Source organism: Leucoraja erinacea, chromosome 7, assembly GCF_028641065.1.
Source record: "Leucoraja erinacea ecotype New England chromosome 7, Leri_hhj_1, whole genome shotgun sequence".
In the NCBI taxonomy this organism is placed as follows: domain Eukaryota; kingdom Metazoa; phylum Chordata; class Chondrichthyes; order Rajiformes; family Rajidae; genus Leucoraja; species Leucoraja erinaceus.
Window position 1 is genome coordinate 10376401 of NC_073383.1, and position 127309 is coordinate 10503709.

The following is a 127309-nucleotide window of genomic DNA, read 5'->3' on the forward strand; positions in this document are numbered from 1 at the left end:
GGAGAAAGCAAGGGTTATATAAAATTAGAGAAGTCAATGTTCATACCGCTGGGGTGTAAACTACCTAAGCAAAATATGAGGAGCTGTTCCTCCAATTTGTGCTGAGCCTCACTCTGGAAATGGAGGAGGCGCAGCACAGGATCTATGGCTAAGCTATATAAATCAGATCAAGTACAAACTTGGACATCCACTCCTCCCCCCTCCAACCATTTTTACAAGTCACTTGTCCTATCACCATCCCTGAACTTTGGCATTATCTCTCCATTCCCATCTGTGACTCAAAATATAGGATCTCAATGCCTCCATGTTTTCCCCCCATTGCCCTCTTCAACTCAAGACGGGTCTGTGATCTCTTCCTCTCTACACTGATTCAAATCATGGGTCTCCTGTGCCTCTATTCTCCAACTACCCCACAGGACTCTCATGCCTCTTCCTTGCGTACCTCCAGCAATTACTGCAGCAGAGTTCCACTCCTCCCCCCCCCCCCCCCCCTCGCCAATCACAGAATAGCATTAAGCTCTTCTCCCTCAATCATACAGGATTCCAATGCTTCTCCCCTTCAGATCCTGGCTACAGCAGAGGCCTGATAGGACCTATGGCAAACAGCATCCTGAGAATTTAGTCAGATTCCAGGGTAAAGGCATCATGGTCAAGGCCTGCATTTTTTGTGCATCCCTGATTTTACTTCGGAGTCACGTGAGTGACTACGTGAAGAAGAACCCACCCAGCGCGCAGGCGCGGCAGTACGTCAGCAGTGCAACAGCGGCAGCAGCTGGAGCCAGGCTCTCCAGCTGCAGCATAAAGACAAGACCTCAGGTAAGTGCCTTTTTTGTTACAGAGTCGCTCCAGGGAGAATTATGGCCTCTCGAAAGCGACCAGCCAGGAGGACTGCCTGCCCAACTCCACCCGAGGACGGGTCCATAGCTGGACGGCAGCCTCTCGCAGCGGAGGAGCCTTTTCAACGCTCCCGCTCACCCGACACCGAGCCGCCCCCAGTGCTGCAGATTTCAACGCCCCGCACAGGGAGGAAGGCGACTCATAAGACCGACCGGCCGGTGTCCTCCGATGAATCGGAGGAACGGGAACACTCTCCCCCACCGAAAAGGGGAGACGCTCGGATCAGCTGCATGAGGCAGCTCCTAGAGCGAATGATTAACGAGGAGATGCGGCATCTCCCAGGCGGACGGGCTTTGGCCTCCTCCTCTCCACACCCTTCTGTACCCTCTATGTTCGAGGGCAGTAAGGGAGGCCAGGACTGGGCTGGCCTATCCCAAGGGCAGGCGGAGGATACCATCAGCATGCCGGGCGTGCCAGAAGAAGAGCTACTGGGTGTAGTGGGCCGATATGCAGCGCCCCCAACGACTGGGATGGTATTGCCACCCAGAATGGCGGCCAGCATAAACAGGCTGTCCAACAACCCGCTGCAGGACAAGGCCGTCCAGCAGGCCCTTGACAAATTACACAGCGCCAGAGAATTGCGAGGCGCTGAGGGTCAAAAACGGTCAATGGGCAGATCTGGAACCAGCTGGGGCAGCAAATCAGGGCTCAGGAAGTCAAGATGCAGCGAGTCCTGAAGCTCCCACTCAGCAGCCGTCACCCGCCTTTGCTCAGTCCGTTGGGAATGAAGACCTGACCATACCCCAGCAGGATGCCCTCGCACTGATGTGCAGCACCACCTATGAGCTAAATAGCCTACGGCGGGACAACATCAGGCCTGCCCTCAACCCAACATATGCCGGCCTCTGCAAAGCTCCAGCGCCCGAACGAGAGGCGATGCTATTTGGTGCAGATCTGGCCAAAAGGCTGAAGGAGTTGGAAGAGGGCGGCAAAACCAGTAGGCCTCATGAGGGCAGGGCCAGGACCGAGCAGGGTGAAGACACCCAGTTGGCCGCACGCCTCGGCAGCCACCAGCAGATACCGAGCTGGTGAAAGCCTGGTGACCGCCTCCCACTACCTCCAGAGCTCTTTTTTAGAGCGGGGCCCAGGGCGGAGCCGTGGGAAGATGCGCCGCCCCACCACAGCACCAACACGGACAACCTTGGGCCAGACCCACCGAAAACGACCCCACAAGTAAACATGGAGGTAGGTGGGTCTGGTTCCTGTCAACATACACAGACAAAGGGTGTAGTATTAACAGGGGGACGTTTGAGGTTCTTCAAGCATGTTTGGTGCTCCCTTACTAACAATAAGTTTATACTCAACAGTATTAGTGGATACAAAATTGAGTTCAAACCAGGCGTAGAACCGCCAGTTCAGCACATGCCCCAAAGGGTGTTCCTTCCCTCGGCAGTTGAGAAGGTAGAAGGACAAGCTGAATTTGATCGGTTCGTGGCTAAAGGCATCATAGAAATGACCCACACACGAGCCGCAAGAATTTGTATCAAATATTTTTCTCAAAACCAAAAAAGATCAAAATGGAGACATTTGTCACTGCCAGACAACTGATCTCCAAGGGATACTACATGGCAAGCATAGACATCAAAGATGCTTACTATTTGGTACCCATTCATAAAGATTATTATAAATATCTGAAATTTATCTGGATGGGCAAGCTATGGCAGTACCGAGCCTTGCCCAATGGGTTAACGACAGCTCCCAGACTATTTACGAAAATTCTTAAAGTGGCCATGAGAACTAAAACATTTAGTCGTGGCCTATCTGGACGATGTTCTCATATTAGGAAGAACACCGGGAACAAGCTGTCGCAGGAGTGTTAGCCACTAAAACAACTCCTTGAAACTTTGGGTTTTATCCTTCACCCAGATAAATCAATATTGGAGCCTACTACTAACAGGGATTACCTAGGCTTCACTATTGACACTATCACATGCCTAAAACCTATACTTTAATCAGAGTCAGTGCCAGGAGGCAGGTGGATCCTGCAGGGGTTGGAGAAACTGATTGGATGGGCAAGGGTGAGGTTTAAGTCAGGAAAATCAAGGTCACTGGTGCTGAAGAAGGGCAAAGTCATGGACAGGTTCCGCTTCAGCATTGAAGGGCCACCAATCCCAACTGTCTCCGAAAGACCAGTGAAGAGTATTGGCAAGGTGTTTAACAGCAGCCTGAAGGATACAACATCAGACCAGGCAATCTGTCAGGAGCTGGAGAGCTGGTTGAGAGCAGTGGACCGGTCGGGGCTTCAAGGCATGGATTTACCAGCATGGTATCCTGCCAAGGATACTCTGGCCACTGCTTGTCTACGAAGTCCCAATATCCATTGCAAAGAGATTGGAGAGGAAAGTCCTAAAGGTGAATATTCCTATCCTTAATAATAGCAGGTTATTCAATCCACATATTAAGAATCAGCTGGAGATTACGAAGGTCATGGCACCAAAAAATATCCCAAATATAATACTGAAGATAAAAGGTTTCAGAGCAAGCTGTGCCTCTAGCCAAGGTGTGTACCAAGACAGTTACAACTCTGGCATCTGTCCAACAATGTGGGGGAAAAAAAGCATAATCATGTTCCCTTTGCAAAAAGTAGAGCAAATTTATTCTGACTAGTCACTGCCTATATCAGTCTCAATCATCTGAGTTAAGTGATGTAAGGTGTTTTCAATAGAGCTATCCTGTTGAACCTCTTCACCAATGATGTGTTTGCCAATGCCCAGTTAAGGGTTGGCCAGGATCAGCTCCAGACCTCATTATAGTTCCTTGATCGACATATGAACCAACGGGCTGAATTCACGATGTGTTGAGAGTCGCTGCCTTTCACATTAAACACAAATGGCCCTTGACATCTTGACAGCAATTGGACAAGCCTTAACAAGCAAGGGACCTTGTTAAAAGTCAACAGGTATCTACCATACAACAAAAGCTGTGAAGTTGACAGTTGTCAATTATCGAAGTCTTGACATCAGTGCTGGAAAACCTCCAGTCATGCAGCAAGACCTGGATGTTATTCCACCATTGGCATATAAGTACATGTAGAATTTGTGCCACAGAAGTGTCAGGCAATGGTCATTTGCAATAGGAGGCAACCGAGCTGAACTGATACATAGTTGCCTGAAAGTGGTGAGGAAGGGTGGTGAAGAGGGTATTTGGCACACTTACCTTCATCAGTCAAGTTGAGACATCATGTTGTAACTGTTCAAGTCATTTAGTGATATATTGGTGGCATATTGTGCACAGTTCTGGCCGTCCAGGTATATGTCATTACGCTGGAGAGGGTGCAGAGAAGATTTACGAGGATGTTACTAGGTTTGGTGGGCTTGCGTTGTGAGGACAGGATGGGACTTTTTGTTGTCCCAGAGGAGTGACCTTGTAGTAGTCTGTAAAATCCTAAGGAATGTCGATAATGTCAAATGTCGAATAGTCCTTTACCAGCGAAGGTGAACCTAAAACTAGAAGGCATAGATTTAAGTTAAGAGGGTAACGATTTAAAAGGGACCTAAGGGATAACTTTTTCACGTGGAGGGTGATGGATATTTGGATGAGTTGCCAGAGGAAACTACAGAGGTAGGTACAATTATAATGTTTAAAAGATTTTTGCAAAAGTACATCATTAGAAACTGTTTACAGGGATATGGGGCAAATGTAGGCAAATCAGACTAGTTCAGACAGCCATTTGCAGAGGTTTCCAAGCAAAAGCTTCACAATATACAGGTAGACAAAAAAATGCTGGCAAAACTCTGCGGGTGAGGTAGCATCTAGGGAAAGAAGGAATAGGCGACGTTTCTTCAAACTGATGTGGTGGGGTGGGGGGAGATGGCGAGGGGTGGGAAAAAGAAAGGAAGCGGCAGAGACAGTAGGTTTTGTGGGAGAGCTGGAAAGGGGGAAATGAAGTAGGGAGAAAGCAAGGTTATATAAAATTAGAGAAGTCAATGTTCATACCGCTGGGGTGTAAACTACCTAAGCAAAATATGAGGAGCTGTTCCTCCAATTTGTGCTGGGCCTCACTCTGGAAATGGAGGAGGCGCAGCGCAGGATCTATGGCTAAGCTATAAATCAGATCAAGTACAAACTTGGACATCCACTCCTCCCCCTTCCAACCATTTTTACAAGTCACTTGTCCTATCACCATCCCTGAACTTTGGCATTATCTCTCCATTCCCATCTGTGACTCAAAATATAGGATCTCAATGCCTCCATGTTTTTCCCCCATTTGCCCTCTTCAACTCAAGACAGGTCTGTGATCTCTTCCTCTCTACACTGATTCAAATCACGGGTCTGCTGTGCCTCTATTCTCCAACTACCCCACAGGACTCTCATGCCTCTTCCTTGCGTACCTCCAGCAATTACTGCAGCAGAGTTCCACTCCTCCCCCCCCCCCCCCCCCCCGCCAATCACAGAATAGCATTAAGCTCTTCTCCCTCAATCATACAGGATTCCAATGCTTCTCCCCTTCAGATCCTGGCTACAGCAGAGGCCTGATAGGACCTATGGCAAACAGCATCCTGAGAATTTAGTAAGATTCCAGGGTAAAGGCATCATGGTCAAGGCCTGCATTTTTGTGCATCCCTGATTTTACTTCGGAGTCACGTGAGTGACTACGTGAAGAACCCACCCAGCGCGCAGGCGCGGCATTACGTCAGCAGTGCAACAGCGGCAGCAGCTGGAGCCAGGCTCTCCAGCTGCAGCATAAAGACAAGACCTCAGGTAAGTGCCTTTTTTGTTACAGAGTCGCTCCAGGGAGAATTATGGCCTCTCGAAAGCGACCAGCCAGGAGGACTGCCTGCCCAACTCCACCCGAGGACGGGTCCATAGCTGGACGGCAGCCTCTCGCAGCGGAGGAGCCTTTTCAACGCTCCCGCTCACCCGACACCGAGCCGCCCCCAGTGCTGCAGATTTCAACGCCCCGCACAGGGAGGAAGGCGACTCATAAGACCGACCGGCCGGTGTCCTCCGATGAATCGGAGGAACGGGAACACTCTCCCCCACCGAAAAGGGGAGACGCTCGGATCAGCTGCATGAGGCAGCTCCTAGAGCGAATGATTAACGAGGAGATGCGGCATCTCCCAGGAGGACGGGCTTTGGCCTCCTCCTCTCCACACCCTTCTGTACCCTCTATGTTCGAGGGCAGTAAGGGAGGCCAGGACTGGGCTGGCCTATCCCAAGGGCAGGCGGAGGATACCATCAGCATGCCGGGCGTGCCAGAAGAAGAGCTACTGGGTGTAGTGGGCCGATATGCAGCGCCCCCAACGACTGGGATGGTATTGCCACCCAGAATGGCGGCCACCATAAACAGGCTGTCCAACAACCCGCTGCAGGACAAGGCCGTCCAGCAGGCCCTTGACAATTACACAGCGCCAGAGAATTGCGAGGCGCTGAGGGTCAAAACGGTCAATGGGCAGATCTGGAACCAGCTGGGGCAGCAAATCAGGGCTCAGGAAGTCAAGATGCAGCGAGTCCTGAAGCTCCACTCAGCAGCCGTCACCGCCTTTGCTCGGTCCGTTGGGAATGAAGACCTGACCATACCCCAGCAGGATGCCCTCGCACTGATGTGCAGCACCACCTATGAGCTAAATAGCCTACGGCGGGACAACATCAGGCCTGCCCTCAACCCAACATATGCCGGCCTCTGCAAAGCTCCAGCGCCCGAACGAGAGGCGCTGCTATTTGGTGCAGATCTGGCCAAAAGGCTGAAGGAGTTGGAAGAGGCGGCAAAACCAGTAGGCCTCATGAGGGCAGGGCCAGGACCGAGCAGGGTGAAGACACCCAGTTGGCCGCACGCCTCGGCAGCCACCAGCAGATACCGAGCTGGTGAAAGCCTGGTGACCGCCTCCCACTACCTCCAGAGCTCTTTTTTAGAGCGGGGCCCAGGGCGGAGCCGTGGGAAGATGCGCCGCCCCACCACAGCACCAACACGGACAACCTTGGGCCAGACCCACCGAAAACGACCCCACAAGTAAACATGGAGGTAGGTGGGTCTGGTTCCTGTCAACATACACAGACAAAGGGTGTAGTATTAACAGGGGGACGTTTGAGGTTCTTCAAGCATGTTTGGTGCTCCCTTACTAACAATAAGTTTATACTCAACAGTATTAGTGGATACAAAATTGAGTTCAAACCAGGCGTAGAACCGCCAGTTCAGCACATGCCCCTAAGGGTGTTCCTTCCCTCGGCAGTTGAGAAGGTAGAAGGACAAGCTGAACTTGATCGGCTCGTGGCTAAAGGCATCATAGAAATGACCACACACGAGCCGCAAGAATTTGTATCAAATATTTTTCTCAAAACCAAAAAAGATGGTGGACGTCGCATTATTATTGATCTGACGTCACTTAATCAGTCTGTTGAGTATCAACATTTCAAAATGGAGACATTTGTCACTGCCAGACAACTGATCTCCAAGGGATACTACATGGCAAGCATAGATATCAAAGATGCTTACTATTTGGTACCCATTCATAAAGATTATTATAAATATCTGAAATTTATCTGGATGGGCCAGCTATGGCAGTACCGAGCCTTGCCCAATGGGTTAACGACAGCTCCCAGACTATTTACGAAAATTCTTAAAGTGGCCATGAAGAAATTGAGAGAACTAAAACATTTAGTCGTGGCCTATCTGGACGATGTTCTCATATTAGGAAGAACACGGGAACAAGCTGTCGCAGGAGTGTTAGCCACTAAACAACTCCTTGAAACTTTGGGTTTCATCCTTCACCCAGATAAATCAATATTGGAGCCTACTACTAACATGGATTACCTAGGCTTCACTATTGACACTATTCACATGACTGTCACTCTGCCCAGAGACAAAACAGTTTCACTCATTGAAGCTTGTAACCATTTAATTGCTACACCGCAACCTAGAATACGGCATGTAGCCAGAGTTATTGGCTCTATAGTAGCAGCATTCCCGGCTGCCCAACATGGGCCCTTGCATTATCAAAATCTACAAAGAGCAAGGACTCATGCATTACGCCTTAATAGGGGGCATTATGATCGCAAAATGGATTTACCCGCTGAAGCCAAATCAGAACTTCAGTGGTGGGTTGATAATATTTGGCACAGTCACAGTCCTATCGCCGTAACCAATCCTAACATAACCATTGCAACGGATGCCAGTGCTTTAGGCTGGGGAGCTACTAACTCCATAGACAGCACAGGTGGCAGATGGACTAACTCAGAGGCATCGCTACTACAATCACTGGGCATTAACTTTTTGGAAATGCTCGCCGCCTTTTATGGGCTAAAAGCATATGCATCTGATATGCGGCACGTGCATGTTAGGATTATGATCGACAACACTACGGCAGTATCTTATATCCAGCACATGGGTGGCATAAAATCAGTATCATGCGACAAATTAACTGCTATAATCTGGCAATGGTGTGTCGAGAGACATATTTGGCTATCAGCTGCCTATTTACCAGGCAAGCTAAATTTAGTGGCGGACACCAGGTCACGAAAATTCAACGACAACATCGAATGGATGTTGGACCCAAAATTATTTGCTAAAATTGTCAAGCAATATGGTACGCCAGATATAGATTTGTTTGCGTCTAGGTTAAATCACCAACTACCCATGTATGTGGCTTGGGAACCAGACCCAGAGGCAGCAGCGGTAGATGCCTTCACGCTGGATTGGGGGAAATTTCTTTTTCTATGCTTTCCCTCCCTTCTGCCTCATCAGTCGGGTACTCCAGAAAATTCAGGCAGACTCAGCCTCTGGCATTCTGGTCGTGCCCGACTGGCCTACCCAACCATGGTTCCCAATGTTCCACGACATGGTGGTAGAGACACCTATGGTCCTTCATAGCCACCCCCAATTATTGACTCACCCGGTAACTGGCATTAGCCATCCATGCCACCAAAAATTGAAACTCCTGGTTTCCAGATTTTGAACAGACCTTACCGGGGATTGGGGTTATCAGAGAGAACAATCACCACCATGTCGGCATCCCTGCGAGTTTCCACCAAAAAACAGTACCTGACCTACATCAGGAAATGGGAACAGTACTGTCTGGAAGCAGGGACATCCTACAAGACGGCTTCGATCTCGGATGTGCTGGAGTTCCTGGCCCACCTGCACCATGACCTCAAGATGAGCTACAGTGCCATCAATACAGCTCGGAGCGCACTGTCCGCATACCTCATGCCGATAGGACAGCATAGTGTGGGATCCCACCCTCTGGTCATCAGACTCCTTAAGGGGATCTTTAACACCAAACCCCCTACACCTAGATACACCCACATGTGGGATGTGAGTGTAGTTCTGACACACCTTCGAGGTTGGCCTCCGGTGGGATCCCTGAGCCTGGAACAGTCCACTTATAAGACCCTTATGCTCATGGCGCTTGTCTCAGCTCAAAGGGTTCAGTCGTTGCTCCATCAGCTAAATCTGAACTACATGGTGACCACCCCAGATACCATTACTTTCACCATGCCGGGGTTGGTAAAACAAAGTAGACCAGGTACATCAAACTCCCCGTTGATCTTCCGGGCTTACCCTCCAGGACCTAGGCTGTGTGTGGTGACCCACCTTCATCATTATTTAGACACTACCCAAACGCTTAGAGGGAGAGAGAAAGCCTTATGGGTTAGCCACAGAAAGCCTTTTGGACGGGTTACCAGCCAGACATTATCCAGATGGTTGAAACAGGTCCTCAACATGGCAGGGATTAACACAGATGTTTTTAAATCCCATTCAACCAGGGCAGCGTCCACCTCAGCAGCGGATAGGATGCAGGTTCCCCTAGACCACATCCTCAGAGCAGCGGGATGGTCAAGGGAATCGACATTCCAAAGATTCTACAGAAAACCGCTGATGGAACAGGACGTCTTTGCGGATAGCATTTTAGAAACTGCAAAGTTATGATTTAAAGCCCATGGGAGCTATTTTTTGTTATAGTTAATAAACATTTCTTTTATAACTAAACAAACTTGTTGGTCTTTAGATACCACTTCCTCCCTCGATGATCTTTCGGCAGTGAGTGATATAACTGTTACACGGTTTGAAATCACAGACCTTTGAAGTCTTCACGTAGTCACTCACGTGACTCCGAAGTAAAATAGTAAGATTAAACGAGTACTTACCAGTACGAAGTTTGATCTGTATTTTATGAGGAGTTACGATGAGGGATTACGTGCCCTCCGCTCCCACCCTCATTATATAGATCAAATTCGGACTAATGTCTCGTTGGTCTTTACTATCTTTACTTCAACTAGTGTCTATCTGTGATTCCACACCGCTGCTTGGAAGTATGCCGCACCTGCGCGCTGGGTGGGTTCTTCACGTAATCCCTCATCGTAACTCCTCATAAAATACAGATCAAACTTCGTACTGGTAAGTACTCGTTTAATCTTACTATTACTTTTGACAATATGGTAGTGAGCTACCCTCTAAAACTGCTGCAGTCATTCTGGTGAAGATAATTCCACAGTGCTGTTCCAGAATTTAAATCTGTTGACAAAACAGGAAAGAGTACAGAGAAGATTTATGAGGATATTACCAAAGTTTGATGGTCCATACTGTAGGGAGAGGTTGGGTCTATTCCTTGGCGTGCAGGAGGACGAGAGGTGACAATTTAGAGGTGTATTAGATTGTGAGGGGGATATATAAGGTCTTATATATACAGTCTTTTCTCCATAGTCCTTCTGGATGTGGTGTTCCATTTTTAAAGAATTGCTCTGAGTGAACTAACTGTGTAACTGCGATGTAGTTTGTAGATGATGCATATTATGCTGATGGCCAATGGAATTAATGTTTAACCTGGTAGACTACTAATCAAGCAGACTACTTGAAGATAGATGCAAAATGCTGGAGTAATTCAGCAGGACAGGCAGCATCTCTTACTTATTTATTTACTGCCTATTATACCTCCTGGCATTTAGGACAGCAAAGAAGGTCCTCCACCCCTGTCTGTTCTGGGCTAGCTTCTGGACATTACCCCAGGTCAGGTCCATTGTTCGATAGCCCTGGAAGTCCATCACACCCAGTAGTGTTGATTCCTTCAGTCGCTTTTTCTGTAACATATTTGTTTTATGAGACAGGGTTGTTAGCCCTGTGCTCAACCTCCAACCTGGAGGACCAGTGGATCGCTCTTCGTCTCGCCTCTACCCTTCGACCTGTCCAGCATGGGAGACCCTAACAAGAGACAAATCTCCCACTGGCATAGGTCTAGGGGTAACTGAGACACACAAGCTCCCCAACCTCGACAAGGTTGCAAGGCAGCATCTCTGGAGAGAAGGAATGGGTGACATTTCGTGTTGAGACCCTTCCTCGACCCGAAATAACCCCAGCTTCTCCAGAGATGCTGCCTGTCCTGCTGTGTTCCTCCAGCATTTTGTGTCTATCTTCAAATTAAACCAGCATCTGCAGTTCTTTCCTACATTACTTTGTCTTGAACTTGGACTATCTTTATCAGGTGATTCGTTTTCAATCCTGAAAATGTGCAAATTAAGTTTCAGTGGGGTCCAACAACAAACATGGTTGTAACGTGCACTTAGTACATGCTTTTGGGTGCACTAAAATTTCTGGCATGTAACTAGAGTGTTCTCACTGGTTGTTCTGGTAACTTAAAAAATTACATTGTTGAGTTAGTTGAAACTCAAATTGTTCCAAATGTTTTGTTTTGGACATCTTGGTGGTACGCACAAGTATGTTAACATTTTTGATAAGCTTTATAAAATTGCCTTAAATTGTGTTACACTTTTCATGTAATGGCATGCCATCTTTGCAAACTTGTATGTTGAAGCTGCAGTGCACCAAATGTGAAGTCACAAAGAACTTCCAATTGGATCCTGGGACCTTGTTTATTTTAATATTGGTTAAGAATCAGCTATCCCAAAAAAGTGCCTTAAAGTGGCATATTACATTAATATTAATCCACAATGAAACTATTGCAAATAGCATAGCATGTCAACAAATATTCATATTAATCAACCAATTAGTAATCATGTTTCAATCTTTTTAATTTAAAAATACAATTTTCCTCAGATGTAACAATTATAGAAGAGAGCGTATTTAATTATGCTTTTATAATACATTTAGTTTCAGAATGTCTTCCAATTTAATTGACAAGATAGGAGAGGCAACACAATGTTATAACTGTAGACATGATCTGATATATTTGAGAAGTAATTTATGTATTTTGTTAGAATTGAGAATTCTAATAGTTATGCACATTAAAATGGGAAACTTGCTCAAACATTAGGGGCAATATCAGACTTCAAGATTACTTTCCTGTTTGTGGATTAATAATATTGAAAAATGCCACTTCAGATTTGGCTTTAACTTCAATTTCTTGCATTGCTAATTATTAATATTAATCAGATTACCAATTAATTAGCTGTTATTAGGTAAAATGTAACTATTAATATTTAGATTTAATCACATTGGGAAATCCTGTATCTCCTTAGATACTCAGATCTTCAATCAAAAGAGAAGACATCTTTGGATAGGGTGGTGGAAAAAATAGACAACTGGAGTGTATAAGCCCTAGTAAAAGTGTAAGCATGAAAGTGAAATGAATCTCTGCATGTCTGTTGTACCATTATTCTCATTTTAAAGACTAGGAAGGAAATGGCTATTTCCTGCTAGGTCCCCTTCAGAAAGACAATGTAAATGTGAGCAATTTTGGGCCCTATATCCGAGGAAGGATTTGCTGGCGCTGGAGAGGGTCCAGAGGTTTCCAAGAATAATCCCATGAACGATTGGGTTAACATATGATGAGCGTTTGACGACACAGGGCCTGTACTGGCTGGTGTTTAGGAGGATGAGGTGGGACCTCATTGAAACTTACCGAATAGTGAAAGGCCTGTAAAGAGTGGATGAGGAGAGGATGGGAGAGTCTAGGACCAGAGTGCACAGCCTCAGAATAAAAGTACAAACCTTTAGAGGCGTTGAAGAGGAATTTCTTTAGTCAGAGGGAACAATAGATCAGCCATGCTTGAATGGCGGAGTAGACTTGATGGGCAGAATGGCCTAAATCTGCTCCTATTACTTATGAACCCATGAATCAAGCCATATGTGAAGAAGGGTCCCAATCGGAAATGTATCTATTCATAAGACAGACACAAAGTACTGGATTAAGTCAGCGGGTCAAGCGGCATCTCTGGAGAAAAAGGATAGGTGATGTTTCGAGTCAGGACCATTTTTCAGACTGAAAGAAGGGGGGTGAAGAACTTGAGGTGATAAAAGACCATGACAAATCAGGGACGGCAATAGATGATGTCAGGCAGGGAGGTGCCATGGTGGACCAATTGTTGCCTAGGGAGGTGTGATCTCAAGAGGGATACAATGTGGGGAACTGTGGATCTGGTTAAATGACTAGGGTGGGGGAAGGGGGCAAGGGGGGGATGTGAGGGGAGTGTTCGTACCTATCCATGTATTCCAGAGATGCTGCTTGACCTGCTGTGTTATTCCAGCATTATGTGTCTTTTTTTAACGATTGGGTTAAACAAGCCGTGCAAAGAGAAACAAACCAGAATGCAGAATATAGTGTTACAGTGTTAGATTGTTTGCAGCTACAGATATAGTGCAGGTATTTTTTTTTTTTAAGTGCAAGGTCCAGAATGAAGTAGGTTGGGAGATCAAGACTACATTCAAGCTTATGGAAGCAGCATTCAGTTGTCTGATAACAGCGGGGAAAGTGGTGTTCCTGATTCTGGTGGTACGTACACACAGTTATACGAAACATATAGGCCCTTCTGCCCTAACAGTCCATGCTAACACTTCGGCCCCCTAAGCATCTTCTCACCCTCTCTTTCTATAGGTTTGTCCTCACGTTTTTTTTCCAGATCCCTTCAGATTAATCTATGCCCATTTGCTTCAGCCATACTATGTGCGTGTCCGTTCCATGTTTTCATGCTCGCTGGGTACTGAAGTGTCACCTGCATTCCCCATCCTGCTGATCAAGAACCACCTTAGATTTATGGCTCTGACTTCAAGCACCTTGAGGTGTTCGTGGTGGCTGCTAATTGAAAACATAATTAACATTTGATTTTGGAATGAAAATCTACGTCAAGCAATAATTCACTGACGAACGTTAATTGCTACGATAGCAATGCTGCAGACCGGGTACCCGCTGCAATTTTTGATTAATTTCCTCAAGTTTCAATGGCTGTCTGCAAATGTTGAACATTCTTTCCATATGACCCAAGTGTTTGTGCAATGTTTTTTTAAAGATTGAGGATAACAAATGGAAAAAGGGCGGCACAGCGGCAGAATTGCTGCATTACAGAGATCTGGGTTCAATCCTGACTATGAGTGCGATCTGTGCAGAGTTTGTACCTTCTCCCTGTAACCACGTGGGTTTCCTCCCACTTTCCAAAGAAGCACAGGTTTGTAGGTTAATTGACTTCTGTAAATTGGCCCGATTGTGTAGGATGGAACTAGTGGCGGCACTAGTGTTGTCTGTATGGGGTTTGAATGTTCTCTCTGTGACCGCGTGGGTTTTTTCCGGGTGCTCCAGTTTCGCTCCACACTCCAAAGATGTACAGGTTTGCAGGTTAATTGGCTTTGGTGAAATTGGAATTTTCCTTTAGTGTGTAGGATAGCGCTTGTGCATGGGGTGATTGCTGGTTGGCGCAAACTCAGTTGGCCGGGTTTTTTGGGACTTAAATGAAACCAGAAATCCTCGGCTGATCAGGCAGCATCTGTGGAGAGCAGAACTCACTGCTTTCAGGAGTGAAGTTAGGTAGTGTTGATATTCAGTATAGAACAGGGGTGGGGAACCTGCGGCCTTATGGCTGCATGCAGCCTTCTAGGCCATTAAGTACGGCCTTTTGAATGAATCCAAATTTTGTAGAACAAATTATTTTATTTTTATTAATGTTTTTGTTTGTCTTTTATTATTTTTATTTTAATCTTAAAATGAACGTATTTAAAATCCCAAAGAATAAAAGAAGATATAACGAAATAATCCTCCCTGACTGACTGCCATAATTAAAACATTAGTAAGTCATGAGGACTATTTTAACACCTGTCATGCTCATGATTTAGTTTTTAATGTGACTCTAGAATGTACGGTAACCTCTGTGCCTGACTGGCGCCACCACCGCCTTGGGCTAGTTGACAAGAGGGGAGAGTCCGCTGGTCATCCAGTCTTCAGTATTATCAACTTTTGATAGCGGAGCACGTGGCTTTCCTTTTGAAGTTGAGTTTGAGAATAGTTAAACAGCATATTTGTTTGACCGTATTTTGTATAATTATTTATTAAGGGAAGCCATTTAGCGATGTAAAAATCGTAAAAGAATGCATTGTCAAACTTATAGGATGCTTAGACCCTGATAAGGTTTCAAAGTACAAACAACTGCCTCTCTCAAAGAAAACTATAACCGATCGGTAGCATGAATTAGCCCTCAACGTAACAGAATAACTTCACGCAATACTCCAAAACGAAAATTTATATAATTCAATCGCTTTGGATGAATCAACCGATACTACTGACTCGGCACAGGTTTTATACTTTATTCGGGCCATAACAGAAGATTGTGGTGGCTCCCAAGGTTGGGCTATTCCTCTATCGAACCCCTCAGCACGGGAATGAACTAGTCTGGGGGAGGCCCTTAGATACAGGGATAAAGGGCAGGGGTTTAGGCGCGAATGTTCTCTTGCAGATTCGTCTGGTCAGGAGAACGACAGCAAATAAAATAGCTCCCGAAACACCTGGCACCTCGCCTTCATTTTGGGCTTATCCTCGCGTGATCCTGACGCTCCATTATTGATGTAATGGAGGCAAAAGACAGAGCCGCCCGTCCGTCCATCTCACAGGCTGACCGGGCCCTGTCTCTTGATGTGGTCGCCGTGAAATTACCTACCTTCTGGACCGCCCGGCCTCAAGTCAGATTTCCGCAGGCGGAGGCCTAATTCCAGCTGCGGGGCATTACAGTGGATGACACCCGCTACCACTACCTGGTGGGGGCCCAGGACACGGCCAGAGAAGTCATTGAGTTCCTCGCAGACCCCCCCCTGGCCACCGAGAAATACCTTGGCCTTAAGGACCTCCTGCTCCAGGTTTACAGGCTCAGCCGGATGGAACGGGCTGCTAGGCTCCTTCATATGGAGGGCCTAGGCGACCGGCGGCCATCAAACCTCCTGAACGAGATGGTCGCGCTCCTGGATAGGCACACGCCGTGCCTCATGTTTGAATAAACTTACCTGCATCTGCTGCCGGCCTGCAGCTCACAGACGCCTCCTTCACAGACACCAGGGACCTTGGCAGGCGCTCTGACGTGCTGTGGATGGTGCGCCCGGCTGACATCAGCGCGCTGGCCGTCACTCCGGCAGTGGCCGATTTCCTCCGATTGGGTGGGTGAGCTGTGGAAAGAGTGACAGCTGCGCCCTGGAGACCTGTGCAATCGCCCCCTGCAACCGGGGCGGGTACCGCACCTGCAGTCCCACATCAGCAGGCTCCAAGCGCCACCGGCAGGAGGCAGTGGTGCTATTACCACCTGTGCTGCAGCACGACAATGCCGCCAGCATTGCACATTCCCAGGAAATGCCAGGGCCGGCTGCCAATAGTCCCCGCGGCGGCCAGCCGGATTCATCACTTCTTCACCTGGGATCGGCTCTCCAGGGGTCGCTTCTACGTGGATACCGGGGGGGGGGGGGGGTGAGCTGAACGTCCTGCCCCTTTCGCTGGTGGACATTCGTTCCGGTAAGCTGGGGCCCGTCCTCACCGTGGCGAATAGCAGCCCCATCTATCCGTATGGGGTTCACACGGTCCAGATCGTCTTTGGCTCCTGTAATTTCTTGTGGAAGTTTACCATCGCAGATGTCTCCCAGCCGTTGCTCGGTGCCGACTTCCTTCGGGCTCACTCCCTCCTGGTGGACGTCAGGCAGCAGCAGCTGGTCCACGCCGCCATGATGGAGCCAATTGCGCTGCATCCGATTGCACGTCCCCTGTCGTCTGTGGATTCCTGTTTTGCTCAGGTCTTGGCCGCATTCCCGGTCATCCCGACCCCACAGTTCTGGTAGTTGACCCCCAAGCTCGGGGTGGTGCATTTTCTATCGACTACCGGCCCACCCCTCCACGCACAAGCATGCCGCCTGCCACCTGATAGGCTATGTCTGGCACAGCAGGAATTCCGCATGATGGAGCCTTGGGGATTGTCCACCCTTCGAACGGCCCATGGGCGTCCCCACTCCATGTGGTCCCTAAGGCAAGCGGGGGCTGGGATTATTGGCGGTTGAATGCTGCTACCGCCACAGACCGATACCCCATGCCCCACATCCAGGACTTCAACGCCTATTTGGCCGGGGCTACTATCTTTTCAAAAGTGGATTTGGTGCGGGACTATAACCAGATCCCGGTCCACCCAGAGGTCGTGCCTAAGACGGCAATCCTTACACCATTTGGGTTATACGAGTTTGTGCGGATGCCTTTCGGCCTTAAGAACGCCGCGCAGGCATTTCAACGATTAATGGCTGGGTTGTGTGGCTGTCTCGAGTTTGTGTTCGTCTACCTCGACGACATCTTGATGGTGAGCCGCTCGCGGCAAGAGCACTGTGCCCACCTCTGGCAGATCTGTCAGCGGCTCAGTGGGCATGGTTTGGCTGTGAACCTTGCGAAGTGCCGGTTTGGGCTGTCCACCATCGATTTCCTCGGCCACCGTGTGACTTCACAAGGCGCGGTTCCCCTGCCGGACCGGGTCAACGCCATCCGCCGGTTTCCACTACTGTGCACGGCCATGTGACTTCACTGTGCGCGGCCTGCAGGAGTTCGTCGGCATGGTGGCCTTTTATCACCGTTTTGTGCCATCCGTGGCCCACATTATGCGGCCGCTGTATCATCTTCTGGCAGGCAGGCGTAAGGATGTTGAGTGGACCGACGAGGTGGTAGCGGCATTTGACGACGCGAAGGAGGCCCTTGCTCAGGCTGCACTGCTGGTTCACCCGCGAGAGGATGCCCCGACCGCTCTTACGGTGGACGCCTCAGAGGCAGTGGTCGGTGCCGTGCTGGAACAGCTGACGGACGACGGTTGGCCCCCCCCGGCCTTCTTCAGCCGGCACCTCAACAAAGCCCAGAGGAAGTACAGCGCATTTGACGGCGAGCTCCTGGCTCTGTACCTGGCGGTGCGCCACGTGCGCTACTTCCTGGAGGGCTGCCCATTCACTGCTTACACGGACCACAAGTCGCTCACCTTCGTCCTGGTAAAGGTTTCCGACCCCTAGTCTGCACGGCAGCAGCGGCAGTTGGCGTACATCTCGGAATACACCACCTCCATCTGCATCATCGAGGGGAAGGAGAACCGGGTGGCTGACGTGTACTCCCGCTACGCCATCGACGCCGTTTTCGAGGTGGCGCCCCGAATTGACTATTCTGCCCTGGCGGAGGCTCAGCTCACGGACGTTGAGATGCCCGCCTACCTGACTGCCATCTCAGGCCTTCGCGTTGAGGATGTCCCTCTTGGCCCTGGAGGAGCGACAATACTGTGTGATGTGTCGTCCGGTCAACCGCACCTCATCATCCCTGCTGCCTGACGCCGGAGGGTTTTCGACGTGATCCACAGGCTGGCTCACCCATCCATCCAGGTGACGAAGGCGCTTGTGGTTGCTCGTTTCATGTGGCGCAGTCTGCGCAAGCATGTTGGCCACTGGGCTCGCACCTGTATTCCTTGCTAGACGGCAAAAATCCAGGCGCCCCTCCAGGAGTTTGGTCGACCACGCCAGCAGTTCGACCACCTCCACGTGGACTTTGTGGAGCCTCTCCCACAGTCCCGAGGCATAACCCACTTCCTCACGGTGGTGGACCGCTTGACGGGTGGGCAGAAGCCATACCGCTGGCCTATATCTCAATAGCTGCATGCACGCTTGCGTTGTCCACGCACTGGATTGCTCGCTTTGGGGGTGCCGATGGACATCTCCTCGGACTGGGGGCCACAGTTCACCTCTGTGATGTGGGAGGCCATGGCTCACCTGTTGGGTGTGCGGCTGCACAACACCACGGCCTATCACCCGCAAGCAAACGGCCTGGTGGAGCGGTTCCACCGGCAGCTCAAGGTAGCGCTGAAGGCACGACTCTCCGGCCCGGACCGGATGGACGCACTGCCTTGGGTCTTGCTGGGCATTTCGAACTGCGCCTACGGAGGACTTGGGCTCATCTTCAGCGGAGCTCGTTTATGGGTCGCCGCTCATGGTGCCAGAGTAGTTTGTGCCATCAGTGCCGGGGCAGCAGGGACCACCCGCATCCACCCTACACCGACATTCTGCCCGCACGTGCCATCCACCCTCTGGGACTGCCCCTATTTTCGTGCGCCGTGACGCCCACCGGACGCTCCAGAAACCGTATGAAGGCCCGTTCCGCGTACTGGAGCACGGACAGATAACCTTTGTGTTGGACATGCGGGGCTGGCCGGAGGCCGTGTAGATTGACTGGTTAAAGCTGGCACATTTGGACATTGACCAGCCGGTGCTGGTTGCCCAGCCTCGGCCGCAAGGTCACCTCTCCTTCGCGACTCCCTCCTCCTGTGCCTCCACCGGCCCCACTGTTGGCCGACTTCCGTATGGGGTCCGGTCGGGTTGTACGCCCGCAGGTGCGTTTCGTGCCTCCTTATATGGGTGGGGGCTCCTGTGGCGACTCCCAATGGTCGGGATATTCCTCTATTGAACCCCTCGGCACGGGAATGAATTAGTCCGGGGGCGGCCCTTAGCTACAGGGATAAAGGGCAGGGGTTTAGGCGCGATCGTTTTCTTGCAGACTCGTCAGGTCAGGAGTACGACAGCGAATAAAATAACTCCCGAAACACCTGGCTCCTCGCCTTCATTTTGGACTTATCGTCGCGTTACATTGGTGGCCCTGATGCTCCATTATTGTAGTAATGGAGGCAAAAGACAGAGCCACCCGTCCGTCCACCTCACAGGCCGACCGGGCCCTGTCTCTCGACGTGGTCTCCGTGAAATTACCTACCTCCTGGACAGCCTGGTCTTGCATCTGGTTTCAGCAGGCGGAGGCCCAATTCAATCTGCGGGGCATTACAGCGGATGACACCTGCTACCACTACCTGGTGGGGGCCTTCGACCAAGATACGGCCAGAGAAGTCACTGAGTTCCTCGCAGACGCCTCCCGGCCATCAAGAAATACCTCGGCCTTAAGGAGCTCTTGCTCCAGGTTTACGGGCTCAACCGGATGGAACGCGCTGCCAGGCTCCTTCATATGGAGGGCCTAGACGACCGACGGCCATCAAGCCTCCTGAACGAGATTGTCGCGCTCCTGGATGGGCACACACCATACCTAATGTTTGAATACACTTACCTGCATCAGCTGCTGGCCTGCAACCGCCTGCAACTCACTGACGCCTCCTTCACAGACACCAGGGCCCTTGGCAGGCGTGCTGATGCGCTGTGGATGTCGCGCCCGGTTGACATCAGCGCGCTGGCCATCACTCCGGCAGTTCCCGATGTCCTCCGGTTGGGTGGGGGAGCTGAAGGTGTGACAGCTGCGCCCCAGAGACCTGTGCAATCACCCCCGCGGCCGTGGCGGGTACCGCACCTGCAGTCCCGCATCAGCAGGCTCCAAGTGCCACCGGCAGGAGGCAGTGGTGCTATTACCACCTGTGCTGCAACACAACAATGCCGCCAGCCAAATACGTTCCCGGGAAATGCCGGGGCCGGCTGCCAATAGTCCCTGCGGCGACCGGCCAGGTTCATCGTCTCTTCACCTGGGATCGGCGCTCCGGGGGTCGCTTTCTCGTGGATACCGGGGCAGAGCTGAACATCTTGCCCCCTTCGCTGGCGGACATTCTTACCGGTAAGCTGGGGCCCGTCCTCACCGCGGCGAATAGCAGCCCAATCTATCTGTATGGGATTCGCACCACCTCCGGGCTCACTCCCTCCTGGACGACGTCAGGCGGCAGCACTTGGTCCACACCGCCACGATGGAGCCAATCGCGCTGCGTCTGGATGAGCCGATTGCACGTCCCCTGTCGTCCCTGGATTCCTGTTTTGATCGGGTCTTGGCCGCGTTCACAGACATCCCGACCCCACAGTTCTGGTCGTCGACCCCCAAGCACGGGGTGGTGCATTTTATATCGACTACCGGCCCACCCTTCCACGCACGAGCACGCCGCCTGCCATCTGGCATGGTAGGAATTCTGCACGATGGAGTCCTTGGGGATCGTCCACCCTTCGAACGGCCCATGGGCGTCCCCACTCCACGTGGTCCCTAAGGCAAGCGGGGGCTGGCGACCTTGCAGGGATTATCGACGTTTGAATGCCGTTACCACCGCAGACCGATACCCCGTGCCCCACGTCCAGGACTTCAATGCCCATTTGGCCGGGGCTACTATCTTTTCAAATGTGGATTTGGTGCGGGACTATAACCAGATCCCGGACCACCCGGAGGACGTGCCCAAGACGGCAATCCTTACGCCGTTTGGGTTATACGAGTTTGTGCGGATGCCATTTCGCCTTAAGAACGCCGCGCAGGCATTTCAACAATTAATGAACGGGGTGTGTCGCGGTCTTGAGTTTGTGTTCGTCTACCTCGATGACATCTGGGTGGCGAGCCGCATGTGGCAGGAGCACTGTGCCCACCTCCGGCGGATCTGTCAGCGCCTCAGAGAGCATGGTTTGGCTGTGAACCTCGCGAAGTGCCGGTTTAGGGTGACCACCATTGACTTCCATGTGACTTCACAAGGCGCGGTTCCCCTGTCGGACAGGGTCGACGCCATCCGCCAGTTTCCCCGTCCATACACTGCAGGGGTTCGTCGGCATGGTGGCCTTTTACCACCGTTTTGTGCCATCCGTGGCCCACATCATGCAGCCGCTGTATCATCTTCTGGCGGGTAGGCGTAAGGACGTCGAGTGGACCGACGAGGCGGTAGTGGCATTTGACGACGAGAAGGAGGCCCTTGCTCGGGCTGCGCTGCTGGTTCACCCACAGGAGGATGCCCCGACCGCCCTTACGGTGGACGCCTCGGAGTCGGCGTTCGGTGCCGTGCTGGAACAGCTGATGGACGAGGGTTGGCGGCCCCTGGCCTTCTTCAGCTGGTACCTCAACAACGCCTAGAGGAAGTACAGCACATTTGAGCGCAAGCTCCTGGCTCTGTACCTGGCGGTGCGCCACGAGCTATTTCCTGGAGGGACGCCCATTCACCGCCTACACGGACCACAAGCCGCGCACCTTCGCCCGGGCAAAGGTTTCCGACCCCTAGTCCGCTTGGCAGCAGCGGCAGTTGGCGTACATCTCAGAATACACCACATCCATTCGCTTCATCAAGGGGAAGGAGAACCGGGTGGCCGACGCGTTGTTTCACCCCGCCGCCTATGCTGTTATCTAGGTGGGGCCCCGAATTGACTATTCTGCCCTGGCTGAGGCTCAGCTCACGAACGTTGAGATGCCCACCTACCGGACTGTCATCTCAGGCCTTCGCGTTGAGGATGTCCCTCTCGGCCCTGGAGGAGCGACAATACTGTGTGATGTGTCGTCCGGTCAACCACGCCCCATCATCCCTGCTGCCTGGCGCCAGAGGGTTTTCGACGTGATCCACGGGCTGGCTCACCCATCCTTCCGGGCGACGACGGTCCTTGTGATTGCTCGGTTCATGTGGCACGGTCTGCGCAAGCAGGTTGGCCACTGGGCCCGCACCTGTATTCCGTGCCAGACGGCAAAAATCCAGCGCCACATCCCGGCAACCCTCCAGGTGTTTGGTCTACAACACTGGCGGTTCAACCGCCTCAACGTGGACATTGTGTGTCCTCTCCTGCTGTCCCGGGGCATAACCCACCTCCTCACGGTGGTGGACCGCTTGACGGGTGACCGGAGGCCATACCGCTGGCCTATACCTCAACAGCTGCATGCGCGCGTGAGTTGTCCATGCACTGGATTGCTCACTTTGGGGTGCTGGTGGACATCTCCTCGGACCGGGGGCCACAGTTCAACTCTGAGATGTGGTCGGCCATGGCTCACCTGTTGGGTGTGCGGCTGCACCACACCACAGCCTATCACCCGCAAGCAAACGGCTTGGTGGAGCGCTTCCACCGGGAGCTCAAGGCAGCGGTGAAGGCACGACTCTCCAGCCCGGACTGGATGGACGCACTGCCTTGGTCTTGCTGGGCATTCAAACTGCGCCTAAGGGGGACTTGGGCTCATCTTCAGCGGAGCTCGTTTATGGGTCGCCGCTCACGGTGCCCGGGGAGTCCGTGCCATCAGCGTGGGGGCAGCACGGACCACCCGCATCCACCCTACAGCGCCTTCGCGAGCGAGTAGGCAGGCTCATGCCCGTGCCGACGTCTCGCCATGGGACATTCCGCCCGCACGTGCCATCCGCCCTCTGGGACTGCCCGTTTTCCTGCGCCGTGACGCCCACCGGACGCCACTCCAGAGGCCGTATGAAGGCCCGTTCAGAGTGCTGGAGCACGGACAGACAACCTTTGTGTTGGACATAGGGGGCTGGCCGGAGGCCGTGTCGATTAACCGGTTAAAGCAGGCACATTGGACATTGACCAGCCCATCTTCAACCGCAAGGTCCTCTCTTCGCAGCTCCCTACTCCTGTGCCTCCACTCTGTCGGCCGACTTCTGTACGCGGTCCAGTCAGGTTGTACGCCCACCGGTGCGTTTCGTGCCTCTTGTTCTGGGTGGGGGGTTGTGTGGCAACTCCCATGGGGTCGGGCTATTCCTCTATCGAACCCCTCAGCACGGGACTGGATTAGTCCGGTGGCGGCCCTTAGCTACAGGGATAAAGGGCAGGGGTTTAGGCGCAATTGTTCTCTTGCAGACTCGTCTGGTCAGGAGAATGACAGCGAATAAAATACCTCCCGAAACACCTGGCTCCTCGCCTTCATTTCGGGCTTATCGTCGCGCTACCAGATTTTCTTTGCTACGGAGAGTTACTCGCTTTGGGCACTCTTATGAGTAGAACACGAGGAGGAATAGATTTCTTCAACAACTTTCAAGATAAATGTCGTGAAGTTGGACTGGATTTGGTTAATTTAGTGAGTGTATGTTGAGACGGTGCACCTTCCATGACAGGAAAACATGAAGGGTTTATTGCACAGATAAATTAGATAAAATAGAGGATGCACAGGTATTATCAGATCCAAATGCTCTCAATTATTTTCATTGTATCTTACATCATCAAAATCTCTGTGCTAAATCTACTATTTTAAGTGACACTGCAACAAGTTATAAGTATTGTTAACTATATTCGTGTAAATGCAACACGGCATCGTCAGTTTTGTAATATGCTAAAGTTGGATGATGAGGCATTCAGTATGGATTTGCCGTATCATTGTAAAGTGCGTTGGCTATCGCAGGGACAGGTGTTAGCAACATTTATATCTTTGCGAGAACAGATAGTTAAATTTAATGAAGAACAGAATCAGCAATGTGAAGATGTCTAAAGAAATACTGCATTTCTGTGTGATATTATGTCAAAGCAAAATGACTTGAATGTTTCTTTGCAAGGTAAAACTAAGTCTACATATATGTGGCAAAAAATCCATGCATTTCGAAAAAAGCTATCTTTTTCAAAACTCGTCTTCTTCAAAATGAAATTTCGGATGAACATTTTCCCTAGTTAGCGAAGGTCATTGCTGAGCAGGAGGATTCATGCGAATCATTTGAAGAATACGCAGCTGTTCTAGACTTGTATTAAAGAATACAATGAAAGGTTCACTGACTTTGAGAATCATGACATCACACTCAAATTAGCATTTGAACCTCACCTAGTGCGCCTATGGAGGACTTGGGCTCATCTTCAGCGGAGCTCGTTTACGGGTCGCCGCTCATGGTGCCCGAGTAGTTTGTGCCGTCAGTGCCGGGGCAGCAGGGACCACCCGCATCCACCACCCGCATCCACCCTACAGCGCCTTCGCGAGCGAGTAGGCAGGCTCGTGCCCGTGCCGACATTCTGCCCGCACGTGCCATCCGCCCTCTGGTACTGCCCCTATTTTCCTGCGCCGTGACGCCCACCGGACGCTCCAGAAGCCGTATGAAGGCCCGTTCCGAGTACTGGAGCACGGACAGACAACCTTTGTGTTGGACATGCGGGGCTGGCCGGAGGCCGTGTAGATTGACTGGTTAAAGCTGGCACATTTGGACATTGACCAGCCGGTGCTGGTTGCCCAGCCTCGGCCGCGAGGTCGCCTCCCCTCCGCGACTCCCTCCTCCTGTGCCTCCACCGCCCCCCCTGTCGGCCGACTTCCGTACGGGATCCGGTCGGGTTGTACGCCCACCGGTGCGTTTCGTGCCTCTTGTTCTGGGGGGGGCTGTTGTGTGGCAACTCAGCTGCGGCCCGGGAGACCTCCTGCTATCCCCCCCCTCCGTGGCGGGACTGCATTAGTCCGGTCCCGGCCAGCAGCTACAGTGATAAAGGGCAGGGGTTTAGGCAGTGGTGTTCTATTACCAGACCTCGTGCTGGTCAGGAGAATGACCGCGAATACACGTACCCCGGAAATGCCGGCTCCTCGCCTGCCAATTTGGGCTTATCGGCGACCTACCAGGTTTTCTTCTCTACACCTGGTTACTCGCGCTCCGGGGGCACGCTTTACTCGTGGAACACGAGGCTGAGCTTTCTTCTACAACTTTCAAGATCGCTGTCGGAAGTTGGACTTACCGGTAATTTAGTGGGTGTATCCTGAGACGGTGCAGAATCCATGCCCAAAATCTGAAGGGGATATCGCACAGATAAATTAGATAAAATAGAGTCATGGCACAAGTTTATCAGATCGTAGATGTCTCCCAATTATTTTCATTGTGCCGACTTCCTCCGGGCAAACTCTCTCCTGCTAACGTCAGGCTATTTTAAGTGACACTGCCACCAAGTTATAAGTATCGTTAACTATATTCGTGAGCCGCAACACGGCATCGTCGTTTTGTAATATGTTAAAGATCGGATCTTGGCGCGTTCAGTATGGATTTGCCGACCCCATTGTAAAGTGCGTTGGCCCGCAGGGACAGGTGTTAGCAACATTTTATATCTGTGCGGGCAGACCCTTAAATTTAATGAAGAACGAATCAGCAATGTGCCATGTCTAAAGATATACTGCATTTCTGTGTGATGGCATGTCAAAGCAAAACGACTTGAATGTTTCCTTGCAAGGGATCGTCTACATATATGTGGCAAAAAATCCATGCATTTCGTAAAAGCTATCTTTTTCAAAACTCGTTCTTCAAAATGAATTTCGGCAATTTTCCGGGGGCTGGCGACCTGAGCAGGGGATTATGCGACATTTGAAAATGCCGTTAGCTGTTCTAGACTTGTATTAAAGAATACAATGAAAGGTTCCCCGTGTCCTTTGAGAATCCATGACATCATGCTCCATTAGCATTTGGGACTTGGGCTATCTTCAGCGGAGCTCGTTTACGGGTCGCCGCTCATGGTAACGAGTAGTTTCCCAGACCAGTGCCGGGACGTGCCAGCAGGGACCACCAATCCTTCCACCACCCGCATCCATACGAGATACAGCGCCTTGCCATTTCGCCTTAAGCGAGTAGGCGGCTTGTGACCGTTTCGACAATTCTGCCCGCACGTGCCATCCGCCCTCTGGTACTGTTGTCCTGCACCGTGACGCCCTCGGACGCTCCAGAAGCCTATGAAGGCCCGTTCCGAGTACTGGAGCACGGACAGACAACCTTTGTGTGCCCACCTCCGGCGGATCTGTCAGGCCTCAGAGAGCATGGTTTGGCTGTGACTGGTTAAAGCTGGCACATTTGGACATTGACCAGCCGGTCCGTGTTGCCCAGCCTCGGCCGCGAGGTCCCTGTCGGACCCTCGACGCCATCCGCCAGTTTCCCCCGTCCCTACACTGCAGGGATGTCGCGGCATGGTGGCCTTTTACCACCGTTTTGTGCCATCCGTCCCGGTCCCCACATGGGTGCGGCCGCTGATCATCTTGTGGCGGGTGCGGCGTAAGGACCTGTCGAGTGGATCCGCGCCGTGGCGGGTACCGCACTTGCATTTGACGACGAGAAGAGGCTCCAAGTGCCACCGGCTGCGCTGCAGTGGGTTATTACCACCTGTGCTGCCCGACCGCCCTTACAATGCCGCCAGTCATAGGAGTCAGCGTTCGGGAAATGCTGGAACAGCTGATGGATTAGGGTTGGCGGACCCCAGGTTCTTCTTCAGCTGGTCACCTGGGAACAACGCTCCGGGAAGTCGCACATTGGTGCGCAAGCTCCTGGCTCTGAACACCTGGCCCCCTTCGCTGGCGGACAGCTATTTACTGTAAGGGACGCCCATTCTCACCGCGGCGAATAGCGGCCCAACAATCCGCGCACCTTCGCACGGGCAAATCCTGTTTCCGACCCCTAGTCCGCATCGTAGATGCTCCCAGCCGTTGCTCGTACATCTCAGAATTCCCACATCCATTCGCTTCATCAAGGGGAAGGACGTCGGGCGGCCGACTTGTTTCACCCCCCCGCCGCCTACGATCTAGGTGGCCCCCCGCATTGACTATTCTGGATGGCCGAGGCATGTCAGCCACGAACGTTGAGATTACCACCTATCGGGTCTTGGCCGCATTCTCAGCCTTCGCGTCCCCACAGTCTGGTCGTCGACCCCCCCGGGGAGGAGCATTTTATAATACTGTGTGATGTGTCGTCCGGTCAACCACGCACCTCATCATCCCTGCTGCCTGGCGCCAGAGAGTTTTCGACGTGATCCACGGGCTGGCTCACCCATCCTTCCGGGCGACGACGGTCCTTGTGGTTGCTCGGTTCATGTGGCACGGTCTGCGCAAGCAGGTTGGCCACTGGGCCCGCACCTGTATTCCGTGCCAGACGGCAAAAATCCAGCGCCACATCCCGGCAACCCTCCAGGTGTTTGGTCTACCACACTGGCGGTTCGACCACCTCAACGTGGACATTGTGTGTCCTCTCCTGCTGTCCCGGGGCATAACCCACCTCCTCAAGGTGGTGGACCGCTTGACGGGTGACCGGAGGCCATACTGCTGGCCTATACCTGAACAGCTGCATGCGCGCGTGCGTTGTCCATGCACTGGATTGCTCACTTTGGGGTGCTGGTGGACATCTCCTCGGACCGGGGGCCACAGTTCAACTCTGAGATGTGGTCGGCCATGGCTCACCTGTTGGGTGTGCGGCTGCACCACACCACAGCCTATCACCCGCAAGGAAATGGCCTGGTGGAGCGGTTCCACCGGGAGCTCATGGCAGCGCTGAAGGCACGACTCTCCAGCCCGGACTGGATGGACGCACTATCTTGGTCTTGCTGGGCATTCAAACTACGCCTAAGGGGGACTTGGGCTCATCTTCAGCGGAGCTCGTTTATGGGTCGCCGCTCATGGTGCCCGGGGAGTTCGTGCCATCCACCCTACAGCGAGCGAGTAGGCAGGCTCATGCCGACGTCTCGCCATGGGACATTCCGTCCGCACGTGCCATCCGCCCTCTGGGACTGCCCGTTTTTCTGCGCCGTGACGCCCACCGGACGCCGCTGCAGAGGCCGTATGAAGGCCCGTTCAGAGTGCTGGAGCACGGACAGACAACCTTTGTGTTGGACATAGGGGCCTGGCCGGAGGCCGTGTCGATTAACCGGTTAAAGCCGGCACATTGGACATTGACCAGCCCATCTTCGACCGCAAGGTCCTCTCTTCGCAGCTCCCTACTCCTGTGCCTCCACTCTGTCGGCCGACTTCTGTACGCGGTCCAGTCAGATTGTACGCCCGCCGGTGCGTTTCGTGCCTCTTGTTCTGGGTGGGGGGTTGTGTGGCAACTCCCATGGGGTCGGGCTATTCCTCTATCGAACCCCTCAGCACGGGACTGGATTAGTCCGGTGGCGGCCCTTAGCTACAGGGATAAAGGGCAGGGGTTTAGGCGCAATTGTTCTCTTGCAGACTCGTCTGGTCAGGAGAATGACAGCGAATAAAATACCTTCCGAAACACCTGGCTCCTCGCCTTCATTTCGGGCTTATCGTCGCGCTACCAGATTTTCTTTGCTATGGAGAGTTACTCGCTTTGGGCACTCTTATGAGTAGAACACGAGGAATAGATTTCTTCAACAACTTTCAAGATAAATGTCGTGAAGTTGGACTGGATTTGGTTAATTTAGTGAGTGTATGTTGAGACGGTGCACCTTCCATGACAGGAAAACATGAAGGGTTTATTGCACAGATAAATTAGATAAAATAGAGGATGCACAGGTATTATCAGATCAAAATGCTCTCAATTATTTTCATTGTATCTTACATCATCAAAATCTCTGTGCTAAATCTACTATTTTAAGTGACACTGCAACAAGTTATACGTATTGTTAACTATATTCGTGTAAATGCAACACGGCATCGTCAGTTTTGTAATATGCTAAAGTTGGATGATGAGGCATTCAGTATGGATTTGCCGTATCATTGTAAAGTGTGTTGGCTATCGCAGGGACAGGTGTTAGCAACATTTATATCTTTGCGAGAACAGATAGTTAAATTTAATGAAGAACACAATCAGCAATGTGAAGATTTCTATAGAAATACTGCATTTCTGTGTGATATTATGTCAAAGCAAAATGACTTGAATGTTTTTTTGCAAGGTAAAACTAAGTCTATATATATGTGTCAAAAAATCCAAGCATTTTGTAAAAATCTATCTTTTTCAAACTCGTCTTCTTCAAAATGAAATTTCGGATGAACATTTTCCCTAGTTAGCGAAGGTCATTGCTGAGCAGGAGGATTCATGCGAATCATTTGAAGAATACGCAGCTGTGCCAGACTTGTATTAAAGAATACAATGAAAGGTTCACTGACTTTGAGAATCATGACATCACACTCAAATTAGCATTTGAACCTCACCTAGTTGAGGTTCAAATGCTCCAAGGCTCCGAAAGAACTACAGATGGAATTGATTCAGCTCTCAGATGATGACATTTTAAAGTCCTTATTTGACGCTAAGAAATATCCGATTGACATATGGAAAAATGCAATAGAATACCCACGTCTTCGGCAACATGCACGAAAAATGCTTTCTTGCTTTTCAACCACTTATTGCTGCGAATCTACATTCTCCTACCTAACCCAAAGCAAGACGCCTTTAAGGTCACAAATGACGGATACCCATCTAGAAGATCAGCTGAAACTGCGTACCTCCATTTAGCAACCAAATATTCAAATGCTTTCCTACAAAAAGCAGTCACAACCAAGTCATTAAAAAGTTAGTTAACTTTAGAATTAACAATTTGTTTTCAATTTCTTGAAGTTAGTACATAGTTAGATTTTTACAAAATAATGTAGAATTTGAAATATATCTAATTGAAGTTTCTTGGATGCGGCCTTATTAGATTACAGCTAATTTACTGCGGCCTACCAACGTGAAAAGGTACCCCGCCCCTGGTTTAACATGAGACTAAGTGGATTGGAATTCTGAGGTTGGGACATAGAGAACTTTTCGGTACATTTTGTAAAGGTGACATTAAGTTTCCAGTTGCCTACCACTTTAATTCCCCTGCTCTCACCATGACCATCTTTGGATTCTTACACAGTTCCAATGGATCTCAATAAGAGCTCAAGAAATGACATCAATGTAGACATGTTACAGACTTTGGGATTTAGCAGCAATTTCTGATACTTGGTCTATTTTGTGTCAGAACTGGCCAGTTCTCATGCAAGGTCATAAACCTGAAATATTAACTATATTTCTCTCACCAGCTACTTGGTAATTACATTTTTATTCAAATTTCCAGTAACTTCAGAATTCTGTATCTTTTTTAACCCCTCTGTTCTCATTCCTTGCTCTTTGCAGTTTTTTCAGATAGATCAGTTGCAATTAACAATACATCCCCCTCTCTTACCTGTCTTTATCTTCCTACGCTGTTCCAATGAAGCCAAATGACAGTTCAAAGAACGCCACCTAAATAGGCATGTTAAAATCCTGAGGATTCAACATTGAATTCAATATTTTCAGATTCCAAGCCTTTCTTGTTTGTGTCAGTTAGCGTAGCCTGTGTATTCAGTCTTGATTGGAATCCACCCATCACATTCTGTAATCCTGTGCTTTCTATGATCATCAGCCTACTTTTCTTTTCTCTCTTGACGTAGGCTTCCATGCTGTTGAACATTTTTGGCATTCTTTTGTTTCATGTTTCTAGCAAAGGCAGTTCTGCATCTCAGTTAATTTTATTTTTTTTGTTTTCTCCTGTTCTAATTCACCCTTATTATTTCCACCTTCACCAGACAGACCAGAAATGATTAACAGGTTTCCATTCTCTCGAAAACAGCACCAACAGCATTCATATCATTCGAATTCTTTTTGACTCCACCTAATTACAGCCATAGTCTTTATTGGCACCAACACCCTTTTTCTGCACCTTAAATTGTTCATTTTTAGTTCTCACTTCAGACTTGTCTTTCTGATCTGATAAAAGGTCATCAAACTGAATCTTAATATTTATTTCTTTACATTTATCTGACTTGCTGAATATCTACTGCATTTTATATTTTTATTTAGGATCCTGCCCAGGTTCCGAAAAAGAGACAAAGTACTGGAGTAACTCAGCAGATCAGACAGTACATATGGATAACATGGATAGGTGACGTTTCAGGTCGGGACTCGGACTCGGTCTGAAGAAGGGCGACTGACCAGAATCGTCGAGAAGGGTCACAATCCGAAAGGTCACATATCCATGTTAGCCAGAGATGCTGCCTGACTTACTGATTTACTTCAACTTTGTTTAGAAAACCATCAAATGTAATTCCTTGTTTCTCTCCAGGTTCAGTGTTGTACAGCATTGACCAGAATTTGTCCATCTCCAAGCTCCAGCAGAATCTTTCCACAGCCTGTCCTGGTTCACGCTGACTCAACCATGGCTTCAATACAAACACCCATTTGTTACAGGCTTGGCACATCACTCAAGCTGATATCTCTCGCACCTACACCCATGCTTGTGGGCAAACCATGAAGTATTAGCCAACAAGAATGACTCTGAGCCTGAGGGGAGTGTGTGTAATATAGAGATGGCAACTGGAGCTGCAGCAGGGTGCCAAAGGCAACAGAAGCGTGCGGTGCAAAGTGAGTGGAATTATCCGTTTGATTTCTGGCGCCCAACAAGATCGTGAACTTGAATGGGGTGGGGGCGGATGGCAACGGGGCTGCCAATACTTCTTCAAATATAAAGGTTTCATGCAGAAACTGAATTGCTTTGTCGTATGTTTCAATTTAAGAGGGCAGAAGCAGGCTGAAACTGCTCGCTACTGATTGCAAAATCTTAGGTCATGGAGCCTGTAGACTAGAGTGACTCCGCAATTCTGTTCTAAAAACTTCCAACCCTGCCAGAAACCCGATCGCTGCAGGGAAATGCCACGAAGGCAGCCTATTTCCCCAAAATAGATTTGGAAATATTACTCCTTGCCTTGCTGCTTTTCTCTCACTTTCCATATGATTAGTTCTGGCGCCACCTCCCTCCCCCACTACTTCTTGCAGGGCATCGCAACTGGAGCGGGAAGCCTGAACCGGAGTAATTGAGAGTTGGAGCCAGACAGAGATCCCAAACAGGGACCGCGGGCAAACTAGTATTTGATTTAATTAGTATTAAACACAAAACACCAATTAAAAAATAAAAATGGAAACCGTTGGAAATATTCAGCATCTGTGAAAAATAGTTATTGTTTCAGATGGAAGACTCTGTCAACTGATGGTATTTTCCCCCAAATTACACACATGTACCATTCTGTAAAGGTCACACTAAACCAGCAAATGTAATTGTGTAAGAATAAACTGCAGATGCTGGTTTAAACCAAGATAGACACAAAATGCTAGAGTTACAGCGGAACAGGCTGCAACTCTGGAGAGAAGGAATTGGTGACGTTTCGGATCGAGACCCTTCTTCAGCTGAGTTACTCCAGCTTTTTGTGTCTATCTTCAGCAAATACTGTAATTCCTTGTTTCTCTCTCCATTGTTGTATGACATTGAATCGAAACGTGTCCATCTCCAAGCTGCTGGACAAACAAACCCGCCTGTGATACAGACGTAACCCAGTGGCACAAGCAGCATCTCTGGCGAGAAGGAATGGGTGACGTTTTGCGTTGAGACCCATCTTCAGTCAGGGGAGTGGGGAAAGAGATATAGACGGTGATTATATATAGACATAGAACAAATTATACGACGATTAAGTAAATGTGGGGCCCGCTGTTGGCTGTGGGTCCCACCTGTAATGACGGCCACTGGGCAACGCCCCAGCAGCTGCTCCACCCCGTCCGTCCCCCTCTGTCTAGTGTCTCACTCTACCCCATCTCCCTATGTATGTATTTGAGAGAGAGAGAGAATTAAAAATGAGAAGACGGTGAATTATATCCCAAAAGAATGAAATAAAAAAAGTATCGCCTGTCTGGATGGAGCCGCCGACCGAGTGACGTGTGCAGCGACCGCATCGCCGTCTGTCCCTCACTCTCTCCCCCCGACACGTGGTCTGTGGCAGTGCGTCATCAGTGGGGGAGGGGGCACGTCGACCAATCGGCGACCGCCCTGGGAGGGGCACGTGGCGCGGGACGCTTGTAGACGGAAGTGTCGCGAGCCGCCTGGCCGGCCGGCGGTTGGGTTTTGTGTTCGGCGCGCGCGCGCAGCTCGTGCCGAGTCACCTCCGCCTCCTTGTCCTCCTCCTCCTCCTCTTCCTCTCACCCTGCACCGAGTAGCAGCCGCCGCCGCAGAAGCAGCAGCAGCCGCCGCTACCATGAGCATGTTACGGAAGGGCACCTCCTTACTGTGGGAGCAGCTGCTGGAGAGCGGCCTTAGCGTTGTCGCGGGTGGCGGCGGAGGTGGAGGTGGTGCCGCCGCAATGAAGTCTGGCCTCATCCTCCACCAGCAGTTGCTACGGCATCTTGGCGGGGGAGGGCGGCGGCGGCGGCTGTTCGGAGCCACTACTGCTGCTTACAGCACCAACACTGGCAGCTCGCCGGACCAGGACGGAGCGGCCGCGGCCACCGTGACCGCCGACGACTCGGCTGCGGAGAAGTAAGTGCGGCCGGCGGGGGAGGAATTGGCCAGGAGTCGAAGGCTTTCTGAAACTGACAAGCGCGACCTGCGGGGTTAAATCCCCGTGATCGTGGCGCTTTAAATCCATGTAAACCTAGTGCTTTAAATCGTAAACCTGGTGCTTTATTTAATCTGAAGATAGACATACATACAATTGGAGTAACACAGCGGGACAGGCAGCATCTCTGGATAGAAGGAATGGGTGACGGACTCCTCTTCAGACTGCAGACTGAAGAAGGATCTCTCCCCGAATCCTCGCCCATTCCTTCTCTCCAGAGATGCTGCCTGTCCCGCAGAGTTACTCCAGCTTTTTGTGCCTATGTTCGGTTTAAACCAGCATCTGCAATTCCTTCCTACACGCTTTATTTAATCTGATCATTATGCACCTGGTGACAACGGAGCTAACGGAATGGTTAGGTTACAGGACGGAAGGAATCCGTATCCACTCTTCTGTACTAGCAATCCATCGAGTACGGTCCTCCCCGCACGTATTCATTCCGATACCATTTAAAAACTGACGAAATGTGTAGGAATGAATTACAGGTGCTGGTTTTATTACACCGAAGATAGAAACAAAATGCTGGAGTAACTCACGAGCCAGGCAACATCTCTGGATAGAATGAATGTGCGACATTTCAGGACGAGACCCTTCTTAAACTGAATATGCCCTCCATTACCATCCCTGCTCTACCCGCACGTTACTTTGATTTTTGTCACCCACCACCTTTCTGTGTCCTCAGATTCAAATCCCTGACCTCTGTCAATGGGATCCATCGATTGCGCATATGCCTGTGGCGTTTTTAGATTTCCCTGTCAGCTGAAATGATCCTGTCATCCCTGATATGGCACTCGTAAATCATTCTTGTAAATTAAGCCTTTGCATCGTAAACACAGCACGTCGATTGTTGCTGAACCAGTTTTATAAAGGCTCAAGCTGGCTTTCTTGTTCATGTACCCCATGACTCGTTTTAAAGCCCACCACACCAGGTGTTCCTTCTTGCTCACTGCCAATTTCAGTAGCATTTATTCTTGTAGACATTTAATTTTTGAATGGGGAATATTGACTTTTGTATCAAATGATTTGTGCATCTTGCATACAATCGCTTTAGAGATTTTGGCTTGGCTAGGTTAAAATTATTTGTAACATTCTTAAGATTTCATGGTTGTTGGGTTTCTTTTGGTTACTTGTATTTATGTGAAATTTAACCTACTCCATTCAGAATATATGGGAGCTTCTGAAGGAAGGGCTTTGGCTGAATGGGGCTTCAAAAGAAGGGGCTTTTAAAACATATCGTCTTTAATTACAGATCAATCATGAATACTTATTTGTAATTAATTTTATCCTCCAACTTGACCACATCTCGCAGAGAATATAGAATTTACAGATCATGTCGAGCTTTTTTTAAATAACAAAATAACAAAAGGCCTGCAATAGGGTGATTTCACGAAAGGTCACTGGAGCGTAGATCCGCACCCACGTGACTGAAAATTTGAAGTGGAGTACATGCTATACTTCCGGTACATGTTAGTGAATGGGAAAACACGCACTTTCACACCCGTTAAAAACATCGAAAACGGCCAGTTTTTGAGCTGCAATTTACTGTGCCAGTCGGGGTGACGGTGAGGCACAGCTACCTAAATTTACAGTCCAAATAAAAGATAGAAACTAAGGTAAATTCAAGAGGGAGCTGAAGGTGCAAATCCAGCGGAAGTGATCAGCGGACATTTGTCGTGGAGATTTAAAGATCCAAAATATCGGGGATTATCGCGTTTGCTCGCTGCATTTCATCAAAAGTAAGGCATTATTGACTTTTTTATCTTTATTCATTTGTTATATGAAAAGTTTTAAAAGTGAAAAATCTGTCAGTAAAATTGCAAAATCGCCCATGGTTCTCAAGTGGGTTTTAACATGCAAAATGAAAACGCTTCTGAAGCTACATTTACCATTTAAATAATCGTAAACTATCAATGCGTTTTGAATTTATTTGAATAAAGATAAAAAAGTCAATACAGGTGCACAACCTTTTATCCGGAGTTCCGGAAACCGAAAAACTCCGAAAACCGGCCATTTTTTCCAGGATGTTGTCTGCACACCAAAGCTCGCGTTTGGCGCCAAACTTGACCCGAAACGACCCGCAGTCAACCCAGGTCTGTACTACTGTAGCGGCTGCCTCCTCCCCGGAGACCAGGGAGACACTTAAACATCTGTAAATCATTGCTTAAATGTTAGTCAGTTAGTTTGGAGGGCTTTTATGTGAGGGGGGGGGGGGGGGGGGGGGGGGGGTGAAGGGGTAAACTTTAATTCTTAGTCCCCTACCTGGTTGGAGAGGCGGGGAGCGGGCAATGCCTTACAGGGTCGCCGTGCGGTAAGCTCCGGAGCGCTGTGGCCGCCGACTCCCAACATTCAGGGAGCTGGGGCCGGAGCTCCAACCGGCACCGCCCGCGGCCGGACGGAGCCCCCAGCTCTGCGATGTTGGGAGTCGCCGACCAGGTAGGGGACTAAGCATTAAAGTTTACCCCTTCACCCCCCCACCCCCCCCCCCCCCCCACCCCCCCACCACCACATAAAATCCCTCCAAACTAACTGACTAACATTTATGCAATGATTTACAATGATTCCCCGGTCTCCGGGGAGGATGCAGCCGCTCCAGACTTTTCAAGCCGCCCGCGCTACCTACCTAATTTACGCTAAGAATCTTCCATTCGGAAATCCGAAAATGTCCGAAATCCGACAAGTGTCTGGTCCCAAGGCTTTCGGATAAAAGGTTGTGCACCTGTAATGCCTTACTTTGGATAATGTGCCTATTTAGGAAAACATTGTTGTGGAAGATAAAAACTCGGCAAATGTTAAGTGAATGGGGAAACACCCGACAAATGAAGTGTAATGTTTGAAAATATGACAATTTGACAGGAGAATTAAACAAGCATGTTATCTAACTAAAAAATACATTACAGTGCTCTGAGATAGCCAGCTGTGTTTATGCACATGATGCGTAAAAAATTGGTCATCAAAACTAAGAAACTGAGCCAATCTTCAATTTGGCAACAGTCTCTTGTTTACCTTTCATACGGCCCAAGTCGCTAACTTAATTCCTTCGTGTCAACTTCTGGAAGCTCCGCAACGACTGTTACAGAGATATTTACTAAAAAATCAGCCCAAATCAAACGTTCAGACGAATCATTGGCCATCGATATAGCTCAAATCCATAAAGTAATGTACCTTTAGATCACATTGGTGAAAATATTTGGTTTTCGCAAATAATGTAATGTTCGTTTTCTGGGACACCAAACCTTTGCCACCGCAACGTACGTTTGTGTGTATGATGTGTAACGCGCGTTGTGTTGTCCACTCAGATGGGTGCAGTATTCTGCTACATGATCAGGTGAATGAAGTGGAAATGGTGTTTGCAATTTTATTGTTCCATGTGGTATTGTTAAACATAGAAAGGAATAAGAAATACATGCACTTACTGTGCAAACCAGGTCACTGGTGGACAACACGCGACAACCGTTACACAAAATGTATTTGTATTCTGATGCCATTTTTGAAAACTTGCCATCAATATGCTATCTTTTCTTATATTTTTTGTTGATACTATATTAGTCATGAAACCAATTAGGCGCTTGTCAACTTTTTTTAAATGTGACCCCCTTTGTGTGCAGTATTGTAAAAAGACACGTATTCAGTGCTGTTCCAGTTTACAACTCAGCTGGCAGAGTTTTTAAGAAAAACCAGAGGCTTGTTAGTCAGATATCTCAAACAGTAGTTAGATAAACTGTATCTACCCTGAGAACCATGTTCTTAAATGCAAACTGATTAAAAATTCCAATGAATTTGTAAGATCAACTGTAATTCTGTTTCCATCAAATTTCCAGTTTTTCATTGGACCTTGTTCACAGTCATGTGTTCATTTTATTCCTTTTGTACATTTTAGATTTTTGCTGTGTACTTTTTTGTAATTTGTTTACTTCAGTTGGAAAAAAGTTCTGGCAACAATAGAATCATACTTTTTTTTATTCAGAAGCCAGAATTGTGCAGTTTTTTTTAGACTCGGTAAAGTTAAAAATTGTACTTTTAAAAAGCTATTCCATCTGTAAATTAAAAAAAATAATTCCCCTTTCTGTTGCATGGGGAGGTGATTAGTAAATGTATTTTACAGTGGACTAACTGCTTTCATCTGAATTCTACTGAGGCAGCATACCAAACAAGTATTTGATGAAAAGGGTGTTTATTGTATTCATCATACTAAACCAAAGCTTTAATTGTCATGTGATTAATGTAATTGTAAATGATAATCTGAGATTACTACACAAATGGCAATGCAAAAACACAGCATAAACTTAATTGAATAGCATTTACAATAATGTGGGGGAAAAAAAATCAAGATTTAAATATAACAGGTGCTAATGATGTGAATTGAGTGCTTTTTAACTTGATGCATAAGGACAAGATATAGGATGTGGTTGTTGCAGAAATTGCAGCATATTGGCTGTTTGTAATTCCCTTTTTAAAGGTGACATTGAACTGCTGCCTTAGTTTTCTATTATCCCATCTATTGAAGCCCTCCCTGAAATACCACTGAGTGGGAAGTTCCACTAATTGGACATGACAATAATAAAGAAGTCTCCCAGTCTCTTCCTGGCGGGGACGCGACTATTTGTCCGAGTCGCGTCCTCGCCCCCCAACTCGCGGCCTACCAGCTGGATCGGAGCGGCCTTTCCTGCCGGGGACCGGGAACCAGACCAGGGCTGCTACAGCGGCGGTGCAGCGCTGGAGTCACAGCGGAGCGGGCGATGCCTACCTGGGTCGCCGTTTGGAGCTCCGGAGCGTTGGGCCGCTGCTCCAACATCGTGGAACTCTGGTGCGGAGAGCTTCCAACGCGGGCGGCGCTGACCGGCGAGCGGTCCTGGACATCGGGCCGCACGTAGCTGCAACTGCGGAGGGCTTGGGGAGGCCCTGACCACGGGGAACAGTGGAGGAAGAAGACTGATTTTGGTGCCTTCCCACACAGTGGGAAACTTTGATTCTGCTGTGTGGGGATGTTTTGTGTTAAATTCTATAGTGTGTTGAGTCCTGTTTATTTTTATTGTATGGCTGTATGGGAATTCATTTCACTGTGCCATCTGGCACATGTGACAATTAAATCTATCTTGTATCTTGATTGGCATATTAGTCAGGTGGTGGTGGGAAGGGTGGGGACGAACCAAGATTGCAGATGAAGTGAAGCCAAAAGGGCGCAAATGGTGGAATCTGGTAAAAAAAAAAGACGAGTCATCATTTGCAATCTCTTGTCTTGAGTTTAGAAGGTACAGTTGAAAAGTGTTGCTGAGTAATTGGAGGGTATTTTGTAGATTGTGTCAGTGGTGGGTGAGGTGAATGTACAGATGGTGCATGGGGTAGTGACAAGGCAAACTACTTTATATGTAGGAAAGAACTGCAGATGCTGGTTTAAATCGAAGGTAGACACAAAATGCTGGAGTAACTCAGCGGGACAAGCAGCATCTCTGGAGAGAAGGAATGGGGGACGTTTTGGGTTGAATCCCTTCTTCAGACTGATGTTATTGGGCGGGACAGAGATAGAATGTAGTCGGAGACAGTAAGACTGGTGAGAGAATTGGGAAGTGTGAGGGGATGGAGAGAGGGGGAATGCAAGTGCTATTTGAAGTTAGAGAAGTCAATGTTCATACCACTGGGGTGTAAGCTAGTCAAGCGAAAAATGAGGTGCTGTACCTCCAATTTGCACTGGGCCTCACTCTGACAATGGAGGAGGCCCAGGACAGAAAGGTCAGAATGGGAGGGGCAGTTAAAGTACTGAGCAACCGGGAGATTAGGTAGGTTAAGACAGACTGAGCGGAGGTGTTCAGCGAAACGATCGCCGAGCCTGCGCTTGGTCTCGCCGATGTACAGGAGTTGATGCCTGGAACAGCGGATCCAGTAGATGTGGTTGGAGGAAGTGCAAGTGAACCTCTGCCTCACCTGGAAAGACTGACGGGGTTCTTGGATGGGGAGGTAAAGGGACAGGTGTTGCATCTCCTGCGGTTGCAGGGGAAAGTACCTGGGGAGGGAGTGGTTTGTGTGAGAAAGGACAAATTGACCAGGGAGTTGCGGAGAGAACGGTCTCTGCGGAAAGCAGAAAGGGGTGGAGAGGACAAGGGGGACTCTGTACTTGTCACGAATGGGGGAGCAAGAGCGTAGCTGCGGGGTATCGAGGAGCCTCATCTATAATGGAAGAGGCGAACCCCCGTTTCCTAAAGAATGAGGAAATCTCCGATGACCTGGTATACATTGCATACAGCATATAATCCTCCAACATTTTCGCCACCTCCAACGGGATCATCTATATGGACTTTGTCAAGCCCTTTGACTGAATCCCACATTGTAGGCTATTCTGGAAGGTTAGAGCATATGAAATACAAAGTGAAGTAGCCATTCAGATTCAAAAGTGGCTTGGAGGAAGGCATCAAAAGGTAATTGTGGCGCGTTTTGTACTGATTGGAGGCCTGTGATCATTAGAGTGCTGCAGAGATTGGTGCTGGCTCCACTGTTACTATATACATAATGATTTAGATGCCAATGGAGTTAACATTGTACAGATATTTGCAAATAACACCAAAACTGGCAGTATAGTGAGCAGTAAGGAAGGATTTTTCTAAGTTTATGGCAAGATCTAGATCAGTTGGGAAGCGGCCATGGAATGGTAAATAGAATGTATTGCTGACAAGCATGAGTTGTTGCACTTTGATGTGCCAAACTAGGATAGGATTTGCAAAGTAGATGGCAGAACCCTGTAGTATGTGGCAAAATTGAGATATCTAGGTGTAAGGTTCCCTTTCCTTCCATGTGACAGAGCATTTTATTAACATCTGAGATTTCTAACATAACACCAAAATGGCATACCTTAAGGAATGATTTTTCAGACAGTGTATTCTATTGCTCCAGATCACTCTTGTAAATGTTCATACTATGGTATAGAAAGTTTGATCACAAGCATGAATTGTTGCACTTTGCCGCAAGTGAGATATCCGTTTTGATTTTATCCTAGTAAACCCTATCCTATTCACTTTAACATTGAGATAATCTAGGTGTCAGGTTCCCCTATGGCCCATGGGACGAGGAGCAGCCCATAACGAATCATCCGGCCCGCAGGCGGTTATTTTTCAATTAGTTTTGTCGACCTGGGAACTGCAGCCGGTCCCGGCTCACGGATTACTTGGGCGCTACAGCCAGTCCCGGGACACACAGGCAACCTGAGAACTACAGCCAGTCCCGGGGCTCGCAGGCGACCTGGGAACTGCAGCCAGTCCTGGGGCTCGCAGATGACCTGGGCGCTACAGTCAATCCCAGGACACACATGCGACCGGGGAACTACAGCCAGTTCAGGGGCTCACAGGCGATCTGGGAACTGCAGCTATACCTGGGGCTCGCAGGCGACCTGGGAACTGCAGCTAGTCCCGGGGACGCGAGGTATCTGGGAACTGCAGAAAACGAATTGAAAAACACATGAAAACTAATGCGAAAAATAAGATTCAGATTCAGATTCAATTTTAATTGTCATTGTCAGTGTACAGTACAGAGACAACGAAATGCATTTAGCATCTCCCTTGAAGAGCGACATAGCAAACGATTTGAATTAAAAAAGTAAGTTCAGGGGCTCACAGGCGGGGGGGAACTGCAGCTATACCTGGGGCTCGCAGGCGACCTGGGAACTGCAGCTAGTCCCGGGGACGCGAGGTATCTGGGAACTGCAGAAAACGAATTGAAAAACACATGAAAACTAATGCGAAAAATAACACCAAGTGTTGCACTAGTTAGTATGTATTATGAGTACGAATTATCACTAATTTATGGATTATTAGTGTGTATTACTACTAATTACTAATTTAGTTTGTATTATTACCTCCATTTATTAACTATGGCAATAGATGTGGCCTGCCATCCGCTCACAGACATGGGTCCTGGCCCCTATGCAAAACAAGGTTTCCTGTCTATGGAACTATGGTTGGTCAGCTAAATGGCACATGATGACATGAAATAAATTGTCAGATACAAACTATGATAAATACAAAAACGTTAGATTTAATTATGTGCAAGCCTTTTTCAATGTTTTAAAGTTTTGTGTGTTTTTTCCTTTCTAGGAAAATACAAAAAGCAGGCCTTCTACCAAGTCTGGAAGATCTTCTATTTTATACAATTGCTGAAGGACAGGAGAGAATTCCAATTCATAAGTTCATAACTGTAAGTTTTAACCATATAATAACCATATAACAATTACAGCATGGAAACAGGCCATCTCGACCCTTCTAGTCCGTGCTGAACACATAATCTCCCCTAGTCCCATATACCTGCGCTCAGACCATAACCCTCCATTCCCTTCCCATCCATATAACTATCCAATTTATTTTTAAATGATAAAAACGAACCTGCCTCCACCACCTTCACTGGAAGCTCATTCCACACAGCTACCACTCTCTGAGTAAAGAAGTTCCCCCTCATGTTACCCCTAAACTTCAGTCCCTTAATTCTCAAGTCATGTCCCCTTGTTTGAATCTTCCCTACTCTCAGTGGGAAAAGCTTTTCCACGTCAACTCTGTCTATCCCTCTCATCATTTTAAAAACTTCTATCAAGTCCCCCCTTAACCTTCTGCGCTCCAAAGAATAAAGCCCTAACTTGTTCAACCTTTCTCTGTAACTTAGTTGCTGAAGCCCAGGCAACATTCTAGTAAATCTCCTCTGTACTCTCTCTATTTTGTTGACATCCTTCCTATAATTAGGCGACCAAAATTGTACACCATTTGGCAATTAACATTTTGGATTGAGACCCTTCATCTGGATCTCTTCAGCTGAATTTTTCCACCAGTTTTTTTTTTTTTGTTCTAGATTCCAGCATCTGCACTCTCATACCTCCATTGAGTATTCCCTTATTCCATTTCATACTGTTGTATTTTTGGTTGATGAGGGCCAGAGAGTGGATGAGAACTAGGAAGTGATTTGAGAAGGTTATCTTAAGTTGGTTGTGGAAACATTGGAGAATGTAGGTGAGCAAATTCTTGTGGTGAATGATGGTCTGAACGCTAGACACTTGTAAGTGAACTGACAGATGTTCTCTAGTTATTCGTTATTTATTGTCAAGTGTGCCAAGGTGCAGCAAAAAATGTGTTCCGCATCCAGTCAAATCATAATATACATGAGTACAGTAGATCCTCTGCAGGAACAGCGGTCGGAGTCGTCATGTTCTGGTGCAGCTTCCAAGTCTCCGAAAAGTCTGATAGTCAGTCACAAAGTGAAGGAAGATGGGGTTGTAATGCAGTACAGTGCTTTGATTGGAGATCAACATATTTCAATTCAATTCAACTTTATTGTCATTGCACAGATACAAGTATGGGTACAACAAAATGCAGTTTAGCGTCAGTCCGTAGTAATAGTGCAATATAGAAATAAAAAATACAGAATAAGCAAACAATGTGGACGGAGAGACGAGAAATCTATCGGCGGGACTCCGAGTTCAGCAATGTGATAGTGTTGTTGTAGAAGCTGTTCCTCATCGTACTAGTACGAGACCTGAGGCTCCTGTACCGCCTCCCTGATGGGAGGAGGGCAAACAGTCCATGGTTAGGGTGGAAGGGGTCTTTGATGATCTTCCCGGCCCGTCTCAGACACCGTTTTCGGTGGAGGGCATCCATGGCAGGGAGTGGAGCACCGATGATGTACTAAGCGGTTTTCACCACCCGTTGTAGTGCCTTCCTGTCCACTACGGTGCAACTGCTGTACCATACCATGAAGCAGGTGGTCAGGATGCTTTCAATGGTACAGCGGTAAAGGTTGGTCAGGATCTGGGGGGACAGGTGAGCTTTCTTGAGCCTCCTCAGGAAGTAAAGGCGCTGCTGTGCCTTTTTGATCAGCTTGGAGGTGTTGAGGGACCAGGACAGATCCTCCGAGATGTGTACCCCGAGGAATTTGTAGTTGGAGACGCGCCCCACCTCAGTCCCGTTTATATGGATGGGGGTATGTCTGCCCCCTCTGTTCTTCCTGAAGTCAACAATAATTTCCTTTGTCTTCTTGGAGTTGAGGACGAGGTTATTGTTGGCACACCAGGTTGTCAGGTGCTGGACCTCATCCCTGTAGGCTGACTCATCATTGTCACTGATCAGTCCTACCACCGTGGTGTCGTCGGCAAATTTAATGATGGCGTTGGAGCCATTCTTAGGGATGCAGTCATGGGTGAAGAGGGAGTAGAGGAGAGGGCTGAGCACTGTGTTCAGTGTTATAGTGCAGGAGGTGAGGTTGTTGACCCTAACAGACTGTGGTCTGTTAGTGAGGAAATCCAGTGTCCAATTGCAGAGGGAGGTGGAGATGCCAAGTCCGCTGAGTTTGGTGATCAAGCTAGCGGGGATGACAGTGTTAAAGGCAGAGCTGAAATCAATGAACAGCAACCTGATGTAGGTGTTATTGCTGTCCAGGTGGGTCAGGGCAGAGTGTAGGGCCGCCGATATGGCGTCCTCTGTAGACCTGTTGGTCCGGTAGGCAAACTGATGGGGGTCCAGTGTGGGGGGGAGGCTGGCTTTGAGGTGAGCCAAGATCAGCCGCTCAAAGCACTTTGCAATGACAGGGGTGAGTGCCACTGGGTGGAAGTTGTTGAGTCTCCCTGTAGCTGATTGTTTGGGCACTGGCACAATGGTTGATGTCTTGAGGCAATTGGGGACGACACCCTGGGCCAGTGACAGATTGAAAATGTCAGTGAAGACCAGGGATAGTTGTCCAGCACATGCCCCGAGCACCCGCCCGGGGATGCCATCGGGGCCGGCAGCTTTGTGCTCATTCACCTTGCTCAGTGCATCTTGTACAGCAGAGGTGGCGAGACTGAGGGGTTGTTCACTCGGGGGTGGAGCAACTTTGATGGCTGGAGTTTTGTTGTCCCGGTCAAAGCGATGATAGAAATGGTTTAGCTCGTCAGGAAGGGAGGCATTGTCTGGGGGGGGTGTTAACTTTATGGTAATCGGCAATGGATTTGATTCCTTGCCACATGCGCCTGGGGTTGGAGTTGTTTTGGAAATGTTCCTCGATCCACCGTTTGTGATTGAGTTTAGCATTCCTAACTTTGTAGTTGAAATAATTATAGTATCATGCCTGTGTGAGGTATCATAGTCCAGGCCATGTCTGCATATGGATTGGGATGGGAATTGCAAGGATGAGATAATTAGAATGTTGTAAACTGAGCAAGCAATGATGAATTAAGATGGAAGGTAAGAAATTCCTTAATGCAGAAGAAAAGCAGTAATGCTATCTTAGTGATTTTTGGGGTTTTTGTGACACTCGGATGGGTATTGTAGAACAAAGACTACAAATAAATTTGAGAAATGGAAGATATTCAAAAATGGAGATTGTGCTGGTGAAATGGGTAGAGAAAGTAACGAAGTAGCAGGATGATTTGTGCTGTCATTTGGTTATAGTACATATTGATGAAATAGCAGCTAGGTGGGGATGTTTTTGTCAAGTGCATGACATCTATCCACGTTAAACTAAATTATGAGCAGGACCTTGTTGAAAATTTGATAAATATTCTGGAAGGAAATGTGGGGAGAGCTGATTGGTGACCATTGGAGAAAATCCAAAGGGTCACTGTTAGGAGAGATGAGATCGTTTGGAAGGGAATATCAATAAATGTCAGTGGTGTGTGATTGTCAACCAGGAAATACAACAAGGCAGTGAGATGCAGAAATTTTGTTCATAAGAATTGTTCGTAATAAATAACATCAAAAGCAAGAGTGTTACCACTGATCTACAGCTGACACTTCTTCCAACTTCTGCCTCAGGTCAATTTTCTTTTTCCCTTTTCTATGGATCTCATTTTTACACTGATTTCTGAGAAAGATGACTTGTGGCAAAATAGAAATAGTGTGTTGCAAATCTACAAGCCCCCAGAAGCGCACATGGGGTAGAGTGTAGAAATTCCCATTAGTCGCTACAGATGTTTAAGTCTCTACAAAAGTTTGAAGTGTACAGACAAAAATCACGTGCATTTTGTGCAAAATAAAGTGATGGAGGAAGGTGGGTGACTTCAGTGAAGGAAATGAACTGACAATTTTTGCGGATGGGACCATTCTTCAGATTGATATTTAATTTTGGTAAAACCCGGACAAATACTAGGTAGTGATGATTCTTTTCTCCTTGCAGGTCCTAAAATCAACAGGATTGCGTACATCTGATCCTCGACTGAAGGAGTGTATGGATATGCTCAGAACAAATGTGCAAGCAGCTTCTGACGGGGTTCTGCTTGACAAAGAACTCTTTAAAAAGTAAAGTATTTGTTGAACCCACACTTCCCTAATGTTTAGAGCCTATCAGTGCTTTATTTTTCCGTTTTTTCTTGAGTGCTATGCAGGTTGGGCAGCTGTTTGGGGTGAGTTGAGAGAAAAGTATAACAATTACTTTTAATGGTGTTATTTGAATGGCACAAGGATGTTTGAGGAAAAATATTATCAAAGACAGTATTGAAAATGAAAAAAAAACTGCAGGTCCTAGAAATCTTAAATCTGAGGAAGGGTCCCAACCCAAAATGTCATCTGTTTCTTCCCACCATATATAATGCCTGATCTGCCAGGCACCACCAACACTTTGCATTTGCTGAAGATTCCAGCATCTGCAGTTTCCTGTCCCCATAAAATGGGTTTTTGCTGTTTTGATTTAAATTATTTTTTTGTTTTAATTTAAATTAATTCAGAGTTCCTCCTCTGTCAAATTGTGATGCAATGTGTCTATGGATTATTCTAGTCCTCTGTTAACTATAATTTAACTTAATTTAGTTCAAGATGTTGGCGCTCAAAATATGGAACTTCAGGTTGAGATGATCTAAACCCTTTTTTCAACCAGATCTGGATTTGAATGGAACTTTCATCCAAAGTAGAATATTGCAGATACTGGAAATTTGCAATAAAAACAGAAAATGGTTGGAACTGTTCTGCAGCCTATGACCTAAAATGTCTCAGTATCTCTCCATAGCGCTGCAAGATCAATGATAATTTCTATTATTATTTTTTATTAAACCTGTACATAATTGATAGTGTAAGAGGTTGCTTAATTTCAATAGCACTTTACAACGTTCCTTTTTTTTTTCAGATGTGTTGGAAGCAATATTGTGTTGCTCACTCAAGCTTTCAGGAGGAAGTTCGTCATTCCAGATTTTGATATATTTTCTTCCCATATTGATGGTCTTCATGAGATTGCCAAAAAAATGACAGGAGGAAAGGTATATCTTAATTTTTAATAAACTGAATTGGATATTAAATTGCTGATAGTAAGATTAGGAATGCATTTTTACATTGCATTACAATTTTTGCCATTAAACTTTTAATATCTGTATGATTTAATGGCATATAATAAATTATTTCATCTTCTAGCTTGTGTTTGGGTGGCTAGTTGAATAATGCTATATTTATGCACAGTATAATTAATGTCTTTGAAATAAAATACTGAAACTGAACACAGTGAAAGAAGAAAATGCAAGCAATACTGGTGTGCTATTTCGTTATGCTCAAAACTATTTTTTTTCCTCTGAAAGGTTGCTGATTATATTCCACAGCTGGCTAAGTTTAGCCCGGATTTGTGGGGTGTGTCCCTGTGCACAGTGGACGGGCAAAGGTAAGACGCACCAAATTATTTTTAAAAACTTCATTTTGGTTTGGGAAATGCATGCATGTACCAAATTTGCAATCTCAATTTATTACATTTCAAATGAAATGCAACAGATATAAAATATATTTATTGCTTAAAAAACAACTACATTTTTGTTTTGTCATGAATTTGTAATTGAAAATTTGCTGTTGTCCCCATATGCAATTAACTGATTCAAAATTTTCCATAATCTATCTTCCTTTTGGCTCAGTTATTATAAAATAAACGCGTTTATCGTTGAGAATAAGGATCTTGGCTGAGTTTTGCTCATTTGTATCTCAACGCCATTTAACTATTTTAGTTTCTCTGCAAGTAAGTTATGAAAACCATTTCAATATAATTAGATCATGCTCGATCTTCTACATCTGTGGAAAACCACCCTTGTCTCAACAATTTTCTTGTTGATCCCAATATTATTGTGGTATGTTCCCTCTAAGTACTCTAGATTTATCCTAATCAAAGTTCTATGCATCTGTAGCGTGGCTTCTATTTATTCTAGCCCCTTGAGATGAAGGTGGATATTATTTTCAATTATTTATTGTGCCATTCCTGTAATCTTTTAATTTCTGCAAATGGACCCCTAAAATCTTCGTCCTTTACAATTCCTTGCTACTGATTCTTGGATCCAGAAATTAATGATTTCCATTTGACATTGAACACCACCATTTTTTTTGTGCTTTTACTCATTGGTGTCCCTTTGTAACTTTTCATTTCTGTCTGCATTGGTTATTGTGCCACCTAACCTGGTGTCACCAAATTTGAGGTATTCTTAGTAATTTAAAACTAAAATAAAGTGTAGGTTCAATACCTTGGGTATGACACTTCAATAGGTTGCGTTAGGTTCTGTTCATTTTGGCAGTGGTTTCTTCTTTGGAATTCTGAGTAATGTATTTTTGGTTAACATTCTTATTAACCATATTATATGCTGTCTCAAGCATTCAACATGATTTGATAAAACTAGACCTATTTTATGATCAGCACCTTTGACCAACTCATCATTCATTCCAATAGTTTGCTTGGACTTTTTGCCAGTTAAATGTTAGACCGATAGAACTATGATTTATTTCAACACTTTTTATTATGGGGCAACATTTCAATTTTTATACAGTACCTTTAATGCACTGATGTAGAAGTCATTTTGTTTTAGAGACTTGACCCAAGTCGTTAGTTTTCCTTGTTATTTTACATTAAATTAAGCAAATTTCTCCTTGATTTTTCATTTTGGTAATTAAAAAATGAACAGCCTTTTTAAAAACTGAATGGCACACTTGCTGAATAATTGTTATTTAGTCACTGTTCGTAGGCATTCTCTTCCAGAATAATTGCATAAATTTACTTCTCACTCAAACATTTTGATGGCTACCAAAGATGAAAAGTAGTCAAATATCTGGTACAGCACTGATTCTGAGGGTATTTGTAAATAGCTCTTGTGCTTGAAAGTAATGTAGCATTTTGTCATTAATAATCTTCAGTAAATGTTCCTTTTGTGCCTCATATTTGATCTGCCACTTTTAATCATCCCTCTGTCCAGATACCTTCAAATTATGAGGGCTCAAATGATCCCTCAACTCTTTTGTGGTGATTACTTTGTGTCTTTCCTTGGGTTCAACCTGGAAAGTTATCACCTTGTTTTATGGTCAGGAACTATCACTGCACTTTATTTACAGCCATTTAATTCATCCTTCAACTCTTCTTTCTGCCCCTTTCCCTCCTGTGTACCAAGAATGAACTGTTTGTCTGAATGTGGACTGGCAAATTGTAAATTTTACCATGTGTAAATGTTACTGTCACTTTACTTCCAAAACTGTCAATTAATATTAAAATAAGGCTGAGTATAGGGAAAGCAGAGTTGAGATACTAAAACAGTTCCTCGCCCTTTCTTCCTCTCACCCCTACTTGAGATTGTGGAGTGGAATGTTTTAGTATCAAATGTTGTTCAGTTAATTATGGCCTACTGATGAGTCAAAATCCGTGCACTCTGCCTCAACAATGTGCTCAACTTCCTGGCATTGGGATATGTGCTAGCAGCCATCCTAGTCACCTGGGATGTGGTATGAGATTGCTGTTTGCTCTCAAACTAGGGTCAGTTTTATATTTTAGACCCTTGCTTGCCAGGAGGCGGATTGAGACTGTCCAAACTCTCTTCACATACACCCTTACAGACAGAAAAGAGGAAGAAACTTCTTGAAAATGATTTTCTTTATGTGGTAGGTAAAGTGAAATTGTTTGAAATACTTAATGAATGTATTTACATTTAGCACTTTAAACCTTTACTCCAAAAACTTAAAATTGTAAGCAATTATTTCAAGTATGGCGAGGTTTGGTTTACTCGTAATTTACTCGTTTAAAAAAAAAAGAAAAGTAATTTCTATTTTTTTTAACCTGTTTCTTCTGGATTAATTCTGTTTCTCATACAATTGAAATTCAAAAGAATTCATATTTGCCATTGTTTCCCCACTTCTTTCTCATTTCTTCATTATTGCCAATCCAGAAGGAATTGTTTTCTTTTCCCAGAATGCATATATGTCATTGCATTAAACCGCTCAGTTATTCCCACTTTCCATTCTCTATTACTGGCCAATTAAATTATGACTATCCCCTAGGTCCTTGATGTCACACAACATTTGGAACATGATATTTTGTTCCTAGTTTTAAGTTTATTTGCATTTAGTTTCATAAGCTGGTCTGTCATTGAACTGAAGCTCCAAATTGTCCATATTTTCATTATTGATCCACTTGGCACAGCAATGTGTTATTAAATGTTTCCTATTAGAATCAGTTGATTTTTTAGTTCTGTTTTTTAACTATTGGTGTAGTCAAATGGGGACTGCTTGAGTGAATAATTTGATCCTATATTTAATCATTGCTATAAACCTGAACAGCTTCACATAATTGTAGTTTAGGTATATCTGAAGTTTCAAGAGTGCCATTTGATCCTTTGAATTTGTGACGGCTCTGCAATTCCAACAGTTTACCCTTCTATGATTTAAAAAAAAATCTTAAACACAAGAATAAGCAAATTGACAATGCACGCTAGTCCCGAACTTTTAACTCCTTCAGGAGCACTAAATTTTGCTATGGAATAAATATCAAGATACACATTGTTTGCTCAATCGCAAGGCACTCGTGTTCAAGTCTTCAAGCCGCTACTTTCTGTTTTGGTTTCGCATTGACTTAAAGGATAGAAAATCTTTTTTTTTTAAAATGCTACGCAACAAATCCCATTCAGTTACTGTGTGTCGTGCTGGTTGTAAAAGAGGTATCCAGCCTAATCCATCTTGAGCACGTCACAAGTTATAGGAGTAGAATTAGGCCATTCGCCCCATCAAATCTACTCTGCCATTCAATCATCAATCACTTGTTTTATGGTTCTGCAGGTCACTAGTCTTAAAGTGCACATCCAAGTTTTTTTTAAGTATGGTAATGGTTTTGGCCTTTACCCTGTTTTTAGGGGTACAAAGTTCCCTATTCCTTCCCCTTTACTCATACCATTTACTTTAAATCTATGCTCCTTTTTCCTTCTGCTAAAGAAATTAGGTTGAGTTTTGTTTACATAATGTTCTGATCTTGGCAACATTTCTTCTCCTTTATTGTACTCTCTATTGTACATCTATTTTCCCTGAAATATGGCGGCCTGTGGTGTGCCGGTCAACCGGTTGTCTCACTAATGTGCACAAGTCTAGCAGCATCTTCCAGCCCTTGTGTTCTATGCCTAGGCTGATTAAAGGGAAGTGTGACATTTGCCTGTTAACAATCCTATCATCCTGTGTTGTGACGGTAGAATTTCTAGTGGCATGCACTTTGCTCCCATCTTCCTAAACACCCCACACTTCCAATAATATATTCCCTTTGCACCTGTCTAAGGCATTATCTTGTACTTATCTTGATTAAATTTATTTTATTTTTATGACAAACTGATGTAATCATCCATATCTTGCTGCACCATTAAAGCACTAAACATTTGTGGGATGGCTGATGAGGTTTGTGTTACATATAATTTTTCGATTATCCATTTACCTCACCACTAACTGATGTCAATGGAAAGCAAAACAACTTGCTGATGCTGGAATGCAAACTAAATACACTTCTGCACTGATGTCGATGTTCAAGGAGCTTTTGTGAAAAGGACAATGTTATTCTCAAAATTCTGTGAACATTTTCTGCAGATTGACTAATGATAACTACAGCAAATATGTGACAAGCACTGAAAGCAGACTTCTAAAGTGATTTTTTTTGTTGGTGTATTTTGGACTTCTGCTGTTAGAAATACAGCTAATAAACAGGAATGGATTAAAAGTAACTGCTGCTGTACATCCAAACCTCCTGAATTGCATTCAGGTAGTTGGTGAGTTTGGGAAGGTGCTTGGTTGCAAAAGCAACAAATACACTGGTCCAGATTCCTCAGGCAATTTATTGTAGAACCTCAGATATTTTCTTTCCCTGCAAGGAAACTCAGAACTCCCATGAGTGTGCAAAGCAGGAAAGACTCAAATTCCTGAGTGTTCTTTTTAACACTGTTGTAATGTGGTCATTTTTTTAAAACTCTACAAGAAACCTAGTGGTGATGTGCCTATATCCTATACGTTTCCGGAAGCTTTATTGGGAATTCTGCTTGTTCAATTTATACCAAGTTTGTTGCAGGAATAACTCTATTAAGAAAATGTAGTTTAAATTTTAAACTTTCTGGTGTTTCTAAATATTTACATTTAAATGTTGATGGTGTGAGTAACACATTTTTCCTATCTGAATGTTAGATATACTACTTTTAGTTAGTCACCTATGTCATGTATTGCAACCAACAGCTGTCTTCAGGCCATGATGAAACAAGTTTCATTTAAAAAAAAAAGATCAGCCCCAGGCAAGCAAGGGCCCAAATGTAAATGAGCAGTAAGTGGGTATCTAGCTGTTGCCAGGAATTCTGGACCATTATATATTTTTTCCAATTATTTGTGTGCACTTGAAAAGAAATTGAAAGTGAAAGGAGTTTTTTCTTTCTCGGAAATGCTCGGGGAATTTTGATCATGATTCATTTTGAGATATTCGAGTGTGACTTCTAATATTATAGTGACCTTTAACCTGTCCCTTAGTGATTGCTTAAAGCTGATGAAATCTGAGCTCTGAAACTAAAAATCAATGACTGTAACATGGAAGGATATCTAAGTAACATTGGAGAGACCCTAGGTAGACTTTTCTGTACTTAATGTCTCAACCAAGAATCCAAAATGCCTTCCAGTAATTATTATTTTTTTCGTCAGCTCCTGGGCCCGACATTTGAGTTGTCATTGTAATATAATATTTGTAAGAAAGGGTGAGCCAAGATATTGGATCAATTTGCATCAATTTTTGTGTATAATGCCCAATTTAAAGAAACAGTTGTGCTGATTTTCAATCATTTGTACTTGTTTCCAAAAGATCCTGGCCCACTAGGAAATTTGATTGGATGATCTACCTGAGCAAGGGTATCTTTTGCGGGGAATTATTTTGTGGTAAATCATGCAGTTGCCATAACATCTACATTGACTGCTATTTGGGACGCAGGGAGATTGGAATTTGGCACAGTAACATAGGGAGAAGGTATGGGGTTGCAAAGTATCCTCACAATTTTTGTTTTGAATATGTTTATCAGTTTTATAGTAGTCCACCCAACTGGATGTTCAAGCAAAATTCAGCATCCTTTCAGCTGACTGAAAACGTATGAAATTCAATTTCTGGGCAGTACCTTGACTGGCAGGCACTCAATAGGTTTTATTCTGATCAGTGTGACTTCCAAGATCCTCGCGGTTATCCTCCCATGTCCTAAAGATATACAGGTTACAAGTTATTTGGAAGTTGTTATTGTCACTAAAGCATAAGTGAGTGATGCTTATGCATCAGATACTGAGAAAGTGGGAAGAATTCAAAATTGGGATCAATATCAGATTAATACAAATGGTTTATGGTTAGCACGGACACAGTGGGCTGAAGGGCCAGTTTCCTTACTGTCTGACTCTCCTAATAGAACTTGAACTTGGCTGATGTCTACGACTACCAGAATTTCAAAGCAAGCATGTTTTAAATCAGAAATATTTCAGTTACAGAAGTTATGGGAAAAATCATTTGCAATAGTAATTTTTGAAGAAGCCAATCGTTCCATTGCGTTTAAATATATTTTCTACTCAAATCCTATAATGTTCATTATTTACTCTGAAGTGAAGCAAAGCATTTATTAATGTTTCTTTAATCTCTTAATTAAATTGACACAATCTTTAGAACAATTTTTTGAAAATATTTACATGTGGAGAAAAATATGACCTATAACCATATAACAATTACAGCACGGAAACAGGCCATCTCGGCCCTACACCGAACAACTTTTTTCCCTTAGTCCCACCTGCCTGCACTCATACCATAACCCTCCATTCCCTTCTCATCCATATGCCTATCCAATTTATTTTAAATGATACCAACGAACCTGCCTCCACCACTTCCACTGTAAGCTCATTCCACACCGCTACCACTCTCTGAGTAAAGAAGTCCCCCCTCATGTTACCTCTAAACTTCTGTCCCTTAATTCTGAAGTCATGTCCTCTTGTTTGAATCTTCCCTATTCTCAAAGGGAAAAGCTTGTCCACATCAACTCTGTCTACTCTCATCATTTTAAAGACCTCTATCAAGTCCCTCCTTAACCTTCTAAGCTCCAGAGAATAAAGACCTAACTTATTCAACCTTTCTCTGTAACTTAGTTGTTGAAACCCAGGCAACATTCTAGTAAATCTCCTCTGTACTCTCTCTATTTTGTTGACACCCTTCCTATAATTGGGCGACCAAAATTGTACACCATACTCCAGATTTGGTCTCACCAATGCCATGTACAATTTTAACATTACATCCCAGCTTCTATACTCAATGCTCTGATTTATAAAGGCTAGCATACCAAAAGCTTTCTTTACCACCCTATCTATATGAGATTCCACCTTCAAGGAACTATGCACGGTTATTCCCAGAACCCTCTGTTCAACTGTATTCTTCAATTCCCTATCATTTACCATGTATGTCCTTTACACTTCTATTTCAATTTTGAACATTCTGAATAAAATTGAGCAGTTTGAGTATTCCCTAAGTGCACATGGACTGAGTTCCTCACATTTAAAACCAATATCAACGACTTTAGTTTTCATGGATATTTATTTTTGAATTCATTGTCAAAATTTGATTTTTGTTTGTTGATGGTCTAACATCAAGAAAATATGTCAAACAATGTTCCATGATAAGAAAAAGGTGTGATTTTCCCAAAAGAGGATGCCACTAAAATGAAAAATAGTTCAATTGTGTTTTATATCTTTTAATACTTAATTAAATGTTTTTCAATTTAAAACAAAATGCTGATTTCTGCATTTGACTGAATTCTGTTGTAGCGTCAAATCATGCAAACTCTCCAGATTACACATACCCTAGAATTTATTGAATAATGAACACCAAGATGAGTTAACTTATTTCCAGGTGTACTGTGATGGAGAGTGAGGTTATATATCATTTAGCTGGAACAAAAATGTCAGCAATTTAAAAAAAAAATGTATTTCTATTTATAGCTTTCAATGGAATTAAATGCTTTCCCCCCTTCAAAGTAGATAATTTAAAAATGCCAGTTGTGAATTATTGTTGCAAGGTTTTATTTAAACAAATCTATAAACTCATGGCTACATTTCCTTAACTTAGTTTAATTGATATGACGGCCTGAATTTTCTCTAGGATTGGTTACTAAGCAGCAAGTACTTAGCTGTACCATACAATAGACAAGTTGCTTTAACTAATGGTTGAGAATTTACTTGGCAAATGGCTGAACTGTATGAATTGGAAGATTCCATGTTCAATTTATGATTTGCAATGATTTGTAAAGTATGGCAAAGGACATTGAAGGCACTTCATTGTACCATTATTAGAAAAATGAGAATTGGTCTTCCTGCTCTTGGTTAATGTTATGATATGTGGGAAGACCTCATCAATATTATCTGCCTCCGTCTGTAATCTTAAAGTACTTTCTTTGCCTGCCTTGTTAAGTTCTGCATATTGTCTATTCGGTAAAGTACCGGAGGGTAACTTTTGCCTGTGGACTTGTGCTCCAAGAAATCTTTTGGAAGCAATCGTGGGAAAACTGGTGAGAGGAACAACTTATTTTTACACTGAGACTTCTACCTTGTACCTGTTTTTAAGTCGTCTTTATTTTTTATAGTCTTTCACCTCGGTGGAAATGAACTTCAGCCAGGAGAGCAAGTGGGAGCTGCAAACTCTTTCACAACTTCAGTGTGCCAGTCTTCTGTAAATGGCCATAAAGGAGGTGTGTGTATACACAGACCAATTCCCAGTGTTTGCTTTTTTTTCTTCATGGGATTTCCTAGCAGAAACCACCTGAGAACTGACACAGCTCATCTGGCATGGCATTAAAAGGTTATCAATGCACAATCAGTAGCTGAAAAGTTGCTGGTCTGTAGCAATCCATTGGTCTGTCAATAATGATTTGAAGCTTGCTTCATATGTACACACAGGTGTGTTTTGAATTTTTTTTTTTTTAAACAAACCATGTGCACAATTGATACCTGCATTTGAGTTCAATGCAGTATGAGCTGTTTAAATTTGTCCTCTTTTGCCAGAACTGATCTGGAATTTTTCTGATTTTACTCGTGTATGGCCAAATTCCACTCATTGTTTATCTCCACTTTCACTCTCTACTACTCTAATCGCATTACAAAACTTCAGTTAGTGTGATGCTATTTTTTGCATTCCTGTGACGCTAGTCACGGGTCATTGATGATCTTTCTTCAGGTTGCATTTTTGGCATTACTTAGTCAACTGGTAAAGGCTACCTTGCACCACAGATGTTCTGCTTTGGTCACAGCACAATTATTCTGTGAGTTCTTCATTGACTAGAAATGTCATCAGGCATTTGAGACTGATGCATGTACACTGCATGTATGAATATATATACACGCAGAGTTATGCTTTCCCCAAACCCGACACAAATGGAGCTTTTGGCACATCTTGCAATCAAATGCACCTTTCACTGCATAAACTGGTGCTGTGTACTAGAACCCTGGTGCGTTGTAACTGCTGGAATGTGCAATTTCCATTGTCAAAAATTCATTGCTAGCATTTTGAACTGATTTGAGTAATATGCAATAACTTACTACTGTAGAGGTACAGCATCATTTGCTACTACCAGCAGGATCTGGTGAACTTTCATTTTGATTTCATATTTTGACCCTTTGGAAAAAGCAATTATGATAAAGCTTTACAATGCAATCTCTGCTACAAACAAGATTAATTTGGTATGTGCAGAATCTTTTATGATGACCAATGGACATTTAAAATTATAAACTCTTGAGTCGTAATATTTAAGAGCATTATAAAGGTACAATTTCTTAAATTGTGATTAAAAATAAAATTTGTGATTGGTAATAATTGGGAAGGAGGAACATGCAGAGCGAGTGTAATATACTTGTCCATTTTAAATTAATAGGCTACAAATTGGATAGTCTTTGCTCAGAAAAGTTATGTAAATCATAGCACAAACTAATTAAACTTTTTAGTATTTAAGTTTCTGGATCTTTTATGCAACGTATTGCATAGTTGCAACTGATTAACATGTTTATAACAAGAAATCAGAGTATTAAATAAAGGCTGGTATGCTTCCATAAAACTGACAAACCATTACAGCATTGTTCAGACATTATTCGTTTAAATGAGCAGAAGCAGGACAATACAACTGAATTTGTATAACTAATAAACAGGGCATAGACAGTACATCAGGCTGTTATGAGACAGGCATGGGGCAAACACTTGAGGGATGTAAAAATCTCACTAAAGGAGTAGTCTGAAATAATACATTTTTCTGATGTGTAAAATGTCCAAATGTTTCAGTACTGATAACTTTTGATTGCTGACATATTGTTTGTATTGCAGGAATCCATGATAAATATTAGCTTGAGTGTATACCTTCAATACAAAATGGCATTCTAAGGCCTGTGTATGTACGTCAATTGCTTTTAAGCATGTACATTTAAAATGCAAGATTGTCTTTGCCACATTGCTGGGCAAAGCATTCCCTTAACTGGCCCATAGAAGTGGCGTTTGCACTACTCCATTGACTGTTTCCTAATGGTAGAATTCAAATTGGGATAAATTCACCTGTTAAAGTTCATTGGTCTTTTTTTAATTTAGAAAAAGTGGATCAAAGTTTAATATTTTAGACTTTTCCAAAAAAACTCTTTGAATTAAAAACGTAATTTTGTCCAATTATTTTTTTTTTTCAAACAGTTTCAAAAGATAGCCAAGAGGTTCTGGGAAAATAGAGTAACTCAGTGGGACAGGCAGCATCTCTGGAGAGATGGAATGGGTGACGTTTTGGGTCGAGACCCTTCTTCTTGAAGTATTGCAGGAGAGAGATGGCAATATAAAATAATTTGGGAAATGGTGGGTGAGGTCATTGCCATCGATAGTATCACTTAAGCAAACAGCTCATTTTGACCTGAAAGATTCCTGCAATGTAAAGAGAAAGGATTGGTTGAGGAATAGCAAAATTATATTGAAATACTGGAAAGTTGAAAAGGAATAGACATGTAGATATTGGAGGGTGGGGTGGAATTGAGTGATAATTACAAAATGCCTGTATGACTGGAAATTGCTTGATAAGTCAAGCTGAGGGAACGACAAAGATGTGGGTGAAGATTGGCAGAAATCAATGGGTGTGCCACGATGCTGGCAAGATGATATTGGAGTGATTGTGAGCTGTGGAGGTAATCTAGGAAACCAGCGAAGCAATGCTTGGCCAAGGCCAGTTAAGTTTTCAGCAGGAGGAATATTTGGTAAAATGACCTGAGTTTTACTGAAGTTGAGTTGGAAATGTGACCCAATTATGATGTAATGTTGACAGGCAAACAAATGATAGAGGCATTAATTGGATTGAACATGTAATGAACTCTCAACAATATTAAATGTAAATGAAGGTAATTTAACATTAATTATTTCTGCTACTATTTTAGCATGAGCTGTTGCTAATACATTGTAGATGGAAAATTGGTCTGGAATATAGTTAATTCTATATGTAGCTAAAGTTAAATATTCATATTTTGGTCATTAGAAATGTATCATGGTAATTTTTGTACTCCTACTGTTTTGTGGAATTGAGTTGTTTTTAATTATCTAAAACTTCCTTACTCTAGGCATTCAGTTGGAGATACCAAAGTTCCCTTTTGTCTTCAATCCTGTGTGAAACCATTGAAATATGCAGTTTCTATCCATGATCTTGGGACTGAGCATGTTCACAAATTTGTTGGCAAAGAACCCAGTGGATTACGTTTCAACAAACTCTTCCTGAATGAAGAAGGTAGAATTTGTATTTTAAATGTACTGCTATTTTCAAGGACATTTTATTTTTTATTTTTTTAATTAGTGCTATTGAAATTTAGAATTTCAATTGATTAACATTGGCTCAGTTGTATTAATTTAACAATAGAAATATTTTTGTTTTTCATATTTTCATTTTCTTAAATTGCAAATCTGGATGTTCCTAAACTTTGAGTTAGTAGTTTATGTCATTGACTGCCTTACTGCCTTGAGCAATTTAAAAGAAACACCCCTTGAGTTTTAATATGCAATGTCTTATGTAAGCTTTATAAAGCTAACAAGGGATTTCTCTGAAAATGTAACCAGTCTTCCTGTGACACTACTATATCTCATTCTAAATTAGAAACAGCCATGTTTTTTTTTGTTGAAGCAGCACAACTTTCTTGTCCTTATTCGTTCTGTTATTTCACTCCTTAACTAGGGCAATTTATAGAGGGCAATTAACCCCAAAATACGCAATTCTTTGACATGAGGCAGGAAATTAGAGCACCTGGAGGAAATGCAGCCATGGATAATGTTCAAACTCCACACAGATAGCACTCAAGGTCTCGGGCAGCGGCTCTACAGCTCTGCCACTGTGCCACCCTTATTAAAAAAAAAACAAAAAAACTGAGATGTGTAATAATTTTTGCAGAGGGTGGTGACCCTTTCGAGTTCTCTACCCCAGATGACCGTGGAGGCTACATAATTTGGAGTCATTTAAAGAGGAAGCATGCACTTTTAAAAGATGAAATAAATTGACAAGAAATTGGCATGCTGGCAAGATTTGTATCCTATAATTTAACAGCTAACTAAAATGAACTCTGGTTATTAATGGACATGATAAATCAGTGAAATATGACAGTGAATGGTTTGAAAGCCATAAAGCATTAATTAATAAAAATAGTTGGTTGAAGTAACTGTATTTGGGGAATTGGCATAGCTGTGTAGAGACTGAAATCATATTCTGCCCTCCTTGCATTTCTACGAATGTATCGTCTCTGTTAGCCTTTGTTTCCTTTTCTATTATTGCGAAGTAACTGTTGACGCCTAGGCTACTTCTCCAGTGGCCTGTATTTTGTCTTTGTGACAGTTTTCTTTGTTTCAGATAAACCCCACAATCCTATGGTTAATGCTGGGGCTATTGTGATAACTTCCCTTATTAAGGTAAGCAGTTCATATCTTCATTCTTTGTGGCTGATCTGTTAGATTTTATACATTTGAATTCTTATCAGTGAATTTTGTATACTGATTCAGGGAAATAATTCTTCAGCCAGAGAAGTGACAATAACAATGATTTATAATAGTATCCAGCCATCTGGGAATATGCAGTGCAAAAATCAGCATTGGTGGAACTCGACGAGTCGTGCACAATCTGTGGAGAGAAATGGACAGGCAATATTTTAGGTTAGGACTTTTCATCACACTAATGGAGTAGATGACAGAGGGTTAGTAAGGAGGGCAAAGTCAGCAAGTTCTGGGGGATACAGGTGAAGAGGGGTAAGTAGCATATGGGTAGCGATAATACCAAAAGGAGGTGGAGGTGAGGATGCCTGGTATGAAAGGAAGAGGAGTGTAATATAAAGCCGGAGGGAGAGGTATGTGTGGAAGGGGAAAGAGTGGAGATAAAAGAGAAATGGAGGACTGAGTTGGGAAGAGTGGGAGAAAGGGGGAAGGAACTAGATGATGGGAGGAATGAAAGAAAGATGTGCATACCAGGGTGAGGGAGCGGAGGAGGTATCTCCTTGGAATTGGTGAATTAATTGTTCCTGCAGCTGGGTTGTGGGCAACCCAAATGGAATATGTGGTACTGTTCTTCCAGTTCGTGTGCAGCTTCACTCTGGCAACAGTGGAGATCGAGAACACAAAGATTGGTATGGGACGTGCAGTTAAAATGACAAGCATTTAGGCGATCCAGCAGGCCATGGTGGACAGAGTGGAAGTGCTCAGCAAAACCTTTGCCTGGTCTATGCTTGACTTGCTGATGTGGAGGAGGTCCACAGATGAATCATCAGGTGCATTGAATGCAATAGTCCTCTTCAGCATGACAACATATGGAGTTAGGCGACCATTTTGCCCAATATGTGCTCTGTCCAACAAGGCCTGCTGGAGCTTGTGGATGCTAGCCACTTCAACTCTTGTAATTCTCTTTCCTCGGCCACCACTGCTAGAGAGAAGCCTAGCAAACTGGAAGAACAGTAGCTCATATTACACTAAGGTAGGCTACAACCCAACCAGCATGAACATTGAAATCTCCAATTTCAAGTAGACCTTCCCCAAACCACCCACCCTGCTAATCTCCCCCTTCTCCCATGCACATACATTTCTCCCATCACCTTGTTAATTTCCCCTCCTCCTTCCGCTTATCTCCCATGTCTCCCTACTTCAGGTGCTTCTTTTCCTTTTATTACCATATAACCAAATAACAATTACAGCAATGAAAACAGGCCATCTCAGCCCTTCAAGTCCGTGCCGAACACTTATTTTCCCCTAGTCCCATCCACCTGCACTCAGACCATAACCCTCCATTCCTTTCCCGTCCATATACTTATCCAATTTATTTTTAAATGATAAAATCGAACCTGCCTCCACCACTTCCACTGGAAGCTCATTCCACACAGCTACCACTCTCTGAGTAAAGAGGTTCCCCCTCTTACCCCTAAACTTCTGTCCCTTAATTCTCAAGTCATGTCCTCTTGTTTGAATCGTCCCTACTCTCAATGGGAAAAGCTTATCCACGTCAATTCTGTCTATCCCTCTCATCATTTTGAAGACCTCTATCAAGTCCCCCCCTTAACCTTCTGCATTCCAAAGAATAAAGACCTAACTTGTTCAACCTTTCTCTGTAACTTAGTTGCTGAAACCCAGGCAACATTCTAGTAAATCTCCTCTGTACTCTCTCTATTTTGTTGACATCCTTCCTATAATTAGGCGACCAAAATTGTACACCATACTCCAGAATTGGCCTCCCCAATGCCTTGTACAATTTTAACATTACATCCCAACTTCTATACTCAATGCTCTGATTTATAAAGGCCAGCACACCAAAACTTTCTTTACCACCCTATCTACATGAGATTCCACTTTCAAGGAACTGTGCACAGTTATTCCCAGATCCCTCCGTTCACCTGCATTCCTCAATTCCCTACCATTTACCATGTACGTCCTATTTTGATTTGTCCTGCCAAGGTATAGCACCTCACACTTATCAGCATTAAACTCCATCTGCCATCTTTCAGCCCACTCTTCCAAATGGCCTAAATCTCTCTGTAGATTTTGAAAATCTACTTCATTATCCACAACACCACCTATCTTAGTATCATCTGCATACTTACTAATCCAATTTACCACACCATCATCCAGATCATTGATGTACATGACAAACAATAGTGGACCCAACACAGATCCCTGTGGCACCCCACTAATCACCAGCCTCCAACCTGACAAACAGCCATCCACCATTACTCTCTGGCATCTCCCATTCAGCCACTGTTGAATCCATCTTGCTACTCCATCATTAATACCCAACAATTGAACCTTCTTAACCAACCGTCCATGAGGAACCGTCAAAGGCCTTACTGAAGTCCATATAGACAACATCTACTGCTTTACCCTCATCAATTTCCTTAGTAACCTCTTCAAAAAAGTCAAGAAGATTAGTCAAACATGACCTTCCAGGCACAAATCTATGTTGACTGTTCCTAATCAGACCCTGTTTATCCACATGCTTATATATATTATCTCTAAGTATCCTTTCCATTAATTTGCCCACCACTGACATCAAACTGACAGGTCTATAATTGCTAGGTTTACTCTTGGAATTCTTTTTAAACAATGGAACAACATGAGCAGTACGCCAATCCTTCGGCACTATTCCCGTTTCTAATGACATTTGAAATATTTCTGTCATAGCCACTGCTATTTCTACACTAACTTCCCTCAATGTCCTAGGGAATATGCTGTCAGGACCTGGAGACTTATCCACTTTTATATTTTTCAAAAGTGTCAGTACTTCCTCTTCTTTGAATCTCATAGTTTCCATAGCTACTCTACTTGTTTCCCTTACCTCACATAATTCAATATCCTTCTCCTTGGTGAATACCGAAGAAAATAAATTGTTTAATATCTCCCCCATCTCTTTTGGCTCTGCAGATAGCTTTCCACTCTGACTCTCTAATGGACCAATTTTACCCCTTGTAGAAGTACTGACACTTTTGAAAAATATAAAAGTGGATAAGTCTCCAGGTCCTGACAGGATATTCCCTAGGACATTGAGGGAAGTTAGTGTAGAAATAGCTGGGGCTATGACAGAAATATTTCAAATGTCATTCGAAACGGGAATAGTCCCCGAGGATTGGCGTACTGCTCATGTTGTTCCATTGTTTAAAAAGGGTTCTAAGAGTAAACCTAGCAATTATAGACCTGTTAGTTTGACTTCAGTGGTGGGCAAATTAATGAAAAAGATACTTGGACATAATATATATAAGCATCTAGATAAACAGGGTCTGATTATGAACAGTCAACATGGATTTGTGCCTGGAAGGTCATGTTTGACTAATCTTCTTGAATTTTTTGAAGAGGTTAATAGGGAAATTGACGAGGGTAAAGCAGTGGATGTTGTCTATATGGACTTTAGTAAGGCCTTTGACAAGGTTCCTCATGGAAGGTTGGTTAAGAAGGGTCAACTGTTGGGTATAAATGCAGGAATAGCAAGATGGATTCAACAGTGGCTGAATGGGAGAAGCCAGAGGGTAATGGTGGATGGCTGTTTATCGGGTTGGAGGCAGGTGACTAGTGGGGTGCCTCAGGGATCTGTGTTGGGTCCTTTGTTGTTTGTCATGTACATCAATGATCTGGATGAAGGTGTGGTAAATTGGATTAGTAAGTATGCAGATGATACCAAGATAGGGGGTGTTGTGGATAATGAAGAGGATTTCCAAAGTCTACAGAGTGATTTAGCCCATTTGGAAAAATGGGCTGAAAGATGGCAGATGGAGTTTAATGCTGATAAATGTGAGGTGCTACACCTTGGCAGGACAAATCAAAATAGGACGTACATGGTAAATGGTAGGGAATTGAAGAATACAGTTGAACAGAGGGATCTGGGTATAACCGTGCATAGTTCCTTGAAGGTGGAATCTCATATAGATAGGGTGGTAATGAAAGCTTTTGGTATGCTAGCCTTTATAAATCAGAGCATTGAGTATAGAAGCTGGGATGTAATGTTAAAATTGTACAAGGCATTGGTGAGACAAAATCTGGAATATGGTGTACAATTTTGGTCGCCCAATTATAGGAAGGATGTCAACAAAATAGAGAGAGTACAGAGGAGATTTACTAGAATGTTGCCTGGGTTTCAACAACTAAGTTACAGAGATAGGTTGAATAAGTTAGGTCTTTATTCTCTGGAGCGCAGAAGGTTAAGTGGGGGACTTGATAGAGGTCTTTAAAATGATGAGAGGGATAGACAGAGTTGATGTGGACAAGCTTTTCCCTTTGAGAATAGGGAAGATTCCAACAAGAGGACATGACTTCAGAATTAAGGGACAGAAGTTTAGGGGTAATATGAGGGGGGAACTTCTTTACTCAGAGAGTGGTAGCGGTGTGGAATGAGCTTCCAGTGGAAGTGGTGGAGGCAGGTTCATTGGTATCATTTAAAAATAAATTGGATAGGCATATGGATGAGAAGGGAATGGAGGGTTATGGTATGAGTGCAGGCAGGTGGGACTAAGGGGGAAAAAAAGTTGTTTGGCACGGACTTGTAGGGCCGAGATGGCCTGTTTCCGTGCTGTAATTGTTATATGGTTATATGGTTATCTCCTCAAAGTTAGCCTTTCTCCAATCAAAAATCTCAACCCTAGGTCCAGTTTTGACCCTCTCCATAATTATATTGAAACTAATGGTATTGTGATCACTGGACCCAAAGTGCTCCCCAACGCATACCTCCGCCACCTGGCCTGTCTCATTTCCTAACAGGAGGTTTAGCACTGCCCCTTCTCTAGTAGGTACCTCTATATATTGCTGCAAAAAGCTATCCTGCACACATTTTACAAACTCCAAACCATCCAGCCCATTTACAGAATGTGTTTCCCAGTCTGTGTGGAAAATTGAAATCTCCCACAATCACTACCTTGTGCTTACTACTAATATCTGCTATCTCCTTACATATTTACTCTTCCAATTCTCGCTCCCCATTAGGCGGTCTATAATACACCCCTATAAGTTTTGCTACACTTCCCATTTCTCAGTTCCACCCAAATAGCCTCCCTCATTCATATCTCTCATTCCTGCTATACATTGCACTCCTCCTCTTCCTTACCCTCTTGTCCATTTCATATCTAGCCTTACTATCTCCACCTATCTGCCAATTATCCCTCCTCACTTGTATTCACCTATCACTTGCCAGTCTGCCCGACCCTGACATCTCTTTCCTATTTTTCCCCTCTACTCCTTCAGTCTGAAGAAAGGTCCAAACCCCAAACATTGCATGTTTCCCTCCAGAAATGCAGCCTGCCTCACTGAGTTCCTCCAGCACTTTATTTTTGGTCAAAATTCCTGCATGTACAATCTCGTGTCTCCATTTGGAATATCCTGTGATCTTTATCCTAACCGCAATCATGTCATATTGAATTGCTACTTGCAAAACTTGTTCCTTCTCTCCCTGAGAAGAGCCACTTTTTAATTCACTATAACAGATTTCATTTTTACTAATTTACAGGTTTTAATGGAGGTTTAAAGAATGTTTTGAAAATCCAAGTAAAAAGTATCTGTTAGAATATCGTCAATCTACTTGAAAGGAATCTTGAAAGGCACGATTAGTGTCTGATAACATTCCTCTATCTTTCCACGACTCCCTGCCCACTGCTTTAAAATACAGGCAATCATTTTAGATTCACTGTGGTGTGTATTAATGCAGAAAAAAAATTCAAGGTTCATTCTGCAATTAATTGAGGTTTGTAGGGAGCCAAAGCATGAGATTTGGGAAACTTCTACACATGGCAAGGAATGTATACCACTTTAGAAATAGTGGCAGCTGAAAATGTGTGGTGCATGATTTACGAAAGGACAGAATTGGGTCGTGTATTGGTCAGAGGGAGATCTATTTTTCAGTTGATTTAAAAAAACATCTTTAAAGCAGTACTTTAGTTTTGACTAATTATACATTTTGTAATGTTAGCCAGATTAGGTATTCATTGGAATATGGAAGTCTCAAGTCAGTCAAGTCAAGTTTAGATACACATACGAGATTTTCAGTGAAATGAAAGTCATTTCGCGGAACAACAAAACAAACAAACTTTAAAGCACAATATAACACACATATTATTTTACATAATAATAATAGGGAAAAACGTTTTGTAATGTTAGTCCCTGGTGAGATTAGGCGTTTACAGTCCGAATTGACCTCTGGGAAGAAACTCCTTGGAACCTCTCCGTTTCACTGCATGGCAACGGAGGCGTTTGCCTGACCGTAGCGGCTGGAACAGTCCGTTGCAGGGGTGAAGAGGTCTCTCATGATTTTGTTTGCTCTGGAGTGGTCCTTCTCTGCATAGTTCCTGCAGAGTTGTTCCATAGTGCTATGAACTGTTCATAGCATGATGATTTCCGGGAGGAGGTGGCTGATCTAGCACTCTGGTGCCAGGAGAACAGCCTCCTCTTGAACATATGCACAGTTCATGAAAAGGTCAAACAGCCTATGAAGTCTGTTTGACCTTTTAAATTTGTTCTGCTAATCTGTTAAAATGTGTCTTTTGTCCTTCTCTGCAAGTTGCAGAGTTGTTGGAAACTGCATTTCATGTGGGATAAATTCAAGCTAAATTAGAACATTTGGTTGGATTCCTGGAAGATTCAATTTAGGATAATTTAAAATAAGAATAGCTAATTTAATGATCTAATATTAAATAACAATGTTTTATTGCTAAATATAAAATTAATGCAAGTTCTGAAGTAAAATCACTTTATTTGTAGATTTTATCACAATAAGTCTATACAATAGATTTTAATGTTTTATGCTAAGCACTAACACAGTAAATCAATTCATTTAACTGTGTTACATTCCACTAACTTTATAAATTTATTGAAAGATGGTTACTGTGTATTTTTTATAATTCTATCTCTGATTTTCCTTCCACAGCATGGACTCGGCAATGCTGAAAAATTTGATTATGTGAGTATTTTGCCCACTTTAATTTGTGCAAAAAGATCACATACATGGCCATACATTAAATTTATAGCAATAATTTCTAAAATAGGATGTTTTCAAACATTGATGTTTTTTTCCCGCAGGTTACACAATTCTTGAATCAAATGGCTGGAAATGAATATGTTGGCTTTAATAATGCAACGTAAGTTCATAATGCCTTGTTTTTTTCATTCTTCCTATCCACCCACTAAATGTAAGAATACAGTGCCCTCCATAATGTTTGGGACAAAGACCCATCATTTATTTAATTGCCTCTGTACTCTACAATTTGGATTTGTAACAGAAAAAATCATAGGCGGTTAAAGTGCACATTGTCAGATTTTAATAAAGGCCATTTTTACACATTTTGGTTTCACCTTGAGCTTTTAGTCTTAATTTTACTTTTTAGGTTTCAGTCGGAAAGAGAAACGGGAGACAGAAATTTTGCCATAGGATACTACCTAAAGGAAAAGAAGGTATGTAGCTTTAATTTGAACAATTTTCTTGATTGATACATGCAAATAAAAAATTATTATTGAAAGTTGTCATGTTCACTTTTCAACTGATGGGTGTATTTTTGTTCAATTTTTTAAGTTTGCATTACTATCTCGTAGAGAGCGCTGTTGGTTTAGGAGATAGCCCATAGTCAAACAAACCAATTTTGGCATAATTTCCTCGGGGATTAATAGCCAGGATTTTGCCATAAATTTCATGTGCCATTTCATGCCTTTTTTGATGATTTCACCAGAATAATGCCTTTTTCACAATCATGCCTAAATCAGCCTTTTTTTGCCGTTTTGCTAAAAGATTGTACAATTTTCTTTAGTTGTACCGTGATCACAATGATGTTTTCTATGTTAACACATTAATATTAATGTTTATTATTAACATGTTAACATAGTGCAACTTACAAGAATATTTCCACCACCTGGGCGAAACCGGGGGTGCCACCGTCGTTCGTTCATTCGTTCATGCCGCTGCCCGCTGGTTCAGTCTTCTCCAAGATCTATTTACGAAAGAACTGCAGATGCTGGAAAAATCGAAAGTAGACAAAAAATGTTGGAGAAACTCAGTGGGTGAGGCAGCATCTCTGGAGAGAAGGAACATGTGAAGTTTCAGGTCGAGACCCTTCTTCAGACTGATGTGGATGGGGTGCGGGTAAAAAGAAAGGAAGAGATGGAGACAGTAGGACTAGGAGAGCTGGGAAGGGGGTGAGTAGGAGGGAGAAGACGAGGACTATCTAAAATTAGAGAAGTCAATGTTGATACCGCTGGGGTGTAGACTATCCAAGCGAAATATCCAAGCTGTCTGCTCACTACATTTACTGCTGGCTCTAGTCGCAAATCTGAATTTTCGAGTGATCTGTGCAAGGCATTCATTGATGCTGGAATTCAACTGTGGAAATTAGAAAACAAATCACTCCGAGATTTTTTAGAGAAATACGCAGAGGAACATATACCAAGCAAGTCATCATTACGGAAAAATTATGTTGACAGCAACTTCAGCATTGTATGCAGAAAGTTAGAGATGAAGTTGCATGCAAACAAATATGGATCTCAATAGACGAGGCAACCGATGCTGTGGGGAGATATGTTGCTAATGTGGTCATCGCTACACTGGAGGCAGATCAACCATCAAAGGAGTATTTGTTGACATCGGAATTATTGGAGAAGTCAAAGAGCTCAACTATTGCTCAGTTGTTACATCTTCACTTGCTGTACTTTGGCCAGAAGGTATAAAACACGAGAATGTTCTTCTGTTTGTGACTGATGCAGCTCCGTACATGAAAAAAGCTGCTCGTGCTCTTGAGGTTTTATTCCCCAAAATGTTGCATATGACATGCTTAACTCAAGGACTTCATAGAATTGCCAAGCACATACGTAGCTTGTTTCCAAATGTCGATCGCCTAGTTTCCAATGTGAAGAAAACCTTCCTCAAAGCACCGTCACGTGTGCACTTGTTCAAGGAAATGGCACCCGAGATTCCACTACCTCAATAAATCGTCAACTGTTTTGAAGAAGAAGAATCTGCTGCAATCAGGATTGTCGGTGAAATCATGCAGAAAAAGTCCCTCTACCACGATCTTGTGTTTATTGCTTCCAATTTTGCAAACTTCCCACAAGCTATCACTTCCCTTGAAAAACGTGGCGAAATATTAGTGAATCATTTGCAGGTTTTCAACAAAGTAAAAGACGGTATTCATAAAATTCCTGGAGATGTAGGTAAAGACATACAAGGAAAACGTGAGAGTGATTTTAGCTAACAAAGATCTTGAAGAAATACAAAACTTAGCTAAAGTTCTCAAAGGTAGTTGTAATGCATAATATATCGACATGAATATAGAGTCTGTAGCTTGTTTTGGGTATGCACCAGAGACCTCAGCTGAGGTAGAAATACGTTTTCCACAACTGAAGCATATTCTTTCTGACAGATGGCATAGTTTAACACCAGATAATTTGAAAAAAATGGAAGTAATTATGTGCAACCAGGCAACTTTGGTCATTTAAAGTAGTATACTTTTATTATCATTTTTAACCATATTTTGGTGATGGAAATGCATGCCCCTTTAATCCTTTTTTTGTGAGTAAGTGCCTTAACCGTGCCTTTTTTGTAATTATATTATGCCTTTTGGCCTGCATATTTCAGAGTTTTTTTAGTGCCTAAACATCCTGGCTCTAGGGATTAATGTTCCAATCATTGAAGATCCAAATGACTAATTTTTGTAAAATCTTTAGTGTTTTCCAGAAGGCAGTGATATGACTGGTGTACTGGATTTCTATTTTCAGGTGAGTAGTTTTACTAACAAACTATAAAACTATATCTGACAACATCTAGATCAATGATGTTTATTATTTCTGTTTTATACTTGAATTGGTGTGTGGTGCTAATCTATTATGTTGTAAAACATTTAATTTCTTGTTTTGCATCCGGCATTTAAAATACAGTGAATCCAAGATTAGCTACAATGTGACTGGATTTGTTGAACTAAGCCAATAAGTAAAACTCAAGGTCAAGATCCCCGATCTGGAGACACAAGAAACTGCAGAAGCTGGAAACTTCACCTCCCTCCCCCACCCCCCACCCTAACACCAGTTTGCACATTTCTCCTACCACCCGTCACCTTGCTACTTTCCCCTGCTCTCTGCTCATCACCCATCCCCGCATCTCATATTTCACATTTATCTCCTGTGCCTTCACCCTTATCCCTCCTCCAGCTTTACATTTTCACTCCTCTTCTTACCTTATCTGACATCCTTTTGTCTCCTTTTCATCCCCTAGCCTTTGTTACTTACTCCACCCATCTGGCAACCACTCTTCCCTAACTGTATCCACCTATCACTTGCAAAGCTACGACCCACCCCAATCTATTTTTCCCTTTCTGCTCCACTCGGTCTGAAGAAGCATCTTCATGACACAAAATGTCATCTGTCCATTCCCTCCACAGATGACCCACTCATTACCTTCAGAGCTTGTTTATTGCTCGAGATCCCTGATCTGCCTGACACCACTGGAAAATACAAATTTACCTATAGCTTGAGGGTAGGATTAGTCTTGGTTATGATTCTTAACTTTACTGTTACATGTTAATTGGTAGAATAGTGCAATAACAACTTACCAGTACAATTTTTGAAGGGAAGGAGGTTATGGACATCCGTGAAGCCAAGGGGAACTTGAATATTTTGGGTCAAAGAACTGGGAAAATAGTTATAAGAGGTAGTTTTAACATACACTGAAAGTGACCGGAGGTATGAATAGAACAAAAGGAATATCTATGACAATATGTGATCAGGATTACCATGGGGAAAAAATCACAATAACATGGTTTAATGTGTGCAATTGGACATGTGTTATGAATCGTCAAAAGCATGGTGTGGGACTTGCTCAGCAAGTCGGGCTTTATTAAAGGAAAAAAGTTAACCCGATATTTTTGATGGATCGCTCATCGTTCTCAAACCAGCAGAAAAGTCAAGTTAACTGAAGTTAAAGTTCTGTGTAGTCTGGAAGGGCTGCAATATGTTCAGGACTTTGTACGTTTAGAATCCGTACAGATAGAGTAATTACATTACAGGACACCTGTGTCCAGTCTGCAGGGTCAATCCTCAGCTTGTTGCCTCGCGTTCATGGTGGCCCCCTGCACTGTTACGGCGGAGCCCAATGCAGGCTTGAGGAGCGACATCTTGTCTTCCACCTGGGCACAATATTGAATTTGTTTTGTATCTGAACAGGCTATTTCTCTGCAAGTTGTCTATCTGTGATTGTTGGCTCAATTTTTCTCCAGTGCTATGTGACCTGCTGGCCATGTTCCACAACACAGCAATGCAACAGTAACACAAAGAAACATAATATCCCTTATTGCCTAGGGCTGGATGATTCATGCCCATTGGAAACTTGATATCACCGGATCACCGATGTTCCCTTTGTATATCCATCCCTTTCACCAGCTACTCTGCAACTTAAAACTGCTTTTGCTCTTTTCTTATTTTAACTGTCTCTTTGATATAAAACGTTAGCTGCTTCTCTTTCCACCAATGTTGGCTGACCTGAGTGCTTCCAACATTGTTTTATTTCACATTTCCAGCATCCAATTCAAAAATATATGTTTATTAGACTTGGCAGTGCTATTTATTTCATTAGATCAAGTGGCCACTTTCGGTATTATAAATTTCTATGACTTGGACTCTGGTTCTGAAACAAGCTGGAAGTCTAAAATAAAAATCTAACGGTTTAATATTCCTAATTGAAGATTAGCACTAATGAATTGTCTTTATTAACTTGGGGACAAACAACTCTTAGAGCTCCAGTTACTAGGTGGGCTTAGAACAACAGAACCTTTTGCCCTTGGAGACAGTTACATGTAAACACCTTTTTGTGTGTGTGTGTGTTAAAGTTAACTGAATGTTAAAATTAGGCGCCATATTTTGTCTTAGAAGTGTTTTATCTCCCTGATTCTCATCCGTCTGCCCACAAGCACACGTTTGGTCTGAAGATGTATTTAAAAATGGAGAAACTAACTACTATTTATTCTGTGTAGCTGTGTTCCATTGAAGTAACCTGTGAATCAGCCAGTGTAATGGCAGCAACACTGGCCAATGGTGGCATCTGTCCAATCACAGGAGAGAGGGTTCTGAGTCCAGAGGCTGTTAGGAATACATTGAGTCTGATGCATTCATGTGGCATGTATGACTTCTCAGGGCAGTTTGCCTTTCATGTAAGTATACATTTAATTTTCACTAGAATTAGCAAAGCATTCAATTTAGAGCATCTTTCTTATATATAATTTTAATATGGATAGTCTTGTTGACCATGAAAGGAATAAATTGGTTGTTTGAGGCATGTGATGACATTTTGTTAGGCTAATTCTGAACATTCTGTACAGCTTTGTTTTTTAAAAGACACTTTTACAAAAATCGCCAGCTGTTTTGCAATAGTTCTGACCAGGGGTATTTATGAATTTTGAAACTACTGTTCTGTTTTATTGAGAAGCATTCAAAAATGAAATCGGATTCATTAATTGTGTAGCTGCTACAGACTCTGAACATCAAATAGAGCAGATTACTATTTCAAGCATTTCCTTATTGAAATGATTCATGGTGGGGAAAGAAGCTAGTTGCTTCAAATCTGCACTGACTTTCATGTTGAAGAATTTTGTGAGCCCCTCCTTTGTGCTCTTTCCACATAACATGAAAATCATCCTATCTTAAAGGACAATTGAATAATCCTGTTTCTGGCACTATAGGCAGTTGACTCTAGATTGATATTACTTAGTGTCTGTATTTAAAAAAAATCCTCCATTGATTATTTTGTACTATTTCTTCCACCCACCCCACAAACCAAAAAAACAACTGTGTCCTTTCACCTTGAGGGTTGTAAGGCCATAGTCATACAGTGTGGAAACAGACCCATCGGCCCAACATGTTCAATCTAAATGTCCCACCTGCCTGTGTTTGGCCCATTTCTCTCTAAAGCTAACCCATTTGTGTACTTATCTAAATGTTTCTTAAATGTTGCAATAGCACCCGCCTCAAATACCTCTGACGGTTCGTTCCATGTACGCACCACCCTTTAAAAAGAAAAAAAGAAAAAATGTTGCCTCTTAGGTTCCTGTTAAATCTCCCCCCCCACCTTGAAACTATGACCTCTATTCTCTATTTCCCCTACTCTGGGCAAGAAACTGTGCATTTACCTGATCTATTCCCCTCACGATTTTGTACATTTCTACAGGGGCTGATCTACTATGAAACTAATGAAGCTTAAGCTTCAGGACCCCTAATCCCAGAGAGGCCCCAGAAGCGACTTTAGTCCAAATATATTCTTTCGATTTAGATCGGAATTCCGATTTAAATCGCAATCCCGATGTTTTTGTCTTCCTAGAAATGAATCTGATTTTTCACCTCGACTAAACCCCTCGCCGCAACTAAACTTCACCCTACACTTAAACCTCAACTCGCTAAACCTCGCCTTGACTAAACCTCCCACCTCGACAAATCGCCGCCTCTCTCCCGCTCCTGTGGAGAGGGGCTACGGTCGCCGCTGGGGGACGCAGGGCTTGGACTCGACATCCCTCCCCTCCCACCGGCTCTCTCGGCCCGTGCGCCTGCGCCGCTCTCCGCACTCGACCCCGCCCCCCTGGATGGAGCCATTCCGCTTACGTGAAGCGCTGCCTGGGGGGGGGGGGGGGGGGCTATAACTAGCGGGAGAGAGGCGGCAATTAGTCGAGGCATGGATTAGGTGTGAGGTGAGGTTTAGTTGTGAGGTGGGAGGTTTAGTTGTGAGGTGGAGTTTATTTGTGAGGTGGGAGATTTAGTTAAGGTGAGGTGAGGTTTATTTGAGGGGCGAGGGTTAGTGAGGTACGATTTAGTTGAGGCGAGGTTTAGGTGTGAAGAGAAGTTTGGTAGTGAGGTATCGTCGAGGCAAGAGGTTTAGTGAGGCGAGGGGATTAGTCGAGGTGTGTACGTAAGGGGAAGTGAGCGTAGGTGAGGTGAGGGGAAGTGAGCGTAGGTGAGGTGAGGAGAAGTGGGTGTCTGAGCTCAGGAAGGGAGACCGAGGTGCTGCTGAAGGAGACGAGACCACTGCCTTCTGTGGCAGAGAATTTCACAAATTCACAACTGGGTGACAAAGTTTTTTTTTCATCTCAGTGCTAGGCAAAGAGATATTTCAGGTAACATTTTTTGTAAAGATGTTTTTAGCTGTATGATGTCATTTATTGAAACATATGATTATTAAGGGTTTGGACATGCTAGAGGCAGAAAACATGTTTCCAATGCTGGGAGAGTTCAGAACCAGGGGCCACAGTTTAAGAATAAGGGGTAGGCCATTTAGAATGGAGATGAGGAAATACTTTTTCACTCAGAGAGTTGTGAATCTGTGGAATTCTCTGCCTCAGAAGGCAGTGGAGGCCAATTCTCTGGAGGCTTTCAAGTGAGAGATAGATGGAGCTCTTAAAGATAGCAGAATCAAGGGATATGGGGCAGGAATGGGGTACTGATTGTGGATGATCAGCCATGATCACAATGAATGGCGGTGCTGGCTCGAAGGGCCGAATGGCCTACTCCTGCACCTATTGTCTAATTTGTCTATTTCATGAAATATCTTTTGGGGTTATTTTACTGCTTATGTGTGTGAGATATAGTTTGTGCTCACAATCACTACTCAGAGACTAAATCGTGGAAACAAGAAATGCTTTATTTGCGAGTCTGCAGAATCGGGTGCCTCTCCAAGTTGAGACACCCCGAGCAAAGGAAAAACGTCTATTTTTATACAATTCAGTATACAGTCTTTATTGATCGGACGCCTCCCCTTCTGACCCCTTCCAATCAGGGTACCGAGGTTCACAATCTTCCAACCCTCCCCTCCGTGCGTCATCAATCATTCCCTCTTCTCCCACATCATACATCGCATGTACATTTAAATTAGGTTCTTTGTCATGAGGGGCGTAAAGTTAATATTCATTTATTTCATTAAGCATGCTCAGTAGCTGTTGCCCTAACCTACTTAATTGCCTTTGACCTAAAGACTAGCTTCTGTGTTGTCAGCTACATTCCTTACCTCATCTTGTTATTCTACAATGTTATCAACAGCTCTGAAGGACAGTAACAGTTTGTTCGAATCACAAGGTTGGTGATTCCAACTACTCGGCCCATCACAAGGTCGGTGGCTACAACCACTCGGCCCCTCACAATGATGGTGGTTTAATCATCTTATCCCTCATGTGTTAGAAAAATTATAAGCTTCCGTTATGTAAACTACCAGCAGAAAGCATGAGAATCACTTTCAATTTATTGAAAATGTAGGAGCTTCAAGGGGCGTTGCCCCCTCAACCCCCACCGGGGGCCTAGCCAGCCTCCTGGACCCCCGGTGAATACTTTCTACTTTTTTTCTGGAGGTGAATATCAAGCTTAGTCCACATTGCTTTTTCTAAAAATAATAATATTAATAATATAGTGTAATTCAATACAAAATAATAGTTAAAATAAAAATTAAAAGGTTATTAAAGTATCATGTAGCCTAGCCGTAAACAAAAGAAAAGTTCAAATTCAGGATGTTTCATTCTAAATATTTAATATAAAAGAATTATAAATTATTTAAAACACTATTAACATTTATGACGGAAATTAAAATTTGTGGTGATCTGTCGTGAAACAACCTCAGTGAAGAAGATAACAGTGGTTACCCAGACCTCGTTGCTGGTTGGGAAGGGGCCCCCATAAAAGTTCAAGCTTCATGGCCCCAAAAATGTAGGTCTGCCACTGCACTTCTATAAGATCACCCCTTATCCTCCTACTCTCCAACGAATAGAGTCCTAGCCTGTTCCATTTCTCCCTAGAGCTCAGGCCCTTGTCCTGGCAACATCCTCGTAAATCTTCTCGGCTCCCTTTTCCAACTTAACATCTTGCCTATAACATGGTGCCCAAAACTGTACACAAGAGTCTTAAATGTGGCCTCACCAACATCTTATATAAATTATATCATGTTAAAAGATGGAGTCTTTACTGCCTTTTGCTTTCCTGCCTTCTCCCCATATCCCTTGACTCTGCTATAAATTATACAATATCACACCCTCTAAACCAGCTAGCACTGACTTGGAGCAACCTGTTACTTTCCACACACCTTTCAAATCTCCTCTCAATCTTTGCTGTAAAGGGGTTGCCCAGGTTTTCCATTTTAATCTTGTAGCTGAAATCCTTCATTCCTGGGGCCATTTGACTAAATTACTTCTGGTCTGTATATGATGTTTGCATGCTTTCTAAAGTGTGCTGACCAGAAATGGGCACAATAAACTACCGACTGGAATCCTTGTTTTTGGATGCTCATTACATTGGATTCGTTACTAATTCATTACTAGTATGCAATACTAAATACTTTTAAAATTCCATTCCATTAAAAAATCTTTGCACGTGGACCCTCGCAAGTGTCTCTGTTTCTGCAGAGCCTCTGGAAATGCGCAATTTAGTTTATGTAGTGTCCACTTATTTTTTTTATCAATTCACACTTTTCAACATTAATGTTTTTTTATTTTGTCCATTCAATATAATTGGAGATTCAATACCCTAATGCTCGCCACGCTTCTGAACCTTTTCATCCACAAACTTTGAGTTTTAATGTTGCCCGCAAAGCTACAGATTTGATACTGATGAATTTCGATTGTCAATTAACATTGCAGTGGCCAAATTTGGTGCAGGCCAGTCGTCATTTGTTACAACTTATTTCTGCATTGCTCAGCACATTGCTCATTTACTACTATAATATGCCATGTAATATGTTCCTGAGTCTTTTGGTGGTTCTTTTGTGAAAATATGCCTTTTCAAGTGGAAACCTTCCTTTTTAGTGCCAATGAAGTATTTTTAAAAGTTTTTTGGTTTTAACAGGTGGGTCTTCCAGCAAAATCTGGAGTTTCAGGAGGCATTTTGCTGGTAGTGCCAAATGTGATGGGCATTATGTGTTGGTCTCCACCTTTGGACAAACTTGGCAACAGTGTGAGGGGTATTCAGTTTTGTCAGGTAAGTGCAACGACAGATGTTGAATGAATGACATAGAATCATAGAAAATAGGTGCAGGAGTAGGCCATTCGGCCCTTCGAGCCATCACTGCCATTCAATATGATCGTGGCTGATCATCCAAAATCAGTACCCCGTTCCTGCTTTTTCCCCATATCCCTTGATTCTGTTAGCCCGATGAGATAAATCTAACTCTTGAAAACATCCAGTGAATTGGCATCCACTGCCTTCTCTGGCAGAAAATTCCACAGATTCACAACTATCTGGGTGGACCTTTTTCCACTTATCAGTCCTAAATGGCCTACCCCTCATTGTTAAACCATATAACCATATAACAATTACAGTACGGAAACAGGCCATCTCGGCCCTACAAGTCCGTGCCGAACAACTTTTTTTCCCTTAGTCCCACCTGCCTGCACTCATACCATAACCCTCCATTCCCTTCTCATCCATATGCCTATTCAATTTATTTTTAAATGATACTAACGAACCTGCCTCCACCACTTCCACTGGAAGCTCATTCCACACCGCTACCACTCTCTGAGTAAAGAAGTTCCCCCTCATGTTACCCCTAAACTTCTGTCCCTTAATTCTGAAGTCATGTCCTCTTGTTTGAGTTAAACACAGTTTGTGTTAAACTGTGACCCTTGGTTCTGGACTTCCCCAACATCGGGAAACCTTTTTGTGCATCTAGCCTGCCTAATCCCTTAAGAATTTTATATGTTTCTATAAGAATCCCTCTCATCCTTGTAAATACAAGCCCAGTCAACCCATTCTTTCATCATATGTCAATCCCGCCTTCCTGGTAATTAATCAGGTGAACCTATGCTGCGCTCTCTCAATAGCAATAATGCCCTTCCTCAAAAAAATTAGGAGACCAAAACTGTACACAATACTCCAGGTACGGTCTCACCAGAGCCCTGTGCAACTGCAGTAGAACCTCCTTGATCCTAAACTTAAATCGTCTCGCAATGAAGGCCAACATGCCATTAGCTTTCTTCACTGCATGCTTATTTTCAGTGACTGATGTACAAGGACACATGGGTCTCGATGCACCTCCTCTTTTCCTAATTTGACACCATTCAGATAAAATCTGCCTTCCTGTTCTTGCCACCAAAGTAGGTAACATCACATTTATCCACATTATACTGCATCTGCCCACTCACCCAACCTATCCGAGTCACCCTGCAGGCTCAAGCATCCTCCTCGCAGCTCACATTGCCACCCAGCTTTGTGTCATCCACAAACTTGGAGATGTTACATTTAATTCCCCCGTCTAAATCATTAATATAAATTCTAAATTCAAAATAACTTTGTTGGGAGTAATATAACATGAGTTAGCCCTCTGGCCTCTAGTGTTCAATAAAATCTGGACTCATTTTTTTTACATTGTTTACTTGTACTGACTTTTTTTTCCGTCCGTCCAAAAATGTATATGATTCTATAATCCTTTTGGGGAGAGAGCTCCAAAGCTTGCTCGCTTGCAGGGGTAGATCTTTTCCTCAATATAATGCCCCAATCGTTGTTCAGAGATTTTGACTCCAGCCAATATGTCAATCCCAGTAAGAATTGGTCCTGGTAGATTGCCTCTGAATACAGTGAGACCAGGCCCAACATATTATGCTTATGTCATAAGTGATCTAAGAGATCAGGGAGTATACACATTTTTGCAAGCAGGCATAAACAAACAATACAATGAATTGCATCGAGATATTATTTATGGGATATTCACTAAGAAAGGTTCCAGCTCAGTACTCAACTCTTTTTTTTTTTGTATCTAGCTGAACCTTAATTTGCTTAGTTCTTTCTGTTGAGTCAAAATTGCTAAATGTCTGGGGGGTGGAGAAGATCCTTAAATCCCCAGATGACTTTGGTGCTCTATCTGATCAACCTTTTCCCCTGCTCCCTGCTTAGATGCAGAGCATTCTGAGTGATCTTTTTTTCTGTCTTTTCGTGCTTCAGATGCTCTTGACCTTGATGGGGATGTGCTGGGAGGTTATTGATATAACCAGTGTGTGAAAGGAGGGCAATGATGGCAGTGCTAAAGGCTTTTAAAGTGTACAATTTTGCATTTCCGGTGTATGTTCTCAACTACCAAACTAAAAAAAGAAGTTATGGTTTCTGCACCAGAATATGTATATCATGCATTTATAGCATTAAATCATTCTGCAATATAAGCAGTTTGTGAATTTATAATGTAGTTAATTTAAAAATATTTGTAATAGTCAATTAAATCCAGATTTTCTCAATTTTTAGGATCTTGTCTCGTTATTTAACTTCCATAATTATGACAATTTGCGGCACTTTTCAAAAAAACATGATCCACGGAGGGAAGGTGGTGAAGTAAGGGTAAGTTTAACCTTTGTTCTAAAAGATGAAACGTAAACATTGTTACAAAAATTACCATTGGCATCCACCAATCTTCTGCATTTTGCTCGGGATGGGTCACCCTATATATAGTATCCAAAAAGTGTCCGTTCTATGGAAATTTCACTTTGAAATGGGGCGGTACGGTGGCGCAGCGGTTGAGTTGCTGCCTTGCAGTGCAAGAGGCGCGGGTTCGATCCCAACCACAGATGCTGTCTGTACGGAGTTTGTACGTTCTTCCTGTGACTGCGTGGGTTTTCTCCGAGATCTTCAAATTCCTCCCACACTCCAAATAAGCACAGGTTTGTAGGTTCATTGGCTTGGGTTTGTATACCCGGTATAAGTGTAAATTGTCCCTAGTGTTAGGATAGTTTTAATGTGCAGGGATCGCAGGTCCATGCAGGCTCGGTGGGCCGGAAGGCCTGTTTCCGCGCTGCATCTCGAAACTAAACTAAATAATAATTGCAGTGGGTTTTTATTTATAATAGCAGGACTGAATTTAACCAAAGTCTTGCAATTGGCAAGTTTCACATGGTATTGAAGTATATAAGTCAGTTTTTATTTTTGCCTCTTCAGGTACGATAGTTTGCTTGATCATTAATAACATACTTTTGTACAAATATAATTTCCTGGAAAGAAACAGTTCAGAAATTATAAATAGTTTTTATAATAGTTTTTAGTTCATCCAGAAATTCTGCTAAGATGTATTCCTTTTCCTTCCAGCAACTGGTTCTACCTAATTTCAATGTATTCAAAATTAGTCACCTTGTAGTTTCTAGTTGCCTTTCTTAAAAACAAAACCTTGTATCTGTAAATGAAGTTGCAGAGAAGGGGTATATGGATTGATTAAAAAAAAAAATGGGAGGGCAAGTCCATGAAGCAGTTTATAAAACACATGTGCATGGTGCAAAAATAGACAACTGCATCCAGGTTTATGGAATAAATGCAAGTCTAAATTGGGAAATTTAGTTTGGTTTCTTGGGCACTAGTTTACCAAGGATATTTTGGAGAGTTGACTTGTCTTTCTGAGGAAGTAAAGACATTGGTGTGCTTTCTTGTGTATATAGCATCAATGTGGTTGGTGGACCAGGACTAACTGGTTATATTTGCACAGGAGCTTGAAGCTCTTGACCATCTCCACTTCAGCACCATTGAGAGAAACTAGGATGCGTACGTATCCCCTTCCTGAAGTCGATCAGGTCCTTTGTTTTGCTGGCATTGAGGGAAAGGTTGTCTTGACACCATGTTAGTAAGCGCTTGTATCTCTTTCCTGTACTTCATCTTATTGTTGTTGGAGATCCGGCCCATAATGTTATTATCTTCAAACATGTGATGGAGTTAGAGCAGCTTATTGACCATACAGTCACGTGTATTGGGGGAATATAAGTTTTGTTGAAAATTATCAGTGTCCAAAAGTACAGTTTGTATTGACATAGTTTGTTGATGACACAGATGTGAAAAAGCACTACCTTGTTTATTTTCTGATTCAATAATCTGCATCCATTAGGCTTGTATGCACAGCTGGGGTTTTTTTCCATTGTTGTCATTGTATCAATATGAAAAGATGCATCCAGAGGTTGGAGGTAAAAAGCATGGAAAATTAACTTTTGCTCTGAATTGAGTAGTTCCTAGCCTGTAAAAGTAATGAAAAGTTGTTTCATACCTAGGAGTGAAATCTTTAACTGTAGAATGATCTATACTTCTGGTATCCAAACTGTTGTGCAGTTTTCATTGAAATGTTTTTAAGAGATTTTCCGTCAGTTTTGCCCAGCTGCATCTCATTGCTGTTATTTTAGATGTTTTTTGCATCTGACTAGAAAGACTGAAATATAAATGTACTCTATACAGTGGGATTCCAAACGCATTCACCAGTCATTAACTTGCAGCTATACATCATTGGCACAGAAAGGGTGGTAGGTGTATGGAACAAGCTACCAGAGGAGGTAGTTGAGGCTGGGACTATCCCATTGTTTAATAAACAGTTAGGCAGGTACATGGATAGGACTAGTTTGGGGGGGATATGGACCAAACACAGGCAAGTGGGACTAGTGTAGCTGGGACATTGTTGGCTGGTGTGGGTAAGTTGGGCAGAATGGCCTGTTTCCACACTGTATCACTCTATGACTCTAACCCGATTATACAATGCCCTTCGTAATGTTTGGGACAAAGACACATTTATTTATTTGTTTCTGTACTCCACAATTTAAGATTTGTAATAGAAAAAAAATCACATGTGGTTAAAGTGCACATAGTCAGATTTTAATAAAGGCCATTTTTATACATTTTGGTTTCACCATGGAGAAATTACAAACATTATGGTGCCCCATTTCAGGGCACCATAATGTTTGGGGCACAGCAATGTCATGTAAATGAAAGCAGTCGTGTTTAATTTTTTTTGCATATCCTTTCCATGCAATGACTGCTTGAAGTCTGCGATTCATGGACATCACCAGTTGCTGGGTGTCTTCCCTGGTGATGCTCTGCCAGGCCTGTATTGCAGCCATCTCTAGCTTATGCTTGTTTTGGGGGCTAGTTCCCTTTGGTTTTCCCTTCAGCATATAAAAGGCATGCTCAATTGGATTCAGGTCGGGTGATTGACTTGGCCACTCAAGAATTTACCATTTTTTTGCTTTGAAAATCTCCTTTGTTGCTTTAGCAGTATGTTTGGGATCATTGTTTTGCATTGTCAATGAACTGCCGGCCAATGAGTTTTGAGGCATTTGTTTGAACTTGAGCAGATAGGATGTGTCTATACACTTCAGAATTCATTATGCTACTACCATCAGCAGTTGTATCATCAACTGTTAGGCTCTTGATTCCTATGTAGCCTCTGTATTTCTGTTCATGAAGTCTTCTGCGGACAGTGGTCATTGACAAATCCACACCTGACTCCTGAAGAGCGTTTTTGATCTGTCAGACAGGTGTTTGGTGATTTTTCTTTATTACAGAGAGAATTCTTCTGTCATCAACCGTGGAGGTCTTCCTTGACCTGACAGTCCTTTTGCCATTAGTAAGCTCTTCTTAATAATGTTCCAAACAGTTGAATTTGGTACGCCTAAGGTTTGGCTGATGTCTCAGTTTTAATCTTGTTTCTCAGTCTCATAATGGCTTCTTTGACGTTCATTGGCACAACTTTGGTCCTCGTGTTGATAAACAGCAATAACATTTTCCAAAGGTGATGGAAAGACTGGAGGAAAGACTAGGTGCTGAGAGCTCTCTTATACCTGCATTAAGGAGGCAATTAAACATCTGAGCAATTACAAATGAAGCCATGTGTTCCAAACATTATGGTGCCCTTAAATCGGTGGGACTATGTATTTTCAAAACTCTTTAGATTCTGGAGTAGTTCCTGAGGATTGGAGGGTAGCTAATGTAACCCCACTTTTTAAAAAGGGAGGGAGATAGAAAATGGGGAATTACAGACCAGTTAGTCTAACATCAGTAGTGGGGAAACTGCTAGAGTCAGTTATTAAAGATGGGATAGCAGCACATTTGGAAAGTGGTGAAATCATTGGACAAAGTCAGCATGGATTTATGAAAAGTAAATCATGTCTGACGAATCTTATAGAATTTTTCCAGGATGTAACTAGTAGAGTGGATAAGGGAGAACCAGTGGATGTGTTATATCTGGACTTTTAGAAGGCTTTCGACAAGGTCCCACATAAGAGATTAGTATACAAACTTAAAGCACACGGCATTGGGGGTTCAGTATTGATGTGGATAGAAAACTGGCTGGCAGACAGGAAGCAAACAGCAGGAGTAAACAAGACCTTTTCAGAATGGCAGGCAGTGACTAGTAGGGTACCGCAAGGCTCAGTACTGAGACCCCAGCTATTTACAATATATTAATGATTTGGACGAGGGAATTGAATGCAACATCTCCAAGTTTGCGGATGACACGAAGCTGGGGAGCAATGTTAGCTGTGAGGAGGATGCTAGGAGGCTGCAAGTTGACTTGGATAGGCTGGGTGAGTGGGCAAATGCATGGCAGATGCAGTATAATGTGGATAAATGTGAGGTTATCCACTTTGGTGGCAAAAACAGGAAAGTAGACTATTATCTGAATGGTGGCTGATTGGGAAAGGGGGAGATGCAGCAAGACCTGGGTGTCATGGTACACCAGTCATTGAAGGTAGGCATGCAGGTGCAGCAGGCAGTAAAGAAAGCGAATGGTATGTTAGCTTTCATTGCAAAAGGATTTGAGTATAGGAGCAGGGAGGTTCTACTGCAGTTGTACAGGGCCTTGGTGAGACCACACCTGCAGTATTGCGTACAGTTTTGGTCTCCTAATCTGAGGAAGGACATTCTTGCCATAGAGGGAGTACAGAGAAGGTTTACCAGACTGATTCCTGGGATGTCAGGACTGTCATATGAAGAAAGACTGGATAGACTCGATAGAATTTGGAAGATTGAGGGGGGATCTTATGGAAACTTACAAAATTCTTAAGAGGCTGGACAGGCTAGATGAAGGAAGATTGTTCCCGATGTTGGGGAAGTCCAGAACAAGGGGTTACAGTTTAAGGATAAAGGGGAAATCTTTTAGGACTGGGATGAGAAAAACATTTTTAACACAGTGATGAATCTCTGGAACTCTCTGCCACAGAGGGTAGTTGAGGCCAGTTCATTGGCTATATTTAAGAGGGAGTTAGATGTGGCCCTTGTGGCCAAGGGGATCAGAGGGTATGGAAAGAAGGCAGGTACGGGATACTGAGTTGGATGATCAGCCATGATCATATTGAATGGCGGTGCAGGCTCGAAGGGCCGAATGGCCTACTCCTGCACCTAATTTCTATGTTTCTATGTTTCTAAACTGTAGTTGAGACCAGTTCATTGGCTATGTTTAAAAGGGAGTTAGATGTGGCCCTTGTGGCTAAAGGGATCAGGGGGTATGGAGAGAAGGCAGGTACAGGATCCTGAGTTGGATGATCAGCCATGATCATATTGAATGGCGGTGCAGGCTCGAATGGCTGAATGGCCTACTCCTGCACCTAATTTCTATGTTTCTAGGAGTACCTAACTTGCTTTTCTTATAATTTTCATTCTATTTATAAACTGCACCTATTTTCTATGTATAAACACAGCTGTAATTTCTACACGGTGAAACCATGGTAATACAGGCCATCCCCCACCTCACAAAGTGGGGGGATATATCCCCCATCCCCCCCCACCCAGAATCACCGGCAGTGCTTTCCACGGTACAGAAAATTTGACAAAAAAAACTTTTGTTATTTCAAGTGCTTTTTTTTTTTTTTTGTAGTTGGAAAAAGGGACAAGAAATAATCACTTAATTCCTGATTTTGCAAAGTCATACAGATTATGTTTTGCTCGGGAGGGGGGGGGGGAAATCAGAGTATTTTGAAAGTATACATTCTCCTTTTTCTCGTATATTTCATTTTGATTTGAATTTAGAATAATCATCAATAACATTAATGAAGGGGGTATATATTTGTGGAAATTTTACTTTTTTTTTAAAGTAAGACTTCCGAGAAATCTAAAATGCATTAGAAATGTACATTTCAATGCACTGAGCCTCTTGCCCAGAGTAGGTGAATCGAGGACCAGAGGACAGATTTAAGGTGAAGGGGAAAAGATTTTATAGGAATCTGAGGGGTAACTTTTTCCAGGTTATGGTGGGTATATGGAACAAGTGGTGGTGTATGGAACAAGTTGCCAGAGAAAGGTAGTTGAGGCAGGGACTATCCCAACATTTAAGAAAAAGACTGATACGTGGATAGGACGGGTTAGGAGAGATGGACCAAAAGCAGGTCGTGCAGCTGGGACATGTTGGCGGGTGTGGGCAAGTTGGGACGAAGGTCCTGTTTTCACACTGTATCACCCTATGACTACATTATACCTCCACCATGCATGAATGCTTCAAAATCAAGTGGTCGAGTTTTATTGCCATATACTCAAGCATAGAAACATAGAAAATAGGTGCAGGAATAGGCCATTTGGCCCTTCGAGCTTGCACTGCCATGCAATATGATAATGGTTGGTCATCATACCCCTTTCCCATTCAGTACCCCCTTCCTGTTTTTTCCCCATATCCCTTGATTTCGCTAGCCCCAAGACTAAATGTAACTCCCTCTTGAAAATATCCAGTGAATTGGCCTCCACTGCTTTCTGTGGCAGAGAACTCCACAGAATTCCTAGATTCTCTGGGTAAGAAAGTTTGTCCTCATCTCAGTCCTAAATTGCTTACCCCTTATTCTTAAACTGTGGCCCCTGGTTCTGGACTCCCCTAACATCGGGAACAATTTTCCTGCAGTTACATTAAGTGAAAATCTAGCAGGCAAGCAGGATGCTTTCTCCAACCACTCCCATTTGAAGGCCACTATCTTCCACTGCTTCTAAGCAGTGCTTGGTACCTACTTCCAGCAGCCACTTGTTGTCCTCCAGGATGCTCCGAGCCGCAGCCTGGTCCATGCTGGTCACTAGGGCGAATCGCGGCAGCAGCGCAGCGCTTCCGATGACCCAGGACTGTTGCACTGAGGCTGCTCCATGGCTGGAGCTGCAGCGAGTGACTCGCCAGCCCCTGCTCCCCGTCCGCATCTGCCCCTGCCGCTGCTTCTGCTTCCATCCCTCCCTCCATCCCGGTTCTCCAACACCCTCGACCAGGTTGCTCAGTGCACAGCAACGCCTCGTCTTCATTCTTATGCCGTTGTAAAGTTGGTCAGCGCGATCATTTCATTGATTACACATTGCAATGGTTGGATGCTAACACTCCTAACTTCCATTGCTGCCAGTGGACTTGGCACCAAGTTCAGCGCATGCATGTCCTGTGTCAAGTTGCGAGGTAGACTTTGCATCCAACCCTTTGGCTTTACACCTGCTTTATGTAGCATAACACCATTTGTTTGAAACGGTAAGTAGAGGTATGTTATTTATTTTCCTTAAAACTTGTGACTTTAATTCCTGTTTAAAGTTGTTAGTATGCAAATCAATTAATATTTAAATTGTGTAAATCCTTTCAAACTATTTTTAAATTACACTAATCAGAACTTTAAGACCGATGAGCGTTAAACTCATAAAGGGCAGTTACGTGAAGATTTGTCTGAGGCAGTTACATTATGCATGATCACCACAGCAGTGAAGTCAGGAGCTTGAGTGAACTTGCAGGGCAGCAGCCGGGGAACTGTGCAGCTGATGGGTGGGATATAGACATTATGGGGGGCATTATGATTTAGCAAAGCAAAGCCAATAGCAATTTAAAGTTGAAATTTAGTAATACATTTTAACTATGATGCAGCTTGTTCTGTTGATATATATTTCAGTACTTTTAAAAGCATAAGGTATTGGCATAAAATTATTTTTCAAAGAACATTTTTATTTTCTTGTATGTTGTGTAGACTGCCATTCATATTTGCTTTTCCATAGTAATGTTGCTTGCATCAAATAAACTAGTACCCAAATTACCCTTTAAAATAGATCATTTTGTAAGAAGTGAACAAAATTGATTGGAAATTATTCCACCAATCTCTATATACTCTTGACTCTAGTTGAGCATTTCTACAAATATAAACTTACTTTGTGATTTGAGCATATCGGAACAATTATGGGAACAATCTTTGACACTGAGCGAGTTACTATATGGATGCATACTCTGGCAGTTTATTAGATTATTTAATTAAAATTTTAATTTTAAGGAACGCTATATAATTTTCATTTTATTTGGATTTTAACACTGTTGGTAGTTAACATGGTTGAGGAGATTCATCAAACTTTAGTGGGTAATTGTTTGACAGTCATACAGGATATAAAATATATAAATATTTAATTCATGTTGCTTAAAATACCAGCATTCCTTCGGATCAATGGATTATGAAAGTCTCCAGAAAGAGCTTGCACTTAATGGGATTCTATGGAGAAAAGTATCAACTGAACCAAATGAGGAAGACTCTTCCACTACCGTTGTATATAGAATGCAAGGTCCTGCTGTAAGAAACTAAAACAGTTGGATTTGATTCATGTTTTTGCTGCTCTTGAAAACTTTTGATTGATTCTGATGCAATTATTTGTATGCACAAAAGTATCATATAATAACTTTGAGTAAGCTCATTTATATTTTGCTTCTATTCTATTGTTTCTTGCACACAGTAAATAATGCAGTTTGCTCTTGTGCTGTGAGCTTTGAAAGCATCACTCCCAAATTTTTTTTTGCATGTAGGTCTGTTAGCCAATGCTACAAATGCGACTATCTCTCTGCTCCTGCTCAATGTCCAGCTTGGGACTGCCCTGGGAAATATTTAAGCCTTGATAATTAGCTACGATCAGAAGCTCAGAGTTGGTCCCTTCAGCTGATTTGTGTTTGTGCTGGTCATCAAGTGCCTGTCTATTCTAATCCTCTTCTGGCACTTGCCCACATTCTTCAGTGGTATGCTCTCAAGTAGTTATCTAATATTTAAATGTGAGAGTATCTTTCTCGATCATCCCTTTATGGTGTCCTTTACATCCCAATATAGTTGCCCTAAATTTCTCTTAGTATTTGGTATGGTTCATTTTTGATTTCTCCTTTACTATCCTGTAGCCAAATCATCCAAATATATAATGTTGGCTTGCAAAGGTTTTTGAAACCATGTTCTATCACATCACCACTGTGTTTAATTTCTTTGCCAGATTTTAAAGGGCACAGTTATTACTGTCCACCTATAAAATTTGTTCTTGACCATAAATTCCATCCTCCCCACTGGTTATGTTGAGCTGAAACAGATGACCCAGATTTTGCTGCATAATTTTGTCTCTGCAATCTTACAATTGATATCCCCCACTTTCACAACGTCATGCTTGTTTATGAGCCTTTGCTGCCTCACCCTTGGCTTTGCTGTTGATAACTTTTATCTTCAATTTTAGGCTCGGCCATTCAATGAGTTCTGAGCTGGTATCCCAACTCCAATCCACTATACGTGACCTCATTAGTATTTTACTGCTAAATCGTAGTAGTACTAAAGGTTGCTTGCCCATCAGCCCATTCTCTGTAACTATGTTGGTTCTGAGTTCATCATTATGCAATCATGCCCTTGCCTCTGTTATCTCTAACTACTACTCCCAATCCAGAATTTGTTGAACCAAAACTTAAAATATTTCCCACTCCCTGTGATACATTATTTGCAATTTTTTGGGGTCTTGAGGTCACATTCTTTCCTCTAACCTTCTGCCTTTCCATTCCTAACTTTTCAGATCCTCAATTTCTGTTCCTGAACTAACTGCTCTGGTCATCCACCCAAATTTCATTCCTATGCTTTGTTCTTGTCTGGTTCTGCCCCATGTTAAGTATTAATACATACATGAAGCATGTCTCTTTAGACTATTGAAACATACCTACAAAGGTGTATTAGGTATGGGGAAATGCAAAAATATAAAGGGTGCATTGACAATTTATCTTTGCTTGTTGAAAAGTTCCTATTTTAGGAGTTTTTTTGGTGGGCGTTTTCTCTCTCTAATTAACCTTCCTTTTCTCTGATAACTGGAAAAATGGCCAATTGAAGAGTTGAGTCTGCCTTTCTCAGTAGTGTTAGGGCAAAACTGAATGAGACTGGTTTCTGCAAAGAACATTTCATGATTGAGAAAATAAGGCTTTCGGCAGTGGTGGTGGTTGGCATTGTTGCGTTTGCATTTGGCGCACACACTTGTATGTATGAATGACTGGATTGGAGTAGGTTACAGAGAAAGAGCATATTGTTCTATCTAGTCTTTGCAGGCTGGATATTTCTTTTGGAGACGTGTTTGGCAGGAGGCTATGGACATAATATTGGAAATGGGCTTAGCTGCATATTTAATGCTAGAGTTTTATATACAGTTTAATCAACAAATGGCACATTGCTGACTAAAATTAAGATTAATCTGTACAGTGAATAGTATTACATGTAGTCAAGCTGTAATATTGAAACTGCCAGGAAATATTTATTACAAAAATATTTGATTTTAATCCAAGTGAGGCTGTCATCATTGCATCTTCTGGATTTTTATTTCTGGCTGGCAGATACTATAAATGTATTATGCTATGAATATCGTCTATACTTGTCATATTATAAGGTGTGTGTGGCGGTGCATGAACAAAAAATAAGGACATCGGCAAAGAACTGTTCATAACCAGAATTTCTCAGGACCGAAACATTATAGTGAAGTATTTGCAAATCAGAATTAAATATCTGATTAGTCCAGACAGGTAAAATAATCTGGATTTTAGAACTGACAGATCGTAGAATTGTTAGATCGGCACTTTAATAGGAATATTTGTATGGAGGACGTGTGTTGGCAGTTAACGTAGATTATTTGCCTTTGGAGATTTGGGATTGAATTAAATGCATTTGTATTTCAGAGCAGCCATGATGTAATAAATTGTGGGGTAGGTTTATGAGACTGGATAGCACAATCCTGATCTGTAGATTCTGTTAGCTGTTGGTACTGAAAGATTAATTTGTAGTTTCATCAAATAGTGCCGTTTGCAATTTTGACACTTTACAGTATACCACACAGTTTCCTTTTGATCTTTCAAATTGAAAGATGTTTACATTTCCAAGTTTTTATTATTAAGAGCATGATATAAATGAGTGTTATCAAAGGATTACTCTACGGTTAGGATATAAAATCAATATTAATGCTCATAAATTTGCTTGCTGATTTGCTATGTTTCTTTACAAAGTACTCCAAACATTAGTATTTCTATAGTTGAAGTTGAAAAAATATATATGTATAAAGCAACACTTTTATTTGCAATGTAACCTATTTACCAAAGACTGACTTCCACATAGATTTTGAACATAGATAATTAAAAATTAAGATCACCACACATGGGTATCTCTGCAAACATTCTGGCTTTTGGGCTCCTGGTCTAGGAAATTAGCATGTAGATCAATTCATTTAAAGCAAGAAATTGGAATACTAATAGCACATAAATTGCTTGCCATTTCTTATTGCACTGAAAGACTTTGTGTTTTGCGGTGTAGAATTGAAGCTTGCTTGACTTAAGTAGGCAATCCTTTTTTTTCCCCCCAAAAATAAATGTTTGTAATTGATTTAATTCCATGCATATATTCCAGAAACTGTATGCAGCTAAAGCTACGACTGCAATGTCATTGATTGCACTTATTTTTGTCCCAATTTAAACCATGTTGCTTTTAACATTGATTTTGTCATCTTTTTCTATCCACATTGTGAATGTGGAAACTGTATATTGATCCTTCAGTTTTTCATGTTATCTGTATATTTGAAATTCCAGCAAAGTACATTCTAATATTCATATATTTGTAACTATTATGCTGCAAAACGGGTGGTTGTGTGGCAGTTGCTAACATCTTGATAGTCAATTGAAATGGTAGCTTAAAGACTTGGATGTCCTGAGAGTATTCTGTAAGATGCAGGTAAAGAAGTATTCTATTACAGAAAGTGTTAAGCAAAGATCATAGAGCCTTTGGTGTTAAGTGTTAAATAAGATGTACAATTTTAAAATGGTATTAATTTTGTATCACTGGGCTTTCAATGTTTTATACTTGTTGCATTTCTAGTGCATTTTGTTTGTTTTGTAATTTACTTTGCAACAGTAACCAACATTTATTTTAAGTTTGCGTAGTATACTTTGTACTTATTTTGTATTTAATAAAACAGCTTTATCACACATTTGTTGCTGTGTATATATTTGCTAACAATATGATTGAAATTGTAGGCTGAATTTAAGCAGTTTGCATTTATTTTTTTAATATGGCTAAACATTTGGTCACTTCAATCAGAGATGAAAATTCCCATTGTGCATTCGTAGAGTCACAAGAATGATTATCATTGTAGTAAATGAAATTGTTTTGGAGACTTTGGGGGGGGGGAAAGATTGGAAGTCAGGGTTTCTGAGTGAAATTCTATGCTGCTCTGTTTGTTAAAGGCTTTGCCATAAAGATTAAATTCCGTGAAGGCGACATTGCGATGAAACAAGACTCTCCCACTAAGCATTTTATTTTAAATAGAATTAATGCAATCATGCTAACTAGTTCAATGTAGAACTGCCACTAACAGGGTTTCAAAATACATACTGCAACTGCTTGTGATATTAAAACTGATGGGAAAGACAGAGGGTTAAACTCCACAAAGAAAAATCTAATTTTCAAAAAGAATTGCATGTTTCCCTGTGTTTAAAATTTCATTTCTAATGCTGTCCTCATTTTTGAGATTTTCATTGCCATTACTACTTTTCTTAGGTCTAACTCGCCTAATGAGTAAGTTTGAGCACAACACAAATCCATTAATGTTTTCTAATTGTCCAAGAAACCATAGTCACAGTACATTCCAAAAAAAACAAGTTTGACTAATGTTTATCAGATAAAATATCTGAAAGGCCAATTTACACTAAACCCGCATTCAAAGTCGAATAGCTGCATTCCACTTCTCTTGCGTGCAACACAGTGTACAGTGAATAAAGACTTGACCGTTCTTTGCATTTTCAAACTGCACCCAAAACCGATTTACATTGCCTATTGTGTAGACCTGATACTTATTTTCATAAGTGGCATGGATGTTTCCTCGGTCTCTGACGGGGATCATACAAGGTCTCATCATCCAATATCTTGCCATCCCAGCTTCATAAGGAGCCATGCTATTTTGCTATACTTTGAGGAGCAGTGCCTTCATAGCTATTATTTCTACAAATGTGAGACATCCCAAGCTTCAATCCTTGCATGTATGCACTGCTCTTGGCCATAATTACACTTAACCTCTGGATCATTGCAACACATGGCTGCTGTTAAATTCCACATAGCACTGTTTGCTGCTCAATGTGTTAAGGAAGTAATTGAATGCTCTCCTCCACAAATCCAGACTTCCCCAACTTTATCAGTGTGCAAGAGCAAGAGGGCTAATAAAATGGATTTGCTGTCATTGTTTTTTTCTAAATGCAAAGCTTAGATCCTGCATCTGTGTCTCCAATTCTCAATAAGGATGTTCCTTAATAGCAAGGGAGAGCATTCTCTCAAAGTGCGCTTATCTAATGGTTGACTAACTTAGGACCTGACTAACCAATTCTAGGTATACCAGTGGCTTGCTTTATTTCTTAGCCAGTCTAAACTGAACACCTGGAAGTCACACTGGCTGGGATGGTTTTTTGGTGGATACCCAAGATATGCTGCTCGGACTAATCATTCACAGCTGTAAACCCAGCAGATGGGTAATGCCTACTTCCAGAATTTAAAAAAAAAACTGCTGGAGAATCTTGATAGGTCAGGTGACATTTGTGAAAGGAAATGGGCAGGAGTTTACCAGGAGCTTGATGGAACCATGGTAAGAGTACTCAACATGATTTTTGTCTGCAACTCTAGATTCTAGGGTGCTCTAGATTTCTAAGCAGCCAGGTGGCTCTGTGCCTTATTCTGATCTGCTGTGCAATGCATAACTTGGTCGTTAGCTGTTACTGGTAAGTTAAGGAGAGGGAGCTTAGGGGAAAGTTTCAACAACATGGCTAAGTAGGGTAGATGTGAGAAATTGATCTAGGGTTCTGCCATTACATGTAAGCAGCATGAGAGCCCAACAATTGCTCGTTTTAAAACTGCACTTTGCAATGTCCGAAGTTTTATAGAACCACATGAGGTGAAGTTTCAGGTTGGGACCCTTCTTCAGATGGTCTGAAAAAGCGTCCGGACCTGAAACATCAACGATCCATCTATTTATTCCAGTGATGTTGTCTGACCTGCTGAGTTATAACCATATAACAATTACAGCACGGAAACAGGCCATCTCGGCCCTACAAGTCCATGCCGAACAAATTTTTTTCCCCTTAGTCCCACCTGCCTGCACTCGTACCATAACCCTCCATTCCCTTCTCATCCATATGCCTATCCAATTTATTTTTAAATGATACCAATGAACCTGCCTCCACCACTTCCACTGGGAGCTCATTCCACACCGCCACCACTCTCTGCGTAAAGAAGTTCCCCCTCATATTACCCCTAAACTTCTGTCCCTTAATTCTGAAGTCGTGTCCTCTTGTTTGAATCTTCCCTATTCTCAAAGGGAATCTTCCCTATTCTCAAAGTTACTCCAGCATTCTGTGTCTATACTTGATTCCTTATTGGTTTTAATTTTTTTCAGTATTTTGCTTGTAAAGCAGCAACCAAAGTTTTAATTGTTATTTTTTCCAATTGATTGCAAGTACATAGTCTGCTTTTTTCTTGTGGGTTCTCATCATCTAAATATTCATTAGCCAATTTTGCACTGTGGCTGGTGTTGATCTTTACACCCAAAACAGCCAAATAAATCAAAGTGCAAAATGTTAGTCGAGACTCTTGGATAATTATGACTGCTACATCAAATGAGACTGTCCAAGCTTAAAAATAGCTACCTCAGCGATTGCAGTGTATTGATGTAGTACAATTCAGATGTGGACTTGTGACCTTGATTCTCTCTATGCAGGAGATTAAGGAAGGGATAACACAGTCCAGGAAGACTGGAGTGAATTGTCATGCTCCGCTTGACATTTAATGGGTATCTCATGAATAGTTTTGACAGAAGCTTAGGGGAAAGTCTTTGCCCAATTTCAGATGTACAGTGAGGTTTATATAAATGTAAGCAAGTGAATCGTATTTGGTTCACTTGAAACTTTTTATTAATTTGGCTGCATATACAAAAGGAAAAAATAAATGACATAATTAAAACTCAATCCATTTAACATCAAGAGTGTGATGAAATATGATAGTAATGTGTAACCTCTACAAAGTACTACTTGGACAACAGCACCTCAAACATGTGAGGGCAGTGGTTCAAGGATCATCACCTATTGAATTTCCTCAGTTAAGGACATTCTCACTTGGGCTGGGGTTGATATTGCTGCAACTTCATGGTCGCTGGGGTTTAAATCCTGGAATTTATCCTCCAGCTCCACATGAATACTTCCGTTAGAAGATTGCAGCAATTCAAGATGGCTTTGCATTCTCAAGGACATTGAAGGATGGGCAATTAAAAACAAGCCTTATTAACGATTCTATTATCCTGCAAAATGACACAAACTATTTTGTAACATTTTCGCAGCCAATATGTTGAATGAATCTTTATCTTTAGAAATAAGGCATTGTTTTTTGAAAAATAACTTGCAGATAATAACTTCTAAAAATGTGTTGTATTTATTGGTGAGTATGTATATTGGTAAAGAATGGGAATATTTCAGCTGCTGCTTTATCTCATTAGTGTTTAAAGACTAATGGTGTAACATGTATTGCATTAGAGCAGTTTAGTAAATCTAACTTCCTAGGCCCATTTCAGAGGGCAGTTGAGCATTAGTTGGTCCAGAAATGCATGGAGCGCAAACCAAGTAAGTCCTCCAATAAATAGACACTAGGAAACCAGATTGTTTCAAAAAGCTATCTCCTAATTTCATGGTCAATATTGCAATGTGGGATTTGATGACATGTTCAAGTCTTTATTCTAGGTTTTTAGATTACTGGTCGAGTGTAGGACCTGGGAGATGGAAGACGCTACACTCATCACTGACAAGTTAAAGTTTCAGGACCATCTGAATATTAAGGACACCCACGTCACACTCCTAGTTATTGACTATAGTTCAACCTTAACACCAGATTCCGAAACAGCGTTTTCCCTCCTGTTATGAAGCTACTGAATGGACCTCTTGCAAACTATGGGTGTGGTCCCAATCTCCCAACCTACCTCATTGTGGCCTTTGCACTTTTTTTTATTGGCACTTTCACTGCAGCTATAATGCTGTATGTAGTACTATATTCTGAACTCTCTCTCTTTGTACTTGCCACCAGTTCTGCTGTGTATGGCTTGATTATGCAAGTGTACGGCAGGATTTGACTGGCTAGCATGCAAAGTTTTTGCTATCTCAACTCGCGTGACAATAATATACCAAAATCAATAGCATTTCAATCTCTTATGTTGGGGTTAGTACTGCCTTCACAAACAACAGTTGAAGCTGGCCAATAAATATTCCCTGCAAAGAACACATTATATTGGAGAATAAAATTATAATGGCATTGCAGTTGATATTTAATTGATATTTTCTTAAATTAGCGATTAAAAAAAATAGAGTATGTATTGAGGTAAAGGACATGAAGAATTCAGCTATTTGATAGGTTGGAGTTCCTTTACCTTAAGTTGTATAGGAAATGGGGAAATATGTACAGTGACGGAGGAAATGAATACCATTATAATCCAGGAAAAAAACATCAATAATTTCAAATTAGTAAGGGAAAACAAAAGAATTGGAGTTTTGTGTGGAGATGCCTTTTTATGTGATGGCCCAATATGCAAGAATTCACACTGAGGGATTACCTACCATTATCTGAGGGTAGTGATTGAGATTAATACTACAAAATATTCAAAGTAATAGACTTTGTTGGGGTGGTTAGGTGGTAAGAAATTGAGCTGTGGAAAGTAAACAAGAACAAACATTCAGTTATTTACAATCTCTAAGGCAGACGGCTTAGAAGATATTTTAGAGTTTAAAATGAAAGTTGAGCAAAATTTCTTCCCTGTAAGCAAGATTGTACTGAATTTTGTGGAGATAAGGATGAAGCAGAATCTATAGAACCACAGTTATGAAAAATATTTAGAGACAAACTTGCAAATGTTATTTAAACAATAAAAGATCTTTTAAAAATCATAAAATATTCTAAGTCCCACAATATTAATCGAATGAAACCTATAGATATGCATCAATTTTGTGCTATAATTGCAACAAAAGGTCATACTAAACTCTGCTACAGATTTAGTACAATGATACCTGTCAATTTAGTGTTTGCACAAATTTGGATTTCTCTGGACTTTCCCATGGATATGCCATAGTTTTCAAAAACTGATGAGTGAGGGACCATTTCTGTGCTGTATGATTCTTGCATCTTTCCAGAAGCTCCGGAAAACATAAGGATTTGCAATGTTAAAATATAGAAAATGAGATTGGAATATATTCAAAAAGAAACGTCAAACTAAAATATCTGAAAAGGGAATTGGGAGAAGTGAATAGCCTAAATGCTATAAACTTTAGTTATCAACAGTACATTTGCTTAATGCCAGGGTTTGTTTTTTTGATACAATGCAACAAAAGTTTGAATGATGCCAAGAACCATTCAGAACTGCATGGTTAGACATTAGAATGAGGGAAATAGGACTGAGTTTCCAGGCACGAATGAAGGATGGCAATTTTGTCTCAAGGTGCAGAAGGTGAGCAGTTTGTAAGGAAGGAGAGAGAAAACAAATTGTGGCCAGAACTCTGCTCTTGTAGCGGGTGCATGAGAGAGCCCGGAATGAAGGCGAGAAGCCAGGCAAATTCTGTTGAGGCTTTAATCACAGCACGCTACTCTCCGCTTCAGTGAGAGACTGAAGACGGGTCTCGCACCATAAATCCCTGCTCTTATCTTCGTAGCTGGAAGCCGCCCCCGGACCTGTCCATCAAGTGCTGAGAGGGTGGCCTACTCCCCAGGAACCGCCACACTATGATATTTACTTTCATGGATTCACTGAATTTACCTTCCATTGGCTCCATCCACACCATGCTGCCTTGGCAAGGCAACCAACATAATTAAGGACAGCGACTCACCCCAATCACATCTTCTTCCCTTTCCCATCAAGAAAGAGGGACAGAAGTATGAAAACTTATACCTCCAAATTCAGAGACAATTTCTTCCCAGGCAACTGACCCGGTCCTCTCATCAGTTAGAGTGGTTGGTCTGACCTTCCATCTACCTCAGTGGAGATCTTTGAACTTTCTTTAAACAGACTTTATCTTGCACTAAATGTTGTATACTTTATTTGTGGACAGCTTAATTGTAAACATGTATAGTCTTGAACTAAATAGCACAGAAACAAAAGCTTTTAACTGTACCCCAGTACACGTAACAACACTAAACAAATTTGAATGTATTACTTTGCAATTTTGCACAAATAGGCCACACAATTTTTATTGTGCTTATTAAATATGTCTATAATTAAATTGGATTTAATTTTGTCTCGCGACTGCTTATAGCAAATCATTTCATGGACATTGATCGTATACATTTACACTTTACATAAATGACCTTGTCAGCTTCCTTTGACATTCCTGGTTTGATGGGCTGATGCATCAGTGAAAATGCTTAGTAAAGGAAAACAAAACCTTTTTTTATCTGCTGAATGATGCGACAGTCAAACTGATACTTATTGAATGGCTTGTTTTCACCCCTGGTTTATCACACTTGACATAATGTGCTGGTGAAACAGATGGCTGAAGAACATTTGTAGCACTTAAGCGGTAAAAACACTGAAAGTTTATCACTTCTAAACATTCATGAGTGATGAATTTGAATTGTTATTGGTAAAATGGAGCTTTAACACTTTTCTGCATGGAATTTGTAATTAATAGATATTTAACCAAATGCAGACATCTTTCTTTTTAAAATCCATCTGTTTTGCAGGTCTTGGAAATTAATTTTAGACTTTTTAGAAATTATAAAAAGATATGCCAGTGATTGCCAAATCTGAGACAAAATCTGAGACTACTTTCCACACAAATTTAGTTTTAAAGTACTAATTTTATCCAAGATATCACAAGGAAGTACATTCACAGTCTCCTAGAATATCATCTCTGAGAAGTTTGGATGTATTATTGTAAATAATGAGATTTAGACAAAACTGTGCTTGAGCACTGATTATTTTAATCATTGATAAAAATGATTTGATTAAGATTTTTTAATGCGGTATAAAATCTCTAGTTTATTGTGCTTAAATCTTAACCCATAGCAAATCCACTGGGTAAAATGTAATACCAATGGGTCCACAAAACTGACCATATTAAAAACAACTGATTTTAAACCAGTACTCCTGCAGCATGTGTGTTATGTGGCTTTCTGTACTGCTGCAAGTGGTGCTTTTAGAAATCAGCTAAAATGACCATCTCTTGTTTGATAGGCGTCTCCATCACTCATTCCTCCAGATCCATGTGTAGGAAGGAACTGCAGATGCTGGCTGAAACCAAAGATAGACACAAAATGCTGGATTAACTCAGTGGGACAGGCAGCATCTCTGGAGGGAAAGAATGGGTGATGTTTTGCGTCTGAAGAGGGGTCTTGACCCGAAACGTCACCCATTCCTTCTCTCCAGAAATGCTGCCTGTCCCGCTGTTAGCTGGAGGTGGACACAAAGTACTGCAGCATGTTGTGTCTACCTCCAGATCCATTCTCTGTTTAACTCAAAGGACGAACAAGGGCAGAAAGCTAAAGAACCAGAGTAATCAACAGTAGGGCCAGTGAAAGACATCTAGTTAAGGTGGAAGTGTTGTCCATAGCACCATTATGGTGCCCAGAAAGATAATAGACGATTATAATCGAGCCGTCCACAGTGTACAGACATAGATACATGGTAAAGGGAATAACGTTTAGTGCAAGGTAGAATTTGATTAAAGATAACCCAAAAGTGCTCCAAGGAGGTAGATAGTAGCTCAAAACCACTCTCTAGCTGTTAATAGGATGGTTCAGTTGCCTGATAATACTGGGGAGGAAACTGAATCTGAATTTAAAACTCCTGATCAGCGTTTGTAGGGATAAAATGGTAACTGATATTTTTTGTGGTTAACGTGCATGAATGTGCATTAATCCATGTTAATACTTCTAAAAAAAATGATGGAACATATTTATATTTATTCGGCGGTGCCAGAGTACAGAGCAAAGGAATTTAGCGTTTCCTTTGTAATCCGTGGAAAGTTTGTGCTCTGATCACTCTCAGACATAAAGGACTTTGATCCCCTCATGGCAGTTCACCCTGTTAAGCTCAATGACAATACATGTTGATCTTCTTGCACCATTTAATACTCTTGAGCATGGCATATCTTCCTCAACCATGTTCTGGTAACATCAGTTGTGCTAGGTGCACCACCTCAAACCTGAGGCGACAATTGAGATGTGTAGGAAGGAACTGCAGATGCTGGTTTAAACCGAAGATAGACACAAAAAGCTGAAGTAACTCAACAGGTCAGGCAGCATCTCTGGGGAGAAGGAACGGGTGACATTTTGGGTCGAGATGTAGGGTCTCGACCCAAAATGTCACCTGTTTCTTCTCTCCAGAGATGCTGCCTGTCCAGCTGAGTTACTCCAGCTTTTTGTGTCCATCTTCTGCAACAATTGAGATCACAGGAGTGAGCTAAAGGAAAGTTTGCACCAATGAAGATCATCCAGAAAGTAATGTATTTTGTTTTTTTGCTTTACAAAAAAATCTTTCCTATCATTTCTTTGAAAGCTAACATGTTTATTACCCTTCAATTTATTACCCTGTACATTGATTCATAAAATTAATCCTGCAAATAAGAGGAGGAAATGTGTTATTTCTATCATTTCATTTATTGATCCTTTTTATTCTACTGTTTTTAAAACTGACCGAACAGATCAGATAAACTGCTACTGAGGAGTTTATTTGGAATAGTTCACAGATTGGATTGTTGCAACTACAAGTGACCCCTGCACGATAGGGGTGGGCTGGAGAGGGAGGGGGTTTCCTTCCTAGAAGGGAGAGACAAGAGGGTGCTGGATATATGGAACAGGTTGCCAGAGGTCGTGGTAGAGGCAATTGCACTATGGAAAAGACATTTGTACACATGGCTTAGGAACATTTAGAGGCATATGGACAAATGCAGGTAAATGGAACTGGGTCGGGTTCCAATAGGCACCTTGGTCGCTATGGTAACTGGACCAAAAGGCCTATTGCCCTGGTGTATGCTTCTAAAACTCAAAACTGGTCTGTTGCGATTTTCAAGAAATCAGTTGATTTTTTTTTAAAAATTACTTTTTCCACAGAAATTCCATAAGAGTGAATTTTGCTCAAATCTTTAATGTCTCTATGGATGAATTGTCATAACCCGAATGGCTGTAAAGTAGAGTTCACCTCCATATGAATTTGTTTCATAAGTGCCTCATGTCACCACAGATGTATAGATCACAAACTGATTTCCAGCGTTAGTTGGGGTTATGCCTCAAAGTTGTAGCTGTTGCATTCAGAATATCTGCAACTAGCACTAATGTGCAGGCTTTTAGATTTTTTGTGTTAATTTACTTTTGCGTCCATAGCAAATCGAGCTTCAAAGTGTAATCCTGGCATTCTCAAGGGCATCTGGATTGGCTGAACTCTGATTTCTGTTGTGTCAAACCTGTCTATTTCTGCTTCATGTGGATTTGTTTTATTTTGTTAAACATCTTGTACCCAATATGACCAATAAGTCCAAAACATACTGGTGAATAACAAACTAGTATAACAAAAGGGCAAGCTGGGATATATGGGAGCTTTGGTACGTGAAGCCACGAAGCATAAGAAAAACAAATTACAAGCATGCATTCAAGTTTGATATCGCTGACATCGCGGAAATACTGCTACAGCTTGGGAACTGGAAAAGCAGAGTTGCAATACCGAAAATAAGGGACTTCAATAAGAATAAATGACCATAGAAATAGTCAGGAACAATTGTTAATGCATTCAGAATAGTTGTCTACACTTTGTGCAATAGAGGTGATATAATTGTGGAGAGAGCTAGGGGATGCCTAAATATCAATATCGGGGAAAGATGGAAAATACAGGGAGTGGGGGGTGGGGGTTTCTGCAAAATTTAAATTGTTGCAGCCAAAAGCATAACATCTCAACTAATAGAGACAAGTCTTGGGGTCTGTAGAGGAGTGTGTCACTTGGTATTCGTGAAAAGTAACAAACCAAAGTTAATTATATATCTGGCACTTGACCTGTTAGAGGCTTTCCAATAACAGCCAGAACATGAGTGAGTTTAATACAAGATTTGAGAGGGTGAAGAAGGAGTTACAAACCAAGGTTTTAATCTTCAAGGCACATTTGGAAGGGATGGGTGAAGAATTTAGAGCAATACATGACATTGTACTCGGATGATGTTGCGGTTCCTTATGTTTCTAGATTACTGCATGGAAAAAACTGGGATTTTTAATTACTTTGTATTGTCCTTGATTATTTCATATTTGTGGAAGCAGCTATAATTCCAACATTTTTAAAGATGCATGTTTGGAAGTGAATTCAAAATGCTCTTTTGTTTTCCTATTCCCTTTTAGGTGAAGTCTGTAATCAACCTTCTCTTTGCTGCTTATACTGGAGATGTGTCTGCACTCAGAAGGTAAGATTTTTCACAATTAGGTTTATGTGTTTCACCAATTTAATGTGGCATGTCGACTTGCATTTGCAAAGATCTTTATTTAGTAATCTAGGTTGTGGTATGTAAGATGTAGACAAACTTACCAGATGCTTTCATTTACAACAATGGCTAAGGGTTGGGAATTGACATTGAGAATTGTTATTATTGCTCCTTCCAGATTAAAGATTAGGTTATTAAAAAGCATATTTTTGGATTTTTGTGCAACAAAATGATTTTGGAACTGCATTAAAAAATACTGGAACTGCATTAAGTACTTTGGTTGACTAAGTGCAAGGGATTTGATTGGAATTGAAATAGACAGAAAGGACGTAATTTGCCAATTCAATAAATGCAAGTTTTAAGTAACTACAAAGTTGTGGCATTAATACAAACATAGAACACAGAAAAGTACAACACAGGAACAGGCTCTCTGGCCCCCGCACATCTCCTTTACACTTTGCACCTCTCACCTTAAAGCTATGGCCTCGGGTCTTTGACACTTCCATCCGGGACAAAATGGTTCTGACTGGCTACCCTATCTATGCCTTTCATCATTTTATATACTATCAGGTCTCACCTCAACCTCCAATATTCAGAGAAAACAAACCAAAATGTGTCCAACTTCTTGCAGACAACATTCTGGTGAACTTTTTCTAACCTTTCCTGTAATGCATGCAATATTCCAAATTCAAACTAACTAAAGTCTTGTGGAGCTGCATCATGTTTTCCTGCACTCTTATACCCAATGCTGTGACCAATGAGGGTATGCTTCTTTTCCACTCTATCTGCTCGTGTTGCCACTTCCAAGGAGCTATGAGCCCGGATCGCAAGCTCCCTCTGCATATCCTTTGCTATCAACTATATACCTTCCCCTTGCATTCGATGAGCAATGAATAACCTAAGCCACTTTGCCATTCGCAATGTTTTTTCCCCCCCCAAAGTATGTTACTTGTCAGACGTGATTTATTAGAGTATCCAGTTTACATAAGTCAGAAATGAAAATGCTTATGCAGCTGCATTTAATAATTCCAGCAAATAATTTTCTGTGCCCATTTATCATGTTGGAATATCTGCTGTATTTGCAAAAGGTGCTGATGCTGACAACAGTAGGATGACAAAGAGTCCCTCTCTGAGATTTTGTGTGTATGATGTAAATACATTTTTTTGGAGACTACTTCGGTTTTCTTTTAAATTTATTTGACACTTCAGTTAAATGGGAACATTTTGAGTGAAGGATCAGCCTCTAAGGATATGAATTGCAGGAATTCACATGAAGAAATATATCTGAATTGTCACCGCATTAATTTTTACTTGAAGGAACTCACTCGTCCTCTATGAATCTAATTATCCTTTGCCATTCAGATTACTAATTATAATGCTGAAAATACTCAGCAGATTAGACCGCATTTGTGGGAAGTGGACCAATGTTAATCTTTTAGGTTGAACTCCCTTCATCCAAACTGGGAAGAAGACAAGATAATAAACTGCTGGGAGGGTGGAGGGGAGGGAATGTCTGTGATAGGGTAAAACCAAGGTGTCAATGGAAATAAAAGGTTCACAAGGTTATCTGATCAATGAGTGAGTGGGGAGCAGTTAGTGCAGGAGAACATAGACAAAAGAATCTTGTAGTTGGGAAATGCAGAGCAGAAAGACAAGCATTAAGTGTTTAAGAAGGAACTGCAGATGCTGGAAAATCGAAGGTACACACAAATGCTGGAGAAACTCAGTGGGTGCAGCAGCATCTATGGAGTGAAGGAAATAGGCAACGTTTCGGGCCGAAACCCTTCTTCAGACTGATAGGAGGTTGTGAAACTGTCTCCGGAGAGAGGAGGAGAACTTCTTCAAAGTAGGCATACCTTGAGGAGATTTCACAGGGGAGTATGTGTCACAGCTGGATGTGTCCTCCACTTCCAGAGAGACAAAGGAGAGGTTAAAAAAAACCAAGCTGAGCTAATGTCATGGATTGGATGACTGATTATAGACTGCCAATTCAAGCTTCTTGAAGCAGTAGTTCAGTGTTTGTCCAGAAGGCTGCAGCATTGTCTGATGCAAGATGAGGTGCTGTTCCTTGAGTTTGTTGGACTGCATCCCAACAAAAACCTTCTGAGTGTTTCCTAACCAGAAGCCGTGGATGAACAGAGGCCGACGTCAGAAGGGGTGAGCCCTCGGAAAGCGTCTGGACCTGATGGTATACCCGGACGTGTTTAAAAACCTGTGCGGACCGACTGGCTGGAGTCTTTACGGACATTTTCAACCTCTCGCTTCTGAGGTCTGAGGTTCCCACCTGCTTTAAAAGGGCATCAATAATAAGAAGAGCAAGGTGACGTGCCTCAATGACTATCGACCAGTGCTTTGAGAGGTTGATAATGGCGCATATCAACTCCTACCTCGACAAGAACCTGGACCCATTGGAGTTCGCTTACCGCCACAACAGATCAACAGTGGATGCGATCTCACTGGCTCTCCACTTGGATGTGGACCACTTGGACAACAAAAACCCATATGTCAGGCTGTTATTCATTGATTACAGCTCGCCATTTAATACCATCATCCCCTCCAAGCTGGTTACCAAGCTCTCAGATCTGGGTCTCTGCGCATCCCTCTGCAATTGGATCCTCGACTTCTTCATTCACAGACCACAGTCTGTTTGTATTGGTGGAAATGTGTCATCCTCGATAACAATCAGCACGGGAGCACCTCAAGGCTGCGTGCTCAGCCCCCTGCTGTACTCACTCTATACTCACGATTGCGTAGCCGGACATAGTGCAAACTCCATCATCAAGTTCGCCAAAGACACCACTATTGTAGGACATATCACTGATGGGGAGGAGTCAGAGTATAGAAGAGAGATCGACCTATTGACCAAATGGTGCCAGCACAATAACCTGGCTCTCAACACCAGCAAAACCAAGGAACTGATTGTGGACTTTGGAAGGGGGAGGATAGGGACCCACAATCCCGTTTATATCAACGGGTCGATGGTGGAAAGGGTCAAGAACTTCAAATTCCTGGGCGTGCATATTTCCAAAGATCTCTCCTGGTCCCAGCACACTGATGCGATTATAAAGAAAGCACATCAGCACCTATACTTCCTGAGAAGATTACGGAGAGTCGGTATGTCAAGGAGGACTCTCTCGAACTTCTACAGGTGCACAGTGGAGAGCATGCTTCCGGTTCGGAGCTTGGTTCGGCAACTTGAGCGTCCAGGAGCGGAAAAGGCTGCAAAAAGTTGTAAGCACTGCCCATGCCATCACCGGCTCTGACCTCCCCACCATCGAGGGATCCCCTTTCCTACAAGGGCCACATACATATCCCTGACCTGGCCACAAGATCTATCGCAGTTGAAGGTCATAGACATAGAAACATAGGTAGGTGCAGGAGTAGGCCATTCGGCCCTTCGAGCTGCCTCAAAAACCCTCTGCTGCTAACTCCCTCATCAAGGAACTGGCCTCAACTACCCTCTGTGGCAGAGAGTTCCACACCATCCTGGCCATCTCGGTTTTAAAGGATTTCCCCACCTTAAGCTGTGATCTCTCCGCTGCCATCAGGTAGAAGGTACAGGAGCCTGAAATCTGCAACATCCAGGTTCAGGAACAGCTACTTCCCCACAGCCATCAGACGATTAAACACAACTTCAAACAAAAACTATACTCAAATCCTCTTGCTATGAAAGCCAACATGCCTATTGCACCTGTTTACTGGTGTACCATTATGTTTTCCCAATACTGTTTATAATATCTGCTTTGGTCTATGGTATACAGATCCACACTGATCTGCCAAACATTTTCTGTACCTTTTACATCCTCCTACAATATTCTGTTGTGCTTGCAGCATTGCCTTCAAGAATTTAATATATATTGTCCTATCTGAGCCTTGGACTAGTCACTGCCTGCCATGACAAATTCTCTCAACTTGACTTGACTTGTTCATGCCATTACAGTGCAGCCTTCTGGAAGGTCAGACCAATGGCTCAGAGTGGGAATGGGTTGGGGTCATAGCGATAGGCAACAGCAGGGTTACCCCTACAGACTGGTACCCTTAAAGGTGTCCGGCAAAGCGGTTACCCAATCTGCAGATACTGGTTTACAAATACAGACAGAAAGTGCCAAAGAGTAACTCAGAAGGCCAGGTAGCATCTTTGGAGTACATGGATGGATGATGTTTCAGGTTGGATCAAGAGCCTTCTTCAGACTAATTGGGGTTGGGGATGGGAGGGGAGGAGAAAGCTGGAAGAGAGGAGAGGGCAGGACAAAGTCTGGCGTGTTATAGGTGGATACAGGTGATCGGCAGATAGTTGGACAAAGGCCAGTGATGAAAGGCCAAAAAATGAGAGATAGAGATAATGAGAGAAGTTGCATGAATTGTGAAGCCAAAGGAAGGAATATAGGGGGAAGAGAGGAAATGGGAGTGGTTCCAGGTGAGGAACAAGAAAAAGGGGGCGGGGGGAAAAGAAAGGAGGGGGGGGTGTTAGTTGGTTAGATACCTAAAATTGGAGAATTCAACGTTCATACCTTTTGATTGTAAACTACCCGAGTGGAATATGAGGGGCTGTTCCTCTGGTTTCCATGTGGCCGTACTCTGGCAATGGAGGAAGCCCAGGACAGAAAAGTCAGTACAGAGATGGGAAGGGGAGTTAAAATCATTAACAACCGGGAGACCCAGCAGGCCTTTGCGGTCCGAGCACAAGTGTTCAGCGAAATGGTCACCCAGACCACCTTTGGTTTCTTCAGTGTAGAATACACCATATCGTGAACACCGAATGCCGTACACCGAAGAAGTAAAAGTGAATAACTATTTCAACGGGAAAGACTGCCTGGATCCCTAAATGGCGGGATGGGATGAGATGACAGGGCAAGTGTTTCGTCGGCTGTGGTTGCAAGGGAAAGAAAGTGCCATGAGACAGAGGATTGTTGGTGGGAGGGGACCAGGGAGTCTTAAAGGGAAAGGTCTTTGTGAAATGCTGAAAGGGGAGGAGAAAGGAAAGTATCCATTGATGGAATGTCTTTGAAGGTGGCAGAAATTGTGGAGTATGTTCCGTTGATGTTGGTGGGGTAGACCAGAGTAACTCTGTCCTTGGTGTTTCCTAGAGGATTGGGAGTGAGAGAAGAGATAAGGGAAATGGATGAAATGTGGTTAAGGTCTTTGTTTGCAATGGTAGAGGGGAAGCCACAGTTCAGAAAGAACAGGTTGGGTTTAAAGCAGTAGAGCGATTGTATCAGATGGTGGTAGATTCTTCTCTGGAACCATCATGCCAAGAATCGCCGCACAAAGAATCGTCACCCTCCAGCGCCATCTTGAGATCAGATGTGGACGATGTAAGATTTTTCAACACAGGCACTGGAATTTTATTCAGTAATATTCCTAAACATTCTTAAATAATCTATCATACCTGATCAGATTGAACTCTCCTTGTCATCAATTTGATGGAAATGTTAAGACACAATTTGATGTGATCAACGCAGAATGCATTGTTGTAAACAATGGGAATTAAAGTGCAGGCAGAGGACTGATGACGCAACCACTCTCTTTGTCTTGCATGTTTTGGCCATGATTTTAGAGATACAGCATGGAAACGGGTCCATCGACCTGTTACAGTCCTTTATAGTCCATGCCGACTAGCGATTACCCCACGCACTAGCACTATACTGCACATAAGGACAATTTACAGAAGCCAATTGACCTACTGTACAAACCCGTACGTCTTTGGAGTGTGGGAGGTACCCGGCAGAAACGCATGCGGTCACAGGGAGAACGTATAAACTCCGTACAGACAGCACCCGTAGTCAGGATCGAACCCGGGTCTATGGTGCTGTAAGGCAACAACTCTACTGCTGCGCCACTGTGCCACCCCTTGTATATTTATGCATCTATATATTTCTTAAAGGGTCTTAATTAATGGTTAGTTCATGGTATTGGTCTAGATTAGGTTGTTGAAGTGCATCGACACAAATAAATCAGTGAATGTCCGTCTCACATGACTAACATTAATTCGGCATTATTAACTATTTCACACCCAAAAACCTATTTGTACAGTTGCAAGTTATATGAAGAGATCAGACCTGGAAATTGTGCATCTTATTTATTTTAAGTTTTGTATAATTTTACACTTTAGAAGTATTACATTTTAGATTATTTTATCTGCATATAATGGAATTTAAAAAAACTTAAATGTAAAGCTACCTTGAGACTTTATAAATTGTGGAAAACTGTTACCTTTTTCTTGCTCCGTTTGCAGGTTTGCTTTATCTGCTATGGATATGGAGCAGCGGGACTATGACTCACGAACAGCGCTGCATGTAGCAGCTGCTGAAGGTATGATTTGTTTTCTAGAAATAGTGTAGCACGTATACCATTGGTGAGGAAACCAACTAATAATACAGAATATCACAGATTTACTTTCATTTATAGGCCATGTGGAGGTGGTTCGCTTTTTGTTAGAAGCTTGCAAAGTAAATCCATTCCCTAAAGACAGGTAAGTTGGTAGTTATTTAACTTTGTATATCTATGTTGTTTTCAGCACTGTGATTAACACAAATTATGCAAAAATTGGCTTGTGGATTCTATCTTGTTTACTTCTTAATAATTGGGATACCTGTGGCAATGTCTTGATTAATTCTGAAGTTCTCTCTCATAAATACAACATTAATTCTAAGCAGTCACCTGTTTCGATAGATTTCCTTTCAAAAAAACTATTTTCTAAATGTATATAAAACTTCTGAATGGAAAACTTTGAGGGAGCAATCTGAGTGATTTTTAGAAAAATCTTTGGCTCAATACTTTCGGGATAGACAAAAAGCTTTTCCCTATTTTTCTAAGGGACAAAGTTTAGGGGTAATATAAAATGGTGGTGTGGAATTCCCTGAAATGGAAAACATTTTTGAGGGAGCAGGGTTATGGTGAGTGCAGGCAGGTTTTAGAAAAAAAATTTGTTTTTTGTGGCCTGTTTCCGTCAATACTAAACCTTAAACATGATAGAGGAAAAGTCTCTTCATTTTCAAAAGTTTATTTTTAATAAGTGATTTAATTACTTTGGATGTAAATCCTGATGAAAAATTATGGTAATGATTATAATGTCATTTGAAATTTCTTGCAGGCTGTTCAGCTGGAATATACTATTTAATTTTGCTTTTTCATTATTAAAACTTTAGGTGGGGCAACACACCAGTGGATGAGGCGATTCACTTTGGCCACCATGATATTGTAACAATCCTTCAAGATTATCAAAATCAGTATATACCTTCAGAAGACTCAAACAATGGAAAAGAAAAGCACTCCAAGGAGAACATAGACAGCATGGTATAGTTCTTCACTGTCCAACAGTAATTCTGCCCTGAATTACCAAAACCAAACTGATGTTTGAGTGATGTTTGTAAAATAGTGTTGTATTTTTTGGCTCTGGTGTTTTAGATGAGAATTTTTTGATGTAGTGCAGAGGAACTGTAGGCCCGGGTAAAATTAAGAGAAAAAGCCAGTGCCTGCCCAGTTTGAACAATCACTCTGGGACTTGAAATAATGCACTAAGCTCTTCATGTGTTTTTTAAAAAAGAGCATGATAATCTCAGCACAATTTAAGATTTTTAGAAAACTATTGGCTTGCGGTCGATATGAAATTGCCATGGAGTCCGAAATTATGTGAATAGTCGAAAGTATTCACGCTCATCTCCTGGCCTAGAAACATGGGAAAATATCTAGTTTTAGAAAAAATGTCGTCAAAAATTGTTATTGTTGTGGATCATATTAACTTGTGGGGAAACTCCTGTAAAATGTGAATGAATATTATCATGTCTACAAGAATCTGTCAAAGTGTTTTACCAGTAGAGGCTATTTAACCTGCATAAAACTTTGAATAACCAGCTGTTTCAAATGTGTAAAGGCAGAGCAATGAACTGACAGTAAGGATTGAAATTTGTTTGGCTGGCTACTCAAGATGTAGGTTATGTAAACAATATTCCAGTGTTGCTTGAGATTTGTTGCTTGGCATCATCCCCTTTTATTTAACTTAATGTTTCATTCAGTCCTGACTTATGTTTTTTTTTTCTCCTCATTTTTAAGGGCCACTAAGCAGAAGATACTTCATGTTTCATTACTGTAAATGTTGTAAGTAAATGCTTCCAAGGAATGCAAATGATTTAGTGACAGAAATATTGTATCATTTTATCAAGTTCCTACATATTTTTTCAAAAAAGAACCCTTCCAACTTTTTGTGGACAAAAATGCTGGAGAAACTCAGCGGGTGAGGCGGCATCTATGGAACGAAGGAAACAAAAATGCTGGAGAAACTCAGCGGGTGAGGCAGAGGACACTCGCTCCGTAGATGCTGCCTCGCCCGCTGAGTTTATCCAGCATTTTTGTCTACCTTTGATTTTCCAACACCTGCAGTTCCTTCTTAAACCTTCCAATGTTTTACCTGAATTACTGATATTTTGAGTAAATGTTATTGGGAAATTCAAATTCTTTGGATACCTAGCTATAATTAGGATTTAATTAGAATTGTATTCACTTTTCATTGAAATTTTCATTGACAATTTCAGGGATAATTTGTCAGTAGCATTTTGAATGATTAAACACATACTGTTTTTTGTGTTGGAATTTGATCTAATAATTTATTGAAAGTAGACTGAAGACTGGTATTATACTTCAGAATTGAAATCAGCTTAAAATATCCAAAACCGTCCTGCAGTATTGTTGCCACAGGCTGCTATTTGTAGTGGGTGGATTGTAAGTATTGTATGAAGCTTGCCTCTGATGTTCATTGTTCTCTACAATTTGTAAGCATGATACAATACTGCATAGTTTATGCCTTTGTATATAACATGTTTGTCAGTTATTTTGATTGTAAATTTTGTGTTCTGCAAAAGTCTACATTATTTAGTGCTTTAAATGTTACGTGCAGAGTGGGTGAAACACTTTCAGTCCATTATACCCACTCCTTTTGGTCACATGTATTTTTTTTAAAAATTTGAACCTAATTAACTTAAACACCATTCTAATGTCCAACTATCTTTGAGCTATACCAGAATATTTTCCATCCTTATTTTTATGAGAGAAAGTGGCTTGTTTCTGTGTTTTTTTGTTGTTGATGAACTTTGATGAAGTGTACATTTTCAAGACGAGGACCATGTCTTGGAGCTTTCAGTGTAGGAGTGCATCCGAAATATGTCTGATTTACTGACCTATTTGCATTAACGTGTTTTAGAAAGCTTTCTGCTGCTGCATTTTGCATGAATCATTTGCATTCCTTCAGGATACTAATAACTGCATTTGGTGCATGTTTTGTGTGCTGGAGGGTTAGCTGCTAAAGTTTGCTTGATGCACTTTTTTGCTTGGGATTTTTTGAAAGATTCCAGCATAGTTTTAAAATATATTTCTCTCCAATGCTCCAATTTCAGTGTAGGACATGCTGCTCTGTGCTGTTAAATTATCAATAATTGTATGTGTCAAGACAACACACTCGGTTTAGTTTTGCTCTGTGTGTGGTAGCATTGGCCTCTGCTTGTACGTAAACCAAGATACAGTTTGTGGCTGTGATTGTTTTTCAATATTGTAACAAGTATGTGTTTCTTGGTACTTTGTTGAATGTATTTGCTGACAGCAATCTATCTGTTTTTCCATGTTGCGCCATATTTTCAATCTGTAATGTTTAATTTTGAAGTGTTGCTGGCAATGCAAGATATTTATCTAAAAAACGTATAGGCAGATCAGGATGTATTAAATGCAGAATAAATAAGATACAGAAAAGTCTCAGAATCATCATTTTGCATGTAAAATATGGTGCCAATTTGCAAACTTGGAAATGAGAGATAAGAAAAAAAATCTAAAATGGCTTATTTTTTCATGATCATTTGTTTGCCAGTTGCTGTTGATCTCTCTCCATAGTCTTGATGGTTATAAATGATTTAAAGGGGATATGACTCATATCCTCAGTTTCTTCTCAGGCAGTGAGAAGATGGCTTCACTATCTTGCATAAGTAATCCGTTTTTTTAAGAAGGTGAACAAACACAGTGAATTTCCACTTCCCTCTTTCCCAAATTGAAATTAAGTAATGTATTTTAATTATGTCTAACACATCTAATTCTTTGGGGCAGAGGTAAACTGAGATTAGGCATGTTGCGTTTGTTTAAAGAAAGGGCACATTTAATCACCAAGCTAATGAGCCTTTTGATTTTCCCGTTTCCGTTGTATCACTCCTACAATGCTCTCTTTAACTGGAAGATTTTAGGTGTAGATTATGGGACATGGGAAATCATTTGGAGAGTTTGAGAAAATGTATTTGGAGAGTTCAAGACACAAAAATATAGCAACTTCACCCATTGAACACATGGTAATATCTCCGGAACAAGGCCATGACTGGAGGACAACTGTGTACAATTATCACCATAATTTTAGTCTCATATCTTGTGGCACAATGGACACCCATGTTTATCGACAAATAAATTACTCAGTCATTTGCAATTTGCCTGAAAGAAAATATAACATAGTTGTAGGGTTCGGCCATTTGGTCCTTCAAAACTCCTTAAGAAGCTAGCGTTAATCTTGCCTACATTCTCCACAATTCAATAACGTTGCATCAAGAAAGACTTCTTTTGAAATCAATGTTGACTAATTACATTTAGCTGAACTTCTACCTTAGTGCCTTTTCCCTGTACTATCCTCAAGCCCCTTGATTCCCTTAATATCCAGAAATTTAATCTCTCTATTAAATGAATTTAATGATATCCCTGAGACCGAGAATTCCAAAGATTCACCATCCTCCGAGTGAAGAAATTTCTTCACATCTCAGTCCAAGATTGAACTACCCTTTATTCTGAAACTGCTGTTCCTATATGTAACCAATAGTTACAAGGCTCAAGGTTTGTTTATTGTCACATGTACCAATTACGGTGCAGTGAAATTCAACTTGCCATACAGTCATACCAATAAAGAGCAACAAGACGCCCAATTTAAAAAAATAATATGAACATCCACCACAGCGACTGACTCCTGGGAAGTCTCAATGTAATTAGTCAAAACTGATTTCAAAACCTTTCTTGATGCAATCTTATTGCATTGAGGAGATCCAGTGGATACAGTAGGCAAGATTCCTATTAGTAATATAGTTTATATGACATTCCAAAAGGTCGTTGTTTAAGTGACGCAATAATAATTAAGAGCAGCACGCCGTCGGTGAATAATTAAAAGAATCGAAGGTTAACTGGCATCAATATAGAAAGCTGAAATTATAAGTAAAGAATGGTTTACTAATAAGTACAACATGTTCCACGAGAAATGATGCTGAGATCTGAGTTCACAACTTTATTTCCTGGTATCAAAAACTTTTTTTAGTATGCCAATGTTACCAAATTTGAATTGCCAAACTATTGCTACTGCTTTCTGCACTCAAATCTGTTTCCCTTTTACTGCCGTGTTGTATCCACCCTGCTCTCCCAATTGCTTGGTCCATAACAGTCCATTTTCCATTGTTGGCATCTCCTTCTCCATCTCAATCTCAAGTGCTAGGCTGGAGAATTGCTTCTCTGGTCAACTGTTCCACTGCAAAGTCAAAAGTCAAAGTCAATTTTATTCGTCACATGCACCAAAGGTGCAGTGAAATGAATTTGCCATTGCAGAACTAATGCAGAACCTCCTCCTACCTTTTTCAAGGTGTGCCCACTTTGAAGAAGTTTTCTTTTTCCCTGAATGGAGTTCTCTGAGACCCTCAGTCACTGCTTCCCGTCTATGATTCCTGCTGCAATTCGACCATACTCTGACATGTTTTGCTCAAGTGATAGATGGGCTACTGTAGTGTATTTTGGGTACTTGGAACTGACTCAAAAGAACTCTCAGATACAGGAGTAAACTAACAAGCTTCTTTATTGTAGGACGCCACCGTGAGTCTCCCCCAGCGCATGCGTTCCCTCGCACAAGACATAATATATGCTAATTACATTATTATAATAATAATAATAATAAATTTTATTTTTGGGCGCCTTTCAAAAATCTCAAGGACACCTTACAGAGATTAACAAGAATAATAAAGCATATAATCGGAATAAAATAAATAATAAAGACATCACCAAAACACAAATTAAAAACAGAATTCAATCCAAAGACAAAAAATCAAAAACACAATGTGAAGAGAGAGCAGCGGCAGCTAAAGCGCGCCAGCGTCCACTCTCCCTTCCGACAGCCATCTTGGACACAGACTAACATGTTTACTAACACACAAAAAAATCATCCCCCCACAATGGTTACCACTGTGGGGGAAGGCACAATGTCCAGTCCCCATCCCCAGTTCACCCAAAGTCAGGCCAATTGAGGCCACCGCTATTGCCTCTACGGACGCCCGATGTTCCTGGCCGTTCTCACCGGGTGGTCTTGCCCCGGCGTCGGGAGAGTCCTCTCAGCGGCTGGGCCACCTGGAACGGCTGCTTCCTGACTGGGGACCGCGGCTTCCGAATCCGACAAGGCCACGCTGGGTTGGAGCTCCCAGGCTCCCGATGTTAGAGTCGGCGCCGCCCGCTCCGCAGACCCGCAGCCCGGAGGTGTTAATCTCGGCGGTCACAGCTCACCGGAGCTCCAGCGCGTCGATCCAGCGCGGCGACCCAGGCAAGGCATCGCCCGCTCCACTCCGCAATAGCGCCCCAGCGCTGTGCTGCCACCGAAGCCGAGGTGCTGGGCGGTCACCGCCAGGAAACGACGCTCCACGCCCGCTGGTAGGCCATGAGAACGGGTCGATGGGGCAGCCCGGAGAAAAAAGCTGCCTCACCGACCAGGTAGGGACAAAGAAGTAAAATTACCTCCTTCCCCCCACATTTAAAAAGTCCATTATCCAGCAGACAAAGGACAGGACTTACTAAAACTCAAAAAAAAAGTGAGTTAAACGGACGGCTGCTGGTTTGCAGCCCTTCCCCAAGATGGCTCATCCTCCAAATGAATATCTTCAGTGTCTCTCTGTAATAATTATATACATTACACTGCTCCCCCTTTAACTTGGAGGTGAATAACACCATTTCTAGTACGTTAAATATAATTGATTAACACACTGTTGCACAATTATATTATTACAGTCATCTTACATTACATCGCTAAATTGTATGTATGCACTGAGTACGAGCAGCTTTCAGTTTCACTGTACATGTATAGTGACAATAAATGGCATATCTATCTATATCTATCCTCATAACTGTAATAATTGTACTAAAACGTAGCACTTATAATGGTTCATTCCACTCATCTTTCTAATCACTCTAGCTCTACCTGTATCTCTGCCTCTTCCCTTTTTAAATATCCTAATCTAATTTGCAGATTTCTTCCTGTTCTTGAAATTCTGCTAAAGTTAACATTTCCTCTGTTTCTGTTCCTTATTTGTAGGTGGGATCTGACACACGACTGCAGGTTTTCGTTTTTCAGTCACTCAATTTCCTGGCGCTGCATATTTATCTGCTCTTGTTGTATAATGACATTCTGCAATGCATAAACATTTGTCCATTGCTCAGTGAAGGAAGCTCCATGCTGGACTATACTGAAGTGTCCTAATCACAATCGGTCCTGCATACTTTTGTCTCGACCGACAAGCCTCTCTTCTTTAGACTTTTCTGTTAACAGCTTTTTGCTCATCGTCACACATTTATTTAACCGTTCTTTGCAACGTTTAAGCCTTTTCTGCTGTTCGTCTATTTGTCTTCTTATATCACCTTTCTGGTAATTCATCAAGAAGTAGGATCTATACTGTCCTTGCAATACAGCAGTGGCTTTGATTTGCGCTCTGTATATTTCTCTTACTACATAAGCACGGTAGTGATACTGCACTACAACTGCTGTATAAATCGGTTTGAGGAAGTCTTTCCTATATCGTTTGTCTTTTGTATCGTTTCAGCCTTTTCTGTTGTGCATCTATTTGTCTCCTTAGGTCTTTCCTATACCAGCTCATACGGAGTACTAACTGGACTTTTACAGTAGCTCTCTTTTGCTTAACCACCATACTCTTGTAGGCAGTTTGAATGGTAATAGTTGCATCCCTCATTGACTGATATTGCACAATCTGGGAATGCCCTATTTTGCATGCTTTGTACCATCTCTGGATCGAAATGACTGCTTGTCGCATAGTTCTGTACCGTACCCTTAATAGGTAACCATGGTATGCAGCTTGCAGAGTGACTACAGCTGCCTTTTGCATCAAGAAATGCTTTCTTATAATGCACATTCTTATGAATGACTTAATACAGCGTGCTGCCTTGGTTTTCTCAACCAATACTCTGGCTTTGATCCCGCGGTATAAGGCCTGAATACACACCACTGCTTCCCTCAAACTCTTATACTGTCTCACTTGGACATCTCTTATCTGGCAAGCTCTGTATCATTGCTGTACAGCAATGGCAGACCAGCGTAGTTTCTTAAAATACTGACGCTGTTTATACATCTGATAATAAGTCTGTATGACCTTGGCAGATTTGTGCATGCCCCGCAGTTGCCTTCGAACAAGCATTCCACGGTAGGCTGCCTGAAGCAGTACAACGCTTCTGCATACATTCATGTAAGATTTGCGATCACTTTCCATTTGAAGGTGTGCCCTATAATGGGTTTGTACTATTATAGCTGCCAATCTCATTGCCTTGTATTGACGGTATACTCTGTGCCTTCTAAATGCTGCTTGTATTACCTTTACTGCCTTCTGTTTGTTCCAGATCTCTCTCCGTACCTTCATACCCCTGAATGCAGCTTGAATAGCTAGGGTTGCTCTTTGGATGGCAATTTCTCTTTGCCTTTGACTTCTGTCACTTTGCATTTGCCCTTTGTCCCTTAGCACTTGACCTGTGTCCCTTTGCACTTGACTTGTGTCCCTTTGCACTTGACCTTTGTCCTTTTGCACGTAACCTTGGTCCTTTGATAGACTGCCCTCTTTAGTTCAGGCTCCTTGCCTATGGATGCCCTTGGAGGTTTTGGCGAGAAATGAGCCATTAATACCTCCTTACATTCCTCATACATTTTATCTGTGGGCTTTGCTGGCAGGAGTAACATACGTAAGGTTTGATAACCCTCTCTTCCTAAGCCTAATATGAACCATGCTCTCTTCTTCTCCTCTGCAGCAATATCATTGGAAATGAAACAAGCCTCCAAGACTTTGGTCCATTTCTCAAAATTACTGAATCTAACTATTTGTATGGCTTTGTAAATATTTGATTAGTGTTCAAATGTAAATAATTTGGTGTACATATAGTGGCTGGTATACATATGGTTGTACCAAACTGTTATCATTTCAACAATTAAAATTAAAATTTAAATTGAAGGATAATCAATATTTTAAATATATACAGGTATGTGACTTTATGAAGAAATATACACATAGATTTCAAACTATATTTTTAGATCCTTTAGAAGAAGCAATGAATATTAAGGCTGATTCACAAAAATTAATATCATACTTTTATAATAATATATTAAATAGAGAATCACCCTCAACAGAAGCATTAAGGGAAGATTGGGAACAAGAGCTAATGACAAAGATCTCGAAGGATTGATGGGAAAAGTATTTGATGAATACACATAACTGTTCTATTAATGCAAGACATAATTTAATTCAATTCAAATTATTACATAGACTATATTATTCAAAAACGAGGTTGAATAAATTTTATCCAAACGTCTCTCCCAGATGGGATAAATGTTTGTTTCAAATCGCTAATATAACACATTCATTTGTAGGATGTACAAAGTTGAATACATTTTGGAGTGATATATTTGATATATTTACAAAGATTTTCAAGTCAAGAATAGAACCCAAAATGGAATGGATTATATTTGGAATAATAGGAGAAGATACCAATTTAAATAAAGATCAAAATGTTTTTTTTAATTATGGGTTAATAATTGGAAAGAAATTGATACTTAAATTTTGGAAAAATACAACCACACCAACTGTTAAAATGTGGATTAGGAATATGATGGACATAGCACGCCTTGAAGAAATGAGACTCCGACTAATAAATAAATATGACCAATTCTTAAGGAGTTGGTCTCCTTTCATCGACTTTTTGGAATCATGTGATGCAGCGGTACCGTAAGGATTGCTGATTTCAGTTCATGACGCGGATAGATCTACATCTCCGAATACAGATTTGAAAAATTCTCTTTTAAGGGGCCTTCTCTTCTATTTCTACTTTCCACTTTCTCTCTTCCTTTTTTTATTTTTTATATACACACTTCACGTTTTTCTACTCTCTACCATCTATTTTTCCACTTTTTCCCCTTTCTAATGTTTTCTTTTTCTTGTCCTGCTTACTTCCTTCTTATAACATAAAACTAGAGGTTGTACATAGAATGGATTACGGTATTACATAGTTGGCACCTAAAATTAGGTTCCACTGTACTGTTTTGTGCTGTATTAACTTCTAATAAAATAAACAAAAAAATAAATAAATAAATAAATACATATGGTTGTACATATAGCTGCTAAATTTGTATGAGATAATTACCAGCAGTTGAATAAGGGGTGGGAATTAATAAGCTTTGGCTTCTTCCTGCTCCTTTTCGGACATATATGATTTCATTTATTTATAGATATTGTTTATGACACTTTATAAATATTTGTGTTTGTTTTTTGTATGCTGTTTCACATTTGCTTTTTATTCTTTTATTCTGTCCAAAATAAATAACTAATAAATAAATAAATAAACAAATAAATAACTGGGGCACGTTTCCTACAATTTGAAAAGCCATGCTACCTGCTGCTATTCAGGTGCCCTATCTTCTTTTCTCTCACTGTGTATTCTGCACTAGACTTAATCCTTCTACACACTAAGAAGTGATCCAGCCTACTGACTATTACTAATTCTTATAATAATAGATTTATACTGTTAACCAACATTTCATGTTAATAGTCATTTAGAACATTTTAACCATATTCCTGCTATGTACACAGATTTACTATTAATAACAGTGACCATTGCTTTACATCCAAACAGTCCCGCTTTTACTGTGAAGGAATAGTGAACAACACATTACATTCAACAGTCCTGCTTTTACTTTGAAGAATTTCACCGGTCCAGCTTGTCGACCTATGGACTCCGGTACCTTCTTGACCTCTCGAGCTGTCCCCACCGGTACTTTTGCTGCTGGCCTCACCAGACCTCCACTTTTGCTGCTTTTGCTGGCTCCTCCGGGCTTCACCGTTACTTTTGCTGCCGCTGGCTCGCTGCTAAGTCGGCTCTGCTGACTTGCCTGCCCGCTGTCTCCACAGCCCTTACGACCAGGCTGACTCTACTCCCGACCGGACTGAAGTGCTTGAGTGCTGTCCTGCTTCTCTCGTGCGGACCCACTCTTTGCTCGGGGCTGGACTTCCTCTTACGTCCGGGCTTTCTACCTCGGCCCATCCGCTTCTCTGACTCTGCTCCCGACCGGGCTTTCTCTGCTCACGGCCGTCTCTTGCGACCGGGCTTTCTCTCGCGACTGGTCCGCTTCTCTCGCGGCCAGTTTTTTTCACTCTGCTGGTCCGCTTCTCACGCGGCCGGCTTTCTCCCTCGACTGGGCTGACTCTTCTCCCAGCCGGGCTGACTCCGTTTCGTCGGTGGCTTCACTGGACCTGTCCGTGGCCTACCCGGTACTAGGCCCCCACTCGACTCCTGGGCTCCTGGGCCTAGCTGTGGGCTACACAGCCCTGGAAAATGTTCCAGGTAAGTTGACACCGTCGCTGTCCTGCTGGTTAGGCTTCCAGCTTTCGGCTGCTTTCTTCGGTGACACTTACTGCCCCACCTGTTTTCCTTGCTTCCTGTTCCGACCTTGCTTTTCTTTGGCGCCAATCCAAAACCGTTTGGCGCCAAATCTTTTGGCTTGGTGCCGTTCCACTTTGTTTCCAAACACAACCTTTTTTTTTCTGACAGTCCTTCTTTCCTTTTCTGTTCTTTTATCCTCTTCGTGCTGTTGTTGTGTGTTTTGGGTGTAACAATTCACCTAAAACTTATACAAAGACTATTCAGCTTGAGGAATTTGACAAAAGGAAAACTCAGTCTAAAATGAGTAACAATCCGAAGGACGACATCTTGCCACGTAGACACAACATAGAGATAGCCTGACAAAACTCGCCGACTTGTACAGCTGATATTTTAAATGCAGTCCCCGGCATAGAGGGATCTGTAGGCCTCTCTTGTCCAGCTCGCAAACAACTGCGACACAACTCCGTATCTACAGTTTAAACTGTTAAACAATCCTACGTGTTGCAAAACAGTCCGGTGGGTGAGTTCACAAACTCTATCCCATCCTCGTCGCCAATTGTAGTGTATTTTGGGTACTTGGGAACTGACTCAAAAGAACTCTCAGATACAGGAGTAAACTAACAAGCTTCGTTGTTGCAAGACGTCACCGTGAGTCTCCCCCAACACATGCGTCCCCTCACGTAAGACATGACATATGCTAATTACATTATATATATTACGGCTACCAATAATAATTTTCAGCCATTGAGTCCCACGGCTCTTCCTACTTTCCTGGTTCGACCCCCATTCCATCTCTGCCACCATTTCTGCTCTGATGTTGGGATTTTCCACACTGGCACTTTTGTCTTCCATTTTCCTCAATCATGGCTATTTCTCTACCACAGTTGACAAGGCTGCCAATTGTCCTCTCACCACATTTCTCACTCTTCTCACAGCAAGAACCAGGAAAGAAAACCTTGACTTCGACCTCGGCCTTCACCTCAGCAGCCTCCACATTCAATGATTCATCCGTCAGAATTTCTACCACCTGCAACAGAATATTACCTGACATATCTTCCCTTTCTCTTCAGCGTTCCGAAGGGCCCATTCATTCCCTCCATGACCCCCTGCCGCACTCTTCCCTCTCTACCAACCACTTCCTTTGCCATAGCACAATCCCATCTATTACAATGTAAACACAAGGCACTGCAGATGCTGGTTTCCAAAAAAACACACAAAGTGCTGGAGTAACACAGGGTCTGGCAGTACCTCTAGAGAAGATGGATGTGACATTTTGGGTCAGGATCCTTCTTGAGACTGATTGTGGTGGGGGAGAGCGAACTGGAAGAGAGGAGGCGCAGGACCAAGCCTGGCAAATAATAGATGGATACGACATTAAATGCTGGAGTAACTCAGCGAGAGAAGAAATAAGTGGCGTTTCGGATCGAGACTCTACTTCATACTTCTTCGTCTGAAGAAAGGTCCCAACCCAAAACTTCATCCATTCCTTCTCTGCAGAGATGCTGCCTGTCCCGCTGAGTTACCCCAGCATTTTGTGTGTATCTTCGATTTAAACCAGCAACAGCAGTTCCTTCCTACATATGTGGATACAGGTGAGTGGAGGTAGTTGCACGTAGGCCAGAGGTGGAAAGACAAAAGATGTCAGTTAAAGCAAGAAGCTGTGTGAATAGTAACACCAGAGCAATATAGATGGAAGGAGAGGGGGAAGGGATGAAATGGGGGCGAGCCCAGATGGTGTGGGTGAGCAGAGGGTGAAATTATATCCTTTTCCCAAAACCCCAGCCCTGCACTGCCTGCTTGTATCTCCTTCCCAAACCCAACCTTATAGCAGGGCTGCCAACTCTCGCGCTTTGAGCGTGACACTCACGCATTTCAGCCAATTCTCACGCCCTCAAGCTGAAGACAGAATTCTCACGCTGACAGGCTGTCTTCAGTCCTTGCACAGCAAAGATCCTATACCAGAGCTATAGGATCTTTGCTGCACAGTTTGTCTCTGGGCAGCATGACAGCGATCTGCACGGATTGGGGAAGTGCGTCGGTCCCAGGCAGCGGGTGTCAGTGCTTTTGTGCGCCGTCTGCGAGCGTTGTGATTCCGGCTGCCACGACAACCTCGCTCCCTCCCTCCCTCCTGCCCTTCAACTCACACGGCAGCACCAGCGCCGCCAATCCACGCTACACCGTGCCCGCCAGACTCCCTATTGGGCGGCCGGGGAAAGAGAGGGAGGGGAGAAAGAGAGAGAGAGAAAGAAAAAAAGGGAGGGATGGAGGCAAAGAGAGACGGGGAGAGAATGTAGTAATGGATTGAAGGAAGGGAAGGAGAAAGGGGAGAAAGAGGAAGCGTGAGGAAAAAGAGGGAGGGTGAGGAAAGAGGGAGGGGAGGAAAGAGAGGGAGGGTGAGGAAAGAGGGAGGGGGAGGAAAGAGGGAGGGATGAGGGGGGAGGAAAGAGGGAGGAAGGGGAGGAGGGAGGGAGGTGGAGGATGGGGGGGGGGAAGGAAAGGGTGTGTGTCTGTCTGTCTGTTTCCCTGTGTGTCTCCGTGTGTGTGTGTCTCTGTGTGTCTCCCTGAGTGTGTGTGTCGGTGTCTCCCTATGTGTGTGTGTGTCTGTCTCCTGTATGTGTGTCTGTCTCCCTGTGTGTGTGTGTGTGTGTGTGTCTGTCTGTCTGTCTCCCTGTGTGTGTCTGTGTGTCTTTTTTTTTAATTTTTTAAATTTTATTTTATTAGAAGTAAGTACAGTCATATGACACCAAAGTGCCTAATATATATTTTCATAATACATTTTATGTACAGCTTTTTTTTTGTTACATTGAAAAAAGATGAGAATAAGAAAAAGAAGTTAGATAGTAAAGGATAGAAAGATGTGAAATATATAGTGTGTAGAAAGAAAACGAGTAAATGAAGAAAGTTGAGAGAGAAGATAGAGAAAATAAAATAAAATAAAAAAGAAAAGGAGATCATTATTTATAATCTTGACCAACCCTCGTCCAGTCCTGAAACAGTTATTTTTTACAATTGTGTTGCACCATATGATTCCAAAAAAACGACGAATGGAGACCAACTCGTTATGAATTGGTCTGATTTATCCATTAGGAGGAATCTCATTTCCTCAAGATGAGCTGTGTCCTACATACTTGCAATCCACATTTTAAGCATTGGTATTGATGTACCCTTCCAAAATTTAAGTATTAATTTTTTTGCTATTATTAAACCATAGTTAAGGAATAGATTTTGAGATGTGTTCAATTTATTCCCATCTTCCATTACACCAAATATATTATCATTTCAGTGTTATCGGTGAGACCAAGCGGAGGTTGGGCGATCGTTTCGCCGAACACCTCCGCTCGGTCCGCAATAACCAAGCTGACCTCCCGGTGGCTCAGCACTTCAACTCCCCCTCCCACTCCGCCTCCGACCTCTCTGTCCTGGGTCTACTCCATGGCCACAGCGAGCAGCACCGGAAATTGGAGGAACAGCACCTCATATTCCGTTTGGGGAGTCTGCACCCCGGGGGCATGAACATCGAATTCTCCCAATTTTGTTAGTCCTTGCTGTCTCCTCCCCTTCCTCAGCCCCCCTGCTGTCTCCTCCCATCCCCCAGCCTTCTGGCTACTCCTCCTTTTCCCTTTCTTGTCCCCACCCACCCCCGCCCCCGATCAGTCTGAAGAAGGGTTTCGGCCCGAAACGTTGCCTATTTCCTTCGCTCCATAGATGCTGCTGCACCCGCTGAGTTTCTCCAGCTTTTTTGTGTAACCCCCTAATCATTTCAGTATTAGGTTCCATTCTTGTCTTGAATAATTTTGTAAATATTTCAAAAATATCATTCCAAAATCTATAAAGTTTTATGCAGGAAACTAAGGAGTGTGTTATAGTTGCCTTTTGGGCTAGACATTTATTACAATTGGCGGATATATTTGGATAAAATTTGTTCAATCTTGTTTTTTGAATAATATAATCTCTGTACAATTTTAAATTGAATTAGATTATGTCTTACATTAATTGAACATTTGTGAATATATATCAGGTATTTTTCCCATTTTAACCTTCGTAATTTTTATCATTAATTCCCGTTCCCACTCTTCTCTAAGTACCTCTGTCGATGGTAGGTCTATATTTAGAATACTATTATATAAATAGGATATTAATTTTTGGGAGTCAGCTTCAATATTCATTGCATCTTCCAATAAGTCAGGAGTTACTTTTTTGATATCCTTGTATATATTTTTTCACAAAGTCGCAAATCTGAAGATATTTAAAATATTGGTTGTTTTTCAATTTAAATTTTAATTGTAGTTGTTGGAATGATAGTAGGTTTCCCATTTCGTACATATCCCCAATCCTTCTAATTCCGAGACTTTCCCATTGGTTATATGTCTTATCAATAAGAGATGGTTTAAATAAAGGATTGTTCGCTATTGGCATTAACAGTGATAGATTTTTTAATTTTAAAGATCATTTTATTTGTTTCCAAATTCTTATTGTACCATATATAATTGGGTTCTTCTTATATATTGTGTTATTCAGTTTTTGGGGGGAAAAGAGGATCGTTCCTATATTACAAGGATGGCAATCCTCCTTCTCCATTTTTATCCATTCTGTCTGTTGGGTAGAACTATCCAACCAATAAATCATATTCTTAATATGCACTGCCCAGTAATAATACATAAAATTCGGAAGTGAAAGTCCCCCGACCTCTTTTGGTTTACATAAGTGTTTTTTTTTGTGATTCTATGTGATTTATAGTCGCAAATATAATTTGTAATGTTAGAGTCTAATTTTTTAAAAAAATATTTTGGTATATATACCGGTATAGACTGAAATAGGTATAGTAATTGTGGTAGGAAGATCATTTTTATTGCATTTATTCTACCTAATAATGATAAGGGAAGTGTTTTCCAAAATTTAATCAGTGTATTAAGTTTATTTAATAAAGGTATGAAATTAGCATTGAATAATGCTTTATATTTTCTAGTAATCTGAATACCCAAATATTTAAATTTTTCTGTTGCGATTTTAAAGGGGAACTTCAATAAGTGTGTAGGTTCTTGAGGTTTTAATGTCATGATTTCACTTTTGTTCCAGTTTATTCTATATCCAGAAAAAGACCCAAATTCCTCCATTAAGTTTTATAAATTTGGTATGCTCGTTTGTGACTTTGTAATATATGAAAGTATATCGTCTGCATATAATGAGATTTTATTCTTTGAGTCCCTGGTATTATAGCCCTGAATATTCGGATGAATTCTTATACTTTCAGCCAGGGGTTCTATCATAAGGGCAAATAGCAGGGGTGATAGTGCACATCCCTGCCTATTACCCCTTGTTAGTTGAAATTTTTGAGATAACATGTTATTAGTTAAAATTCTTGCCATCGGTTTATCTGTCCATCTTCAAATCCAGTGTTAAAACGCATTTGTACTCCCTGGCTTTTGACCATGCCTGAGGCTTTGCTTCTGTTTGTGGTGTTTTTGATGTTTCTTTATTTTACATGTCTTTTCCTACTATTTCTTTTGATTGTTATTTTTGGTGTGTGTTAACTTTTTTGTCAATGATTAGTGATGTACAGCACTTTGTTGCAGCTATGTTTGTTTTTAAAGTGCTCTATAAATAAAATTATTATTATTATTATTATCAGACAGGCCCCCTCACTGTCCATCTTCAAAACCAATCTTAAAACACATTTATATTCCTTGGCTTTTGACCCTGCTTGAGACTTTGCTCCTGTTTTAGTGCTTTTAATGTTTTTAATTTTATTGTTTTTACTTTCTCTTCTACTGTTTTTATTGCCGTGTAATAATTTTTTGTCCATGATTAGTCATGTACAGCACTTTGTGGCAACAGGGGTTGTTTTTAAAGTGCTCTATAAATAAAGTTATTATTATTATTATTATTATATAATAATTTTACCCATGTTATAAAATTCTATCCCATATTAAATTTTTGTAGTACTTTATATAAGTATTGCCACGCTACCTGATCAAATGCTTTCTCTGCATCCAAAGAAATAATTGATATATCTTCTTCCTCTACTTTATGCGAGTACATTATATTAAACAGGCGTCTCAGATTATTACATGAGTATCTTTTACGTATAAACCCCGTTTGATCAGGGTTTATCAATTTACTAATATATTTGCTTAATCTTCTTGCTAAAATCTTTGCTAAAATTTTCTGAACTGTATTTAAAAGTGATATAGCTCTGTACGCCCGGATCTTCTAAATCTTTATCTTTTTTTGGAATAAGCGTAATAGTTGATTCTGTTAGTGTTTCAGGTAGTTTGTTTTCATCCAAAAAGCATGGGAGTATAAATCTAAATCTACTTTATAGGGGTCATTATATCTCCTGGAATTTTTTATAAAATTCATTATTAAAACCATCTGGTCCCGGTGTCTTACCATTTTTCAGCGATTTTATTGTTTCACCTATTTCTTTGATTGTAATTTGAGCTCCTAGTCCCTCTTGTTCCAAAAGGTCCAGTATTGGAAGATTACAGTTATCTAGACATTTTTGTATTTTACTATCTTCTATTTTAATTTTAGATGTATATAAGTTTTGGTAAAATTGGGCAAATCTATTATTAATATCTTTAGGTAGTATTAGCAATTCACCTTTCTCTGATTTAATTTTGGTTATAGTATTTTCCTTTTCTTGTTTTTTTCAATTGGCGAGCTAAAAGCTTATGTGGTTTGTCACCAAACTCAAAATGGTCCTGTTTTGTAACTTGGAATAGTCTTATTACTCTTGCCGATAAAATTCGATTAAGTTTAAATTTCAGTAATACAATCTTATTGTGTTTATCTGTCGTGGAATCTTTGGCATTATCCAACTTTAACTGTCTGATTTCTTGTTCTAACAACAATTGTTCCGTCTTATTCTTTTTATTTTGAAAACTTTGATATGAAATTATAATTCCTCTCATAAATGCCTTAAAAGTTTCCCATAATAAAGAAGGCGAAGTACCTGGTATATCATTTGTATTGAAAAAAAGTTTCATTTGTTGTTTTAAATATTGATAGCCTTGCACGTCATTTAAAATATGTGTATTAAACCTCCAAAAAAATTTTTTACCCGGCATTCCCTCAAATTTTACTGAAAATGTCAACGGAGAGTGATCTGAGATACTACTAATGTGGTATGTTGGGTTGTTTGTATATGGCATTAATTTCATATCCACTAAAAAATAATCAATTCTTGAATAAGTTTTTATGCACCGGAGAGTAAAACGAGTATTCCCTTCCAACTGGATTAGCAGATCTCCATACATCTATTATATTAGTATTTTTTATATATGTATTTAGAAGTTCGCTAGTTTTAGATTTTAAATTACTCTTCTTTTGTTTTGATGATTTATCTAGATATGAATCTAAAACACAGTTAAAGTCCCCCCCTATTATCACATTTTGGTAATTAAACTCTGATATTATGTCAATAATTTTATCAAAAAATTGGGGGTTATCAAAATTCGGAGCATAAATATTTATCAAAGTTAGTGGGGTTGCATAAATTTCACCCGAAACTATAATATACCTTCCCTCTTTATCTGATATAGTATTCTTTAATTTAAAAGGAATACCTTTCCTAATAAGAATAGCTGTACCCCTAGATTTAGAAGTAAATGAGGAGTAGTATGTTTGGCCTATCCAATTTGCCTTTAATCTTATTTGTGTTTGTTGTTTCATGTGTGTCTCCTGCAAAAAGATTACGTCGCTTTTCAACGATTTTAGTTGGGCAAAAATTTTACCCCTCTTAATTGGTTCGTTGGCACCCCTTATAATTCCAACTACAAAATGTAATTCCTCCATTCTTTATTTGTCTATCGTCTTGCATTGTAATCAGGGTAATATTCCTGAATCATATGGTACAACCAAATACCTCAGAATCCCGGTTTATTCCCCGGTTTATTAGATTTATATTGCATCTCCTTCTTGTAAAGTGCCTTAGAAAAAGGAAAAAAAAAGAAAGAATGTGATATTCCATTACTTTCAAAAAAATTAAACAGATAAAAATCTTGATTGTGCTTTAAAAAAAAAGGTGCTATTAAGGTATCTAAGGGAAGATACCTTAAGGACGAATAGCCATCAATGATGGCAAAAAATGTATGGACCTCCGTGATGTTGTTATTACATTGAGCTCCTCCTTGGTGAATCCTCATAAAAAGTT

The 127309-nt window shown here is 42.5% G+C and overlaps 1 protein-coding gene across 3 annotated transcripts; it reads left to right on the plus strand.

Moving 5' to 3' along the window:
• The first annotated feature begins 33317 nt into the window (after positions 1-33317).
• On the plus strand, positions 33318-110817 carry LOC129698643 (glutaminase kidney isoform, mitochondrial-like). 3 transcript variants are annotated; one of them, XM_055637774.1, is made up of 19 exons: positions 33318-33778; positions 41936-42035; positions 45972-46093; positions 46914-47043; positions 47356-47435; positions 58664-58827; positions 59935-59993; positions 66958-66990; positions 67110-67168; positions 67415-67481; positions 69741-69791; positions 72038-72214; positions 76872-77003; positions 79257-79349; positions 101387-101448; positions 107702-107778; positions 107875-107938; positions 108615-108762; positions 109519-110817. In XM_055637774.1, the coding sequence occupies exons 1-19, from the start codon at positions 33498-33500 to the stop codon at positions 109525-109527; spliced, it is 1908 nt and encodes a 635-aa protein (XP_055493749.1). In that variant the 5' UTR covers positions 33318-33497; the 3' UTR covers positions 109528-110817. The 3 variants fall into 3 exon arrangements, with proteins under 3 accessions (XP_055493749.1, XP_055493750.1, XP_055493751.1); XM_055637775.1 differs by having other exon boundaries at positions 108615-110817; XM_055637776.1 differs by lacking the exons at positions 101387-101448; positions 107702-107778; positions 107875-107938; positions 108615-108762; positions 109519-110817 and adding an exon at positions 87167-90978 and having other exon boundaries at positions 33602-33778.
• The last annotated feature ends 16492 nt before the right edge of the window (positions 110818-127309 follow it).

Excerpts from the sequence above, each read along its gene's own strand:
- LOC129698643 (XM_055637774.1), top strand. The coding sequence starts at position 33,498 with ATGAGCATGTTACGGAAGGGCACCTCCTTACTGTGGGAGCAGCTGCTG. Across the intron at positions 47,436-58,663 it reads TGCACAGTGGACGGGCAAAG|GCATTCAGTTGGAGATACCA; the intron begins GTAAGACGCACC and ends TCCTTACTCTAG. Across the intron at positions 101,449-107,701 it reads GATGTGTCTGCACTCAGAAG|GTTTGCTTTATCTGCTATGG; the intron begins GTAAGATTTTTC and ends CTCCGTTTGCAG.